Here is a 144,179-nt window from a genome sequence, read left to right on the forward strand (position 1 = left end):
GGATCCTTATATTTCACACTAACCTTAGTTGGAGAATGTAGAGTTAAGGACTTTCCATTTATGAGAGACTGTGCAACTCCTTTCTTTACCTTTTTTGTTTCTACTTCTACTCATTATGAATCTATTGAACCTAGTGATAATAATCATATGCCCTTACGCAATGGGGGGCACACAAAGTTTTCTCTTACCATTGATGATGATGTAGGAGCATCCTAGGTGTAAAAGAAATCTTGCATTACCCAAAAATATTTCATTTTAGTTGTTATCTATGGAGGCTTGCTACTTAGTAAGTCAGTCATATGAGCTTGGAATGTCCTAATTTAAGAGGTGGGTATTCATCTTGGATATGTCAGCCTACAAGTTGAGGCTCAGTGCCATATCATGTGTATTCATGGATTTATTATGGATTTTTGGTTTGCAATTTTGGTATATAAACTTCAAGCTCACTGTCGGAGGTCTTAAAGTGCCTAGATCAAGCCCAAAAATCTAACAGATGGGCGCTTGCACATATTTTAGCATGTAGATCATAAGCTGGGGTTTCTAAAAAGTGGTTATAATAGCCAATCAGAGCAATGGTTTGAGAGTTATGGTCTTCCAAATTTGGGCCAACCAAAATGTCCAAAATAAATGTCAAAGGTGTATTTGGCCAACTTTAGATGTATTGTTAGGGTCTGTCAGCCCTAGGTATTAAGTTTGAGTATCTAGAACCTTCCTACGTAGTATAAAATTGTTTATTTAAGAAATGCCCAAACATTGTCTAGGATGGCTCAGGGTTATAATTTGTAGTTTTGTCTTGCATTTTACTATAATGAAGGTTCCCATGTGGATTAGCATATTGTAATTATGAATTCTATTATTTTTCATTTGCAATGATAATATAAAGCCCATATTTTGTTCTTGCAAATTGTTGTTGTTTCTTTGTTTCTGTTATGTGTTCATGGTATTAAGGGGAGCACCCTTCATTAAGTTGTATCAAAGCTAGTGTTCTTGATTTTTTGGACAACTCATCAATTGTGAGGTAGTTCATACTAGGGCTATGGTTAGGGCTAAGCATGTAGATAAATCACTAATTGTGAGGCAATTTGCACTAGGGTTTCAGTAGAAGTGTGAAAATGACTCCATGAAGAGAGTGGTGGAAGAGTTGAAGGTGTTGTTGAAAATATTCAAGACTATGCTAAGTTACTAAGAGGAAAGGGGGAGAGGGGTGAATTAGTAACTTCTAATACTTTAACAATTTCAATTCTTAATCCAATAAATCAATTAGCACTTAATTCATCACATTTGATCTAATTGCATGCATGAGAAACTGAAAACATGAAAATATCCATAACACTTGAACACAAAGATTTGGTGTCCTAGAAACCTTCCAAATAGAAAGTAAAACTAGGGTGGGGATAATATCCACAAACTTTAGTACTATAACATAAAGTTGGCTTATTCAGGCTTACATTGATCACTTCTGATGATTTGCCTTGTTAGGAGCAAATAGGATTGCTAGGTCCACCTTGTGAGAGGGTTTACAAATATACAATGAAGTATGCACTCAGTAAAGAGATTTATAAAATACTATTAGATATACCTTGTTAGAGGATTTTGACTAGTTCACTTGTTAGGATAAAGTAGTAGATCTCTAATTTGCAACTAAGTTTGCTGATAGAGATTCCTTAGTGTACTAATCATCTTCCTATGATAGATTTGTCACTACTGCTCCTTCTACTACTATGGCCTTTATAATTCTTTATCTATTGCTATCATAGCTTGAACTTTTCAAATTCATAATCACAATACATATGCTCACATTCACATTCTTACTCTTACATGCCTTGGATATGATACAATACATTACATATATATGTCAATCCAAATTACAAAATTGTAAAGTCGACCATGACACAATTTAACACAAATATTACAAAGTCAACACACTTGAAGATACTTAGGTTCTGAAGACTAACTTGATGAGATTTTGATACTCAGCATCCATTGTCACTGCTCAACATCATCATTCTCTTGGTAGATGTAGAAGCTTAGTCCATACTAATCCCTTTCAAGTAGTCTTGAACTTGGTCTACACTGGTGACTCGGTAGATATTATGCAACTCAGCAAACACTGAATCACTTGGTTACTATGAAGTAGCTTGGTTAACACTAGCTTTGCATCACATGAACTATGAACTTGGTAGATACTATAATGCTCGGTAAACATAGGATTCACATCACATGATCTACAAACTTGGTAACCATTGATAAACTTGGTATACACTAAAATGCACGGTTTGAACTTCTAAATTTCACACTAATTGAATTTCTTGGTAACCATTAGGATTAGTCCAAAAGACTCACTAGCAACTATAGAGCTTGGTGGGTACTAAAATACATGGAAAACATTGTCAACTATTCAATGAGCTCGGTAGCTATATAGAATTTGAATAAGTGTGTGTCACTAATAACAAACTTGATTGATATGTTAATAGGTGTTACACCTGAGGATTTTAGAACCCTTCACAGGAAAATGCAAGCATTACAAGAATAGATGTGTAGAGGAATAAATCTTGTCATAGTAGATGATGAAAGCAAGAATGAAAGAGAAGAAGAAGGAAATGTAGACCAAGTTGTAGTAGAGGAAGTTCTTAACCTAAAGGGTACAAATATTTTTAAGGCCATTTCTAGTATTAGAAAAAGATCTAAGTTTGGTGTTCCCACATTTTTGGGAAATATCAACCCAAAGGAATTGATCAACTGGATCAATGAATTGGAAGAGTACTTTGAATATGAAGATCTTGAAGATTTGGATAGGGTCAAGTTTGCGAAGCTAAACTAAAGGGTCATGCAAAGATTTGGTGGCTGAAGATCTAGTTGGATTGAATAAAAGAGAAAAGGACAAAATCACTAGATGGAATTGGATGGTAGCTAAAATGTAGTGATAGTTCATCCCCATGGATTATGAGCTTGATTTTTTGAAGAAAATCAAAGGATTGAAGCAAGCCAAAAAATTTGTTCAAGAGTATACTAAAGAGTTCTACTAAGTTCTCATTAGAACCAACCATGCAAAAGCTAATAAGGAGAAGGTAGCTCATTATCTTAATAGGTTAAGTCCAAGCATTCAAGAGGAGATGAATCTTGTTTGAGTGACTAGTATTGAGGAGGCATGTACTAGTTTTCCCTAAGAGTTAAGGAGAATCTAAACAAAAAGTTTGATAACAAAAGTAGTGGCAGAGGTCATGGTGGAAGATCTAGTAGGAGATCTTATGGAGGTCGAAATGATGATTAGAAGAACAAGGATGAGGCTAGATGTAGTAGTCAAACCCAAAGGGGAAATAATTCCAGTCATTTCCATGAATAAATTAATAGAGATCAAAGAAGAAGAGGAAGAGGGCAAGGATCTAGAAGAGAAGTTTTTTGTGGAAAATGCTTTCATTGTGGAGGAGGACATAAATCATTTGAGTGTTCCCAATGCCAAGGAAGGACCGATTGAAGAATAGAAGCCCAATCTAAAGTTGCACATGTTGATGAATATGCTATATCATCACGTTCTAAAGATGTTGAAAGATGAGAAGTCCTAGTTAATAGACGAGTCCTGTTGAGTGGTGAAAATGAACCTGATCAAAGAAGGAGCTTGTTTCACACAAGGTGTAGATGTGAAGATAAGTGTTGTGATGTGATCATTGATGGTGGAAGTACGAAGAATTTGGTGCCAACAATGATGATCACAAAGTTGAAACTAAAGAGATAGAAACACCCACATCTATTCTATATTACTTGGGTGCAAGATGACCACAAAATCATGATCCATGAGAAATGCTCAAGGAAGTTCAAGATTAGAATCTACCAAGATGAGGTACTATGTGATATCATACCTATGGACATATGTCACTTTTTTTTGGGTAGGCCATGGCAATTTGATAGGCATGTTGTACACAATGGGTGAGAAAATACCTATACTCTAACCAAGGATGGAGTGAAACATAAGTTGAAGTCATTTAAGGAGAAAGAAGAAAAGGTATGTAGTGCTACCAAAATATGTTTTTTTGATGGAAAGGAGTTTCTCCAATGTATGAAGTGTGAGCATATGTGTTTTGCTATAATTCCAAAAGATGGTAAAGAAGAAGTAGAGGAGATACTTTCAAAACTTGCAGATATGTTGGGAGAGTTTTCTGATATTTTTTCTGATAATGTACCTAATGGATTACCCCCAGTGATGAAGATTAGTTACCAAATAGATTTGATTCTAGGAGCTAGCTTTCCAAACAAGGCAGTGCATAGAATGGCATTGATAGAAAGTGAAGAGTTGAACAAGCAATTTCATGAGTTATTATAGAAGGTGTTGATTTGGGAGAGTCTGAGTCCATGTGTTGTACCAATAGTATTAGTACCAAAGAAGAATAGAGAGTAGAGGATGTGCAAAGATTCTCATGATATTAACAAGATTACAATCAAGTATAGATTTCTATTACAAAGGATGGATGATATTATGGACTGTTTGAGTGGAGCTATGTGTTTTACAAAGATAGATCTAAAGAGTGGATACCATTAGATCCACAATAGAGAAGGTGATGAGTGGAAGACTACTTTCAATAAAAGGGAAGGATTGTATGAGTGGGTAGTCATGCCTTTTGGGCTAACCAATGCATCGAGATCTTTCATGAGGCTCATGAATGAGGTACTAAAGGAGTTTTTGGGTAAGTTTATCAATGTTTACCTATATGATATTTTCATCCTTAATAGGACATTGAAGAAGCATTTGATGCATATCTCGAAGGTGTTTGCTAAGTTTAGGGAAGAGAAGTTGCTAATAAAGTTGAAGAATTGCAATTTTTTGAAGGAGTTGGTGTACCTAGGATTTGTAGTCTCAGTAGAAGGTTTGAAAATAAACCTTGAGAAAGCAAAGGCTATCCTTGAATGGCCTACTCCAAAGAGTGCTAAAAAAGTAAAATCTTTTCAAAAATTGGCTAGTTTTTACACAAATTTTATAAGAGGTTTTAGCAATATTTGTGGGCCCTTGACTAAAACAATGAGAGGGGATAGGAAAGAATTTAAGTCGACTATAGGAGCATATAAGAGTTTTAATCTATTGAAATAGAAAGTTATAGAGCAGTCTATTTTAGCACTTCCATATTTTAACAAAATGTTTCAAGAAGATTGTGATGCTAGTGGTACTGCAATAGGAGCTTTTCTGAGCCAAGAAGGTAGACCCATTGCTTATTCTAGTGAGAAATTAAATGATGCTAAGAGAAAAAAAAATTATGATTAGAAATTTTATGTTATAGTTCAGGCATTCAAGAAGTGGAGACACTATCTTCTTCCTAAGGATTTTGTCTTGTATACTAATCATCAAGCTTTGAAATATTTTAATAAGAAAGGAAAATTAAACCAAAGGCATTTGAAGTGGGTTGAGCTTTTTTAGAGTTATATATTTATTTTGAAGCATAGGAGTGGGAAGTGTAACAAAGTTGTAGATGCTCTTAGTAAAAGAAATTTTTTTTTGACAAAAATATAGATTGAGGTGGTTGGGTTCAAGGAACTCAATAATTTACATCCAAAGGATCTTAATTTTAGTGAAGCATGGAAAGCTTACATAACTTGTTACTCTTGACAAGAACAAGTGGGTGGATTTCATAATCCAAGATGGAATGTTGTTCAAAGGAAGTCAAGTGTGCATTCCAAGAATTTCAATGAGAGAGAATCTCATCAAGGAGAAGCTTAGTGGAGGATTGGCTGGACATTTTGGTAGGGATGAAATGATTTCTTTGGTTGCTAACAACTATTATTGGCCATAGTTGCAGCAAGATGTTGAGAAATGTTTACAAAGTTGTAGAGTATGTCAAATGGCAAAAGGGGTGAAGCAAAATATGAGGTTATATCAGCCATTACTTGTACTAGAGAAGTTGTGAGAGGATGTCATCATAGATTTTTTTCTTAGATTACCAAGGACTCAATGAGAGATAGAAGTTGTGAATCACACTTTGGGAAACTTGCTAAGATGTTTGGTTGGAGATAAACCAAAATGGTGGGATATGATTTTACCATAGACATAATTTTCATATAATAATTTTGTCAACATAACTACTAGTAAATCAACATTCTAGATTGTATATGGGAGAAATCCCAGAAATGCTTTTGAATTGAAGCAGTTAGATAAAGGAGAAATAAGTAGTGCTAAAGTAAAAGAATTTGTTGAACATTTGAAGAACATCAATGAGGAGATGAGGAAGGATGTTAAAAAGATGAATACATAGTATAAAGCTAATGTAGACATGAAAAAGTAGGTAAAAGGAATTTCAAATTGGAGATGAAGTCATGGTTCATTTGAGAAAGGAGAGTTTTCTAGTGGGTACATATAATAAGTTGAAGACAAAAAATTTTGGACCATGCAAGATAGTGAAAAGGCATGATTCTGGAAATTCCTATGAAGTGGAGTTGCCTGATGAATTGAATATTTCACCAATATTTAACATTTTAGATTTGACAACATATTATGAAAGAAGTGATGGAGATGAAGTTATAGAAGCATAGTGGAGTATTCCATCAATTAGTTTGGCTATAAAGGATATTTAGGAGATACTGGACAATCATGTTGGCAAAAGTACAAGGAACAAAACTTATGAAGAATACCTGGTCAAATGGAAAGGGAGGCTAGTAGATGCTCTCCATATATTTTTTAAATCATTATCCACATAATAGATAGAGGATACTCTCACCACATGTCTAGTGACATGAGCATGTTGTACAAGGTTGAGACCTATGATAGAGGAATGGTGAAGTTCGGAAATAACTCGCCCTATACGGTGATAAGTAAGGGTATTGTATACCTAAATAAATCCATTACTTATGAAGATGTGTATCTAGTGGAAGGATTAAAGTATAACATATTGAGTGTGGCTCAACTAATAGAAAAAGGTTATAAGTTCAAGTTTAACAAAGGGTTTTGAAGAATATTTGTCAAGATAGACAAGTTGTTAACTACAAGAGATAAAATTAGAGGTAACCTCTTTTACCTTAATATTTATGGTAATACTTGTATGGTATCTATAAATAATAATAGCTATTATTTTCATAAGAGGTTGTGTTATGTAAATTTTGAGAGAATTATCAAATTAGGAAGGAAGAAATTTGTTAAGGGTATGCCTCCTATTACTAGACTTGATAATTATGTGTAAAGATGGTCAATTAAGAAAGTTGAAAATTTCAAGTTTCTCTAGCAAGTCATTTATATTAGAATGTGTATTAGATCTAGTTTATATTGACTTTCTTTGTACCATGAGGACAAAGAGTTTATCAAGGAATAAATATTTTATGTTGTTTATTGATAATTTTTTCTAGAATTATGTGGACTATTTACTTGAAACAAAAGTCAGAAGCCTTCCACATGTTCAAATTATACAAAGAAAGGTGGAAAGGGAGACCAGTAGAGAATTGAAGTGCTTTAGATCAAACTGAGAAGGTGAGATCACCTAACAAGAATTTGAAAGTTATTGTGAGAAGAACGGAATTAGAAATAAAATATCAACTCCTAGGACACCTCAATAGAATAGTGTCATTGAAAGAAGGAATATAACTATCATAGATTTTTCTATAGCAATTATGATCCAAAATAATGTTGCATAGATCTACTAGAGAGATGTTGTAACCATGGAAATGAACACATTGAATAGGGTACAAGTGAAGAAGGGGACAAATATGTTAGCCCCAATTGATGATGTAACTAAGAATGCTATGAATGTATATAAAATAGTCATATCAATCATTCTATTGTCATTGATTTCAAAGTCTTATTTAGCTAACCATTATGGTAACTCAGTAGAGTATTATATTATTTAATTGATGCAGATAATTTGATTGAGGAAGTGGATTTAAAGAAATTAAGTTGATGATAGAGTTGATATGTATGGTATTAGTGGGAAGTTTAATGATTTGGAAAAGGATAATGTAGTGTTGGTTTAATTATTTTACAATCATATAATATTTTAATGTTCTAAACAAGTTACACTAAGTGACAAGGTGAAAGAAGGAAGATAGTGTTCATCAAAGTGTTGGCAAAGAAAAGTTGAAATTTCAGTTTTACTCAAAAAAATTGAGTATCAATTGAGTGATGCATTACCTAAGTAAAATGTTATGGTCACTGAGTAACAACAAGAACAAAAAGTTTGAAAAGATGGAATTTAAGGCTGAATTTTGGTAGAAATATAGAATTCTCAAGAAGTTAAAAGGCATGAGTCAAAATTTGTTACAAGATCTATGAATGAGAAAATGCAATTAAGATATAATGTTTAAGATTAAAGAAGGATAAGGATGAGCACAAATTTCTATGAAAGTTCTATTTTGTAAGTGACTAAATGCAATGCATCTGAGATCAATGATTGTAATCAAGTAGAAATAATTGGAATAATCTAGTAGCACAAAGAGTACTATTTAAGGAGGAGTTGAATCAAAAAAAAAATTATGATGTTGTTGGTTGTATGTTGATTGAATGTTAAAGAAGGAGATCAAAGTTCAAATTTTTTGAAGAAGAAAGAAGATTTAGGTAAAGTGAGAAGAGAGAAGTGAGAAGTTTAAAGAAGAGTCAAGTGAAAGGTGAAAGAGATAAGAGTGAATTAGCTAGTGAAGGATAAAGATTAGAAAGAGATCAAACATAAAGGATGTCTAAACAAGAAAGGTAGTGCTGAACCTAATAGATCAATTTATATTGTTACTTTCTAATCATTATAGTAGAAAAATCTCATAAATAAATTGGACCTAACAAGTTTCTGAAATCATATATGGTAACATCAATTAGCAATTTTTATAAGTCCTTTAGAGGAGGGAACTCTTTAGAAAGGATCAAAGAGTGATAAGGTCTAGATGATATTTTTGTTGGAATAGTTTAGAATAAAAGAAGGTGTGGGGGGGAGGGGGTGGTGGTGTGGGCGATGAATTAGTTATCCAAGGTCCAAAACTCCCAATTAAACTTTTTAGTTCTTAACAAAACTCATACACATATCTCCTTATCATGTATCTTGCATGCATCCATTATATCAATAAAAAATTAAACTTATAGGTTATTGTCCTAGGTAAAAATCACTTCATAGAAATGTAAACATAAAACATAATAGAATCATTCACACATATGACACAAGGATTTTACATGGAAACCCAATTTGGGAAAAACCACCAATAACATGTCACTAATTCTCACTCTTTTGAAGTTATGCCTTGTAAAAGCCCAACCCCATTAAAGGTTACATTTTTAAATTACTATATGTAACCTAGTTAAAGGATTTTAACACCCTATTAGGAGTGACCCTTGTTAGAGGACTTTAGACAATTCCATTAGAATGTCACACATTTAAAGGATTTACAAATGACTATTAGGTCAACCTTAATCCAAAGGATTTACCCTAAATTGATACAATGATTAAAAAGTAACAGTAAGGATTTGATCTAATAACAAATCACAACTCACTTGTAGATTACATATCTTTATTTTGTCCTCCATTCTGCTTGGCTTCATTCACTTTAGCTTTGATAGCTTTTTCACCCTTCAAGCATTCATCCACTTAATCCTTCTTGCTTTTCATGCCAATTGTGGACTCTATAATTTTACCACCATATGAAGCAAAACCCTAGACTCCTTGTCTTCCTTTGGTTCTCTCACATGCCAACTCTTGCTTCAAGCCTTGTATCCCCTTATAAAGAGAATTTAGGTATTTTCTAATTATTAAATTGTCCATTCTAGGGTTAGGTTAGATTCATTAAATCTTCCCTCTTTTCCATTTTTCTCCCTCTAGAAACTTCTTTGTCAATCCTCCTTGAATTTCCCCAAAATGCTCTACCTTGAATTTTGTGCCTCCAACTCATCAAGCTTATCTTCCACATGCTTCACACAATCCAAGAAATAAACTTTGTCAGCTCAAATTAGTAAATTCTTGGTCTAACTCATAATGTTGTCACTTGACATTAACTACCCTCTGATGCTCGGCACATACTATGTTGCTTGACATCCACTACAAGTTCACTCGACACATACTAAAATTTACTAATGCTTGACACCAACTAAACTTTACTTGAGAACACTAAGTTCTCTCGACATACACTAGATCATCACTTTTCTTGGCACTAACTAATTCTTTGCTCGACTTGCACTAACATTACTTGACACCAACTGTTCACTCAGTCAAGCTTAGCAAACACAATTTCCTTTCTATGTTCTTCCAAAATTAGCTAGTGTATCCATTGGCTTCATCTTTAAGTATATAAATAATACATCATATTATCCATGTCTCACTTGGTCTTAGTACTCCTTTTCTATATTAAATAACTCAACCTTTCCTCTAGTTTCTCTTGTTGTTACATTTGATCAAATCATCTTCATCAATCAAACAAGTGATAACATTCAGACCAAACAAGCATTTGTCTCACTAGCAAGTAGTAGGTTTGACATCATTAACAATAGAATGATTGCTTCCAAATTCCATACAAACAATCTTGTTTTCAAAAATATCCCTCTTTGTCATTGATGGAAAACCAAAACCAACATTGATACCAAAAGGAATTGTATACATGATATTTGTCTATATATATATGTTTACTTCTTCTGTGCAAGGTAATATATCTTTATCAATCTCCTTATTTCATATCTCCCTCATAATGTTTCACTGATCTCTTTCTTACTATCTCCCTCTAACTTTTTGACTTTCTATGATTACTCCCTCTAAAGTAATTCTTCCTCTTTCTATTATTTAGGTATCTATCCTTCTTTGTACTTATATCTCCCTCAAGAGTATATCTCCCTCTTTTTCACTTTGTTTGGTATTCTTCAAAATATCTCCCTCTTTGACAACAATGCCAAAGACTTTTCATCTAACCATGTAGATGTAATCAATTCAGGTTCTCCCTCTGTCACCTTACTTGTGACTAATCTTCTATTCCAACTCTTTGATTATTTTAAGAAGCTTCTAAAGTAATATCCACTATCATCAATGTGTAACATATGTCATTCAACTTAGTTGATGTAGGGTACTTCTCATGCTTCTTAAACAACTTTGGGTAGGGGTATCACCCCTAGTTTGCCTCTTAGATACTCATGAACATCCTTAGGTAAAAATTTTTTGAATATATCAGCTATGTGTTCTTTGGTATTCACATATTCCATCTTCACTTCATTGTCTTAAACCAACTCTCTCAAGTAATGATACTTGATAGCTATATGTTTAGTCTTTGTGTGCATCAAAGGGTTTCTAGATATGTTTATTGCACTTGTGTTATCATAGTAGAGTATAAGAAGTTTAGTAATTTCCTCCTTCATTCCGTTGAGTAGTTGTTTGATCCATACAATATTGGTACAATTTACAACAATAGTAACATATTCAAGTTCAATAGTAGGTTGAGAAATGCAATTTTATTTCTTACTAGTCCATCTAACTAGTCTCTTTCCCAAGAAAAATTCTCCACCACTTGTACTTTTTTTGTCATCAATATTTCCAGCCCAATGAACATTTTTATAGACTCTCAATTCAAAATTTTCATTTTTATTATAGTATAGACCAAAGTCCTCTGTTCCTTTCATATATCTCATAATTCTATTAACAACCATCAAATGATTCTCCTTAGGATTTGCAGAAAATCTTGCAACAATCCCCATAGCTAATGCAATCTCAAGTTTTCTATGAACAACATATTGAAATTTTCCAATCATAGACTTGTACAAAGTTTGGTTCACTTCAGCTAAATCATTATTCTTTGATAGTTTATGTCCTATGATTATAGGTGTACATAAGGCTTTGTATCCTCCATACCAAAAAATTTCAATATTTCCTTCACATACTTAGATTGACTGATGTAAATACCATATTGCATTTGATACACTTGTAGGCCAACAAAGAATTTAATTTCTCCAAACATGGACATCTCAAATTCTTGCATCATTACATTAGCAAATGTCTTGCACAATATATTTTGTCCTCCAAATATGATATCATCAACAAAAATTTCAGCTAGTAAAATACCTTTACCACCTTCAATCTTCAAGTACATATTATTGGTGTCATCAATTCTCTCAAAACCAATCTTCACAAGATAATTATGAAGTCTCTCATACCATGATTTAGGTGGTTTCTTTAAACTATATAAAGATATATGTAGTCTTCATACCATGTTCTTGTTGTTAGCATCAACAAATCCTTCAAGTTGTTCAATGTAAACCTCTTCTTCTAATATACCATTCAGAAATGGAGATTTCACATCCATTTGGTAAACTTTAAAACCTTTGTATTTAGAATAAGCAAGCAAAGTTCTTACTCCTTCCAATCTTGCAATAGGGGAAAAATTTTCTCCATAGTGTGTTCCTTCTTCTTGAGCATACCCATTGAAAACTAATATTTCTTTATTTCTTATGACTTCACCATTCTCATCCAACTTGTTTCCATACACCCACTTGGTTCCAATAATAGTCTTGTTCTCTAGTTTGGGTAAAAGTGACCAAGATTTGTTCTTCTCAATTTTCTCAATCTCTTCTTTCATGGCTTCACTCTAGTCATCACTTTCCAATGCATCCTATTGAGCTATCATTTTGCATGATGCTTAATGATAGGAATCATTTCAAACTCCTCACTTTAAAAGCTAAATGGAATCAACTCCAATGTTCTAGGTGATCATGCGACCTACTGGAATTTTCTTAGTAGAAGATAAATGTGAGTACTCTTGAGGAGGCCTTTTCTAGTTCTAACCAATTTTAGATAAGATTTTGAATCTTCTTTCTATCTCAAAAGAATAACAACACAAAAAGAAATATATTTTTGTATTTTTTATGAATACAATCTAACAATGCAACTATATAAATTCCTAATTTAACCAAGGGTTAGCAAAACAAATAATGAAAATAGGGTAACAAGAACTTGAAAAGTAAATTCCCAATAGACATAAGCCATAAAATATAACACATCTACAAATTAATCTTTGGAAAAGATTGGTAGGTAACCAATGAAAATAGGAAAAGTGCTTCCTTAATTCCATTGATGCAATCATCGATGGGAATTCAATAACCATAAAATATTTCACTTTTCATTAGATCACAAGGCCATGGAAAGTACACTCATGTGAGACAAAAAGCTACGCAGGAACAATAGGGTGATCTCTTCTCGAACTAAGTACGTTAGCAAAATTTGTAAAACTGTAGCAAACACCAAAATTAAAAGATCCCTTAATCAAAATAATGTAATAAAACTATTGGCTCTATTATACTCCATGGACATACATTCATAAAATATAACACACTTAGGCAAGAATAATTACACTCTAAATGAGAGCACCAAAAGCATATATTATTGCATCAAAATAACGGCCTTGAATACATATTACATTCCTAAATTTATAAGAAATCTTCTCCTGAATTTGCATTGAGAGTGAGAGATCTTTTTATGCAAACATATCCTTCTAAACTAATTAAAAAAATCCATTTATGTACAAACTAAGTCTCTAACTGGTGCTATGTAGGACTCCATCCTTATTTATATCATTAAATGGATGCATGAGTCTTTACCTATCTTTAAAACAAAGAAAGCTTGTGAAAATAAAAAGAAGAAATCTATTATATGATGTGGGAGTCTTTGGAGGTGCCAAAAATAGGAGCTCAATGTTCACTCGATGTTTGTAGGAGTTAAACTATTGTTAGAATGCATTTCTGGTGCATGGAAAGCTCTAAATTTAGAACTGGTAGTTAACTATGGGTGCACCGATGACTTCTTCAAAAAATTCTAGCACACCTTCAGAGAACCACACCTTGGAAGTAGTGCATCTATGCACCTCAAAAGCTATCACACCTCAGAACTAGGTCTAAAAAATTCAAAATTTTATCATGTGTCAAAACTAAAATTCTAGCTTTTGGGTTTTGTTCCCTTGTATAGTGGAGCTATGTCTAGGTATTTTCTCTTGAATTTCTCAATAATTTCCATGACTTTGGTTGCATCAAAAAAATCTGAACCTTCATAATTTCCCTTCACTTTTTTCCTAAAGTTGCCCACCTCAATGCGAGTCTCTACAAAATCTCCCAATTCCACATCCAAATCTAGCAATGCTTATTTGGTCTTAAATTCCTATCTAATATCATCATTAGTGGAAGATTCTTCAAAAGTCTTCTAAAAATGTTCAACAACTACTTCTATAGTCATTAATTTCTCCCTTGAATCATCTTCAAAATTTCCTAAGCAAGCATCACTGTAATGCCTCTTTACCTCCAAATTTTGCACTTGGGTTTGATCCTTGAGCTTATGAATATTTGCATGTAATATTTCCATTACTTAATTTCCATCTGCAATCTTTTCTATCCAATCATCTATTTTATCTAACTAATCCACTATATATACTTCCATCAACATCCAATACCTTTGACCCTTTATGGATTGTAATGCTTGCAAGTCTTTACCCTAGGTATGCACTTTGTCCATTAACCCAAAATCTTGATTCAAAATTTTACACATGGTGTAGTAGTTTAAGATTTCCTTGTATAATCTACATACCTTTTTCTTTAAAAAATTATTGTCATTATTAAAAAGCTTTCAAAAATGGATCTAGTTGTGTAGTCTCCTTATCCCTCTTCTCAAGCAGCACATTTAGAATCTCCTCGAGATTTTTAGGATCTAATGGACCAAATACTTAGGTCAAATATCCCTTTAGGATCTCATTGTGCTTCTAAAGGGTTATCAATTTAGTTTCATCCTATTCTAAGTGCCTAAACACTTCTTTGATTCTCAGTGTAACCATTAATTTGGTAATATCTACTGTGGGCTTTCCAAGTAGAACCTCCCTAATTTGATAATCTTTTGGAGCCAAGTCCTCAATGTCTACATGTGGAGTAGGGATAGAAACATGGGCAAGAAAGTCTAGATTCTAATCACTCATTACAAAGGCCAGTGTTCATGCACCTCCTATAGGTTATTTAGGCTTCTTGAGAGATTCAATTAATTCTCTCATACCTTCTTCCTCGGTAGAATATTGTTACCTTTTGTTTCTAACCATCTCTTATTTCCTCAACCATCTCAAAGTATTTACCATCAGATATTTTCCTTTAGAAGGAGTTTGTTCTACTATGCTCTTTCCCTTATTACTTCTCTCTAGAGTCTTCTCCTCTTGTGAGAGATCCACATTGAGCATCTTTGTGTCTATCAAATCCATAGTCCTCACCTCTATATCATGGGAAGTTTGTTGAGGCTCCTCACATATTTTCCCTTTCTCTAACACTTCATCGGTGGATATTTGTTGTGGCTCTTCTTCTTTTTTAGGTTTCACCTATTCTTTGTTACCTAGATGGAGAGGAGCAATTGAACCTTTATCCACACAAAATGAATCTAGATTTGGTGCTGGTGGAGCTATTTCAAGTCCTTGTGACTGAGGTGGCAATTGACTCCAATCCTCTTGTGGAGGTTGATTTTTTGGAGCATCTCTTATTCTGTCTTCCACCAACTCAATGCCTATTGGCATGAAATCAAAATCTAACATTTGAAAGATGTCAACCCCTTCATCTACCTACTCATCAATCCATTGTTGTAGCTCATCCTCAAAAGTTGTAGATTGAGTAGGCTATGTTGGAATGGATGGTATCATAATAGTGGATCTTCTTATCCATTATAACTCTATATCCCTAGAAAAATGAGTCCTTTAACTCAAGGGAAGGTTATCTTCTTCATCTTCATCATCCTCTTCTAGAATAACTTCTAGAACTAATGGAAAAGGAATAACCTTTCTTATTACCTTTTTTCTCCTTTTAATTAGATTTTTGATCTTTCTTCTTTTGGGAGCTAATGGGGAGGTTTTTACCTCTTGTTGAGGAGGAGATACTTCTTTTATTTCTACTTCAGCTCTTCCTTTCCCTTATTCTAGCAGTGGCACTTGAGGATTATCTTGAGTCTATGTGACTTCTACATTCTCTACTACTTGTACATTCTCTACCCCATATTGTTTTGTTACTTGAGTTTTTCCTTCTTCTATCTTAGCTTATTGGGTTGAATTTCTTTTCCTCTTGCCTTTACCCTTCTAAGCCCTATAGTATCCAATTTCTCTATCAAGTTGGTTTATTTTTTCTAGCATCACTAGGGACTGAGCCGTGAATGTGGGCACTATCACTTTTGCTCCTCTACCTTTGGCTGGGAAGGCTATAGCTTGGAAAACTATAGTTTGAGTAATTATATCTAGCTTGAATGGTCTTTTCATCCAATCCTTGGTCAATTGGATGACATGCCTCACCCTATGATTAATATCTAAATTTTCCTATTTATTGATCTATGCATTCATGATAGGTCGATCAAAAATCTTTTCTCTATTATACAATGGATCAAGGACCTCTTCAATATCTTGTTGCATTGCATGCCAAATAGACTCATCCTATAATAATCCCTTATTTGGATTTTGCAGTCATCTATTGCATTCATCCAATGGTCCTCGATGGAATCTTTATGTTGGAATTGTTTTCCTACTAAGCCCTACACTCTTCCAATGTTATCAAAGAAAGGATGAGGAACTTTATATTCATCCAAGGGATATTGATCCAACTTAGACTCAAAAGTTGGAATATCCTATTTTTGGACCACACTAAATAGTCCTATAATAATGGGTCATACCCAGGTTTTCTTGTGTTGCTTTCTTACTCTCTCATATATAGACAAGAGTTGTTGTGCAATCTCCAACAATATGAGCCTATCACATGGATACCTGGGGAGCTTCTTTGGATTGAAATTCATACCTACTACTCTCAAATAAGTGAATGTCTTATATTGGATGTAATAGGCACCAATTTCTATAATCTTTTTTGCTACCTCATCTGACATCCTTTTAGCATAATATCCTACAATGAATTGAATGATTTCAAAAATGAAGGCATTCATTCACTATTATGTATTCTTTGTTGTTCTTTGAAAGCTTTTTCTTCACCAACTATTTGTATACTATATAACACCATGCATTTACATCTTGAATTCAATGCCCCTTTTGAACAATCTCATATAGTCTATTTCTCTTGTAGCTAACAAATACACAAAATAGGATGTCATATACAACATTTGATTGTTCTTGACTGCCACCAGTTGCTCATCCAAATTCTCACTAAGGATCAAAGCCCAATTAATTGGCATCTTTGTTGTTCTAATTTTCTTAATGAAAATTACCATCCATATAGTCAGGATTCCTAATGTCGGTAACCTCATGACTCTACTCAAAAGTATTATAGAATATTTGATATCATCTTTCATGTAGCCTCTTATCATGTCTACCTTGCCTACTTTTCATCCAAGAGGAGCCTTCTTAATGAGATATGAGGATTGAATGATTTCAGATACTTACTCTCCATGCTCTCTATACCATCTTTTTGTCTGATGATATGTCAATCTAATATATTGATCTTCTCTCGAAATATGGAATACTTTCTCTATGTTCTTAGGTCTCAAATCTAGCATGATCTCTCTAGTTATAATTTTCATGACCCTTTCTTCTAAGACATAGTTCTCCATGAATGCCATGATCAATCTTGAAGACTATACTGATACCAAGTGAGACACTATGTTGGCTAGCCCTGATATGATAAGAGTGGATATCATTGGACACCTCTAGGTTGGTTTGTTGCAAAGCACTAAGAAGGTGTTCCAATTGATATGGCTAAGCTTAGTTTCCTAGATCTTTGAATATTCATCATTGAAGCATGATTTTTCCAGAAGACCTTGAAATTTAAAAACTACTAGTTTTGGGGCCATCTTTGTAGTGAGGGAAGATGAGGAGGAAGCCATTTGATCTACCAAAAATAAATGTGTATTAGTCCAGAAGATTAAAAACTTAATTAAGATAAACCCTAATTATGACAAAAACACAACCTAGAAACCCTAACTCCCAAAACTATTAGAAACATCAAAAAACCCATTAAACACCTTAGGAAGAAAAATTTTGGAACACCTTGTGCACCTCAGACGTACACTAGGTGCACCTTTTCCCTTTATCACCTCTTCAATACTAAGGCTAAACACCTAGTGCACCTTGTGGGGTGCGTTAGGTGTGCACCCTTACAACACAAAGGGAAGTCAATATAAAATAAAAGGGTGTGCATTTAGTGCACCTTACATGGTGTGCTAAGTGTGCACCCTTTACTTCACATAGCGATATTTGAGCTTTGTAAAGGTGTGCAAGTGTGCACCTTAGATAGGTGCACTCCTACACGCATTTATCTTGGGTAAAGCTTTGCATTAGTATAAGTTTTTATCTTTTTAATTATTTTTTGTTTTTTTAAGTTTAGTTTAATGGAAAAGGTTCACACCTTGCACATGTTGGGAGGTGCACAAGGTGTGCACCTTTACCTTAGGTGTTTTTTAAATGTATGTTTTTTATGTGCAGGTGAGGGAGAGTGGGTGCAGTGGTGCACCTCGGGAGTTGTGGAGGTGCAGGAGTGGTAACTAGAAGACAGAAGTGAAGTTGGTGAGGAAAGGGGTAGGAGGTCCTAGGATTTATAGGCTTGGGATCTAGTGCACCCCTTGGAGGTACATAGTTATGTACTTCCAAGTGGAATGTGCCTTTCTCAAATTGCTATCACACGAGCGCACCTAGGTGAGGTGTGCTAGGTGTATTAGTGCACCTCTAAATTTGAAAAATTTGACTTTCTCCCTCAGCAACCTAGTTTCCAGAATCTGGGTTTTTAAGCAGAGACCCAGATTAGCTAAAAACACTAGGTGAAACCCCAAACAAGACTAAGACCCTAGACTAGGGATCTATAAAGCTAAAAAATAAAGTAGGTTGTCCCCATTTCTCAACAAAATGGGGTGTGCATTGTGAAACCACAACACATCCCTAATTGATTTAGTTTCGTTCATGCTTAGTAGACATATATTACTTCTCAACTTGTTTCTTATCATAGGTTTGGCCTCTTTATCTTAAATAATTTGTGTAGCAAGATTACGTCTCTTGACATACTTTGACAATCTTGGTTCTACTCTATTTTCTTCCATAGGTCTCTCAAATTCAAAATTAGTGTGTGCTTCTCTATTAGGTAATTCAACATTTCTATCATGTGCACTAATCTCATTATCAAAATGTACCTCAGCTTCTTTTTGCAACTTGATACCTAAATGCAGCTCGATTCCTAAATATAGCTTGACATTCATTGTATGTGACTTAGAAGTCACTGAAACTTGTTTTTGTTGATTTTCAACTTGGTTCATAGCACCATCATTGATCATATCATCATAGAAATAGGCAAAAGATTTTTAATCTTCAGGTTCCTTTGCAGGTTCAACTTTATGTACCTCTATATATTCATCAAACTTCACATTTTCACTTTCCACAACTTTGTTAGTGTTAGTATTTAAACACTTATAAGGTTTACTTCTTGTGCAATAACCTACGAATATACCTTCTTCACTTTTAGCATCAAATTTTCCATTCCTATTATCCATAAGAATATAGAACTTGCTTCCAAATACCTTAAAATATTTTACAATGGGTGAGTATCCATACCATAATTCAAAAGGTGTTAAATGGGTACCTTTCTTGACTTTTACATTATTTAGGGTATAGATAGATGTTCTTACAACTTCTCTCTATTATTTCAAAGCAACATTCTTTTCCATCATCAATTTTCTAGCATAGTCCATCATAAATCTATTTCTCATTTCAACAAATCCCATTTTGTGGTGGGGTTCTAGGTGAAGAAGTCTATCTTATGATTCCTCTATCATTACAAAACATCTTAAACTCATTTGATGTAAATTCTCCACCTCTATCAAATCTTAGACATTTCAAGATTTTGCTAGTTTCCTTTTCCACTCTAGCCAAGTACCACTTAAACATTTGAAATGCATCAAATTTTTTCTTCAAAAACATAACTATCATCATCCTAGAATAATCATCAACAAATAGGATAATGTACTTGTCACCTTTGTAGCTTTTTACATTGATTGGTCCACATAAATTAGTATGAACTAATTCAAGAATTTCTTTTGAAGAGTGAGTCTTACTTTTAAAACTTGATTTTGCCATCTTGCCTAACTGACATTGTTTACATATTACATTATCTAGTTTCTTTAGTTTTGGAAAACCTGCAACTCTCTTCATCTTACTAATAATGACCAAATTATCAAAATTAACATGACATAGTCTTCTATGCCACAACCACACATCATCAAATTGTACAACTAGACAAGTAGCATCATTCATGTCAAGGTAAAATAGATTACCTCTAGTTTGATCACCATTTCCAATTAGATATCCATTGGCATCACAAATCTTGGCTTTTCTATTTACAAATTTAACCTTACATCCAACACTATTCAATTGTGACACACTTAGAAAATTATAATGCAATCCTTCTACATAATAAGCATTATCACATATGATCTTATTTATCAATTTAATTTGATCATTTTCCTTTGATAAGACATAGTGCATCATTTGCAAATATAACACTATTACCATCATAATGCACAAGGGAATTGAACTTACTTCTATCTCAAGTAATGTGATTGGAACAGTCATTATCAATAATCAATTTGTCACTCTTATTCACATTAGATACTAGTGTAGTTGTCTCATCTTCATTAGAATCATCCTTCATTGCAACATAGACAACTTCATCCTCATGATCATAAAATTCTTCATTAGATTCCTCTTCAACAATGTAACATAATTTATTTCCTTTATCTTTGAAATCTTTGTTGTTCTCATCTCTTTTTCTTATGAATGTTTTTCCACTTCTATTGTTCTTCTTCTTAGGACATCTAGTAGAAATATGACCAACCTCATTACAATTGAAACATATAATAGGCATCTTACCTTTTGAATTTTGTTTGCCTCTAAAATCTCCTTGCCAGCAATGCTTCAATCTATTCTACATCCTCCTCATCTATATCACTATCACTAGAAACATGTTTGCTCTTTTTCTTTTTCTTTTCATTAGGTTCTTTCAGTCAAAACTTATCTTTGAAAGTTGATTCAATATTCTCAAATTTGAAGTTATCAAAGTTAGAGAGTTCAAAGGAAGTAATCCTACCTACCAATCCTTCAAGGATAAGATTAGTGCTAAGTATACATCTTAGTTCTTGTATGTCAGAAACTCTAATAGAATAGATGAACAAAAGTGTCCTCAATACTTTTCTTAGTATAGTATCATCATCAATCTTACTAGTTGCTCCTCTTATAACATTTACAACTTCTTTTATTCTAAAGTATTTAAAAATGTTCTCACCTTCTTGCATTCTCGTTTCATCAAACTTACCTCTTAGGCTTTCAGATTTGGCTCTCAAAAAATTTGAATCTCCTCCATAGATGGTGTGAAAAGAATACCACATTTTCCTTGCAGTATCAAAATCCTTGATTTCATCAAAATTAGAGTAACTTAGGGCAAATGCAATCTATAACATTGCTTGATTGTGCTCTCTCTTCTTTTTTAGATCCTCAGAAGTGAGGGCTCTAGTAGGGTCAACATGTTCAATAGTAATGGTTGTTTTTGCATGATCACCAAGTCCTCCTAAATGTAGCTTCATCAAACCTTTCCATGCAAGAAATTTCTCCTTGCTAAGCTTTGTTACCTCTCTCTTACACATTTTGATCTTTGACTTATAGTACCTTTAGATTATCTCTCACAAGAAACCAATTATTTGATACCAATTGTTGGAATAGTTTACAATAACTAAGAGGAGGGGGGGAGGGGGGATCATTTATCTAAGGTCCAAAGCTCCCAATTAAAAATTCTGGTGCTTAACAAAATTCATACATATATCTCCTTATCATGTATCTTACATGAATCCATTATGTCATTCAAAACTTAAACTTGTAGGTTATTGTCCTAGGTCAAAATCACTTTACAAAAATGTAAATATAAAACATAATAGAATCATTCACACATAAGAAACAAGGATTTTACAAGGAAACCCAATTTGGGAAAAACACTAGTGACATGATACTAATTCTCGATCTCATAAAGTAATGCCCTATGAAAGGCCAACCCTATTAAAGGTTACAATATGCACTATTAAATTTGACCTGGTTAAAGGATTTTATCACCCTATTAGGAGTGATCCTTATTAGAGGACTTTAGACCATTCCATTAGAATCTCACCAAGTTAGAGGATTTACAAATGATTGTTAGGTCAACCTTAATCTAAAGGATTTACCCTAAACTAATACAATGATTAGAAAGTAACAATAAGGCTTTGGTCTAATAATTAATCACAACTCATTTGTAGATTACACATCTCTATTTAGTCCTTCATTCTACTTAGGTTAATTCACTTTAGCTTTGATAGCTTGTTCACCCTTTGAGCATTCATCCACTTAAGCCTTTTTTCTTTGCATGCCAATTATAGACTCTATAATTTGGCCACCATATGAAACAAAACCCTAGACTCCTTGTCTTCCTTGGGTTCTCACAAATGAAAACTCTTGCTTCAAGACTTGTATCACCCTATAAAGAAAATTTAGGTCTTTTTCCACTCAATAACAATCATCCATTTTAGGGTTAGGTAAGATTCATTGAGTCTTCCCTCTTTTCTATTTTTCTCCCACCAGAAACTTTCGTCTCAATCTTCTTTGAATTCACCTCAAAATGGTTTAACTTGAATTATATGCCTCCAGCTCATCAAGCTTATCTTCCACACACTTCACATAATCCAAGAAATCAACTTTGTTGGCTCATATTAATAAATTCTTGATCTAACTCATAATGTTGTCACTTAGCATTAACTAACCTTTGATGCTCAACACACAGTATTTCTTGGCATCCACTAATAGTTCACTCAGCACATACTAAAGTTTAATAATGTTCAAAACCAACTAAAATTTACTTGGCATACACTAATTTTACTTGGTATATAATAGATCTTCACTGTTCTCGGGACTAACTAATTTTTTTCTCGGCTTGCACTAACATTGTTCAACACCACCTGTTCACTCAGTCAAGCTTAGTAGACACAATTTGCTTTCTATGTTCTTCTAGACTTAGCTAGTGTATCCATCAACTTCATCTTTAAGCAAATAAATAATACAAAATATTATCCATGTCTCACTTTGTCTTAGTACTCCTTTTCTATATTAAATAAATCAACCTTTCCTCTAGCACTAGTAAATTTTGACCCATTTTTCAACAAAAATTTGTTGAAATTTCAACCCATGTTGGTTGAATTTGTGACCAAGTTACACATAGATATTTTTTTCATTGAAATTTTGAGGAACCCTCCAATTAGTTAAAATTTTCACCAAGTGTTAGGTCAAAATAGGCTACATTTGGTGTGAGCATTACTGGTGACCATTGGTCAAAATTTCAACCAATCTTGATTGAAAGTTCCACCAAACAATGGTCAAGCTATTGGTCTATTTTTGGACCAATCTTGGTCCAAAAGGCCTTCAGAAAATGGTCCAAATATTGGTCAAAATTTTGGCCAATATTAGTTGAAATGGCCACCAAAGTATGGTCAAAAGTTTGACCAATTCTAGTCTATCAACAACTAGGATGCCAAACCCACAACCAATGGATTGGTCAAAATTTTGACCAACTCTGGTCTTTGATCAACCTCCATGCCATACTCATGAATAAATCATTGGTCAAAATTTTGACCAATATTTGGTGGAAATATCGACCAAGATTGGTCAAAATTTTGACCAATCTAATTTCTTTAAAAAAAATTAGTGTGAGATAAATATCTACAGTAATCACCAGCATGGTTAGTGATTAGTTTGGATATTTATCTTTAGGTCTTTGGTGGGTCTACCACCACCTTGAGATGAGATTTCATAGACCTATATTGATGGAACTACAAGTGACTATAGATGGATGAGGTTCCAATATTGTCTGCATATACAAGTCCAAATGTGATTATACCTTGATCACTATCTGCTTATGGAGTTGGGGGCAGAGTTCTTAATCAAAGATGTGTGAGATCAAGAGTTTGAAATGAGGGTAGTCTCTAATAAGACAACCTTCCTTCTAAAAATATAAACAAGCATTAGAATTTTTGACATAAATTATCTATTGAATTGACCCAAAACTAGGGCTTAAAATCTTGATGGAGTCAAGAAGCAGTTGGATTAAACCCATTTCAATATATACTATGGGGTAAACTTTCATGAGGCATGACATATGAAAATTGTATTTAATCATTTCCTACTTTCATGAAGCACAACATTTTAGTATTTTGTGATAAGATTTGTGGTTTTTTGCAATGAATGTTCTCATTTCATCCTAGTGTCTACAAGATGTTTGTATTTACAAAGATTCTTTTATAAAGGAACCTCCAGAGCAGTTTCTTAGAAGCTCCCTCTTTATGGCTTTTCCCCAAAATTGGTTTCTCCTACCGGTAATAAAATTCAATCAACACTTTAAAAAAATCATTATAATATAAACATGAACTTTTAATTACAAAGACTTAGTAACCAATCAATCGACTAATTACACCCATATTCTAAACTTTAAAAAAAAAAAGATCTCAAAATAGATAATAAGTTTTGTAACACTTTTCATTTTACATTGTTTATGTGTGGGGCCTTCTCTCCATGTATCTTAATTGTAATCTAATTCCAACTCTAATTTAGTAGAATCTACCTACTCTCAAACTTTTCCTTCTTTAAAATTGTTTATATTTATATTTTTAATATTCAAAGTTGGTATAAAACCATTGTACCTGATTTCTATGTAGTGACTACTAAGATCCATCATTTATAGTAATTTTTAAATAGATCTAGTTTTTGACAAAATTCTTTAACTGATCTAGCAAGGAAGCCTTGATAAAATTTTACTAATGACCAATGTGAAATTTTGGTACCCTTAATTATCATTTGCAACACCAAATAGTAAGCCAAATCATAAATGAGTTACGTATAATAGATCTCACTTATATGGGAAAAACCACAAATCAATACTAGAATCTAAACTAGAAAATACTTCTTATCAAAAACACATTAAGAATATTGTAAATCAATGCATAATTTATAACTATAAAAGTGTAATCTTCCTCAACTTTAATGATATCAAAGTTAGATTCCCAAATTAGATTTTTCAAACTCAATTATAGATTTTCAAAATAGGTTGTCTTCACGTCTATTAGTTTTGTGCAATAATTATAAAGATTTATCACCCTCTGTGATTGAACGTGCAAAACATGAAGACCTAAAAAATATTTTTCTAGGGTAAATATGTAAATACTCACAAAAAGTAAAAGTACATGTTGTGATATTTTCACTCCATTGCCCCATTGCAGATGGACAGCCATGGAAAACCTTTTTGCTTGGAAGTTTTGTGGTTTGCCTAGGTAGGTCTTGGCTTACCAATGTTTTTTGCAAGTCTTAGGTAAGAAAACTCAAGAAACATAGAGGTTGGAGGGGGTAAGAAGTGAAGCATTTGAGCAATAGAAGAATGAAATTATAATGATGCTCTCAATCAACAAGTCAAACTCCTAGCACCTATGGAATATCAATCACCTTGTCTCCATCATTCTCACAACATGCAAACTTCAGACCTTCATCTTTAAAAATATACATGCAAGCTCATGTTCACAACCAATTCTTAGATGATAACTCTAAGAAACCATAGGTGGTTGAACATTAGATGGTGAGTGTGAATCTCAGTTACACATGGAAAGAATAAAGTGCTATACTGAGAAAGGGAATGAGTGTGAAGAAGTGAATCACTCTCATGAAGTACAAAGATTAGAGAAGAAAAATATTCTTTTGAAAGAGTACCCCAAAAAAATCAATGAAACATGTGTTGTAGCCCTTTGGTATTTGTTTTTAATCGAGAAAAAAGATGTAGTAAGCTATTAAACCTATGGCATTGGAGAATATGAACTCATGTTAGAGGATGAAAGAAAAGACATGGAGGAGTTCACAACTAAATTATATCATTGTGAGGGTGCAATAGAGAGAAGATCAAGGTATGATGACATGAAATTAGTTTAAGAGAAGCTTCAAAAGGAATAATTCAATCCAATGAACAAGAAGACTGCCAATAGCTAGTTAAGTCTAAAAAAGTTTAAGCATCTACCTAAAACAAAAGAACCATTTGAGCCTAAGAGAACAAATAGTCAAATGACCTATTGACTAAAGCATTTAATATCATGATCATTTTCATCTTAATCTATTACTACTAAACCTAATCATATAGAAGCCATAAAGTACCTAGAGCATACTACTGACAATGAAAGTCATAAAGCATGACAATTCCAAACTTAATTAGTATCTATGTGTGCAATAGTCATAGTGGATAAGTGAAGAATAAAGAGATAATCCTATGGTTGCTAGCAACTTTTTGAGGTGATGCATAAAAATGGTAGTAGAAGATCAAAAGGATATTGTTACATGAAATTAGTCTAAGGGAAGCTTCAAAAGAAAGAACTCAGTCCAATGAACAAGAAAACAATGTAAAAAGCTATTCAAAGCCTAATAGTTTAAGCATCTAACTAGAATGAATCACTGTTACAAATATATTAAGTCCAAAATGGCATTAAGCATGATACACTTAATTTACTATGATAGTTTACACATCTAGCTAAATGAGGGACTTGTTATAGATGACACATTAAGAGCATAGATAGTAAATGGAGTTTTGCATGAAATATTTAATACTATGACCATTTTCTGATTAATCTATTCATACTATTGGATCTAAAAAGTTCTTAAAGAAATTAGAGCATGTCAACAAGAGCAGTCATTAAGCATGATAGAATTAATTTTAATGTGTGTGCTATAAAAGTCATAGTTGATAAACAAAGAGATAGTCCCATGACTGTCAACAACTTTATTAAGTTATGCATAATAGTGGTAGTCAAAGATCAAAAAGGAGGGCAACTTGAAAAGGAAGATTTTAATCCAATGTAGAAGAAGACTACCAGAAGACAATCAAACTCATCATTTAAACATCTCCCTATAATAAAAGCACTACTATAGATATATTAAGACCAAAATTGTAAATGACCTTTAACCTAAAACATGTAATACCATGACATTTTTCTTCTTAATACATTCAAAATCTAATAACCCACTTAACCTTATGCAACTACTACAACAATTATTCAATCATAGTGAATAAGTAAAGAGTAAAGTAATAGTCCTGTGGATGTCGATAACTTTTTCAAGTGATGCATAACAACGGTGGTAGAAGATAAAAAAGGTACAATTATATGAAATTAGTTTAAGGGAAGCTTCCAAAAGAAGAATTCAATCCAATGAACAAGAAGACTTCCAAAAGCTAGTTATGTCTAACAAAATTTAAGAATATACCTAAAAAAAAAGAACCATTTGAGAGTAAGAGCACAAATAGTGAAATGATCTCTATGAAAACTCATTTTCTCTAACAAATTATATTGTGTTTGATTCATTTATTGTGAGAGCCATCTTTTTTAACATCTATATATGACTTGCATTGATGTAGCTATTCAAGTTAAGTAATTTGTGAGGATATATTGTAATGATCCAAAGGGAATGATTTTAGTAATAGCTTTCCTTTATCATAGTCTGAAGTTCATGATATGTTAAGAAGAGTTTAAGAATTTCCCTTTATTTTCTTAAAGTAACTGAGCTTAATTATTATGTTTTGTAAGCAAATTGTAATAGGTCTTCCATGTAATACTTGAGAAGGTCTCTCAACTCTTGGATATATGCATGTATTGGTAGATAATATTTTGATTTCTCATGAAATATCTAACAATATTTTTCTATCATGTTTAAATGTTGTCCAAAATAGGTCCACATACCACTTGGAATGGTAAGTGTATGGAAGTTAGTCTTCAAACAATCTATCACAAACAATTAGCTAAAATAAATCACAAATATTTTTTTTGGCATAGTTATAAACAAAGCATGTGTTTTAAATTTTTTGTAGGAATAAATACCTTGTATGGTGCTTTTCTTGTGCTCACTACATCATTTTCATTGAAAATTAAAACTACAAATAGCTCTACCAAAGAACCTATAGTTTTGCTGAATTGTTTTTTGAACTCTAAATTCATTATCAGTTACAAGAAGTTTGGATGATGCAACGTCTAGTTGCATGATAGCAAGACATACTTTAATTTGTGTAATGTATTGAAATAAATTATCTTTCCTATTTATCTCCTAAGAAAGTATATTGAGTGTTAGAAATATGACAATCATAAATAAGATTAAAGCTATTGTAAACTAACTAAATAAACTATCATATAGAGCCATGAGACCACTTTTCCCAACAATAGCACATGGTTTTCCATCAAGTTACACCTATGGTTTTTGGAGATCTACATAACTATTCAATATTATAGACATCAATGTCAATATAATATAGTATTGTCAAGTCATGGATAATAGGGATGCCAAAACAACCACATTAAATATAAATATGAGTATTATACATGAAAGTAAAGCATGTTGAACAAGGTCAACCATGCATTTCAACACACATTCAAATATTTTTTTGAACATGTAAGAAGAGTTATTGCACTATTGATTGAAACACTGCTTCAACCAAGTAAATACACTTTCATCCATGTCACAAACAATATCACTCTCTCTTGATAAGTTATCTAATCTTATTTGAATAAAAGAACCAAGATTTGGTTTTAAATTCTATGCACTATCTTTTTGAGGTGATTATAGCGCATTATAAACAAATAAATTTGTAGGACATTTCTCCCCTCTTTCCTTAGTGATGTGCTAAACATCCAAGAGAAACTTACTACACTGCTTGTTGAGATCAAAAATCTAGTCAAGCACATTCTTTTTTCCTCTTGCAAGTTCTCTTGGTTTAGTTATAATACAAGGGTGTTCTCTTTTCCTATCTTTTCCATCTTCTCTAGACTCTTTTGAGTGCCTTCTCCTTTGCTTCTTGCTAGCTTTGAGCTATTGATCACTGTAATAGTTATTATTCACTACAGTGCTTAAATGACCACTATTTTGGAGTAGCAGCACATTATCATTATCTATATTTAGGTTTAATGGATAGTTATATTTTGAAAGAATCATGTTGTTATCTCCATTAGGCTCTTCCATTGATTGACCTATATCACCAATCCAACTAAGTTATCATCATATGATCTAATAGACCCTTATAATCCATATATATTCCTTCTCTTCACCAAATATTAGAAAGAAATAATAAATCAAAGAATACATTTCATATAGAAATGATGAATCTTAGAAGCTATTGAATATCACCCCCTTCACCACTAATCATTGTTCATGTCACATATGTATCAGATTTAATTACGAAAGTGTATCAAATTTACACAATCTATACTAGATGATTATTTTCTCTTCTTGAATAGACTGTGAGATAGTTTTTAGTATCAATGGTAATAATAGTACATGATTAACAATAAGAATTCCTTTGCTAATGATATATAAGACATCTTGAAGTATGATCCAAAAAATCAATGCTAAAAACTATTAGAAGACTAATCCCAAAAGAGAAAATTACCATATTTGACACTATCAAAGAAGACAAGTTTTAAAACCCATTAAAGAGTTGAATCATAACAAATAATTGCATCTTTACAAATGATGTTGTTGGAAATCTAATTGAAAAGATCATTGTAAAAAGAAGATTGATTGCAAAGAAGAACATTGTTGATAGAGAATGTTTTCAATCATCATTTTGTCACTAATGTCAACCTTGTTATTTGATGGAATGAAAATTGCTTATAAGATCCAAGTACTATCACTTAGTTGATTGATGACGAGGATTTAATCAATAAGATGTAACAAAAGTACCTAAGGGAAAGGTTGAGTTATGGTTTTTTAATGAATTGCAAGGATCAATTAAGAAATTGATAAAATAATGTATTGATAATATACTTGAAGATAAAGAGGTTGGCCACACTTAGAAACTTTAGAAGTATAAATTGTAACAAGGTTGATTACAAAGCTTAACTAAGTTCATTTGTGAGTGTTGAGCAAGCTAGTTGGAGCTGAGAAAATTTTTAGTTTGAGCCGAGAAAATGGAGAATCTAGTGTGTGTTGAGTAAAATAGAAGGACCTGAGTAAAGATTAGATGCCAAGTAAGATGTAGATCCAAAGAAAGAAACAAGTGCTGAGCACTAGTAAAACATAGTGAATGCCAAGTGAATTCATAGTGGATGTCGAGTAACATAGTATGCGCCGAGTGCCAATTTTTCAATAGCACTGAGCTGTTGCATTATTGGAAAAGTTGAAGATTTGTGGAATCTAAGTCGACAAGGCTATTACCTAGAATTTTGTGAACCAGATGGAGGATAACGATGATGAGCTGGTGGCACAGACTTTTATGTAAACTATTTTTGAGAAAATTCAAGTGGATTCTTGAAGATGTTTCTAGAAGGAACAAAATATGGGTTAGATTCAATGAATCCTACCTAATCCATGCAAACTAAAATTGAATGAGGGAAGAATCAAGTGGGAAAGAGGACTCTACATTTATATTTAAGGAGTCACAGCCCAAGAAGCTAGAGTTGCTAGAGTGCCAAATTGCAAAGTGGTTGAAGGGTTTCAAGGAGAAGGAAGAATAGAGTACAGAGACTAAGCTTCAATAAGTGGTTAGAGAGAGATGATTGCACTGGCATATTGAGCATGATGACTCAAGGAGACAAATCTTGAAGAGGAAGACAAGCTATCAGAACTACAAAGACAAAAGCTAGGAAAATTGTGATGAGTTGAAAAGTGATCCAAAATCTACAAGATAAGTTATGAATTGTAATTAGGTCAAAGCCCCTTATTGTTACTCTCTAGAAATTGTATCAGTTAGGGTTAAATCCTATGGAATTAGGTTGGTTTAATATCCATTTTTAAATCCCTTTTAACAGGGTGACATTCCAAGTGAATGTTCTAAAGTCCTTTGACTAGGCCTACTTCTAATAGGGTGGTTAAATCCTTTAACCAGGTCACATTTAATAGTGTGTTGTAGCCTTTATCAAGGAAGGCCTTTCATAGGGCATCACTTTAGAAGAGTGAGAATTGAGTAGCATGTTACTAGTGGTTTTTCTCAAATTGGGTTTCCATGTAAATCACTATGTTATGTGTTGATTATTCATGTGTTATGATTGCATGTTGATTTATAGTAACTTGCTAAATAGGAAAAGTTTAAGCATGGATGAATGAATAGTTTGATGGGCACACTTTACTTGAAGAAAAATTTTGATTGGACATTTAGACTTTGAATAGCTAATTCAACTTCCCTCTCAATTATTTGAAAGCATTTCCAACAATTGGTATTAGAGCCATCTACTGATTTAGTTTGAAGGTACTAGAAGCAGGAAGATCAAGATGTCCAATAGAGAAGTTCCCAAGCTCAACAGAGATAACTTCATTGCATAGAAAAGCCTAATGAAGCTGCACCTTGGATCAATAGGAGATTATGGAAAAACCTTAATTGAAGAAGAACATGTAGATCTAGCTGGACCCCTTTCTGCAAATGAGTTGAGCAAAAGGAAGGAGCACAATCAGGCAATGTTGGAGATTGCCTCTACACTCAACTATGCTGAATTTGATGACATCAAGGGATGTGACACTACATCCAATATGTGGAGAGCCCTATCAGATATCTATGGAGGAGATTAGAATTTCCAAAGAGAAAAAAAACAAAGCCTTAGAGGAAATTTTGATGACATGAAAATGGAGGAAGGTGAGAATGCTGCTAAATATGCTACTAGAATGAAAGAAGTGGTAAGTGCTATAAGAAGTTTGGGTGGTCAATTGGAGGATGAAACTATTAATAGAAAATACTTAAGAACCCTACTCCTTATCTATGCTATTAGAGTTTCAGCCATCTTGGAGTTGAGATGTGTACTAAGAAATGCACTAACTTTTGAAGGGATAGTAGGAAGACTCACTGCATTTGAATTGTCCAACTTTGACAACTACAGACCTAAGAATCTTGAATCTACTTTCAAAGCCAAGTTAACATTGAAAGACACTAAGGAAGAAAAATCAAAGAAGAAGAATAAAGGAAAATATGCATCCAATGACAACAACATAGATGAGGAAGATGTGGTAGAATTGGAAGCATTATTGGCTAGAAAATTTCATAGAGGTAAAGGTAAATTCAAAGGTAAGCTACCTATCATTTATTTTAACTGTAATGAAGTAGATCATATTGTTGCAAGATGTACATAGAAGAAGAACTACAAAGAAGGAAACAAGTACAAGAATAAAAGAGAAGATGATAGCAGAGATTACAAGAACAAAGGAAAAAGATGTTATAATATTGAAGAGGATTCTAATGAGAATGATGATGAAGTAGTCTATGTAGCCATGAAGGATGAATCAGATGAAAATGAGGCAATAACACTAGTAACCTATGTGAATAAAAATGACAAGTGGATCATATATAGTGGATGCTCACATCACACGATATGAGATAGAAGTAAGTTTATTACCTTTACTCATTACAATGGAAACAATGTTAGATTTGGCAATGATGCTCCATGTCAAATCAAAGGAAAAGGTTCTATCAAACTTACAAAGAAAATCTCATGTGATAATGCATACTATGTTGAAGGATTGAGCTACAATTTACTAAGTGCATCAGAGTTAGGCAATGTAGGTTGCAAAGTAGAATTTGGAAACAAAACTGCCAAAATCTATGACACTGATAGAAATCTAATAGGAAAAGCTGAACAAACTAGGAGTAATTTGTTTTACCTAGATATGGAAGATGCAACCTAACTTATTGTTAAATTTGATGATGTGTGGTTATGGCATAAAAGGTTGTGTCATGTCAAGTTTGATAATCTGATTAGTATTAGCAAAATGAAGAAATTCAAGGATTTTTCAAAATTGAAGAAGCCTAAAAACACAATGTGCAAACAATGTCAACTAGGAAAGATGTCCAAGTCAAGTTTCAAAAGCAAAACCTACAATTCCAAATAAGTATTAGAGCTAGTCCATACAGACTTATGTGGCCTAATAGAAGTTCAAAGCTACCAAGGAGACAGATATATAATGTTGTTTGTAGATGACTATTCTAGGATGATGACTACTATGTTCTTGAAAAAAAAATTGATGCATTACAAATGTTTAAGTGGTATTTGGCCAGATTGGAGAAAGAAACAAGAAAGAATCTAAAGTGCCTAAGATCAGATAGAGGAGGAGAGTTTACATCAAAATAATTTGAGACATTTGGCAATGACAAAGGTATTAAAAGAGAAACATTAGCACCAAGAATTCCACCACAAAATGGCATTACAAAGAGAAGAAATATATCAGTAATAAACTATGCAAGAACTTTAATGATGGAGAAAAATATTGCTCTAAAGTACTAGAGAGAAGTTGTAAGTACTACTATTTACACCTTGAATCAATTCCAAGTCAAGAAAGGTACAAATGCAACACCTTTTGAATTTTAGTATGGTCACTCATCTAATGTAAAACATTTCAAAGTATTTGGTTGTAAATAATATATTCTTAAAGATACTAGAAATGGAAAGTTTGATGCAAAGAGTGATGAAGGCATATTCCTTGGATACTCCACTAGAAGCAAAGCATATAAGTGTTTGAATGTTAACACTAATAAGATTGTGGAGAGTGTAAATGTTAATTTTGATGAGCACGTAGAAGTCCAAGTTGATGAATCTAAAGAACTACAAGAGTATAGATCCTTTGTATACTTCTATGAAGGAATGCCTATTGAAGATGAAGTTGCCAATCAAATTTGAAATCAACAACAAGTTTCAATATCAGCTGAGTCACAAGCAGTGAATGCCAAGTTGCATTCTGAAGTCAAGTTATAGAATGAAAACAATGCTCATTCTAACTCTACAAATAGCACACATGGAAGAGATGGTCAAATACTTGAGAATGATGTGCATAGTGATTTTGAAGCTGAAGGACCAAACATGGAAAGAAGGATAGAACAAAGATTATCCAGATATGTGAAAAGACATCACCCTATAGAACAAATAATTTTTGATAAGGATGCCAAACCAATGACAAGGAATAGATTAAGAAATGAATCGTGCATGATGAGCAAGATTGAACCTAAGATAGTGAACGATGCACTACAAGATGATGACTGGTATAAAGCCATGAAAGAGGAGATAGAATAGATTGAGAAGAACCAAACCTAGACTCTAGTTCCTAGACCAGCTGGTAAGAATGTAATTGGTTCAAAGTGGGTATTTAGGAAAAAAATTGATGAGAATGGAAAGATCACAAGAAATAAGGCTCGATTAGTCTACAAAGGTTATGTACAACAAGAAGTACTAGATTATGGGGAAACATTTTCGCTAGTTGCAAGAATGGAAGGAGTAAGAACATTACTTGCATATGCTACCTACAAAAGTTTCAAAGTATATCAGATGGATGTAAAGTCTACTTTTCTAAATGGTATACTAGAAGAGGAAGTCTACATTGAACAACTAGAGGGATTTGTTGATGACAACAAGGAAATGGTTTGCAAATTGCATAAAGCTCTCTATGGTTTGGCACCTAGAGCATGGTATGAAAGACTTCATAGATATCTTGTGAAGATAGGATTTGAGAAAATAGATGACAACAACAACCTGTATATCAAGGAAGAAAAAGGTAAAGATATTTTGATATCTACAATCTTTGTTGATGATATAATATTTGGAGGAAAAGAGATTCTATGCAAAGATTTTGCTGACTAGATGAAACATGAGTTTGAGATGTCAATGTTTGGAGAAATCAAATTCTTTGTTGGATTGCAAGTACATCAACTAAAGCATGGCATATTTGTGACCCAATAAAAATATATCAAGGAGATACTCAAGACATTTGGTTTAGAAGCTTCAAAACTAGTCAGCACATAATGGTAAAAGGACATAAGCTATTGAAGAATGATGAATTTGCTGAAGCGAATCAGACACTGTATAGATTAATGATTGGAAAGCTGCAGTATGTTGTGCATAGTAGACCAGACAATGCATTATCTGCTAGGATAGTGGCAAGATTTTCTTCAAATCCAAGAGAAAATCATCTAATGGAAATAAAAAGGATATTGAGATACTTAAAAGGAATTGATGACTTTGGCTTATATTACAAAAGAAGTGAAAAGTTTGAGTTGAGAACCTACACTAATGTCGACTAGGGAGGTAATATTGATGATAGAAAAAGCACCAATGGAGGAGCACTTTTCTTAGAGAAAAGATTGATTACATGGACCAGGAAAAAGAAAAGTTGCACCTCGCAGTCCACAACAGAAGCTGAGTATGTTGTAGCTGCTATCAATTGCACCAATATTCTATGAATCAAAAATTTGTTGCAAGGTATGAACGAAAAGGTAATTGAACCTGTAATACTCTATTGTGATAACACATGTGCTATCAACATATCAAGGAACCCTGTGATGCATGCCAAAACAAAGCATATTGCAATTAAGTATCACTATGTAAGAGAATTAGTTGAAGATAAGCAAGTGAAAATGGAATATGTTAGTTCAAAGGAAAAAAATTGCTAACATTTTTACAAAATAACTACCTAAAGATGAATTTGAATATCTTAGAAGTAAGTTAGGGTTGATACCCCTAGCTACAACTACTTAAGTAATAGCAAGGATTGCCCTATATCAAATGAGTTGATTGTTAAACTATTACATTAATGTAGAGGATACTTACTTTAGGATTTTTTCTGAAGTAATCAAAGTGTTGAAGTTCCAAATCAATCACAAAGCAAGGTGACAGAGGGAGAAATTGAAGTACCTGTAAATGATATATTTGCATGTTAAGATGTTGAGATAATATGTCTTTGGCATTGTTGTCAAAGAGGGAGAAGTGAAACTAAACAAGAGGGAGAAAGAGCTAGAAATTGATTAACAACATTTGAGGATAAAGAGAAAGAGATAAAATAGAGTTGAGAAAGAATGAAAAAGGGTACAATAGCTAAGAGGGAGAAATAGAAGTAAAGAAATTAGGATTGTAGATCAGAGAGGGAGAAGTGAAAATTGATGATAACATATTTCTTTTTGGTATTTGACTTACTATTCTAACCTAGTTAGCATTCCATTAACATGGTTAGATAGTTTGGTCTGATGGTTAATCAATTTGGTTTTCCATCAATGTCAAAGAGGGAGATTGTTGGAAATCTGATTGAAAAGATCATTGTAAGAAGAAGATTGATTGCAAAGAAGGACAATTTTGATAGAGAATGTTTTCAATCATTGTTTTGTCACTGATGTCAAACTTGTTATTTGTTGGAATGTCAATTGTTTATAAGATCCAAGTACTATCACTAAGTTGATTGATGAAGAGGATTTAATCAATAAGATGTAACAAAAGTACCTAAGGGAAAGGTTGAGTTATGGTTTTTTAGTGAAGTGCAAGGATCAGTTAAGACATTGATAAAATGATGTATTGATAATATACTTGAAGATACAAAGGTTGGCCACACTTAGAAACTTTAAAAGTATAAGTTGTAACAAGGTTGACTGCAAAGCTTAACTAAGTTCATTAGTGAGTACCGAGCAAGCTAGTTGCAACTGAGTAAATTTTTAGTTGGAGCCAAGCAAATGGAGAGTCTAGTGTGTGCCGAGTAAAATAGAAGGATCCAAGTAAAGATTAGATGTTGAGTAAGATGTAGATGCCAAGCAAGCAACAACTGCCGAGTGCCAGTAAAACTTAGTGAATGCCGAGTGAATTCATAGTAGATGCTAAGTAACACAGTATGTGCCAAGCATCAATTTTTCAATATTCTGAGCTGCTACATTATTGGAAAAGTCAAAGATTCACCAAATCTAAGCTGACAAGGTTGTTACTTAGAATTGTGTGAACCAGATGGAGGATAAGAATGATGAGCTAGTGGCATAGACTTTTATGTAAACCATTTTTGAGTGAATTCAAGTGGATTCTTCAAGATGTTTCTAGAAGGAACAAAATATGGGTTAGATTCAATGAATCCTACCTAATCCATCCAAAGTGAAATTGAAGGAGGGAAGAATTGAGCAAGACAGAAGACTCCAAATTTTTATTTAAGGAGTCATAGGCCTAGAAGCTAGAGTTGCTAGAGTGCAAAATTGTGAAGTGGTTGAAGGGTTTCAAGGAGAAGGAAGAATAGAGTACAGAGACTCTACTTTAATAAGTGGTTAGAGAGAGATGATTGCACTAGTATATTGAGCATGATGACTCAAGGAGACAAAGCTTAAAGAGGAGGAAAAGTTGTCAGAACTATAGAGACTGAAGCCAAGCAAACTGTAATGAGTTGAAAAGTTATCTAAAATCTACAAGATAAGTTGTGAATTGTAATTAGGTCAAAGCCTGTTATTGTTACTCTCTAGCAATTTTTAGTTAGGATTAAATCCTATGGAATTAGGTTGGTTTAATAGCCATTTATAAATCCTTTAATAGGGTGACATTCCAAGTGAATTTTCTAAAGTCCTTTGACAAAGACCACTTCTAAGGGGGTGGTTAAATCCTTTAACCAGGTCATATTTAACAATGTGTTGTATCCTTTAATAGGGCAAGCCTTTCACAAGGCATCACTTCAAAAGAGTGAGAATTGAGTAGCATGTTACTGGTGTTTTTTTTCCAAATTGGGTTTCCACATAAATCACTATGTTATGTGTTGATTCTTTATGTGTTATGATTGCATGTTGATTTATAGTAACTTGCTAAGTAGGAAAATTTTAAGCATGGATGAATGAATAGTTTGATGGGCACACTTTTCTTGAAGAAAAAGTTTGATTGGACATTTAGACCTTGAATAAATTATTCACCGCCCGACCACCCCCCCCCCCCCCCCCCCCCAAACTAAGTTATTCTAAAGCATTTCTAATAGATGCAACACTATTACTTAGAATAATATGAATATTGAAAAAATTCTCAGTTCTATTTTTGGTGGAAGAGTGATTACAAGAAACTATTTCTACATAAAGGTATATATAATACTACAAGTATTTACTATTTTTATAGCTTTAGAGGCTACCTACTAATATGATCTAAATTATGTGACTTTGTGAGGATAATATCTAGAAACAAACATGAGGAAAATGTGGACACTGGAGCATGAAATAGTGTTCTTAGAAGAACAAACTACAACTATCATGTACAACTTTATAATTGATTAATTTCTCAAGAATATATATGTCCCCCAAAGGAAAACAAGCATAAAATAGAGTAAGAAGGCATCTATATATGCATGCAAAAACCAAGTATAATGATAGCTCTTCCATTCAAACATATGTAGTAATGGATAGGCACAAATTATCTTCCTAAGACAATGTGTCTAAAGAATTCTCATCACTCTTGTGTTGTTTTCCATCCATGAGAGAAAAGAGTTCCATATGCTTCTTCCTCTTTGCTTTTTCAAGCCTTCTCCTTTCTTCCATAATTATAAATTTAATGCCATATTTCTCTCCAAAAAGAAGATCAAGGTTGTATATTTCAGCCATGATCCTAACAACATCATCCATCTCTTGTTCAATCAAATTGACCAACGTGTTGGTAGTGAAATATATCTCAACCATCTTGCTTAGCATTATGCATCTCAATCAATCAACTTTCCCAAAGGACTCAATGATAACTTGTTGTTAATCAATCTCTGCTAGAGTTGAGAGATGATAGACAACTATATATGTAATTTCTATTGATAATAGAGGGGTCGACAAATTTTGGTGTGAAATGTTCTTTCATTATAGAGACAAGAATAGAAGCATTTGAAGCCATTTATTTACTATTCCATGCATATGTTAATCAATGTATTTCTTATGGGTTAGATTAGAAATCTAAAGACAAATGGAGCTTTGTTTAACTTTTTCATTTAATGAATTGACAAAGTAATTAGAGAATTACTAAAGTTAGAAGGAATATTTCTATTGTGACTTCATATCATTTCATCCTACATTTTACTCATACTAAAAGTTATCATAACTACATAGTCAATTACATGTATTCATAAGATGTGTGGATTTTTGGAGTTGATCTGATTTCAAGACCAACCCATTGCTTGAGTTATTCCTATCTAGGTCTAACTTGGTTTACCTCTTCTATTTATTGGTCAAGAACACACCATAGAAGGATTAGAAGCAAAAAAATTCTTTGAAAATCACCTACAATGGAGCTATACCTATAATTCAGATAGAAATTAGTTATCAAATAACATTTCCCAACTATTGTATTCAATTGTTCTTCAAACATTTGGGCATTTTAAGAGTTATTAAAGAAAGAACAATCTATTTAACAAACATAATGGTAATATGTTTGGTAGGTTTCGAAGTAGCCTAGTTATAGAGTTTGGTAATAATAATGTATTAACACCTCCTTACATCAAATGTCAAGGCAAGTTAAAAAGTGGTTACCAAAATAAAGTTTCTTTTATCAAAAAAAATATGTCTCTTTAAGATTTTATAACTTTACTTTCCAACTCTCAATTCTACAAAATTTTGGGGTCACCATCTCCAAGAGTGTAATACAAGACATTGTCACTAAGTTCCTTAATACAATTCATTGAAAGAAAGAATTATATTTGCAATGCTTATTAGTTAGTTTCCTAGCTCTCACAAGCATTAGAATATTAAAATTTTGTGCTTCGAAAAAAAGGGATTTCTCAATAGAAATAAAAATCTTACTAGATTTTTCTTGGATGTATGAATCTGGTATAGAAGCTAATACATGTTAGAGAAATAATATATTGCCTTATTAATTAAATCAATTTGATTTAATTATTAAGTCACTTATTATCTCCAATTTACTTAAGCTAAACTTTAGACATATAATAATTAATTATGTTATTAATTATTATCATGCAACCTAGGTTAGACTTTTTTAGTGTTTTGATCTCCTTTTATATGGACTGATCTCTTTGTATTTTTATTCTTTCACTTTTGATTATAGGAATCTCTCTTTTTTCTCATCAAGAATGTCTCATATATAGATTTGGGAATTCCAACTTCCATAGTTTTCTCTTCTCTCTTTTTGTCATAGGTGTTTTCATATAGGTGATTCTTGGGATCTGTAAAATTGATTTTCATCAACTTCAACATGGTATGAGAGCTCCAGATCTTCATGCCCCTTTCTGTTTCTAAGAGATCTAACTTGGATTTTAGATTTGTACCTTTTCTTTTAGAGGATTTCATTTCTCATAATCATTTTGTATTAAATCTAGGGGTCACCTATTTTTGGTGAACTTTGAGCCTAAACGAACATCACCATTGAGCTCAAAGTGACCCAAAACCCCTATTTTCATATAAAATTTGTCAAATTTGGAATTTGAGGCTAAAAATTTTCTCCTAGATTAGGCATGTTTCTCAAGGCAGCAATTTTCTAATTTTTTTCACATTTCTCGAGATTATTATTTTCAAAAAAATGGCACACAAATCAAGATTTTCCAAAAATTGTGATTGTCACATTTCCTAAGGTGATGATTTTTGATTTGTGGTACAAAAATTGAGATTTTTGGGCACACAAATTGAGACAATTTTGGTATAAAACTGACACACTTCTTGAGAAAATTTTGGGTACTAATGGGCACACTTTTTTAGGCATTTTACATGGATCTGCTTTTCTAGCACTTTTTGGACTTGCATGTGGTTTTTTGGCCATAACTTGCTCATCCAAACTCTATTTTTTGATCCAAAGGAGCACCAGAAAGCTTATTCTAGGCCCATCATGATGGTGTAGTTTATTTGGATTTTTTATGCTATTTGGTGGCCTATTTTGGCTATGAAATTCAAAAGTTCTATTTTGCACTCTAAGAGACATATTTTTGAGACTTTCTATTTTCCAAATTTTGCTCTAGGTACATCCCATTCAGTTTTTTGCTTTTCTACATTTTGATGGATATCTTGGTTGTTCTAGGTATGGGGATTGATTTTATTATTTCAAAGGATTTTTCATGGGTTGTACTATCTCTTGTATCATCCTTATGTCTCTTTTCATCTTTTTTGACATTCTTTTGTAGGTTTTTTGTAAATGCACTAAGATAAAGTACCACTCTATTGCATTTCAAGATCTTGCACATCTTTGTGTTTTATTGTACATGCACTACATTATAAATTTCCTTGAGGGGTTTCATGTTGGCCATATTCACCATCTTCCTTTTTCAAGTGAGTGTTCTTTCCAAGATATTAGCCTCCTGACGTATCGATGACACGTGCCTTTATAGGTATTTATATTTCTTTTGCACACTCAATATTCCTAGTTCTTCCTTTTGCAAGAGATATTGCATTATGTTTTAGTGTTCATGTCTTACCTCTCAGCATAATGAGGGGGGGGGGGGGGGGGGGGGGGGGTTATGTTGGTTATATTTCTTTCTTGGTTCGATGTATTGAGCTATGTATTCAATATTCGATCCTATGTACTAGGCGATTGCAGTGGCTAGATACCTATGCATTTCAGTGAGATGGATCATTTACCATATATATATTCTTTCATTCCTATTTTTGGAGACCATGAAGATACCTTCCATCTTTGATTGATCAACTCTTTAGACTTAGTCTTCTCTACCTGGTCATGTTTTATATAGTCAAGGTTCTTTAGATTAGTAGTTTTGTAGTGTTTGTAGCTTCATGCTTTAGTGGTGTTCTTCATGATCATATTTTGTTCCTATCTTATAGAACATTATTTTTATCTCTTTTTGGAGTAGGATTTTTTTGCATGTGGTTTTCTCTATTTCTCCTCTTTACAGAGATGTAGTTGTGCTTGGGTACCTCATCAGGCCTTATTGTTGAGACCCAATTTGCTTTCAGCAATAGTTTCTATATTTTTAGCAACTCCCTAAGTTTATCTTAAGGGGGGAGGGGGGTGGCATTAGAGTAATAAGATATTACCTTATTAATTAAATCAATTTGATTTAATTATTAAGTCACTTATTATCTCTTGTTTACTTAAGCTAAAATTTAGGCATATAATAATTAATTATTTTATTAATTATTATCATAAAACCTAAGTTAGACCTTTTTAGGGTTTTGGTCTCCTTTTATATGGATTTATCTCTTTGTATTTTTATTCATTCACTTTTTATCATAGCAATCTCTCTTTTTGCTCATCAAGAATGTCTCATTTATGGATCTAAGAATTCTAGCCTCCATAGTTTTTTCTTCTCTCTTTCTGTGATAGGTGTTTGCATGTAGGTGATTCTTGGGAGTTGAGGGGTTGATATGTCATCAACTTCAACAATACATTGTATAGAAATCCTCAATCCACCAACAGAAAATGCTTTCCCAGATCCCTATAGGAAGGCTGGTGTAAGCATATGTTGCACATGATTTTATTTTATTTTTTAAATATTGTGAGTTTTAAACTTAATGCTATAATTAATTCATATTTGTGGAGAATCACCAAAGAATCTCAATAACAATTGATTTCAATATACTATCTCATCCCATATCCTCCCTTATTCTAGTTCAAATCACTTTTTAGTTTAGTTGAATATCATTGAGGAGTCACTCCCAAAATAATATCATTTCAGGTTTGAAAAAATGTGGGTGAGGGATGAAAACCTGATGAATACTATAGAACAATAGTTGAAGGAAGCAAAGGTATAGGGATCAAAATTATATTGCTTGGTAACTATGCTAAAGATGATCAAGAATAAATTGCTACTTTGGTAATATTTTTGAAGTAGAAGAAAGAATAGAGTAGGAAATTGAGGAGCCTAAAAGCATAGTGATTGATATCTAGGAATGGACATAAAACTCTATCTCAAAGAAAAGAAGCTATTAGCTGGTTAGGAAGATACCATTGGTATGTTAGTTTGAGCTTCATTTGGTTTCGAGAATACTTTAATATTCTCTACTTAACAAGGCCAACCACATGAAGGTGGAAGCTCATCTAGTGCCACCCACCCTCCCCCTAACATCAATCTAAATTTCCTATTATTATCTAATTACATACTTCATTCATTCATTCATCCATTTATGAACTATACCATTCAATCAATACAATCACATAAAATTCATTAATACACAATACTAATCAAGACTTCATTAACACATAACAATATTCATTAACATGAAATAAAAATCAATATTAATATGCAACATTCATAGATAATTACTTAAAACAATGTTCTTTCATTATCCAATGAATTTTATCAAAGAGTGTTTTTTAAAAATCATTTCTTCTATTTATTTTCTTAGTTCTCTTAAGAAAAAGGCTAAAAAGAACATCAATATCTTCCTCACTTTCCTCCTCTTGTGGAAAATGTAATGTCAAATTATGATGCCTCCTCCTATTTTGAGGAGTAGGAGGCTACTGCACTAAAGGGGGCTCTATTGAAAAAACAAGTTAATGGGTTAAATTGGCATACTCTTTTTCTTTTTATAACTATTACAAGTATTTAATTAACTAGTACAACATAACATACTTTTTTCTTACCTAACAATGCCACATCATGTACACTAACATTTTGATCCATCACCATGTCAACATGTTGAACACTTGGAACATGCTCCACTCCTTCACCATGGTGTTCAACATGCTCTAAAATATTCAAAAAAGGTTACACATCAAATTGTAATTGAAGATGTTAAATTATATTCATAATTGCATGATTAATTTCCAATAGCAAATTAATACCTCCACCACTATGATGAACATCATGGCCTTCATCACACCCAAGTTCTATGATAGGATATGAAGGTTGCAGTGAAATGTTATGCACATTGTTATATAGTCAATTTATGTTCGAAACTAACACCAAAAAAGAAATTTCTCAACTATTCAATTTGATTTACTTTTCATTTGACCAATTTACTTGTGTCTCATTTGGGGCACTAGATTCTTGGGTATGGATTTCAAATTATTGGTGTAGGTGTATAGCCACGACTTTATAGCCTTCCTTCAAAGAAATATTTTTATCTTCATCTGTGTGCTCTACATTGAATTTTGTGTCCTATATTTTTTCTTAATATTGTCAATTTTTCATGTATTATTTGATAAAATAATTTTTTTTGTAACATTATATTAAAAAATTATATGAAATTCCATTGCCACTACTTACAATCAAGATTGAAGATTCATATAGCCACTAGAGCCAAGTTTGTCTTGGCCAACCTTTTCTACTCTCACTTTTGTAGCCACTGATGTGTTCTACAGTTTATGAATAGTTTGAAACATATTAGATTATATATTTACAAACATCACTAATTAGTGCATGCTTACATTCTACTTAATAATATCATGACATACCTTCCTTTTCCCTCTTCTAGTTCATTTTCTTTATCATACAACCTTTTCTCTTTTGCATCTTCTATTATTTCATTCCACTCCATCGGTGGAATCACAAGACAATCATAATTGTTGGAGTTGATGAAAGCCAACTCTAAAGATGTCCAAGATCACCTACATGCGAGAACCTATCAAAGAGAAGCCAAGGAGAGGAAGAGCATAGAGCAAGGGAAAAACCCTAAACAGACATGAGAGACCACAAGATATTGAAACACAAGAAAATATGTATTTACAATATGCAAGAAGTGATATGTGATGTGAAAATACAAAGAGGAAGCCTGCTTATAAAGAGCTCCAGGAATCTTCTAGAACAAGCTAAAAGGTGCTAGGAGATAAGTGTGACAACTAAGCATACATCCACTTAAGGTGGAAAGTCCTTGAACAATGTGAGAGAATAAGTATGACTTAGGAGAGAACAAACTCCCGTATTGTCAACAACTTATAACTAACTCCTAGACTACAACTAATTAATAAATGCATTTACCTAAGTAAGCTTAAGTAAATAGAATAAATAATTAATAATTAATTATTTACTCTAACATCCCCCTTAAGTGAAACTTAGGGAAATGCCTTAAGCTCACAAAACTAAGATGAAATGTAGAATGGGTCTGAGCAATGAGGCCATGTTAGGTACCCATGAACAATGCAACAAAATTCAACCTCTAAAAATGGGGAAAGAGAGAAAACCACGTGGGAAAAACCCTCCCCCAAAAAGAGGTAACGTAGTGAAGAACTAAAGAAGCCTCCAACTAGGAAAATGTCCCCTAAAATAGGAACAAGGAGTGATCATGACGAACCATCACTAAAGCATGAAGAAGCTGCAAATTTGTCAAATTGCTGATCTAAAGAACCTCCATGGAAGAAGAAGGTACGAATTGAGCATGTCTATATGGTAGATGATCCATCTCACTGAAATGCATAGGTATCTAGCCATTGCAATCGCCTTGTACATAGGATCAACCACTAAATACATAGTTCACACTATCGAACCATCGAACCACAAATGCATTAGAACAATAGCATAACCCCCCCTTAATGTAGATGGGGTGTGATGAGAGGCAATTGAGAAGGTGGGATAAAGTCTCCTGCAAACGAACTAAGAATGATGAAAGAGGGAAAGACGTACAGACACCTATAAAGACATGGTCAAACTGACTCTACATGGGCTAATGTCATCGAAGGGACACTCACTTGACAAAGGGAGAAGTCTAAAATAGCAAAAAACTATCCCCCCCATGGTGCTTTATGAAAATAGTGCATGTACAACTAACTATAAAACAATGTTCATGACCCTTGAAATGCAAGAGTGGAACTTTATCTCAGTGCGATACATAAAAGTGCTTCAAATGATAGCTATAGTGATCAAAACTAAAAACAAGCTATAACAAGACAAAGTACAGCAAAAAACAAGAGAATCCATGCCAGGAAAATGATCCTCAGGCCTAAAATACTCAAGATATCCACCATATTCACCAAGAACTAACATGCAAATGATTAGAAGTAGCATGCAACCATAAATTTTGGCATGCAGTTGATTAGAAGCGACATGCAACCACCAAATTTACCAAGAACTAACATGCAAATGATTAGAAGTAGCATGCAGCCATAAATTTTGACATGCAGTTGATTAGAAGCAACATGCAACCACCAAATTCACCAAGAACTAACATGCAAATGATTAGAAGTAGCATGCAACCATAAATTTTGACATGCAATTGATTAGAAGCAACATGCAACCATAAATTATGACATGCAAGATTTGGGTAGTTGTCAAAACTGACATGCAAACTCACTAAACTGACATGCAACGCTAAAATCTCAACAGGCTGTCAAGATCATAGCAATGTAACATTAATATTCATCCAATGATCATGGCTTCAAGAATCTTCAGACAAGGAAGTAGTAGGAAGGCTCTGGTACCATGTTGGAGTTGATGAAAGCCAACTCCGAAGATGCCCAAGATCACCTGCATTCGAGAACCTGTCAAAGAGAAGCCAAGGAGAGGAAGAGCATGGAGCAAGGTAAAAACCCTAAATAGACATGAGAGACCACAAGATATTGAAACACAAGAAAATATGTATTTACAATATGCAAAAAGTGATATGTGATGTGAAAATACAAAGAGGGAGCCTGCTTATAAAGAGCTCCAGGAATCTTCTAGAACAAGCTAGAAGGTGCTAGGAGATAAGTGTGACAACTAAGCATACATCGACTTAAGGTGGAAAGTCCTCGAACAATGTGAGAGGATAAGTATGACTTAGGAGAGAACAAATTCTCGTATTGTCAACAACTTATAACTAACTCCTAGACTACAACTAATTAATAAATGCATTTACCTAAGTAAGCTTAAGTAAATAGAATAAATAATTAATAATTAATTATTTACTCTAACAATACTTTGAGTTCTCCTTTAGACCCCTTCTATATTGGTCCCTCACAATTTTTATATGTTTTAATGCTCTTTTGAGAAGTAGGGCAGTGTCATAAATGTTTTTTTCCAAAAGGGTCCTCAAAAGATGTAATAAGCTAATTTTTTAATTCAAGACCTTGGTCATTCCACCTTTTTAAAAAAAAAAATTGTTAGATCAATAAATTTAATATTGTACAACAAAATGGAAGAAAAGAAAAATATTGTAGCAATGATATGAAACTATGTACCTTTTACGTATGGTGGGTTCAAATAGACTCAATGTTATATCAAAAAGATGATCAAAGGAAACATTATTTCCAACAAAAACACCATGGGATTATCAGTCCAAAATGAGTTATGGATAAGTAAACTATAGTTACACTATAAATTATAACAATTTTAAAGCACTTGGAAGCTTTCATAATTTTAATGAAAACATAGTTTTCTTGTTCAACAACAATATCCACAAAAATGAACCAATACTAGTCACACAGGCTACTCTAGGAAATGGATCAACTTCATAGTACTGGTCTCTATTTATCTATCAACTGAAGGTCTATCTATTAGTGCACAAAATAGGTACATGAGTATAAAATCCACCCAACAAGAAAACAATGCATGGTTAGCACATTACAAAATATAGCAAAACAAGGCTTTACCAATTGTACTTGGCATAGTCAACGATGTTTGCATGCTTCTTGTTGCCAACAATGCACTCAAAAAAATTGTAGTGATGAACAAAGGAGGCATCCATATTTCATCATGAGCTAAAGAATATAATATTGTTAGCAAAGACATTTGTAATGGATAAATATCAAATGGGATAATAGCTAGAAGCATCTGAAAATAAAAGTTAAATGTTATAATGTTGATGAAAACAAACAATGTTGAACTAGTTTCACTTTCAACATTAGATGTCATATTTCAATATTGAGTAGGATAGGCTTAAAAATCAAATAAATATACCAATAATAGTCATAAGGTTACCAACACAAACACAAGGACTAGGTTAGGTAAGATGGCCAAGTGAAATCAATGTCATTCTTTTCTACATACCTTTCATTTTTGAAATGGTTGTAAATTTCATAAACACTCAATTTAAACATTTCTTGTATCTACTTAGTACATAAAAAATTCTTAAGTGAATGATAAATTAATAATTACCCAATATTATAAGGTTCACTTTTAACAATCATATTTCATTTGAATACAGTAAGCATAGAATAATCATTTATTTAAACATGATGGAGAAGGAAAAATAGGTTAACCTATAGTATAATCTTGTTGTTAATCTGTCAAAAAAAGCACCAAATGTAATAGTTAGTAGTAGAGGAAACATAAAATTAGCATCAATTTGTTTTCCACTACATTCAAAATTGTCCACCTACTGATGCCAACACACATAGTCGACCTTGCTTGTGTACCTAACTTTTGAAATACATTAGTGCATTATATAATTTTTGTTGAACTTAATATATTATTGGTACCTACCTCTAATGTTACTTTTATATTAGAATTTTAGAATTTTATGAGACATCTTATACCTCTAATATTACTTCTATATTAGAATTAGAAAGTTTTATGAGACATCTTAAATCTTTGTTTGTTTACTTATGGTCACTTACAATATTGCCAAAAGCATATTAGATATATTCAAATTCTAAGGAATTCAAATTTAGCTCACTTGGTTTACTTTATTAATTTTAACTCTAAATGAATTATTTTATTAAAATTAATAGAATAGGTGAAATGGTATGTTTCAAAAAGAAAACATTGATTGTTCTTGCAACAACAATCTAGATGTATCTACAATTGGTTAATATGTGTACATTATTCTTGTGACTTTTGAAGAATATTCTAAAGAGGGTTGAAAGAAAATAATATGTGACATGATATGAATTTCACTAGTCTAATATCTTTTTTAAAGTAGTGGGAATTTTCAATTAGTGAATTCTAAATTATGATAATTATGTTCTTTCAAAAAAGGAGGATTCGGATAGCGATGCTTTAATCCTCTTTTTATCCCATGTGAATCTTGTGTTGCCACATTTTAAGAAATCAAACATACCATGAATCAATAGCCATGAATGTCTAATTAAATACCAAACTTTGCTAAGGAACTAGAATGTGCAAGGCATATTATAATGTCTGGAAACCCTATGTCTAGTTTAGTATACTACCATTGATTTAACTAGTGCAATCTTGTTTTTACATGGATCTGTTAATAGTAAATAAGTTCTTAGTTGAACTTCATGGTCGTAACACTCTCACCTTTCATAGCCAAGCACAACCTAAACTAGTTCAAATAGATACCCAAGTATGGAATAGTACTGAGTTATAACTAAATTTGCCTTAAATAAATTCAACAATGTAATAATACTATAATTTTTAGTAATGTTGTAAAAAGAAAGTGTTGCTTACATGAAGGTTGTGCGCTACAACCCTCACCATGTTCACCACATGATCTTGCAGGTGTCACAAATTGTTGTAGAAGAACACATAATATTTTAGATCATGATCCATAAGATACTATAAAATATAAACATCTATTAAACTTCTATTATTGCTTGAGATTAATTACTACTTACCTTCAAAGATTTGACTCTACATATTAATTCTTCTTTCAGTGCCTTTGTCTCCTTGCTTATGTCACTCTCGAAAATAATGTTAAGAATTTCATCATTGTATCTTTGTACGAGTTGGTAGGCCATGAATATGGGGTTAGCACTAAGGACAATATCATTTAGAAATGACATCCATATTTTAGATTGCATTTGATCTACTATCATTTTAGCTTTTCCCTATCAATAAGTATCAAGTTGTGACATCAATATCAGTAAAATTTCATCAAAATAACTCCAAAGCCATAATGAAAAGAACATAATAATATGACATTTGTTTCTAAATAATTTGAATAATTACAATAATTAAGGTTTACCTTCTCTAAAGAAGGTGTGTGAGATGGTGCATCCCTACCTATGGGTGGTGGTCTATTTGTGTCACCCTATGAAAAGGATTACTAATTCTTGGGTAAAAGTACAAAGTTGTGTCACCTTTCAGGTTGACTTATCAAAGTGACTAAATTTGAGTATTTCTATCTAAAAGTCTATTTTTTTTAAACATGTGATCTAAATAAATTCATTCTAGCTAAGTTATATATGGTCTCACACTTTTCCATTTGGAAATGTCTATTACATGCATGTTTTATACTAGTTTGTATCCAATTACTAAAGAAATAAAATTATTTCATAAAAGTGGTGTTTCAATAACTCTAACAATTTTTTATTATTTTTTTTAATAATATGTAAACACCATTTTATAGTGCTTATATTCAAGAATATTCTCATATAGATTTTAAGTATCTTAATTAGATATAGTATATTGTAATTAAAAAATCCTTCAACCGTGTCATTTTAACACTTGAAAAGATGTCAATTTTGAGAAAGGAAAAAATATTAGATCATAACAAAAAAATCTAAAAATTATATGACATTCTAGAGGAGAGAGTCATTTTCTAGAATGTATAATTTTTCTCTTGGTTAGAATAGATTTGTTTTGAAAAATGTGGTGAGAGATGAAAACTATTGATTTATGCTAAGTTGAGATTTCAATCCTCATAGAAAAGAAAATATAGGTGTAAAGTGAATTTTTATTTTTGATTGTTCTAAATATATATGTTATCTATAACATAGTCTGAGATCAAAGGGTAAAAAGTTTATTTCCATATAGTTTTGTGGTGGGACCTAGACCCCTAATTTTTAACATTTTTCAGCACCTAAAAAATTATCTATAAAAATTAGGATAATATATCAATTCTTATTCCAAATTATTATTAAAAATTATAATCCTAAACTTCATACATTTCTACACATTTCATTAGTTTACTTCATTTCAAAATTTAAAATAATAATACCAATTTTATGTCATTATAGGTAAACATTTATACTTTTGTTAGCCTTTTCCTTTACAAAAGGGTGACACGGGTTTGTGCTTTTGCCCTCTTAGCAATCAACAGTGAAATGAAAGTAATACACTTACCAAAAAAAATAGTAATAAAACAATAGATTTTATATTGGAATCAATATTAATTGGAGGCAATTGGTTTAAATGTTATACATACCAATCCCATGATAGAGAACTTTTTTGTATCTACATGATTCAAATTGCAATCTATTAGGAGCTCTTCCCCATGCACTTATTGATTTTATTGTATATACAAAAACATGATTTCCCTTGTGTGCCTCGAATATATAATTTGACCACTTATTATTTGACATAGGTTGAGAACTATTTATAAATCCTACAATATTCCCTGTTTCTTTTGGCCTTCCATCAATATACATAGTGAACCTTTTACTTTGATTAGTTTCTTTGCATTATATATGATTTGGTGATAATGCATACCTATGCATACTTTTTTTATATTGCACAATCCACATCCAATTGTTGTAATTGTAACAAGGTTCTACATACACCATGACTTCAACAACTTTACTATAATAGACCTTTATGTCATCCATGGAAAAGAGGCTCAAACCATGTAATGAAGATGGAGCTATGCAATATATCCTTTCATTAACATAAAAATCACTATTAACTCAATGTAGTTCCTTGGGTACCCATTCTTTCTGAAGATGTATATACCTTAAAGAAACTTTCCTATCATGTTCACTCTTATTATTATAATAACATGACCCCCCCCCCCCCCCCAGCAAGAAAACAATGTATTAGTTTATTGAATTTTCTTCTAGTCTTTTGAGCTCTAGTTGATCTCCCTATTTTAGACCTACTACATGTCTCATTTTTGTCTTCTATTCCCACATTTTCTTCACTCAAGGAAGACAAATTAGATAAATACCTATTTGGTGATACCTACAATCCATAAAATGAGAGACACTAGGACTAAAGTTGATGTTGACTATAAAGAGAAGATATGCAAATAAAAAAGTGTATCTATAGGGTTTATTGACTTATACCCGTTAATCCATGTAACTATGCAAGATCCTCATCAAAAATGTTGAATATCCTACATATGTAAATCATTTATCTTAAGTTAGCCAAAAATTTGGTCTAATTAATGTGTATATCTCAAAAATATTGGACATGTTGTACTTAATATTTATATTTACACATATGGTTTTCAAAGAAAAAATTGGTCACCTTGCTCATCAAATTCACCCATATTATAGTGAATGAAAAGTTAAAGTTGTTCACTTAAAATGCTCTATGTACTACAAATTAAGTAGAAGACAAAAATTACATGATGCATTCATCGAAATCATTGTATATTTTATAATTTCTTACCTCTACTTTATGTTTGGTAGCTATGCAATGTCATTGTATATACTCCATAACAGTAGAGTTCAACACATAATAACTTAATTATAAAAACATACATGTCAAAAAAAATTCTATAAATAAATCATGACCCTATTATATTGACATTGATCATATGTTGATGGGCATTTCATTGATCATGTCATTGGTCATCATCTTCATCCATGCCATCATTATCATCACCATCATCATAATTCTCACTTTAATGATTTTTGTCACCACCATCATCTTCATCACCATCATCATCATCTTCATCACCATTATCATGACCATAATCATCATGACCATCATCACTTTAATCATCACCATCTTCATCAGCATGATCATCATCATCATCATCATCATCATCATAATCATCATCATCACCATCATCATCACCATCACCAAAATCATCATCATCTTCTTCTTCTTCATTGTGTAATAGTCATTCATGATTATCATTTGCTTCATCTTCTATTTCTTTAGTATCTTCTTTTTCCATCACATTATAATTTACCAACCTTCCTCTTGGATCATGTCTAACAAAAAATGACCAACCCGATTTGTGTGGAATGCCAAAGTAAAAAACTTGCTCACATTGTCTTGGAAGAGCATAGGGCTCATCTCCAATTTGTTGGAAATACAAATGGGAAATGTATACTTCTGAGAGAGGGGGTGAATCAGAAGCAGTAATCTCTAACCAATAAAAATTTTAACTTTAACACAATGCATACATAAAAATATTGAAATAACATGTAAAGTAAATGCATCCACATAAACACTTGACACTAGATATGATTACCCCAAAACCCTCTAATGAGAAGGCAAAATTGAGCTGGGGATGACACCCAAAATTCTTCACCATTATATCAATAAAGTTCACCTATTAAGGTTACATGATTTGACCATTCTCATGATTTTCCCTATGAAAGGCCCACCCTATTAAAGGCTTACAAAGGATTGTTAGATCTCACCCTGTTAAAGAATTTTAACACCCTATTAAAATTGTGTCTAGCTAATAGACTTTAGAACATTCACTTAGAATGTCACCCTCTTAAAGAATTTCACAATGATTGTTAAGTTAGCCTTAATAAAGATGATTTCATCCCGCTCATACAATTGATAGAAAGTACAATAGAATGTTTGATTTGATACTCTTACAATCTAGTATTGCTAATTTTAGATCTCAATTCAGTCCTTCTTGATCCTTTCTAATCTGATATTAAATTATTGTATCCTTGATCCTTTGTTTTCATAACTGATTCTGCAATTTTGTCCTCCTTCTAAGTCACCTTGAATGTATACTAATCAATTCACCCCTTTTCACTTCCTTCAAATCTTTGCTAGCATCACCTTCTCACATGCATTCTCTAATGCTCTCTCTCATATACTCTAAATTATGGGGCTTTGTCTCCATTTAAAAAGACTTTGGTTGCTTAGGGTTAGGTATGAATCTATGATTGAGATTCATCCATTTTTCCCACTCAATTCCTTCCATTTTTCTGATTGGTTGCATGTTGATCACATAGGGAATCCAAATAGATTTGATCTTATCTTCAAAGCTTTGAGATATATCCATATGTCAGCTCAAAAATGGTTTACATAGTTATTTGTGCCATCACAAACAACTAGGCCAATTCTATGTTACTCGACACTTGATAATACTGATGCTTAGCACATACTATAATTATGTCTGGCTTGACACTTGAACTTGCTTGGCATCTACTGTCCACTCATCACTTGAACTTTCCTTGGCTCTATCTATTTGCTTGGCACTTGAACTACTTCGCACATGAGTGACTCAGCACTCATTGCAACTCAACATCTATACATGTTATACTCAACATATATTACTAGCTCGGTATGAACTTAGTAAAAAAACTTAAGTGTGTTGACACTCAATTGTCAAAACCAATCTGAGATCAACAATCTCCCCCTTTGACATGAGTGGAAAAAACACTTAACTATACATGATGAATCTAATCTCCTCGAGTATAATGTACATCTAGTTTGGCATATATAAAAAATTTCAAAATTGTTCAAAATTTTGTAATGGACCATATACCTCAAAATTTTATAACTCATCTAATTTGGCATATATAGAAAACTTCAAAATTGTTCAAAATTTTGTAATGCACCATATTCCTCAAAATTTTATAACTTTTCCTGAGTTAATGTGTCTTTTTTGTATCCAAAATCTCTCTGACTAGATTTGCCTCTGTTGTAACTCTTTGTCTTCAAACATTCTAATAATCTTTATCTAATATGTTCTGATATGCCCTATTTCTACTTTCTTGATGTTTACTCCCCCTTTCTTCTCTCTATTTATTTTGTAGCTCCCCCTTTCACATGTGTCCCCCTTGCATATATCTTCCCCTTTAATATTTCTCCTCCTTTTTGACACTAATGTCAAAGGGTCTATACACTAACTGTGTATTTATCCAAGAAGTTCTTATTAACTTTCATTACAATCTTGAGAGTAGCATCCTAATTGTCTATTGCAACATCTAATGATTTGATTTGGATGGCTATTTCTACTGCAAGGTGAACTAAGCCATCCAATGTTGAAAGATTGGGATCTTTCCTAAGTACTATTTTAGCATAGGCTAGTTCCTTTTGTATTATTTCCATGTGAGGGGTCAGGGAGGCTTGAATTTGGATTAGCTTGGCTCTTGTATTAGCCTCTTCTACTATTAATATAGCTAGTTCCTTTTGTGTGTAAAGCATGGAATGAAAGTGCTTCTCACTTTAAGCTAAATTTTGTGGTAATTTCATACTAGATATTTACAAATTTCTTTCTAGATTCAGAATCCTCTAGGTCATTTCTTATGTGAAGAGTGTGGGGTCACACAATTTAGTGTATTGTGAGAATATATTCTCAAGTACCTTCTTCACTTTTTCAATCTTTGTAGCCAGCTCCACTTGTGATAGTGCTATTCCACTAGATATTTTCTCATTTACCTTTCCTTGAAACTTCTTTTAGACCATTCCATGAGTTTTACATTGGTTTCTTGGTCTTCATTTGTCACCTATTCAACAATTTTTGACAATTGTTCAAATATTGGCTTGGTTTCATCAGGTGCTTGAAAGCTGAATGCATCTAAAAGATGTCTTTAATCTCATGTAATGCTTGCTTTTGTTTATATTCCTTTCTAAATATCTCTTGGTTCTTCTTCCTTCTCAATGCCTCTTGCACCTCATTGATCTATTCAAGGTTCATGGTTGCATAGTCATACTTTGGTATGACTATTTTCTCATCTAATGTTGGGTCTCCATAGTGATTTACCCTTGTAACCTTTGTTGAGCTTGAGCCTGGTGCTAAAATTTTAAGTGGCATTGCATCAGTGCTTAACTTCTAAAGGACTTTGGTAGGAGTGCCAGTTGTTAGTAAATTAACCAATGTCTAAATGGCTTCCTAGTCCCTTTCCTTCAAAATTTCCTTATCTTCTTTTGATCATCCTTGATCAATCACAATTATCTATGGTGCACCTTACATTTGTGTAGTAGGTACAGATACCTTTGTTTGTCATGTTTGTTCCTTCATAGGCTCCTCTATAGTCTTAGTCTATTGTTCAATCATAACAATTTTGACTATAGTATCAACCTTTTTTGATGTCTCCTCTAATGTTTACACTTGAGGTTGACCACTAGTAGTTTTAGGGATGGCAAAAGGTGGCTCTTGTGTATTCACTTTTTCCCTAATTATGTCAGCTACTGCTTTCTATAACTCATCCAGACTTACCAACACTGGATTATCACACAATTTTTCTTGTAATGTGGATTGGTCAAGGATCTTCTTTAGATCTTCTACAATTAGTGGATTGATGTTCTGAGCTAAGTTGTTAGGAACATCTTTTACTTTTATTATTTCTGTAGGTTTGGTTGTGTCATGTGGAGGGCTTAATGGTGGCAGTTGTGTTTCTTGCACACTTTGATCTATTTCCTACTCCATAGCTATTGTCATTTCATCTCCCTTTTGTTGTGTCTCCTCCATTATGTCACCTTCCTTTTCTTTGTCAATTTCACATTCCTTATCATTCTCCTCATCTTCTCCATTATTTCTTCCCTCAAAGGGATCCCCTTCTCCTTCCTTAACAGTATCAACCCATATATCAACTTCTACATTTCAGTGGACTTCTTTACAACATCTTTAATCTTGTTTTGAATAATGTTGAATGCACTGTACTTAGGTACAAACTTGCTACCATGTTTCTTGTTTGCCTTTGGTGTTTTCCCTTTTGACAATTTTGGCATCACTTGTGACAATGTAGACTCTCTTATTTCCTTCTTCATGTTTAGGAAATAATGCCATTTATTTTCAATAATGGAATATAAGTCTTTGGGCATTGTAGTGTTGAATTCAAGAGGGGTATTCTTGAATTTTTCCATCATGGCATACACTAATTCTTCAACCTTATTTTGATCTTCTCTACTTCATTTATTGAAATCAATAATTTTCAAACCAGTTAAGTCTACATTATCCCTAATATTATCACAAATGTTTTCAATATCAGACTTGGGAGCATGACTTAGCACTCTAAACTAGCTTGTGCAACATATTTTCTCCTTAACTTCTTCTACACTAGACCTTGTTGTTCAATAGCCTTCTTCTTCTCTTTTGTTTTCTCCTTAGCCTTTTGAGGGGTGGCCCTTGTGGTTGCTCTTGTGGCTAAAGCAGTAGGCTTTGTAGAGCTTGATTTGGTAATTTTCTTACCCTTTAGCTAAGTTGCAGGCTGTATCTTATCCTTTCTCTTGTTTAGTTCTTATTTTGCTAGTGCTTCCTTGACATGTTCCTCCTCAGCACCTTCTTCTTCATCATCTTCACCCATACCTTGGGTTAGGGCAGGAGGTTCTTGTCCCTACTCTTGTTCTTCCTCTTCTTCTTCATCATCATCATCATCATTTCCTTCAACTCCCTCACCAAATTTGGCTTTAAGCTTCTTTACCATTTTATCCTTCTTCTTTAGAGCTGAGGTAGTTTTCAACTCCATTTCAACCTTAGATTTGACAACATCATAATTACCAAATATTTTTGTTGACTTATCAACTTCCTCTACAAGTAGTGTAGTGATGGCAGTTGATGTCTCATCTATGTGTATTTCATAACCCAAAGGCATTAGCCATCTCACTTTGGGTACTGCAACCCAGATAAAGGTGCAATCAATATCTACCAAGAAAAATATGTCATTGTAGTACTTCTCCATTGGGAAATAGGAATTATTAGCCTCTATTTCATTGACTTCTTGAAATCCTCAAAATAACTAGTCATCACATACTGAAAATTATCCCTCATTTGTTCAATGTGCTCATTTATTTATACAGCCACAAACCTATTAGTCTTCCATCCTACCTTACCAAAAGAGGGAAACTCATTTTGAACATAAAAGAATATACATATCAATATGGAACCAAACTTACACTGAGCACTTTTAGATATCCTTATTGCTCCTAGGTTCTCATTGATTTGTTGCAACTGTAGCTCTGCAAGATTATAAGTATAATCTTTCTTCACAATCTTGTATCTACATCAACTGCTATACATGGCACACTATTCAATTATCTTTATTAATAGAATTTTTGAGATATGACCCTCACTACAAATTCAAGAAGTGGATCCTTGATGGTATTAATTGTCATTCCTCTCTTGTTCCACTTTGCCTTAGTATTTTTCTTCATTGCTTCTTTTGACTCGCTCCTTAGGGTCTTGGTCCATTCTAGGGTTGGATATCCTATAACCCTATGCACAATCCTCTTTGATAGTTTGATAGGTCCTCCTTCTAACCATATGCATCCATCATGGATTCTACTCAAGACAATTCTTATCCATTCTGTTTTGAAGACAGTGGGGAAATCTAGGGTACGGATTAAGCCCTTCCTCTCTATGATTTGGAACTCTTCTTTTAATACTCTTTTTTCACATATTTTATCATACACCTGAGAATTTTCATGTCCTATATTCCTCCAACCTTGTAATTATAACACTTTCTTACATTCTGAACCATTATGACCTTGGGTGGAATGATTGATAATGTGCTTGCTAGGTCATTTTTGTATGAAACCTCTGAAATAGCCCTAAATTATGGTTGTTTTACCTCATTACTAACCAACTAAACTTCAAAAGGTTCCTTATCCTTAGGATTCTTAGAGCTAGAGGCCATTTTGCAAACTAGGGTTCCAACAAATATAAATCTACATAACTGCATAACTTGGCACGTGAAAAATACCTTTAAATCAATGGAATGATGCTTGATCTTTACTATAATTCATGCAAATACTTCAATCTATGCTTTTCAATTGCTTCTTCACTCTACTCACTCTTTCTTTGTGTTCGTAATAAAGAAAAATGAGCAAAAATCTGCCCTATACCCTTTCAAAACATCGCATTTAATGCATGGTGCTTATACAGTTGTAAACTTGACTTCTATGCAATTTCTTTTTCACTTAGCATCCATTGGTTTTCCATAACTTGGCAGCTACTACTAACTTAACTTCAACTGGCTTTGGCTAACAACTTGGCACACATTAGAATTTTAATCAACAATTGAAGAGAAATTTTCACACTCAATAGTAAGATGAAAACTTAAAGTTTGACCTTGGTTTTTCCTTGTTAACTTGCATCTTTATTCATGCTAATTTACCCTTTTCAATATTAACCTATCTTGGAATTAATGTATGATGAAGCATTTAAATGTCAGTCCCACATACCTCTTTTTTCTTAATTTGATGAGATGTGATCACTTGACCTTTTAGGTGAAGTGATCCCTTCATTTGATGTGCTACATCTATCTTTCTTCCTCCATTTTTTATTCATCTCTCCTTTGATGTTCTCAACATCTACCTTGCCTTTTCCATTGTTGAACTTTGAGTTAGGTGCCTTTGTCCTTGTTGGGCAATGCTTGCTGATATGATTAGTCTTCAAACAACTAAAGCATTTAGTTTGACTCAACCATTTTTTGTAACTACCACCAAAGTGTGTTCTCATACAATTCTTAGGGATGTGTCCATACTCTTGACAATAATGAAAATTATATCTTGTATTGTAATCCCAATTATAGGAATTTTCATGGCTTCTTCCCTTGTTTGATGACCATGTGGACTTGGATCTACATTCAAAGGATTTGTGTCCAAATGTTTGACAATTGTAGCAACATCCTTCAAATTTTGGTGAATACATGGTTTTGGTTCTACATTCATGTGCGTGATGACATTATTTTTTTGCACTTGTGATAATGAATCATGTTTTGTGGCTTAGCATTCTAACTAGCATTATTGCTCCTGCAAACATTAGTTGTGTGTCCTTTTTTTCTACAATGATGACAAGCAGGTTTATAATTCTTGCCTATAGTATTTCTTTCGTTGGTAGCTTTGGATGATTCTCCTTCTTCAGTGCTTTTGTAGCCCAATAATGATGTGTCTTTACTAGATCTAGGGGATTTCAACAGTTGCTCAAAGTACTTGATGGCTTCATTTGGCTTGTTAAAACTTTTAGCAAACTCCTTTTCTCTTTTTAGGTCATTCTACAATTGCTCATTCTGCAAGTTCAATATAGTTATCTCAATGTCCTTGACATTCAACTTATGATGGGCATTCATCATTTGACTTAGAGTGTCAAATTGCATGTTTGAGATCCTAGATAGCTCTATTGATTTTTCTTCCAATTTGTTTGACAAAATTCTTTTGTTTTCTTCAATCATGACCTTGTCTTCTATAGCTTTCTTCTTTTTCTCAGTCACCTCACATAGCAATATAGCTTGTGATTCTTGTTCAAACTTGAGATTTTTGATCTCCTCATCTTGTGCTCTATTCTTGTCATCAAATTCATAGGAGTAACCATCTAAAAATAATTTTGTGATGTCAATATTTTTGTACTGAGTGTCATTTTCTACCATAGCAATCTATTTCCTTCTCTTTAGCAAACTTCTCAAGGCATCTCTGGCTTCATTCAGTTGTTGTAGTAAGAGATGTATCTCAATCTCCTAATTCTCTATGGTCTTTCCCAACTTTTAAACTTCCATCTCAAGATCTTTTCTCCAAGTTGTAAGGCTTCTCCTAATGAGAACTTAGCTCTGATACTAATTGTTGGAAATAAAAATTGGAAATGTATACTTCTAAGAGAAGGGGTGAATCAGAAGTACTAATCTCTAACCAATAAAAATTTTAACTTTAAAACAATGCATGCATAAACATATTGAAATAAAATGTAAAGTAAATACATCCACATAAACACTTGACACCAAATATGATTACCCAAAAACCCTCCAATAAGAAGGTAAAAGTAGGGTGGGGATGATACCCACAATTCTTCATTACTGCAACAATAAATTTCACCTATTAAGGTTACATGATTTGACCATTCTCATGATCTACCCTATGAAAGACCTGCCCTATTAAAAGCTTACAAAGGATTGTTAGATCTCACCCTGTTAAAGGATTTTAACACCCTATTAAAGATGTGCCTGGATAAAGGACTTTAGAACATTCACTTGAAATGTCACCCTATTAAAAGATTTCACAATGATTGTTAAGTCAACCTTAATACAAAGGATTTCATCCTATTGATACAATTGTTAGAAAGTACAGTAGAATGTTTGATCTAATACTCTTACAATCTGGCATTGCCGATTTTAGATCTCAATTTAGTCCTTCTTGATCCTTTCTAATCTAATATGAAATTATTGTATCCTCGATCCTCTATTTTGATAACTAATTCTGCAATTCTATCCTCCTTCTAAGTCACCTTGAATGTATATTGATCAATTCACCCCTTTTAACTTCTTTCAAATCTTCGCTAGCATCACCTTCTTACATGCATTCTCTATTGCTCTCTCTCATGTACTCTAAATTATGGGGCTTCATCTCCCTTTAAAAAGACTTTGGTGGCTTAGTGTTAGGTACGAATCTACAATTGAGATTCATCCATTTTTTCCTCTCAATTCCTTCCATTTTTCTAATTGGTTGCATGTTGATTGCATAGCGAATCCAAATAGATTTGATCTTATCTTCAAAGTGTTGAGATCTATCCATATGTTGGCTCAAAAATAGTTTACATAGTTGTTTGTGCCATCACAAAGAACTAGGCCAATTCTGTGTTACTCAACACTTAATAATACTAATGCTCAACATATACTATAATTCTATCTAGCTCGGCACTTGAACTTGCTCAACATCTAATATTCACTTGACACTTGAACATTTCTTGGCTCTGTCTATTTTCTCAACACTTTAATTGCTCAACACATGAGTGACTTGACACTCATTGTAACTTGGCATCTATACACATTATACTCGGCATATGTTACTAGCTTGGCATGAACTTAGTAAAAAGGCTTAAGTGTGTTGACTCTCAATTGTCAAAACTAATTTGAGATCAACATAACTAACTCAAATGACCTTGAATTAATCATTATAAATCCACTATCATGTTCAATAATATTCCTATCAAGATTGTTTTGATTCAACCATAGCTTGTACCATTTGACAAGAAATAGAACTAATTTGAATGAATTAAAGTCACAATCAAGTATATCATCCAAAATTTCATAGAATCATTCTTCATTTTGTTGAGGATGTATGTCATTTCTAGATCAAATATTTGTGACCTCAAAGACTACACTCATCCTAGAATCACAAGTTTTCTTTATTTTGTCTGACTTTTTTATGCAAAATTTATAGCCATGGTAGTACATAGATTTGTGGTGTTTGATCTAAAATTATTCAAATATGTCAAGATTATCTACATTGATCTATGAGTTGATATTAAATTTATGGGTCATGATTAGTAATCTTCTGCATAACTTTCTATCTCTTAAGCCATATGCTAGATCAAGTACCATTCGCATGACATTGGGATCTCCATTATGATGAGCTTCTCTAACAAATGATGCAACACCATCCCATGTTAAATGAAAAACCATTTTTTTGAGGCTGTTGAATCCATCCTATCATCCAATCAAGATTATTTGCAATATACAAATGTAGTGCATCCCACTCATGACCAACTATAAAGAAAAAAATAGACCAGTTAGAAACAATTTATATTGATGATGGATAATAATTAATTAACTATAATAAATATCTTATAATTACCTCTCGCTCTGCTCAATCTACCTTTCCCTGTCAAGTAATCCCTTTCAAATTTGTTAATAAAGTTGGGATCCCAAATGTGAACTACATGGATATTTGCTATAAACTTTGGAAGATTTTCACTAATGCACACCATGGTCTGGTATACCATATATCCCTCTACCATAAAATTCTCAAGATGTGCTCTTTGTCAAACAAAGCCATTCATAAATTTCAAGTGCCTCTCAACCATCCACATTGACCTAGTTTGTAGAGGTTCACACAATTCAATCTCCTTAACTTGATGTATGAGGTAGTGTTCTTAAGCATTGGAAAAAGTTGAAGGTAGACACTTTTTCATTTCACACATAAGCTATGAAATTTTTCTCTTCCAATATTTTATATCTTTTTTATTAATTTCTTTACATGATAACCACCTAAAAGAGATTCAACATGCAAGACCATATAAACGAGATTGTTACATAAAAATTAAACCAAGTCATAAATATAATATATGTGCAACAAATCTAAGAAATAACACTTCTACGTCATGTATTTTTCAAGATCATATATAATTTGTTTAATACTATTATCAAACTAGTGTGTGAGGGATAGAGGTAGGACATACTTCAATTATTTAAAAAATTATCATTTCAATATGTTATGATATAATACAATAGGTAGTACATGCAATTTTATAAATGTATTATAAATAGAGAACATGAATTACCTTGATGAAGATATGCCAATCATGTGTTTTCAACCCTAGTCCAAAATCACCTTTCATTGATTTAAGAGTGCTTATATTTGCACTAAATCCTGTGGGAAATTTTGTTTTTTTTATGACTTCTTTTAATGCATCACTTTTTTGCTCCATTAATAACCAAGGAAGGGCACTTGTATTTATGTAGTCTCCAATGCTATTTGATTCAATGAAATCTTTCAGTGTATGATTGGATTCATGAATATCAATATAAATTTTAGCAATTTTTCCTCTATCACTCCTTCCATCCAATATTTTCCATAGTGTCTCGGTTACATTCTTTCCAATATACATAGCATCAATCAAATGCATGATTGGGAGATCCTTGTAGTTCGGTAACCTACTAAATTTAGTAGGATAACATTTTATTCATCTAAGAAGTTGATCATTGATGCCTTGACAACCTTCACAAGCATCAATTACATCATTACTAAATAAAATACAATATCAAAATATAAATTTTAAACTTCAAACTACAAACTCGACATTACCCCAATAATTTAGTCGATCATATTCCAACTTCCATAGATGAGGTGTCATTCTTCATAGCCTTGATGTTGTCTCTTCTTTCCTACTAAAAAGATGTTTTTCAATAATTCAATACTTATGATTATTGTAGAGAAAGTGTCTAAACTCATTGAAAACCTACTTTCCTAAACTTCATGAATGATGGGATTTCATCTTTAGACCACATACTAGATATGTGAATTTTCCCTTTGTCTGAAAACCTAAAAGATCATGTACAATTATCATGCATAACTTAAGCATACAAAAATAATGTGTAAGCACTATAATAAACCTAAAATATGTGACCTTAACAATCTAACATACTATAGAAATGAGCTAGCCTAGGGGCATCATGCATTGTCCATACAAGCATGGCATGCAATTAAAATTGTCTTTCTCCTATTGATCTAGAGATGTCATACATAGTGAACTCATTCAATAACTTCAATGACTCGTCAATAAGGAGCTCAATATAAATGTTCATATCTTTAAATTTGTACTTACCTAGTAATTGAATGCATAGAAACATTACATAATTATTATGATCATTTTCATGCACTATTTATAAATTGATTTATATAATTATTAAATAAAAAAATAGTTGGTACAATAATTGACAATATTATGTGCTCCCTCTTTATGGACATCCAAGGAATAATGTTATTGTTAATAACAAAAGCAAGCCACACTGAGTAAACATATCTCATATCTCCAAATGGATTGAAACCATCTGCGACCATTGAAAGCTTGATATTATGAGGTTCTTCTTCAAAGTGTGGCCATGTTTCTTCTATCTCTTTAAATGTAGAACCATCTGTAGGCATTCTCATAATGTCAACTTGACTTCTATTGCATACATGGTAATCCATAAATTGTGTCAAGCTAGTGCACTTGAATAATCATTGAAGACATGGAATAATGGGAATGTACCAAAGAACCTTGTGAGGCACTTTTTTTTGTTATTTGATTTGAAGAATATCCACTAATATGATAATCAAGGTGTTCTATTATGTTTTCGTTTTACAATGCATACCCCACTTTGAGTCACAAAATGGGGACCCCCTAGTTAAAAAATTTCCTATGAGGCATCTAGTCTGAATCCTCAGTCATTTTGGACCCTCCCTTGGGTCTAGGTCAAACCTTAGCCTCTAATTGGGTACGATAGGGAAATCAGGTAAAGAACAAATGTCAAGTTTAAGACTTCATGTGCTTAAAGTGCATAGATGTGCACTTCACCCCTACTCTAGGTATGCACACATGTACATGTGTGCGCTCATAAAGGTACACACCTTCATAAGGTGTGCTCCTATGGAGGTGTGCACTCTAGTCCCCTCCTCCACACTTGCATAATACCATAATATGTAGTTGTGCAGTTGCACACATGGGCACCATGCACACCTTGTCAAGGTGTGCATGTGCACTAGTTTGCAGCTACAAATTTTATTATATCCAAGGAAAATTTGTGCACCTAGTGCACTTTCCATGGTGTGCTAGTGCACAAAACTAGCTTTTGGCGAGGGGGGAGGGGGGAATCCATTGTCTTATTTGTTTTGACTAGTTTTGACCCAATTTTTGACAGTATGAGTCTTGTGGAGTCCTCTTTTGCATTTTTCAACATGAGATAACTAATGTTTTATTCTTTGTGCATATAAAAAAGCATCCTTAAATTGTAGGGGTCATAACTTTTGACCTAGAGCTCAGAATTCAAAACCGTTTACACCGTTGGACCAATGAAAGTTTCAACTTGAAATTTTGAGTAGAAGACCTCCAAAAAATCCAATTAAAAAATTCTTAATAAATCTTGTTAAAAAAATATGAAAAAGTTTCAAACATTTGATTTTTTGGGATAATCTAGATCACCTAGTCTTTGATGGAGAAGGATTGGGTAGTCGAAGAGAAGAAAAAATCAAGGAATAGACTTCATAGTGAATGAATTGTGCATAACATGAAGGTTTGGTGCATAACATTTATGTGCATAGTGTTGGAAATAATCAAGACTAGCTAGGTTACTGAGAGGGGAGGGGTGAATCAATAACCTCAAAACTTTTGACAAATTCAACACTAAATAACATAATCCAATTATCATTAATAGATCTAATCTACTATATGATGAGAAACTAAAAGCATATAACACTTTGAACACAATATTTGGTGACCCAGAAACCTTCCAAATAGAAAGTAAAATTGGGGTGGGAATGATACTCACAAAACTTCAATACTATAGTATAAAGTTGGCCTGTTAAGGCTTACAATGATCACGTCTAATGATCTGCCCTATTAGGAGCAATTAGGACTACTAGGTCCAACTTTTTAGAAGTTTTACAAACATACAAAGAAGTATGCACTCTATAAAGAGATTTATAGAAAAGAATGTTAAGTCTACCCTATTAAAGGATTTCAAGTTGATTCACCTATTAGGATGAAACAATAGATCTCTTACTTACAATTGAATTGCTGATTGAGATCCTTGAAATACTAATCACCTCTTTGTGATAAATGTAACTCTGTTGCTCCTGATATGGCCTTGCAATACACTTTTCTCTACTATTGATTCACATTCACATGCTTTTCATTTCATTTGCATTCTCTTACATCAAAAAAAATACACTTGGGTATGATACAATACATTACATATATACCAACCCAATTCACATAATTACAAGCTTGGCCAATACACAAGTTAACACCAATATTACAAAGTTGGCCTAAATGTAGAAACTCGGGTTCTAAAAACTAACTTGGTGACTTTCTAATACATGGCATCCACTGTCATTACTTGGGATTTTCATGCACTCAGTAGAAGTGGAGGCTCAGTCCATATTGATCACTTCAACATAGTTTTGAACTCAGTATACAGTGGTGACTTAGTAGATACAATGTCACTCGATAGAAACTGAATTCCACATTTACCATGCCTGCACTTGGAGCAATAAAAAAATTAATTTATTGTAGCTGGTACTAATTTTGTATGTAGCTCTTATTGTATATAGATTTTGCATGCTAGAAAAGAGAGTTTTCATGTTCCTATCTTTGATATGGCAGTCTCAGGGTTTGCAAAGGGTATATACTCTTACACCAAAAGAAGCCTCTTTCTTTTACTAAAGGAATCCCCAAATATTAGATGTCAGAGATGATTCAAGTTTTGTCATTTATGATCCTTCCTAGGGCTATTATTTGGACTATGTTTTTGGATATTCTTGTGTTTTGCTCATAACTTGAAGCTTTGTTGAGCAACTATGTTTTTGCAGTTTCCTAAATTTTGTGTTAAAATGTCTATTCTTATAACTTTATATGTTATGCCCATATGTTATGTGAAACTATATATTTGTAGCTTAAAATTGAATACCTAATAAATTAATTTTTATTCCATTCAAACCTTTGAACAACCAATAAAGAACAATTTTGATTTTAATCAAGCCATTTAATAGTTCCAAGAATTATTTTTAGAGCCATCCCAAAAAAAATCTAAGGTTGTGCTATGCTATAATACAAGACCCAACAAACCAAAATTTTCATATTTCTACCACTTAGCAATATCACTTGAAAGGGCCAAAGTTTTAATCCCAAGAAAGTCTTTCAATTGAACAATGAAGGAAGCAACTCAAACCTATCAAATGTCTACAATGGAAACTCAAACTATAAACCATATAATAAATTTCATATAAATATAAATTCCTTTTAAATGTGGACACCAAATCTCCAATGGCAACTCAAAATGCAAACATAAACAACCATATGGGGAATTGACTAATGGAAAATACCACTTCTAACCTCAAATTGCTCTCATGCATGCATAGCACATCCAACCAACTCCTCAAGCCAAAAAAAGAAAATGTGATGCCATTATTTTTCTTTTTTTCTATTGATCCCAATTTTCTTAGAATTTTGACTAAATTGGGAAACCCTAATTTGGTCAAATTTTTCACCAAATTGAGCCAAAAAAAAAGAAAGACTGAATAGGCCAATATGTTCTTTGGTTAAAAATTTAGGTCAAAAAATTTGTGGAAATGTACTATGTAGGTTCTCTTGTTATTACATTCGATCAAATCGTCTTCATCAATCAAACAAAAGATAACATTCAGACCAAACATGCAATTGTCTCACCAACAAGTAGCAAGTTTGACATCATTGACAATATAATAATTTTTTCCAATTTCCATACAAACAATCTTGTTTTCAAAAATTTCCCTCTTTGGCATTGATGGCAAACCAATACCAACAAAAATACCAAAAAGACTTGTATACATGTTCTTTGTCTATATGAATGTGTCCCTCCTCTGTGTAGGGTAATATATCTTTACAATCTCCATCTTTCATATCTCCCTCATAATTCTTCACTGGTCTCTTTCTTACTATGTCCCTCTAACTTTCTAACTTTCTATGATTACTCCCTCTAAAGTAATTCTTCATCTTTTTTATACTCAGATATCTATCATTCTCTGTACTTATATCTCCCTCAAGCGTATATCTCCCTCTTTCTCACTTTGAATGGTATTATTCTAAATATCTCCCTCTTTGACAATAATATGATGCAAGGAACACCTTTTGAAAACTTATTTTGCAATTAAAACTCAAGAGACTTATGTTGGAATTAAAATAGGAAAGGTAAACTTCTGAGAGGGGGGGTGAATCAATAGTTTAAACTTGGACCCATAAAAACTTTCACTACACATCCATCTCATACATTCAATGAGTAAACTGAAATAACATGTAAAGCATATACATCTAAATCATGTAAACACATAAGAAATCATACACATATGACACAATATATAATTACCCAGAAATCCTCCAATGAGAAGGTAAAACTGGGGTGGGGATGACACCCACAAATCTTCACTACTACAGTAATAATGTTTATCCAATGAAGGTTACAATGTTTTGACCATAAAACATGATCTAACATGTGAAAGGTGTATCCTATTAAAGGCTTACAAATATTATTAGGTCTCACCTTGTTAGAGGATTTCAACACCCTGTTAGAAGTGTGCCTTGCTAAAGGAATTTAACTTACAACTAAGTAAGCACCTCATTAAAGGATTTCATACAACATGTTTGGACTACTTTGTTAAGAGATTTTGATTGAAATCACCTGTTAGAATATCTTAGCTTTGATCTTGTGTTTAGCAATGCTTTCTTGATAACAAATCACCTCTAAACAATGTCTTCTTGATCCTTCTCAATCAGATGTCTCTTTGTTGTATCATTTTCCTTTCCTCTATTCTACTCTAACTAATTCTACAATGTTGTTTCACTTCATAATTTCTAAGTCACCATGAATGCTTTGTTTGAGCATGAAAACTTCTCTCTTCACTCCTTCAATTCCTTATACACACACTTATTCACTCTCTAAAGAGTTTAGGGTTTGTCCTCCTTAAGAAGACTTAGTGACTTAGGGTTGGATGTGAATCTATGACTAAGATTCATCCATTTTTCCAGTTAATCCTTCCCATTTTCTAATTGGCTACATGTAATTGCATAGGGAATCCAACTAGAGATTTGTACTTATCTCAAAATATTGAAATTCAATCTTAAGTCAGCTCAAAAATGGTTTACATAGTTGTTTGTGCCTTTACAAACAAATATGTCAAGACTGTCTTACTCGACATCCACTATTACTCAACTCTTGTGTCACTCAACATATACTATCTACTCAACACTTGATTGACTCAACACATGAGTGGATCGGCACTCACTATGACTTGGCATGGTCTAATATATGTTGTGCTCAGTATGTACTACTAGTTTGGCATGAATTAAGTAAATAACTTAAGGGTTTTGATGCTCACTTGTCAAAACCAATCTGAGATGAACAATCTCCCCCTTTGACATGAGTGTCAAAAATACTTGAATATACTTTAATATCCTTGATCTCACGAGCATAACATATCTTAACTCATTTAATATACAAAACTTCAAAATGTCAAAATTTTGTAATCACTTAGATACCTTGAAATTTGATAACTCTCCCTAAGTTGATATGTATTTTTTGTATCCAAAATTATGTGCTCCTACTGAGTAAATGTGTCTCTGTGTCTCTACTGATACACTTTGACTTCATGCTCTATTTTGTTGATACTCTTTCATCTAATACTTCTGATATGTTTTGATGCTTGCTCTCCCTTAGTTGATTCTAGATTTTCTTTGTTCCTCTTATTTCTTACTCTCCTTTTATCTCCCCAAAATTCTTCTTTCATTCTCCCCCTTTGCTCTATTTCTCCCCCAAAAATATGTCTCCCCCTTTTTGACACTAATGTCAAAGGGCTATACACTTATTGTGTGTTTGTCTAGAAAATATTTATGGACATCCAATATCATCTTAAGAGTTGCATCCCAGTTCTCACATGCTATATCCAATGACTTGATTTGGATTGCTAGGTCAGTAGCAAGGTGGACTAGACCATCTAAGGTAAAAAGATTTGGGTCTTTTTTCATTAGGGTTTTGGCATAGCCTAGCTCCTTGTGCAAAATTTTCATATCAGGGGTGAGAGTTACTTGGATGCTAGTCAGTTTGGCCCTTATGTTGGCCTCGTCTACTATCAATAAAACTAACTAAATCTATTTTCGAAGCAATGTCCTAAAATGCTTCTCACTCTGAGCTAGATTCATTGGTAGTTTTTCATTTGATGTAGTAATTTGGCTCTCTAGACTCAAAATGTGACTTCTAGTCTCTTGGGTGAAGAGTGAGGGATTGCACACTTTGGTGTACAATGAGAATATGTTCTCAACTACCTTCTTCACATCCTCAACCTTAGTTGCCAATGCAAGTTGTGTTAGATCTTTATCACTTGATATTGTCTCATTCACTTTGTTTTGGAACTTCTTTTCTGACCATTCTAACAATTTTGCATTAGTATCTAGGTCTTCATTACTGACCTTCTCCACTATATCTTTTAGTTTTTCCATTAGTGTCTTGGTCTCATTTGGAGTTGGCAAACTAAATGCATTTAAAAAGATGTCTTTCATATCTTGTAGTACCTACTTTTTCTTGTGCTCCCTTCTAAGCACTACTGATGCTTTTTCCTTGATATGGCTTGTTGCAATATGCCCATTTGTTCTATAGTCATGGTGTCATAATCATATTTGGGAAAAATCATATCTTCATCAAGGCTCACATCTCAAAATTGAATTATTTCTTTAGCCTTTGATGAACTCAGGCTTGACACTAAGATTTGTAGTGGTGTAGCATTTGTGCTTGGCTTTTGAAGAGTATGATTTGATGGAGTGCCAGATACTAATAAGGTTACTAGGGCTTGGATGGTAGTTTACTCCTTTATTTGTGGCATCATCTCACTCTCTTCAAGCTTTCCTTTTTTTACCACAATGACTTGACTTGTACCTTTTCCTTGTGTTGTAGGTGCAAATAAGTCTATCTGACCTATTCTATAGTAGCAACTTGTGTTTCCACTCTACTGTTCTCTACAATATCAATCTTGGCAATTCTATCAACCTTGTTAGATGTATCTTTTGGCATTTGGACCAAAGGTTGTACATTAGTGACTCAAGGAATAATAGAAGGTGGTTCTTATGGATTCTCCTTTTACCTTGCAACATAAGTCAATGAGTTTTGTAGCTCATCCACACTTAACAAAATAGGATTATCACAAAGTTTGGCTTGCAGTGTAGACTAATCTAATATCTTCTCCAAATCATCTTCAATAAGGGGATTGATGTTCTGAGCTAATAGATCAAAAACATCCTCCACAATTATTGTTTTAGTAGTCTCACTTGTGACATGTGGAGTACTGACACTTGGAAATTGTGTGTCTTAAACACTTTGTTCTTCTAGCTACTCTGGCTCAGATGTTGCCTTGTCATCTACTTGCATTTCTATTCCTTCTCAAACAATGTTAGCTTTTTCATAATCTTCTTCATCATCTATCACTTCAATGGGTACTTGTTCTCCTTCCTTAACTATAGTCAACCCATAAGTGAACTTTCACATCTGTGTGGACTTCTTAACAACATCCTCAATATTGTTTTGCAAGATGCTAAAGGCTCTATATTTAGGTGTGAACCTAACATCATATTTCTTTATAGCCTTAGTAATCTATTCCTTAGTTGGTTCAGACATCACTTGGGCTAGAGATGTTTCTCTAATTTGTTTCTCGAAGTCTACAAAATAGTGCCATTTCTGATCAACTCTATCATATAGACTCTTAGGCATTGAGTTGGCAATCTCTAGTGTAGTTGTCTTGAATTTTTCCATCATGGAAAAGATGGCTTCCTCCACTTGATTTTTATCTACTTTACCCAAATTATCAAAATATATATGTGCAAATCATAATAGGTCTACACTATTCTTAACATTTTTACATAAATTTTCAAGATCTAAAAGAGGATTATGACTCACCACCTTAAATTGGTTGTTGTCATCTAATTTTCTTTTCTCTTCATTAGAATCTACTTGTGCCACATACTTTCTTCTTGGCCTTTTGTGCTCTTGGCCTTCTTGTTTTTCTTGTTTTGTCTTTTCCTTGGCCTTTTGGGCTATTGCACATATACTAACTCTTGTAGTAGATGCAGTAGGCTTGGGCTAACTTGGCTTAGCTACCTTCTTGGATTTAGTCACTAGTTGAGTTTTAGCCTTCCTCATCTTTGGCTTGACAGGAGTACGTGCTTCCTCAACTTGTTTTCCCTCAGTACCTTCAATCTCCTCCTCTTCTTAGTCTTCTCCCATACCTTCAGTCAATGCAAGTGGTGCTTGTTCTTGGGTTTCATCTTCCTCTTCATCATCTTCTTCTTCTTCTTCCTCCTCCTCTACACCCTCTCCAAACTTAGCTTTTAGTTTCTTCTCTATCTTCTCCTTTTTCTTCATGGCAGAGGCAGTCTTCAATTCCATGGTAATTTTGGACTTTACCATCTCATAATTTCCAAATACCTTTGTAGTTTTATCTACCTCTTCTACTAGTAAAGCTATGCCAAATGAGGAAAATGTGTTTTCGTTTTCCATCCCAAAGTTCCAAATGAGGAAAATGTGGTTTTCACATAAAAGAATATACAAATCAATATAGAACCAAATTTACATTGCAATCTTTGTCTTTCTAATTGCTCCAAGGTTCTCCATCAATTGTTGCAATTATAACTCTACTAGATCATATGTGTGATCTTTCTTTACAATTTTGTATCACATATCCATAGCTATATAAGACACACTATTCAATCTACTAGATTGGTAAAACTTGTGTGAAATCACCCTTACAGCAAAGTTTATTAGAGGATTAGTGATTGTGTCAATTTTCATGCCTCTCTTGTTCTAGACAACTCTAGTATTTTTCTCAATCACTTCCTTCAAATCACTTCTCAGTGTCTTAGGCTAATCTAGGGTTGGGTAATGTCATGCTCAAAATCTTATGAAAAAACACAACTACAATTTTTTATTTTTTTTCTTAAATATTAATAGTAATCACTAAGTGGTCTAACTACTAAGATGACAAAAGATATTGTTTATAATTCTTGATTCTTGAGGTTGTACAATTTGGTCACAAGTGTTCAAGGTTTAATATTCAATACTACCCTATCATTCAAGGTGATAGTAATTAGGTGAAGTTAAGGTACATATGAGAAGTTTTTTCTTACTTCTAGGCCAAACATACAAATGTATTCAATAATATTTGAGTATGATGTCAAGTTGTTAGTGGGGGCATAGTTTGTTAGTTCAAAAAAACATAATGCATGTGATACAGGTTGATGAGGTTTACTGATTAAACTAATATGTCATGGTTTACTTGCACACTATTAGTACAAGGAAGTAGTTAGGGGTTGATTATATTGTAGAATGCCTGATTTCCTAGGTTAACTTTTGAAAGATTATGTTCATATCAACTTACAACTATTTTAGTCATAAAATGTTGTAGAGAGTCTAATTCATTAAGATAATTTAAAAGGCATTAAACCATGGCTATAAAACTATAATTCCCTAAGAGTCCTTATGACATTTTCTTAATATACAACAAATTTACTATAATAATAATCAATTAAACTCCCAAAGGAACTAAACATATAAGAAGAGATTACATTACACTACTTAACCATTAACTTATATATATATATATATATATATATATATATATATATATATATATATATATATATATATATATATATATATATATATATATATATATATATATATATAACTATAACTATTCTTAATTATGATCAATGAATTTTAACTTTGATTTACCTATATTTCTCAAAAAAAACATATAGACAGAAAGTAAATAGAAGTGACCTTATCAACACTATCTTAACTAATATCTTTCAATGAAGAATGCTTTCTACTTGATCTATAGTACATTAAACTAAATTACATTTACAAATCATTATATCTTATTGACTAAGGCTATCTAACATTTAAAATCCCTAAATTCAACTAACCATGTTCATCATATCAACTTACTAATTATATTTCAATGTAGCCAGAGAAAAATTAATTTATGTTAACTTCCAACTAATCCCAACTAACATATTTTAACTACAATAATACTAACCCACCCAATTGATTATAAATCTATTAAATATTCTACCACATACACAGGTTTATCCATCCACTAAACAACATTTCCAATCCTACCTTAACACCTGTTCTAATCCCATATATTATTATATTACTTTTTATATACACTAAATATATATAATATATACCAACTAAATAATATATTACTACTAAACTAATCTAAGAAGCACCCTACTCATCCTAACACCAAGGTTCATACTATCAACTAGTGCCAACATTAATAACTATTCTATCGTAAGGTCCCTCCTCGCATGTACTTATTAAATATGAGTTTCTCTGTTGAATCTATTATAGGAGATTTGAATAGATATGAAGTAATGTTTTATGTTGTGAATGTCCTAATAAAATTGAGAGTAGTTGATACATCCATGTTTTAATACTCAGTGATTCGAGAACTACTACATTATCTCGACTGTTCAAACATTGAAATTTTGCTAACAATGGTATGAGGTATTTTCACCTGATGATAAGAGTGTTGATTTTGGTACCTCGATGATTAGGTTTTGTGCTTTTAGATAGTTCAATATTCCTTAATTGGTGATGTTTATCATGTTAGGTATATGCATGTCTAATGATGATTATTCTAGTATTTTAATCTAAATTAATAAATAAGTTATGTTATATTGATTATGTGATTACTGATGATTAAATGTGAGTAGAAATGAATTAAATAGTTAATTATATGAAAGGTTCATGTTTTGATTTATGTAACTATCCAAATAAGTTTTGAATATATGTATTGTTAGGATAAACCATGAACAGAAATGAAAACTACATGCAAATATAACCAATAACAAAAAAATAATAGATCACACAGAAATGAACACAAGGCACCAAGATTTAACATGGTTCACCCAATCCCTGGGCTACGTCCACCAAACAGCAAGTCCGATCTTATTACAATCCAGTGATTACAACCTGATTACAATCTGTAATCCCTTACAGCTCAATACCGCCGCAAGAACCAATTTCACATCACAACATAATGAAAATTACCTAACCCTAAACCCTTTTATACAAGTATTAAACTACTGTAGGGTTATAACATGTCAGCCATATGTCGGCCACAATATGTCAGCTACCATGTACAATATTTTCCTAATTAGTCATCATAATCTAACAATCTCCCACTTGGGGACTAATCAAGCTCCACACTAAACAACAATCTCCCACTTGGAGACTGATCCTATAGCAATACCACTACCACATGGGGCTCCCACTAGATCAAACCACCCTAGATTCTGTTGTTCTCTTATTCATGTTTAGTCTAAAAGACCAACTGAAGCTGAAGAGGAGTTCAGCTTCTCTCGTGTTACAACCTTTGTCAATATATCTGTTGGATTGTCATTGGTATGTATCTTCTCCATCTTTAACTATCCATCCTCCAAAACTGACTAAATGAAATGGTACCGCAACTGTATGTGTTTGGTCTTAGAATGCAGAGTTAAATTCTTTACAAGATGAATGGCACTCTGACTATTGTTGAACAAATAATTATCCTTCTGAGGATGTTCCAATTCTTCCAAGAAGAACTGAATCATATCATCTCCTTGGTTGCCTCTGTAGCAGCAACATACTCTGCCTCTGTAGTGGATAGAGCATTAATCTTTTGTAACCTAGAAACCTATCTCATGGCTGCCCCACCAACAATAAAGACATAACCTGTAGTACTTCGCCTGGTATCAATATCTCCAGCCAAATCTGAGCCAACATAGCTCTGTAAATTAGTCGTAGAGCCCCCAAAGTGTAAACACTTATTGGATGTTCCTCTCAAATATCTGAGAATCCATTTGATAGCATTCCAATGCTCAAATCTTGGATGACTCATATACCTGCTAACAACTCCCATTGCATGTGCAATATCTAGCCTAGTGCATACCATAGCATACATCAAGCTTCCTACAACTGAAGCATAGGGTACCTTGGACATCTTATCCTCCTCTTCCTATGTCTTGGGACACATCTCCTTAGTCAATTTCAAATGACCGGGTAAAGTTGTGCTGACAGCTTTAGCATTCTCCATAAAGAAACGTTGCAACACCTTCTCAACATAATCAGCTTGAGATAGCATCAATCCTTTGTTCTTCCTATCTCTGCAAATCTTCATACCAAGGATTTGTTTTGTTGCCCCCAAATCCTTCATAGCAAATGCATGTGCTAACTGGAATTTTAGCCCCTTAATATGATCCATGTTAGACCCAGCTATAAGCATGTCATCAACATATAAACATAAAATAATGTAACTATCATCATCCAACCTCTTAAAATAAACACAGTAATCTGAATGACACCTATTATATCTATGCTCATGCATAAAACTGTCAAATTTCAGATACCATTGCCAAGGTGCTTGCTTCAAGCCATATAAACTTTTCTTCAATTTGCACACTAAGTTCTCCTTACCTTTGACCTCAAATCCCTGTGGCTGGGTCATATATATATTTCTTCATCCAAATCACCATGAAGAAAGGTTCTTTTAACATCCAACTGCTCTAAATGCAAATCTTCAGTAGCCACAAGACTTAAAACACTACAGATAGAAGTCATTTTAACAACAGGAGAAAATATCTCATCAAAATCAATTCTCTTTTTTTGTGCAAATCCTTTTACAACTAACCTGGCCTTAAATCTTTTCTTACCTCCTTCCTCTTCTTTCAACCTGTAAACCCACTTATTTTGTAAAGCCTTTTTACCTACAGGCAACTTGCACAAATCTCGTGTCTTATTTTTCAGCAAAGAGTCCATTTCATCTTTCATTGCAGACTCTTACTAAATCTTAGTGTCCACCTATACAGCTTCATCATAACTTTCAGGTTCACCAGCATCAGTAAGTAAAATAGAATACCAAGAAGGAGAAAAATTTTGTGGAGGTCTAATTTGCCTCATTGACCGTCTAACATTCACTGGTGTGTGTGGTATTTCTTGTTGCAGTTGTTGCACATCATGAGGAATGGTTGGAACATCAGCTTTTGGAGTATCATCCAACACTATATAATCATCTTCTTTCTTCTCATGTTGTTGCAACAAATCTTTGTACAACACTTTCTCATTGAATATGACATCCCGACTTCTGACAATTTTAAGATTTTAAAAATTCCAAAGCCTATAACCAAATTCATTAATGCCATATCCAACAAAGACACATTTCTTTGATTTAGCTTCTAGCTTGGTTCTATTTTCAGAGTCTATATGAGCAAAAGCTTCACAACTAAAGGTCTTAAGAAAAGAATAACTCACCTTCTTACCAGTCCATGCTTCCTCTGGAATACCACAGCCCAAAGGAGTAGAGGGACCTCTATTAATCAAATATACTGCAGTATTGATAGCCTCCACCCACATGTGTAAGGGCAACCCAACATGCAACCTCATGCTCCTTGCGCACTCCATTATAGTCCTATTCATGTGTTCAGCCACTCCATTTTCCTGTGGAGTCCTTGGAACAGTTTTCTATCTACAAATACCATTAGTGGAGCAATAATCTTCAAATTCATGACTGCAATACTCACCACCATTATCAAATCTGAGACATTTTAATTTCTTACCAGTCTCATTTTCAACCAAGCATTTTCATTTCTTAAAAGTTTGAAATACATCAGATTTCTGTCTAAGGAAATAAACCCATACTTTTCTAGCTACGTCATCAATAAATGTAACATAATAATGAGAGCCACCAAGGGAAGATACCTGAGCTGGTCCCCATACATCTGTATGCACAAGCTTTAATTTCTCCTTTTTGTTTTCCTTCCCAGTCTTTACAAAACTCACTCTATTTTATTTTTCATACACACAAATTTCACAGAAATCCATATTAACACATTTCAGACCTGGTAAAACTTTCTTTGAATGAAGTACTTTCATACCTTTCTCACTCATGTGCCCAAGTCTATTGTGCCACAGCACTGTATCAGAATCTACAATAGTTATTTGTTCTCCCTGCTCAACCACAACAATTGTTCCTGAACATTCATTTTTCTCTAAAACAATCAAAGTAGTAGGAACCATATGACCTGTACAAAGATATAAGGTTCCTACTTTCACACCTTTTGCTACTACAAGGGAGCCTTTTGAAACCTTACAATTTTTATCATTAAAAGTAACTACACAACCCTCATCACCGAGTTGCCCGGCTAAAATTAAACTTCTACTCAGCCTTGGAACATGTGTTACCTCATGTAGTAGCCAATGATTCCCATTCTGCAACTTAATCTTAATTTTTCCCTTTCCAACAATCTGACAGGGTTCATTATCCCCCAAATAAACAAGCTCAAAATCCCCTTGGACATAATCAATGAAATAACCTCTATGAGTTGTAGCATGAAATGAAACACCAGAATCTAAAACCCATGAATCATCAACACTCTCTAAAGACAAAAGCAAAGCATCCTCTTAGGATTTGTTAGTTACCACATTTGCCTCCTTGTCTCCTTCTAATTTATCTCCTTCATTTTTCTTTCGATTCCAGCAATCTTTCTTTTTGTGCCTTGGTTTCCTACAGTAATAGCAATCATTTGGTCCTCTCGATTGAGACCTCCTCCCCATTGACTTTCCTCTTGATTTTCCACGATTTTCAAAGTTACTTCCTCTTTCAGTCGTTCTACCCCTTCTTTGTGCATTCAAAGCACTTCCTGATGTAGATCCACCTGAGGATTTCCTACGAGTTTCCTCACTCAAAACAACACTGATCACATTATCATATTTTAGGGTACTAGATCCAGGAATAGAATTACTCACCGCCATTACCAAGCCATTCCAGCTTTCAAGCAAAGAACACAAAATTAAGAGAGCCCTAATTTCTTCATCAAATTTGATACCCATAGAAGATAACTGACTAGTAATAGTATTAAACTCATTTAAATGATCTGCAAAAGATCCACCTTCTACCATTTTTATATTAAATAAACACTTCATGAGAAATACCTTGTTTGAAGCGGAGGGCTTTTCATACAGTGTCGCTAGGGTTTTGATCAAATCTTCTGTCATCTTTGCTTTTGTAATATTAAATGTCACTGATGGTGCCAAGCATAACCGAATGCTTTCGAGTACCTTTCTATCCAAAAGATCCCATTCAACCTCTAACATAGTTCCTTGATTCTTGGCTTTGCCTTCCAACGGCTTCAAAAAATCCTCCTGATATAGATAGTCTTCCATTTGCATCTTCCATAACTGAAAGTTCTGCCCATTAAACCTATCAACCCTCAGCTTACCCTCATCTACCATTGCTCCCACTCAACCATGAGACTCCCACTTAACCATGAGACTTTCCTGCAGAGGATAACTAAAAGACAACTAAGCTCTGATACCACTTGTTAGGATAAACAACGGACAGAAATAAAAACTACATGCAAATATAACCAATAACAGAAAAATAATAGATCACACAGAAATGAACACAAGGCATCAAGATTTAACGTGGTTCACCCAATCCCTAAGCTACGTCCACCAAATAGCAAGTTCAATCTTATAACAATTCAATGATTACAACCTGATTACAATCTATAATCCCTTACAACTCAATACCACTGCAAGAACCAATTTTGCATCACAACATAATGAAAAATACCCAACCCTAAACCCTTTTATACAAGTATTAAACCGCTTTAGGGTTATAACATGTCGGCCATATGTTGGCCACAATATGTCAGCTACCATGTACAGTATTTTCCTAATCAGTCACCATAATCTAACATGTATGTGATATTCTTGAGCTACTGATGTGTGCAATGAGTATGCAAGATATTTTAGCTGAGAAAATCTAATGGAGAAATGAAACTGGACCTTATGTACCATTGTGAAAACTAGGGTTGAATCCAACAAAAGATGCAAACCCTGTTGTTCGTATTTTACTTGTATCGTGAGATGTATGAAAGTATCATTCTATAGTCAATAAGTATTAATATTTTGTAACAGTGATTTTTCAATGCCGCTTGACACTCGTAAATTGTATATGCATTCCAGCATGATAGTTAGGGTTAACCGAGTAACCTAAAAATCTAAGTTGGACTAGGTTAGTGACGTTTTTGCTAATTAGTTAGTAATCAAGATTAATTAGCATAATCAAGATTAGTGAGTAATCTCCATTTTTGAAGGTTGTTAGAAAGCCCTAAAAAAATTTCTAGCTTTTGATAGGTCCCTAATTAATCCTAAAGGCCTAAAATCATGAAATCTAAGCACCTAAAAGGTATGGGTATGGGTTGGGGACATTTTTCACCCCCCCTAGCCTCTTTTGTTGACTTTTATGATCACTCAAAAACTCCATTTTTGCTTTATTGCGAAAATTGAATGATTTCATCATGGGTTGGATAACTTTAACACCACCTTAAGGTTAGCTTATGTCTAGTTGAGTTAGAAGACTCTAGAACTTTTTAGGCAAGTGGGGGAGTTATTACTTTTTGGGTGGTTGAGTTTAAGATCTTATTTAGAGGCAATTTTGAGAGGGTTTTGAGTTTTCACCCAACGTCTAGCTTTAGAATGGAATTCAGAATTGAAGGAGAAGGAGAGGAAAGAAAGCTCATCTCAACCTTGTTCATTTGCCATAACCTGATTTTTTAAGGTAGGAATACTTCTCCTCATTTTGTTCATGTTGTGCTTCATGTTTCAGTTTTATTGTTTCTGTATGCTTGTGTGTGTGTTGAGTATGTTGGGAGGGATTGAAACAAGTATTCTTAAATATCTTTCCTTTGTGTTTTACTTTGAATTTTAAAAAAAATTTATGGGTGTATTGGCATTACTCACCCTCGAATAGGGCAGAAAAGGCCATGTACAGGGGAAGGTCTTTAGTTGGACTTTGGCAGTGTAGAGTCTCTTCTTAGGATGAGAAGAGGGAGAGAGGATAGGGTGTTATGGCCCCCTACTCATCAACACAAACCACGTATGAGTTTTGGAATGTAAGATTGGAAGAACAGAAGTTCTTGAGTTTATGGCTCCAAAAGGGAACCTTTTTTGGTGTTGTATCTAACATCTCCTATTGAAAAACTCCACCTTCTCCCTAGTCTAGTTCAATGTCGAACCTATTGTGCAAACTCAGGATGGGAGTAAATGTCTAATTTTGTCTTCATATTATGTTCGATTGACTCTTGGTCAGTTTTTGTTCTCTCCATGATCACCATGATGTATTGCGGAAATTCGTACTGGATCCCTTGTTAATAGCCAAGAAGAAAATTCAAAATGGCTAATGGATTTTTGTTATGTTGGGAGATTTCTCCTTGGGATTGAAATCCTATGTAAAAATGTTATTGTTAACTTATTGTTGAAATGGCAATGATGTCAGGTTTTCTTATTGGTTCTTTCTCGGTGGAGCCTTTGAATCAAGTGGTTCAATAAAAAAAAATGATTGAGTAATACCCTTGCTTATGATATTTTTAGTTTGTTTCAATTTTTTCATATGTTACCTAAAAATTAGATGTAATGATGTTTCACTCTTTTTGTGGCATTTTTATGATTGGTAATCATATTCATTTAATTAGATCAATCCGATAACATTGTGATATATACTAAGCTATGCAATTTTAAGTTTAGAATATGTTGGAAAATTACGTATTGGTTAGTACCTAAATTTTGTAATTATTCATGTGGATGAGGAAGTTAAATAATGCTATTCAAATTCTATGAAATTACATTTAATCCTATGTGACAAATCTAATTAGAAAAAAAAATACACCCCCTTATAAAAAATAAAATGAATTGCATTACAAAAATTAACACTTACAAAAATATGGACTTGAAAATAAAAAACCCCCCAAAAGCAAAAAGAAAAATATGGACTTGAAAAAAAAAACCTCCCAAGAGCAAAAATGCTCTCTTGATTTTGTATGGAAAAAAATGAAATATTCTTTTGTGATTATAGAGAATATTTTCTATTGATTTTTAAAAAAAATTTAAAATAAAAAAAAAAAAAATTTTAAAAATTATATACATATTTTCAGAATATCCTAAATCTCTATCTACTTAACCCATAAGTTGTTTTCTATCTATCTACTCTTACCTAGAAAACTTTATTGACATTAATTCCTATCCTAAGCCCACCTTTATCCCTTTTCCAAGGATGTTGTCACTCCCCTCCATTTCCAATTTTTGAGCGCAAGTATGGCAAAGCAAGTCAACTTAGCATTAATGGAAATTGTAGCACCCTTATCCTTTTACTTTATTTTCAAAACCCCCTTATCTTTTGCCCATGCGAATTTCTTCCTCCAAACTAACTTGGGTCACGCGCAGGTTATATTAAAGTTTTAAAGGCCTTTCATTGGCCAAGCGTACTGCTGGGAGTTATTTATTTAAGAATGCATGGGGAACTTTGGGAAAAGCCAAGATTTTTTCTTGGGTAGTGGGGTAGTTGGGGGTTAAGAAAGTTAGGTTAGTTTAGGATTTGTTGAGGTTAGTTAATTCTTTTTAAAGTTTTAAAATTTAGTTAAAGTTTTATGTTAAGTAATTTAATGTTATATGTTTTTAGATATTAGTTTTATTTTTTTAGTATTTAAATTTAATGTTTTTTAAATATTAGTATTATGTTTAGATGTTAGTAATTTTGAAGTTGGTTAGTAAAGTTAGTAAATAGAGGTTGTTTAAATTAGTATGTTTTTATTTATTTGTTTGTTAATTAGTATATTTTAGTTGTAGTTTAGTGTTAGTTTTTAAATTATAAAGTTTTATAATTTTTTAATTAGTAATGGTTAATTTAGAATTTAGTATTACTAAAATGGTAGTTAGTTAGTATTAGTAAAACTAGTGTTATTTTAGTTTTAGATTTTTTTAAAAAAAATTATTATTAATGAATGTTAGATTTTTTAATAGTGTTAGTTAAAAAGTTAATTAAGTAAAATTTGGTTTTAGTTTATGTGTGTCTTTCGTAATGTTTTGTTTTAAATTAAATTTTAGAAATTTTTCAATTAGATAATGTTCATTGCATTAAAGTTAAATATGGTTTAGATATTTTAAAAGTTGGTAGTATATTTAATGTTAGTAATTATATTAATTTGTAACTTGTAGTTAGTATTATTTTATCTTAAGGTATTTTAGATTTGTAAAAGTTTTAAAGTTGAAAATTGCTAAATGTAGTAAATTGTTGTTAAGTTAGGAGTGTAAATGTTTTAGTTATTTATTTAGATTATTCAATTTTAGTTATATTGTTATTTTTATTATAAATGTTTTATTTTAGGATAGATTGTTAGATTTAAATGTAATTAGTTTAGATTAAGGTTTAAATAAAGTTTATTTAATTGTATGTTAGATCGTTATTTGAATAATTAAAATACATTGTTCATTAATATTTTGCTTAATATATATTTTATTGATTAATGTTAATAGGATTTAAATTAATTGTAAATTATGTTTACTAGTAAGCTTAGTACTATTGTTCTATGGATGTAATATTTCAAGGGTAATTAAAAATAATAGTGTTAGGTCTTTTAATTAATTGAATTTTGTTTGTTAATTTAATTAATTGATTTAACAGTGGAAGCTTAAATTTAACGATTCATTCCTACATAATATTTGTAAACTGAATTGTAATCTTAAAGTATTGATAGGAGATCTTGTATCTATCTTACAGTGTACCTATTACTTTAATTTGTAAATCAAACAAAGAAAACTTCTTCAAAACCCCTTAATGAACTTATTAGTATTACTAATAAATAAATAAAAACTGTTACGTGTGTTTTTTTTGTTGTTTGCTTTTTGGGCATGACATCTATCACTAAGAACAACTTACTAACTAAAGATCACTACTAATTTCTTTAACATTCCCATCCTTCCTGTTGTGGTGTCCACAACACACGCTCCATTCTTCAATAGGAATAGGGACCCCCTACTTTTTTGGACTCTCGGACTCATAGTTCAAGAGTCGGGAGAAGAAATTTTAGTTATGAATTTTAGAGTCCAAATTTTTTTTTTTATAAAAAAAATTAGAAAATAATAATAATAATAAAAAAAATAAAAATGTTATAACATGTGCACGCAAGCCAACTGCATGCCGCGCCTAGGTGTGCCACACATTTGGCATGCAATGGAGGGGGGCTATAAAACCCCTCCCTTCCTTGCTTAGCTCAACATTTCAACTTTTTGGTTTCACGCATCGTAGACTAAAGGTATTGCACCTCATCTTAGCTTGAGCACCCGCGCGCTAACAAAGTCGCGCGCTCTTCCAACGTGCACACTCTTTGTTGCATTGAGCACCCCCACTATGCCCATGCGCTAACAAACGCTGAATGCCTCCACTCCGCGATCGCACCTCTTAAAACCCCACGGCACCGCATGCCCATCTATGTCTCCGCCTCAACATCCATCCACATGTTGACTGCAACATCCATTCGCACCGCCTTCCGTGTACGCCAATTGCAAATGCATGCCACGCACTTCATAAAGCCCCCTGCGCCCGCCAGTAAACCTTGTGCACATAGCACAATGTGCACCCGTGCCCACTCCATTCTACTGCCCACGCGATGCTCATATATCCTCTGTGCCATAAAATTCTACCAAAACCCCCGTGCTCCCCTCCGCCCACGCACTTTGAAAAAAAAAAGAGAGTCACGTGCCCACACGTAGCGCCACCTGTGCACACCTAACCCTCACGTGCCACTTCCTACTAACCCTAGCCCCTGCTCCATCGGGCGCTACCAATCATGATGCCCGCACCCACCTAAATCGTCGTGCACCTCTCAAAATTGTTGTGCACCCACATTCATTTTATTTTAGTTTTTTTTAATTTATTTTAAAAAAATTTTAAAATAATAATAATAATTTATTTTTAAAAATAAATAAATAAATAAATAATTTTAAAAAAATTTAAAAATAAATAATAAATATATAAAATAAAATAAAATAATAAAAAATAATATTAAAAAAATAAATAAATAAGTTCCATAGGGGGACTTTTTTTTTCTTTTTTATTTTCTTTTATATTCAATAATTAATCTTTTTTTTTCTTTTTCCTGTGACATGCAAGTAATATAATCAGATGACGTCCACATCCGGACCAGCAGCAAAACCAGTTGTGTACAAGTTCCAAGGCGTAACCCAAAAATCACGATTGCACGATGAATACTCTAAGATCAAAGACAAAACTTGGACACACGGACTTGGGAGAGTTCTTAAGAGTTTTTAACAATCCAACCAAAAGGTCATCCTTGAGATTCGCCCTAATCCGTTCTGCATTAGTAAATGCAACATCACATCTCGGGACTATGCAGTCACCTGAATTGATTATGACCCTATCTCGATATTTTGTTCCTGATGAAAGGGTGGTAAAGAGCATCACTGGGGAAGTGGTCTTGGATCTATGACCTAATAATATCAAGAGGATTTTTCATCTACCTAGAGCTGATCAGTTCATCAGGCTTTCATATGAAGTAGTTGAGAAGTGGCATAAGGATCATTACCACATCATATATTCCTCATACTTCATTGAGAAACCACCTCAGGGGAAGACAATCAGCAAAGTGGATATGACTTGAGGATACATGAAGGATGACATTGGATATTCAATCATTCTCCTAAACAGAGTTATGGGATTGCGTGCAGCAGGTCATCTCGCTCCATTCATGGTCAACTTCATTGAGACCGTCACACATGCAAAGATGCCACTGGATTGGACCACCAAACTTAGTGAGAACTTGTGTGACTAGTTGCGGACAGTAAGGGATAAGAAGAAGTTCTATATGACTTCTTATGTGGTATATCTACTTGTAGCAAGGGCAACCGACTATCTCGGGTTGTACAAGAAGGGCAGTATGTAGGATCCTAATGCATGGATGTATATAGTCTATCCTCAGCTGGTGAAGAAGAAGCTCTCATCGCAGAGCAAGGAGTACAGAATTGTGAACGATGCCTTCATCTTTGCCATCATTCGATTCATCAAAAGAGATTATGGGAAGAGATTGTTCGATGAGGCCAAGACACAGATCACAGCTCTCGATGCATATTTCATCCAGTTTTGGACATTCACATACATTTGGGTTGGTGGTGCATCCATCAATCCAAAGAAACTCCCAAGGTACCCAAGTGACAAGTTGGTTCTAATGGAAAATTTTTGGCAGATTAAGTCGGCTTATGAGAGGATCAAAAAACAATGAAGGCCTTGTTGGGACTAGCCTTTTGTAATAGGAGCATACCAGGTAAAGAGAAAGCAAGATATCCTGACTTTCAAGTTGGAATGGGAGAATTATCCTCTTGAAGAATATAACTCTCCCCGACCATTCTTCGACAATGTTGGTAAAGTGGAAAACCTGGCAGGAAAAGAGTTCTATCATGAGGATGTCATTGAAGATCATTGGATGAATGCCACAAATGACTACGATGTTCATATCAGAGATTATTGTAGAATGACTTTGTATTCAGTGGAGAAGGATCTCCATTTGACCATCCCAGATGAGATAAGGCTATAGGACTCACAGGAGCTACTGGATCCCTTATTTAATATAGATAAAGTTGGTGAGAGGCCCATCCTGAATGCAAAAATTGACAGAGAGGAAGGAGATGATATTAATTATCGAGTGAGACATGTCATCAGAATGAAAAAGAGTTAAATCAAGAAACCCTTTCCACTTGATCCAATTATGGATACAGTGATATTCCATGCACATGCTCGCCCAGAAAGGGTAAAGGGGAAGAAAGTCACAGTTCCTATCTTTGCACTCCAATCTCTTATCAGGCTAGAAATAGTCTACCAGCTTGATCGTCCAGTGGGATACTACCATCCTTCAGAGAAGAAGAAGGAAAAGAGGAAGAGAGCCTCTCCTCAGAGGATTCAGGTAGAGCATGTTGAAGAACAGGCCCCTTTGCAGCGATAGGAATCTACTCCCTAGGAGCCCCAAGACTCTAGAATTTCTCATATCCAGGTTGATTCTCCATTGCCTCCTATTTTGTCAAGTCAACAAGAAGAGGGAGAAGTTCTAGAGACATCCATTCATCTAGTGCATGAAGAGCCCGTTTCTCCTATGGTTCCACAGAAGAAAAAGAGGATCAAGGTTAGAATGAACAAGAGGCAAAGAGTTCGTAAAAGATTAGTGTCGAATTTGTCTATTCCTGAAACCATTCTCGAGGAAGAATCAGATGAGGGGGAAATAGAGTCAAATTAAGAGGAGGAGCAAGTGCCTCTACAAAGGAGAACTTAGCTGGCCAAAGCTACAGAATTGGAAAGAAGGAAGAGTGTCACAAATACCCCACCACCCACCCAATCTAAAATGGTAGAACTCTCTTCTTTGGAAGACAAAGTACAATGATGGGTGAATGAGAAAAGAGAGCTAGGTGATGATGTTCTCTCCATCCCCAATTTTGATTTCATGCTAGTGGATACAGAATTAGTTGGAGGTAAGATTAGAGATACTCCTATAGGTGAACTTCAACATCAAGATTGGATGCAGATGCCACCCAAGACACAAGGTCCTCATCTCACTCCCCCATCTTCACCTTAGGTTATGATGGTAGATAAGGTTTCAGTGACACCTCCACCTCTGAGTTTAGAAGAACATGTTCAGAAGGAATCATCATTACAAGGAGAACTAGAACCAAGGGTTACTAATGAGTCATCAAAAGAGGCATAGGTAGTAGAATGTATACAACAACCTTCTCAAGAAATTGAGGATCAAATTACGAGATCTACAAAAATTGAGACTACAGAAGAAGAACCCTCACAATAGGAGACTCCAAGCAAGAGTGATAGAGGGAAGGAGGTAGTTGAACACATCCCTTCATCATCCAGAGCCAAGGTTGTAGAAAGACATATCCCAAGATGGTTTTAGAAAGAGATAATGAGAAGTGCCAAGCATTAGTTCTGTGCTTCAGAGGATGATATTTGTGATATTGTGGAGATTTTGAACAAGCCTAACTCTCCATTACATGATGCAATGTCATTTGCATTCATTACTACTACACAGAACCATGACTTATTTGCACAAGTGGCTCACCCTCCAAAAGGTACAAATGAAGAATTTGTTAGCCTTCAAGACTATGAAGTGAAAGATATCATGTTAGGAAAGCCTACATGTGATACTTCCCGATAGATGATGATTATGGGAGTCAAGGAGGTTCTCAGCCATATGGAATATGATGAGTTTGAAATCAAAACACTTCGAAGGAAAGTTGAGATTTTGAAAGGATATTTAGCTGAAGTTATTGGTCCTCTTGATTCTAAATGCCCTTAGGAGACTTTGAATACCATTCTTAGAGAAGGGGAGGGTGTATGACTCAGTCCATTTTTCAGAGCTTGTTAGGATTGGCGAGACAGCCTTGAGGATAGGGGTGTCACTATAATCATAGGAAGTTTGAAGTTATTGCATGCTACATAAGAGAATGTTGATAAGATCATGGCCATTTTGAGGTAGGACTTCAGTATTATGGATGAGGTACAGGTATGGAACAAGGATTTACAAACTCTACAAGCCATAAAAGGGCAAAGTTACTGCATTCTGATTATGTATATACCGAAGAAGAGTTAGACATGATAGATGATTGGATAGAAAAGATTGTAGATGGAAATAAAGTGATGGAAACATTGCATGATGAGATACATAGGCTCAAGGACCAAGCCTGAGAGAAAATTTTGGAAGTATAAAGGTTGTACAGTGATGCATGCTTAGACATTTTTGAAGATGAAGAATGAGAGAAACTATTGCCAGTTGAGGTAGTTGTGGAAAATTTTAGAAAGACTTTAGAGGAAGCATCCAGTGATGAAGACATCAGACAAGCTTTCAAGACAAAGGAAGCACTGTTAGAGTTGGACACCAAACTTAGAGATTTTGCAGAAGCTCAAATTGAGGTGGACAACTATATATTGAAGGTGAAAGAAAAGTATGAGGCTTTGGATCTTTTAGATGCTGCTAAGATTACTGAAATTACAGATAAATTCAAGGGCAAACATCCAAACATATCTTCAGGATAAAGATGAGCAAAACCCAGATGCCAGAATTTCAATTTTGACACTTAGTATAATTTTGAGATTTTTGACCCAGTCAAGGTCCGCAACTCTTTAGGTCCGTAGGTTTGCAGCTTCGTAGCTCCACAGGTCTGCAGCTTCGTAGGTCCGCAATTTAGAGGTGTACCAATAGTTGACTACCAATTCCAAAAATAGCACTTTCCATGCATCGAGAATGCATTCTGACGGTAGTTTAACTTTGACACATGCCTAGTGAAGGGGCAGCTTCTATTTTTGGTGTCTCCATGCACTTCTACTTCAACTGATGGCTTCCTCCTACTTTCTCTCTCATGCTTTTATTGTTTTTGACATGTAAAGGGCTCATGCATCCAATTAATGAATAAAATATGGATGGAGTCCCTCTAAGCACTAGTTAGATTATCAGTTTGTATATATTTAGTTGTTTTAAATGTTTTAAAAGCATTTTATTGCATCAAGATATCTCTCACTCTCAACACAAATTGAGGAGACAATTTCTTATCATTACCCCATTGTAAAATGTAACAAGGGTCGTTGTTATTATGCAATAAAATTATGCTTTTGGTGCTAGCATTCGGAGTGTAGTTATTCTGGCCTGAATGTATCATTGTTTTGTGAATTTTATTCATGAGATTGTGATTGAGCCAAAGGTTTATTGTGTTGTTTTTGGTTGTCTGATCTTTTAGTTCTAGTGTTTACTACAGATATATGAATTTTGTTGAAGTAACGAGCTTGAGAAGAGATCATCCAATTTGTGTCTACATAGCTTTTTGTCTCACATGAGCACACTTTCCATGGCCTTGCAATTTGATGAAGAGTTAAACATCATTTAATTTGTTAAATATTCTCACTGACAATTGCATCAATGGATTCTAGGAAGCATTGCTCCTATTTTCATTGGTTTCCTACCGATTTCTTCAAAGGTTTAACTCGCAGCATTTTGAGTTCTATGGTTTATGTTCGTTTAGGAATTACAATTTCAAGTCATTTGATTTCATGTTATTTTGCTTTCAATTTTGTTATTTTCTTTACTAACCCCCCTGTTAGAATAGGACCTCATAGTAGCTACATTGTTAGAGTTGCATTCATTGAAAAAATAGAAAATAGAAAAATATTGTTCTTTTGGTGTGATATTTTGAGACAACAAATAGATTTTACTTCAATTCCAAGATAAGAGAGCTTTTAGAACTAGCAAAGGCCTCCTTGTGAACACTCACATTTATCTTCTACTGAGCATATTTTGGTACGTCACAAGACAAACACTAAACCTTGGAGTGGATCCTTAAAAAGATTTTCTTTTCAAGAGAGGAATTACACTATGAATTCCTATCATTGACCTCATGCAAAATGAATGCCCAACACTTCTGATCCAAGTGCTAACCCTTCTCCTCACTCCATGTACATCTACCTCCTAATAAAGCCCCTAAGAAAAGTTTCTTAACTTAATTTCCCCAAGTACTCTACTCTATGTGCAAATCACTACTAGCCCTTTTTCCAACTTTCACAACCTACATATTTTTACACGGCACCCCATTTAAAACCATAAACTTAATCTTTATCCATAATACTAATCTTCTACTAATTAATACTAGTACTAACCCCCACCCCCAACTACCTAGACTCCTCCCATTAGCCTATGCACATTCACAAGCACTATTACCAAGATCAGTGTCCTTATCCCTCCCTTCACATGTGCACCAAACACCAACTTTGTTGGCACATCGAGGAGGGAGGGGGTACAAGATGCAAGCTAATGCCTAGGAAGGAAGGTCAAGAGGGGGAGTGAGAAATCGCATGATTCTCCTCCCCTTTCAAACCAATTGTGCCCTCTTAGATAAAGTGCTCACACTACTTGCATGAGGTAAGTGCTTAGATGGGATAGGTAGTAATAGTTTTGTGTGTGTGTGTATATATATATATACACATATATGTGTATATATACATATATATGTGTATATATATATACATATACATGTATATATATATACATATACATGTATATGTATATACATACATATACATGTATATGTATATACATACATATACATGTATATGTATATACATACATATACATGTATATGTATATACATACATATACATGTATATGTATATATATATATATATATATATATATATATATATATATGTATGTATGTATGTATATATATATAGTTAAGAACAAACATAAATCATTGAGAGGGTTTCCTTGTTTGATTTAGTTAGCATTTGCAAATTGACAATGTGAATAATATTACAAAACCTTCAAGATTTCTATGCACCCAAAAAGAACACTCACATTTGAAAACTCAAAGTCCGATGTACCACATATCTCAATTAGTTTCATCCTATCAACTTTTAACTACATCCAAATAAATAAGTTAGGTTTTTGCACAGCAAGTTCTAGAACTTAGGGTGGGTATATGGTTAAATAAGAAACCAAATTTTAGAGAAGACTAACTTGAGGCCATTACTGTAGCATTGTCATATGTGTGATGATAAAAAGCAACACAAGAGTAAGGGTTTGAATTTTGTTTAAGTTGTTCACCCAAAAGAAAAAGAAAAAAGAGAAAAAAATTGCTCCTAGTTTATATCCTTAATTCATATTGACTACAGAATCAAAGGATTGTTATTGGCCTAATAACAAGTTTGAAATATGCAAGTACAAAAAAATCTTATTTCTTCTTATACATAGGTAAAAATTTACTGCAATGAACACTGGATGACCAAAATCAGCACTTGATCTCTGGGACTTTGGTAGAGCAGCTATAAATCTTTCTTTGTATCTATATAAAGTTAATATTAGAATTGCATATTCAATCATGATTTTTGACTGACAAGACTCGAGGATCATATGCTGACCCCACACTTATCAAAGAGCTCAAGGTCAAAGTATAACAACATAGGATTTCATTTGGTATGCCCTTAGGCCTTACTCTGATGAAATCATTATACTCACCCTAATAATTTCCCCAAGCACAGAGCATACTATAAGCCTTTGAGCCATAAATTTCAAAAGATTGGAAAACCAAGAAAACAAACCATTTGGATCTTGAAATCTGAACTAAGGAAACCTTGTTTCTCAAGTTCCATAGATCACTATATAAATATATGACTAGTAAGTTGCAAAAGGTCCGAAGTTTAAGTAAACAAACCATTTGAGAGCTGAAAACCGAGTCTTGGAAAATGGAACTTACAAAGACAAGACTCTTTGGGTAGACCCAATCAATCTAAGACATCCAAACTGGATTCCATGTTCTCAGATGTCTAGCTTTGGTTTGCAAGACAAATTAAAAGTGCAGACTCATCATCATTTTTGAATATAATCCATTAATGTCAAAAGAGCAAATAGACAAAGAATTGCAACTAATTTGATTTAGATAATTAACCTACCTAACTCCAAGCACATTTTGCATTTCATTCAAGGATCTAGTATATGCCTTCTCAGACATTCCACTTAGCCTAATGGCCTTCTGTCTGTCAAAGGGAAATTGTAATCTATACAAACAATGCATTCAATCATTGCAAATTAAATATCATTGTTGCAATTTTTCTAATAAAATCATAAAGAATGAGAACTAGAAATCCATGAAGGGTAAGAAATTGGAATCATCTAATGTTCAAGGAATAATTTCTCCTCTTGTTAAATTACTTCTTCCTGGGCAACATAGATCCAGTCCTAAGGAATACAGTGTAATGGCAAGGATAGATGACATTAATAAGATTTGACCCAGTGTTATATTATCTCACTATTAGCATGTGGCATGATCTTTGTTGTAAGGATTATGCTATAAATTTGAGAAATGACCTGATCCTTTTCAATGTAAAATTAGATGAACCCACAACATCAATAAAATCTTGCTTTTGATGGAATGCACCTATCCATTTAGTATGGTCTAGAGTCCTATTGAATATGGGACATCAAAGGTTATAAAACAAAATTTCTAAATTCTAGTAATGAAATTAATAACTAGGTTGTAGCTGCATTTTATAATGAGATTCGCCCATAGTAGAATTCTAAAGTTTATAGTGCAATTACTGATAATAAATATGTTTTTTAGTCCAAAATATAAAATTTATTCCCACCAACATGTGTAACATAATTTTACTATAATTCTTACTTGATTTCAAAATTGATTTCAAATAGGATGTATGAAATACCAAGAATCCATCTTCATGTGTTGTGCATTAAAGAAGAAGATTGTAGCAGGTATCAAAGTGATGTCAAAATACTTGATATAAACTTAGATTTCCCTAGCATCCACATCCACTAAAGCTATTTGATGCAAACTTTGACAGTTCACTTGCACATTTTGCAAGCTATAGACACAATGAGCTTGTATAAAAAATAATAAAACCAATGTCAACAAGTCCATAATCCATCAAAAACTCCTTATAATTAAAAAATAGTGTAGGCATTAGAGAGGAAACACTACAATTTCATCAAGCTGCATGCAAACAATATATGTGGCCCTTCCAAAATGAAGAACCGGAACTTTGTCCAATGTATCCCTAATGTGCTTGTCAACTTCCTATTTCCTCGTGAGAGTTTGTAGTAAGTAGCTCATCTCTTTAGAAAAAGGAATTCAACTTCACCCTTTTTCTACAAACAAACGCTGGCTATTACCACAATGCAAGCAATAAGGGACACCTCAAGCTACTATATAACATGGAAAGTAGAGAATGGATTTACTAATAAACATTTATCCTAGAGAGATTTAGAATAAGGTCATATGAGGAATTTAAAGCAGCTCATTATGCCAGATCGAGCCCAACATTTAGTAGCATAACTTTTGAAAGATATAGATGTCACTTTTTTGGTAATAAACTACACATTTATTGAATGAAATTAATCTATATGATACATCTTTTCACATGGAATGATTCACAAGAGACCACCTCTTGTGAGGTTGAATGTTCTACTTGTCATTGACTGTGATCATATCAGTGAAGTAGTGGAATTAAAATGGCAAAAATAAACACCACATAGTATCAATCAGCACCATAAGGTAAACCAAGTCTTTTCAAGAGTCCAACCATCCAAAAAGTATTTTTTCTAGAGCATGCTAAACAATGGAACTCCCTCATGATCATTCCTACTAATCTTGGTGCCCAATTTGTTTACAAATATGAATGGTCACCACAATATGACAATGACAATGCTATTTGGTGGGTAGTTCATCCACAGCCATTAATTCTTATAACCATTTATTAAATCTCAACATTCTAAGACTCATAGAATCTACTCTAAACTTTGTTAGTGTACAGTCAGGTTGGCTCTACCAGGACCCAAACTCAGCTGAGTCAGCCAAGCTTGACAAACTTGTAGAGTTTGAACTGAGAAGCTTCACATTTAGATTGTGTGTTCAAACTTGTATGTGATGAACCCATAAAGTTCAGTCCACCTAGCCTTGATGGCAATGCTAGCAAGCACCTGGCCTAGATGGCAGTGTTGGTTGCCAACTATGAAGTTTCATCTCCTTCTAGAAAAAGTAGGAAAAAATTAGATTTCTACCAACCATGTGGTCTTATCTAGTGTAAAAAGTAAAGAAACAAATTTTAGTCTTGAATCTTCTAGTACGAACCACTGACTTCTTGAAGAAGCCCAATTTTGTCTTGTAGTGACAGATGTCTCCGAGAAGGAAACAATAGATTGCTACCAACTGTGCAATTGCGTCTTCTTGAAAAAAGTTATAATTATTTTTTATTTTATTTTGTTTTATTTTTTATTATCTATGCACAATTTGGATCTTGGGATGAAACTCCCAAGAGATCATCTTTTCTATTGTATTTTGTTGTTTGAGCTCTACATGGTCTTGGGATGAAACCCTTGAGAGTTCTCATCTGTTGTGCATTACTATTCAAACTCTCTCTATTGAGTTTTGTGTAATTTGAAAGCTTAAATTAGCATTGTAGAAATTCTATATCAATTTCAAGAGTAAATATATTCTTAAATTTATAGATTTTGGCTAAAAATGGGATGCTTTGAGACTACATAAGCATAATTGACTGTTTCTTTTCTTGAATCAATATTATGTATAGTTATTTGTTTTGAGGTTTAAATATTTTAGAAAAACAAAGTTCAGATCATACAGACCTTAAGGTCTTTACAGTGGTACCAAGGAAAAAATCCTGCCAGTCTAGGATGTTAAGGATGATTATAGAAATGGAAGAAAAGGATAATGAAATAGCAACCTCTAAAATTTCTGGATGGTATAACAAATATCAAAAGATGAAAAAAAAATTAACTTTTGCCAAATATTTATGTTTGTTAGATAATACTATACTTATGCATGAGGTCATCATAGTCTTTGATGAGTACAAAAATGAATCGAAGAAGGTCAAGGCTATAGAATCTTTTGATAGGTACCACTGCACTATATAAGAAAAAGGAGAAAGGAAATGAATCTTGAATCAAGTACTCAATCAGAGTCAAAAGACTCATTCTTTAAAGAGAAAGAACCCAAGATAATGGGACTTGAAGCATTGAAGAGTACATTAGAGTCTAAAATTAAAATGTTAAAACCAAAGACAAATGAAAAGAGAAGTTACAAATATGAAGCTATTCAAATCTTTGAAGAGTACCAAAAAGCAAGCAAGAGGGGTTTAAGAAACAAATTCCCTTTGACAAATTCTTAAGTGTGGTCATAATCTTGAGGCATTGTAAATGAACTTGATGCAGTACATCAAAAGAATAATGAAAGAAGAATTAGAAGTTAGCCTTGAAGAAGGGTTAATAAAAGAAGAAAAAAAAACAAATACTAAGATGAATCATTTTACAAGTTTGGCAGATGACAGAAAGTGGAGTAAAGAGCTCTCTATTGTAGGAGATAAACTTGGTGACATGTCTTTGTCAAAAGATATTTTACTTACATCGGTGGTGGATCTAGTGAACTATTTGCATAAAGTGGATCAACCACCTTTCAAAGTGATTCAAACAACAATGGTTCCAATAGTGACCTTCTTGGGTGAGCATAGATTGCTAAATCACAAAGATAAGAAGGTGGGACTTGTTTTTACTCATTGCATGAGTGAGTTTATAAGAAATACAACTCCATGGGTTCCTGAGAAGGATGATAAAATAAGTGAGATCTTTCAATTGATTGTCAAAAGTTTTTATTTGTTAGGTGACATCAAATGTTTTATAATTTCCTCATTGCTATCAGGAGGATCATGACAAATACATTCATGATTACATGACGATCATTCTGGCTTCAATTATTGCTAAAAGGGATGTTATTTCCCAGCCTATCATATCTTTTTTATTGGCTGTTCAAAACAAAATACAAATTATTTCTTCAACTACTTATAGCTTGGTATACAATGTTTTCAAGCAATGTGAATGGAACCTGAAATCTTACTTGTTTGATGAAGAGTTAATGGAAGAGGAGTTCAAAATAGAAAATTAGTCATTTATTGTAGTCATATCCAAGGAGAAACCCTCACTTAGAAATGCAATTTTAAGACATGGGAAAGATGGTATTTTAGTTAAGAATTAGTTCAAAATCAGACTACTCTAATTACAAATTATTAGTATTAAGAAGATTCGAGAAGTAAAACAATACTCAAGCCCATGCCTAAAAGTAAAATATATTTCAGATTTATGCATTTGGGCCTTTCCAGAATTTGCACAAGAAAAAAGATCAGACAAATCCCTTATCCATAAGTAGAGTCAAAATGAAATAACTCCCCATGACAGTATGACAAACACATAACTAGTGGTCTTGAAATCATCAATGCATTTCATAGATGAGAACTCTATAAACCATGCTAGCGACATTCTTCATTAACCTTAAAATGCAACAAAATGATTTTCAAAATTCAAATGAAATCTATAATTAACATATTCCTTGAATATGAGTCATCGGCCAAACATTTACTACAGTTTCTAAACCTAGGTCAGATGCCAAATCACAAACTATGTCATTGAATATGTTATTGCTTGGATATCAATTCAAGGAATCCAACACCTCCTCATGTGTGTCACTTCACCCATCGCACTCCAAGAACCCTTCACACATCGCCTCACATATCACCTCAAGTGTGCACTGTTAGCTCTTAATTCGAAACCCTGCTCCTTTGCTCCTTTGATCCTATAGCTCCCGCACTCTATGAAACCAAAGTGAATGCTTGTATAGCTCCCGCGCGCACAAAACATAACAATGAAATGGGAAACCTTTTTCATTTTGACCAACATAGGCATAGACTTTTAAAAAAACATATTTTTCCTTCGATATTCTGACCAATCTAAAACATTCTATTAGATGGTCTAAATTTTTGGTTGAAAAATAGGGTCAAATGTACTAGTGATGAGAGTAGAGAGGATGTGGAAGCTCAGTAAAGGCGATGACAAAGTTGATCCACTTAGAAAAATAATTCTAAGTGAAGTCTACATAAGAAGAAGAAAGCAAAGTGGAAGAAATAGAAGATAGAATAATGAGTTGAATTAGCCAAGTCAGCAAGATGAGCACGATGCAAGAAACTTGTGACTACCTAGTTATGTATAGGGTAAGAGTGTACTCAACATTGCATTTAATGGTGATTGAGGAATGGATTCAAGAATAGTCAAAAGATTTCAAATTTGAATTCTTTCCAATAATAGGAATCCATCAAGAACACATGACACCTATTACTCATGTACATACATATCATAACCTAAAAAGAGTGACACACTAATGCAAAAAGAATTTGGGCTAGTATTAGGGTAAGAATTCAAATTTTGAATTCTCATATCAATCCTTCCAAGTGAAGCAAGAGAAAAGTATAAAACCAAAAAAATTTGGAAGATTAAACGTTATATTTCTAAGAGAATAGCCAGAGATATAGAAGTGTCAAATTAATTTGGAATCTCATAGTGTGAAGGAGAGTGATCAGAGAAAGGTCATCTCTAAGGAGTTATTTTGATTAGAAGAGAAAGATATACCAAACAAAATAAGGTGTATCTTATGCATAAGTGAGGAGATTCACACAAAAAAGTGATTAGAGTCTAAAGTCACTGAGCTAAGAGGAGGAAAATCTTATTTTTAGACTATTCAAGATCAGAGCCCTTTCAAGCTAAGTTCTGTAGCTAAATTGCTATGTCATTTTTTTTTTTAAAAATATCTTTACAATAGAAAATATCATTGAGGGTGGACCCTAAGAGGTTCCTTGTATAAATTGTTTAATAGAGTGGCACATTAACTTGTGTTCTATAGTAATTTAACCAAACTTCTCTTAAAATAAAAGGAATTTAATGAGTATTATCAAAATTCCCTGACAAGGTGGCTCCTTACAATGTCATAATCTTTTAACTAGGATAAGCTCTTAACCAAGTGTATTTTAGAAGAGTGCAAGCTAGTGAGGATTGACTCATACACCATAGTTTTCTTGCAAATGAAAAGGAGTAACTAAGAGAGGAGGGGTCAATTAGTTACCACAAAAACAAATCCAAGTCCCTTAAGATGTCCAAAAAAATACTTGTTGTGACTTGGTTAACACTAAAAATATTATTGTCACTCTATTAACACTAAAAATATTACTATCACTTAGTTAACATTGAACATGAAAATCACAATATATTAAATGTGATTATCTTAATTAACTTAGTTGCAAAAAAATAAAGAAAATAAAATCAACACATGAGATGCTAGGATTTAACATGGAAACCCAATTTGGAAAAACCACCAATTGCAACTAGTCATTGTTTTTCACTCTTCTAAAGTGAACCCTATTAGGAGCCAACCTTGTTAAAGCTTACAAAACACACTATTAGGTGTGACCATGTTAATGGATTTAGTTCACCCAATTAGGAGTGGCCTTTTTAGAGGTCTTTAGACACTTAAATATATAAATGTCACCTTGTTATAGGATTTCGCAAATAACTATTAGGTTAACTTTGTTAGGAGATTGATTCTTTGCTACAATTATTAGAGAGTAACAATGACTTGACCTAATTGTTGATGCAACTAAATTTTCTAATTTGGATCTCAGTTCTAGCTTGATTACTTGATCCTCCTTGATCAAAATGTTCTTTGTAGCTTGGTTAACTCAAATACTCTATCTTCTTGCAGATATCCTTCTAATTTGCTTCCTTAATTCATCTTCTTCAATTCTATACTTTACACTCTTTAATCCTCAACTTGACCTTATACTTGTATAATTTACCTTGTCAAGTAGGCTTGAATATACTTTCAATCAAACAATTTTCATCCTTTAAGTAGGTCAACATTTAACCAAACTCAATATGATGAAGTCGACTACTACAGAATTGAGTAGTCAATCAACTCAGAGAAACTCTTTGTTAACTAACCCAACTAGATCAATACTAATTTTGAACTGGCTTTCCTTTGGTAATCGAGTGAACTTGGTCAACATAGGATCCATGCTAGCTTTCCTTTGGTAACTAGGTGAACTTGGTCAACACAGGATCCATGCTAACTTTCCTTTGGTAACCAAGTAAACTTGGTTAACATAGGATCCATGCTAACTTTCCTTTGGTAACTGAGTGAACTTGGTTAACACAGGATCCATGCTAACTTCCCTTTGGTAGTTGAGTGAACTTGGTTAACATAGGATCAACTTTTAATGCTCGAGTGAGCTTGATAAGAAATAACTCAGAACTTGGTTATAACTAGAATGCTCAACATACACAAGAAATGTTCTTCAATGCCCTAGTGATCTTAGAAATCACTGACTTGCTTGGTAAGGATTGAAATTTTATGTAACATAAAAGATAACATATAATTAAATAATTATTTTCAACAATCTCCCTCTTTGGAATTGATGGCAACACACAACATATCATAGTACAATGATATTTCAGAGAAAAATAAAAGTAAGGAATAATATCCTTAAAAGTAAGGAATAATATCCTTAGTTTGATTTTGATTCTTATCCATGAGAACTCCCTCTATCAATGAGAATTCCCTCTGACATCAATATCTTCCTCTCAAATGATTTTCTCTAACTTCTCTAATTTTCTCCAACTACAGTTTCTCCCTCTAATAGAAAACTCTCCTTCTTTACTGATACAAAATTTCTCTACTATGACAGCAATCTCTCCCTCTTTGACATCTCATATGAAAGAAAAAAATTAATGGATATGTCATGTACCTAATGTACTAATTCATATGCAATCTATTCCTACAATACTGCATCAACCTTGATTGATCTTCAAATGCTCAGTTGATGCATCACTAAACATTATTTAGTGAGCTTCAAATAGGAGAATTACCCTTAGCTTACCTCTTAGATACAAAAATTCATCCTTAGGTAATGGCTTGGCGAATGTGTCTACAAATTTTTTCTTTTGTATTCACATATTCCTTTGAGGCCTCACCCTGACCCATCGTAGCATAGTGATACATTATTATTTTGATACTCACAACTCAAGATGTTGAGACACTATCTAATGCCTTGAACATATTATATTATTTCATATTATGTGATGCTTACTTTTAGATATTTGAGTTCGTCATTTAATGCTTTATGAATATGTATGTTTGTGAAGTAAGTAAACGTAGGATTAACACTTTGATTTTGAAATTGTAATGATCAAGAATATGAGTAGGATGAGAGAAACCCTGATTGATTTAAAGATGTTTGTTTTAACTTATGTGATTCCCTAATACATATATACATATGTGCATCTAATTTTATGGGACTACTAATGTGAGCAATGAGTGTGCAGGATATTTTAGCCAAGAAACCTGATGGAGTGATGGGGACACAACCCAAGCACAGAATGGACACAACAAGAAAAGGGAAATTGTATTAACCGTGAAAATAAGCTAGTACATTCAGTACAGAGAAAATAGACTTCATAACATACCCTGTGGGCTTACAATAACATAAATCTGGAGAAAATTTATCCTTTCAATACCTTCTCTCAAAATCCACTCCAAACTACCTTTTACAATGCCAGAAATGTCCTTAAATAGACCCCGGAGGGTTAAGGACTAGGAATACATTCTAGAAAGTGCTAGTAGGCATCCATTGACCAAGTAGAAGGCTCCAGAAGCCACGTTAGAAGTTGGTGCAAATCTAGAAGAATCCAAAAATGGTAACTGAACTTTCGGGAGGCATAACTTTTGAACCGTAGCTCTGATTGACGAACTGTTTACATTTTTGGAAAGCTCTCAAAGCGCTCTATAGCCCTACGGACAAGCTTCACTCCTCTCCCATTTTTTGTCCCTTTTTGAGGTCATTTAATTCCCCTATCCTGACTTTGAAGCATTCTTAGGAGGTCTCCAAAACCTGAAAAACTGTGATAACTTTCAAACTATGGGGCCTTTTGACCTAATTCTTTTTTTGGAATGCTCTAAATTACAATTACATTCATCTAGCCAATTTACACCTCCTAGTTCACCAAAATGATGGCTCAATTAAATACTCCTATTTTTTTGGCATTTACATGTATCTCAAGGTGTTTAAATACTCTATCTTAGAACACTAATAGTGGAACTATGAGAATTGGAACCTTTATTTGACCCAAATGGCTATCTAGAAATGAAAACACATGAAACAGAAACTAAGTCTAAGTACTTTTTTTTTTTTGGGTGACACAGGATTGCCCTTATACCTCTGGATGCTCCTGCATTAGAGACCTAGGGTAAATTGAAAAGTGACCCTGTCACTTTATGAGTGGTAGAGGAAATCCCAAATGGGAAACCTCAGCTACTGAAATCCAGGTTGAGTCCTCTATCGGTCGTCCTTTCCACTTGACCAAATACTCTTCATACTGCCTATTTCTGGTACTTCTACCCACACAATGATCTAGAATGTCTTCTATCTCCTCCTTCTTAGAAGCAAGAATTGGACATTGCTCTAACACCAGCTCCTCATCTGCACCATCATCATGATACTCTGTTAAGTCTGCAATGTTGAAAATAGGAGAAATGTGAACACCATCTGGCAGCTCCACCTCATATGCATTTCCTGAGTCATGTTTCTTCAGAATTTTGCAGGGGCCAAATTTCTTCATTTTTAGCTTGTTGTAAGTATCGGCTGGAAATATTTCTTTTTGTAAGTGCACCATGACTAGATCCCCTACTTGGAATTCCTTATGTATTCTCCTTTGATCAGACCTAACTTTATACTTTTGATTCATCTTGGTAATGTGTGCCTGAACCTCCTCATGTAGATGCTTGATATGTTCAATGAATTCTTCAGCTTCAACACTTGTCCTCTCCCCTTGCTCTATCTTCCTCAATTCTAGTGCAGTCCTTGGGCTACTTCCATATACAATTTGGAATGGTGATTTTCCAGTACTCCTATTTATAGAGTTATTGTAAGCAAACTCTACTTGTGATAGAATTAAATCCCATCCCTTGGGCTTATCCCCAACTAAACATCTCAGCAAATTGCCCAGACTTCTGTTTGGCCATGAATCTGTGGGTGATGTGTGGAACTAAATTTCAAGTCTGTTCTCAACTTCTTCCACAATGTCCTCCAGAAATACCCCACAAATTTAGTATCTCTTTCAGAAACTATACTCCTTGGAAGACCATGTAGTCTTACCACCTCTCTGAAAAACAAGTCTGCAATATGGACAACATCATGAGTCTTGTGGCATGGAATGAAATGTGCCATTTTGGAGAACCTATCAACCACCACAAATACTGAGTCATTACTGCGTTGTGTCCTTGGCAATCCAAGAACAAAATCCATACTTATGTCCTCCCATGGCTTTGATGGAATAGGCAATGGCTGATATAGTCTAGTATTGTGACTAAATCCCTTGGCAACTTGACAAACCTGGCAACTCTGTACAAACTTCTTCACATCCTGTGAAATCTGAGGCCAAAAATAATGTTCTCTAAGAATGGAAATGGTCTTATCTTGACCAAAATGTCCTGCCATCCCTCCGTTGTGTTTCTCCTTAATCAGATTTTCCCTCATGGAACTCATTGGAATGCATAATTGACTACCCTTGAACAACATGCCATCCTGAATCAAATAGTCTAACCACTTGGTTCGATCTATAGCAATAGGCTCTTTACAAGCTTTCCATGCTTCAACAAAATCAGGATCCTCAGGGTACAAATTCTTGAGTTCATCAAACCCAACTACTTCAACCTGCATTACTTCTTGGATTAATATAGCCCCAATAACGCTGCAACTAGCATCACAATCCACCTGGAACACCTTTCTAAAATCTGGAAGTTCCAACACAGGTTGTTCTGTCACCTTCTTCTTCAGAAATTCAAAACTTCTCGCAGCTGTTGCAGTCCATTTGAACTCTTTTCTATCCCCTCTTATTGTGTCAGTTAGGGGTGCACATATGCCACTAAAATTCTTAATAAACTTCCCATAAAAACTAACCAGACCATGAAATGATCTTACTAAGTAGCAGACCTTGGAGTAGACCATTCCAAGATGGCTTTTACATTCTCTAGATCCATTTTGAGACCTTCAGGTGATATAACAAACCCCAAATAGACTAACTCCCTTTTTGCAAAGATACACTTCTTCAAATTAATTAACAATTTCTCTTCCCTTAACCTTTCAAGGACACTACAAATATGCAATAAATGTTCTTCCAAAGTCTTGCTGAAAATTAAAATATCATCCAAATAGACAATAACAAATTTTCCCAAGAACTTCTTAAGTACCTCATTCATAAGCCGCATGAAGGTGCTTGGGGCATTTGTCAATCCAAAGGGTATGAGTAACCACTCATAAAGACCCTCCTTGGTCTTGAAGGCTATTTTCCACTCATCTCCTTCTCGTATCTGTATCTAACGATAGCCACTCTTGAGATCTATCTTTGTGAAGTACTGAGCTCCACTCAAGTAGTCCATAAGATCATCCATCTTTGGGAAAGGAAACCGGTATTTGATGGTTATCCTATTTATAGCTCAAGAATCTGTACACATCCTCTACTCTCCATCCTTCTTTGGTGTGAGTACTGTAGGTACTGCACATGGACTTAGGCTCTCTCGAATCAAGCCCTTCCTCAACAGCTCCTGAACCTGTCTGTTTAACTCCTCTGTTTCAGTAGGAGTCATCTTGTGAGCAGCCTTGTTAGGTAAACTTTCTCCTGGAATCAGATCTATCTGATTACTGATTTTCCTTACTGGTGGCAATCCTTCTGGAACATTATCAAAGATAATATCTCCAAATTCACCTAGTAAATCTAAAACTTCAAGTGGTATTTCACTACTACCTTCTTTATCTTTCCTAGGAATCAAAGCATAGCACATATGCTAATGTTTCATTCCATCTAAAAACTTCCTTCCATCAACAAGATAAATCCTAGCACTGCTACATACCTTTTCACCTTTCCTCTTCATGGGCTTTAGTTTGTGGCAAACTCCATCCTTTGTTAGAGAATATGTGTTTGCATGGCCATCATGTACTGCATGTCTATCAAACTGCCATGGTCTACCCAACAATAGATGAAAAACATCCATTGCAATAACATCATAGAGAACTTCATCATGGTAACTCCCAATTTTGAATTTCACAAGACATTGTTCACTTACCAAGACCTTATGATCATCTTTTACCCAAGCAATCCGATAGGGCTAAGGATGTCTCTCCCTCTTGAGCTTCAGCTTAGAGACCATCTCTTCTAATACCAAGTTATCAGTGCTACCACCATCAATGATCACGTCACAACATTTATCCTCACACTTGCATCTGGTACGGAACAAACTCCTCCTTTTTCCTAGTTCAATCTCACCGCTTAGTAGAACCCTTTCATTTACCAAGGTCTCTCCTCTTTCTGCATCCTCTGAATGTGATGATTGTGAATCCTCATCCACATGAGCAACCCTAGCTTGGCCCTCAGCTCTCCTATCTATCCTTCCTTTTCGTTGAGGGCATTCAAAGGCACGATGACCTTCTTCATTGCAATGGAAATAGGTACCACGAAATCCTCCTCTTCCTTGTCCACGTCCTCTACCTCTTCCTCTCTAATTTCCAAAGTCTTGATCACAGGAGCAGTTGAAACCCTCATTCCTCTAGTTCCTGCTAGTACCCACATCTTCATTTTTCTTTTGGGTTTCATTTCGTCCTCCAGATGACCTACCACTTCCCCTTCCTCCTTGACCATGCCCTCTTTGTCTCCCTTCAAACCTCTTATTCATCTTCTCTTCAACTCGTAGGGAAAACTGGTATGCCTCTTCAATACTGGTCATTCTTACTAGACTTAATTCCTCCTGGATGCTAGGTCACAACCTACTGATATAACGAGCAACCTTCTCCTTATTTTCTTCTGCATGCCCTGCTCTAATCAAAAGTCGATAAAACTCCTCTGTATATTCTTGGACTGATCTTCCTGCTTGCTTTAACCCATGCATCTTCTTAAACAAATCAAGCTCGTAGTCCACAAGAATGAACTGCTTCATCAATTTGTCCACCATGTGATCCCACCTTGTGATCTTCTCCTTTCCTTTTCTGTTTCTTTCCAATTGAACCTCTTGCCACTAGATTTTAGCATGGCCTTTTAGTTTGGCCTTTGTAAACTTAACCCTATCTGGGTCCCTGATATCCTCATACTCAAAGTATTCTTCCAGTTCATTGATCTAGTCGATCAACTCATCTGGTTTCAGATTTCCTGAAAATACTCCCACATCAATTTTAGGTCTTTTCCCAAATTTAGTAATGGCCCTAAAAAGCCTTTCCTCTACCTGATTCAGAGCTTCCCCGTCAAATTCCCCTTCTGGTCCAATTTCTTCTTCTCCATTGTCATCCTCACTATCGTCACCTGCGGCAACATTTGTTCCTCTACGGAGCTCCTCCTGCAATGCTTGTACCTGCCTTTGGAGGGCTCTAACCTCCTCAGGATTAACAGCTCTGGCCCTTCCACCATGCTCTCTTCATGGAGGCATCTTCTTAACTCAAACCCACAACCACACAGTCCTGGTACAAACTGCCTCATAGTCAGCGCTCTGTCTACACACTCCAAAAAACCAGCTCTAATACCACTTGATGGGGACACAACCCAAGCACAGAATGGACACAACAGGAAAAGGGAAATTGTATTAACTATGAAAATAAGCTAGTACATTTAGTATAGAGAAAATAGACTTCATAAAATGCCCTATGGGCTTACAATAACATAAATCTGGAGATAATTTCTCCTTTCAGTACCTCCTCTCAAAATCCACTCCGAACTGCCTTTTACAATGCCAGAAATGTCCTTAAATAGACCCTGGAGGGTTAAGGACTAGGAATACATTCTAGAAAGTGCTAGTAGGCATCCACCGACCAAGTAGAAGGTTCCAAAAGCCATGTCATAAGTTGGTGCAAATCTAGAAGAATCCAAAAATGGTAACTGAACTTTCGGGAGGCATAACTATTGAACTGTAGCTCCGATTGACAAATTGTTTACATTTTCGAAAAGCTCTCGAAGCGCTCTATAGCCCTATGGACCAGCTTCACTCATCCCCCATTTTTTGGCCCTTTTCAAGGTCATTTAATGCCCCTATCCTGACTTTGAAGCATTCTTAGGAGGTCTCCAAAACCCAAAAAACTGCGATAACTTTCAAACTATGGGGCCTTTTGACCTGATTCTTTTTCTGGAACGCTCTAAATTACAATTACATTCATTTGGCCAATTTACACCTCCTAGTTCACCAAAATGATGTCTCAATTACATACTCCTATTTTTTTGACATTTACATGTATCCCATGGTGTTCAAATACTCTATCCTAGAACACTGATAGTGGAACTGTGAGAGTTGGAACCTTTATTTGACCCAAATGGCTATCAAGAAATGAAAACACATGAAACAGAAACTAAGTCTAAGTACATTTTTTTTTTGGGTGACACAGGATTGCCCTTATACCTCTGGATGCTCCTGCATCATGGAGGAATAGAACTGATCCCTATGTGCCATTTGTGGAAACGTTGTTGTTCATAACTTAATTTTATTGTGAGATGTATGAATGTATCTTTTTTGTTCAATAAATGTTAATGTTTCATAACTGTGTTCTTATAGTGTCACTTAACACTCATGAATTTCATATGCATTCCAGCATGCTAGTTAGGATTAATTGCCTAACCTTTGGACCTAAGTCAGACTAAGTTAGTGCCCTTTTCATTAATTTATCTTTAATCGAGTTTAGTTATCCCTAATCTAGATTAGTGCTTAATCTACATTTTGGAGTTGTTGGATAGTCCTAAATATTCCTAGCATTTTTTGATCCCAAATATATTCCTAAGGCCTTAAAACATGAAATATTTATACCCAAGGGGTATGGGTATGGGTTGGGGGCATTTTCCAACCCCCAAGCCCCTTTTGTTGACTTTTGAGGTCACTCAAAAAGTCTATTTTTGCCTTTGTGCAAAAATTGAAATTTGTTACCATAAGTTGAATAACCTCAACTCCACTTAGAGGTTAACCTTAGGTTTGGTTGAGTTAGAAACCTCTATATTTTTAGGCGATTGGGGGAGGTTATTGCCCTTTTTGGTGGTTGAGTTTGGATCTTATTTAGAGGCTCTTTTTGAGTAGTTTTGGTTGTTACCCAATCTCTACTTTTAGAGAGAAGTCTTGGAAGATTGAAGGCAAGGAAGGAAAAGCTCTTCTCAAATTGTCCATTTTACCATAACCTCTTTGTGAAGGTAGGAGTTCTTCATCTCCTTTGTTCATGTTTCTCATGTTGTTCATGTTGTTCATGATGTTTGATGCTTGGTTCATGCTTATGCTATTGTGGTGCTTATTGGTATGCTTTTATGTATGTTGGGTATGCTTGGGAAGGATTGAAACCATGTTTTTGTTTGAATTTTGAAGTTTTCTTGTATGGGTGTTTTGGCATTACTCACCCTTGGATAGGGCAGAAGTGGCCAATTTTGGTAAAGGTATTCAATTGGACTCCAACAGTGTAGAGTCTCTTCTCAAGACAAGAAGAGGGAGAGAGGGTAGGGTGTTATGGGCCCCTACCTGTCAGCACAAACCATGTATGAGTTTTGGCATGTAAGAATGGAAGAACGAAAGTTCTTGAGTTATAGCCCCGATTGGGCACCTATTTTGGTGTTGTGTCTAACATTTCCTATTGGAAAGATCCACCTTTCCCTAGTTTTGATTCAATGTTGAACCTTGATGTGAAAACCTAGTATGGATATGAATGTCTAATTTAGTTCTAGTTATGAAGTTTTGTCATTTGGTCAATTTTCATTCCCTCCATGATCTTAGCAATGTATTGCAAAAAATGATATGGATCCCTTGATAAGGGTCATGAAGGAAATTTAATTTGATTGTTGTAATTTTGGGATTGCAATCCTATGAAATTTTTATTTAAAACTTTTTTTGTAATGGCAACGATGTCGGGTTTTCTTCCTGGTTCTTTTTCAACTGAGCCTTTGAATCAAGTTGTCAATAAAATAGTGATTGAGTAATATCACTTCTCTTGAGATTTTCGTATTTTATTTTTATTTTTAGGAATGAATATCAAAATAAAATAAATGACGATGTTCAATCATGCAAAAAAAAATCCACTTGTCAAAAATGTTAAGACAAAAATGTTGTTATGTTGGGAACTCGTATTGGCTTCATGCTTATTAGGAGAAAAATTTTCTCTTCCTTTATTATGATAGAAAACCATTTCACTCTATGATTAATCTAAATTTTTAAAAAAAATTATAATCCCCTTAGCAAATTAATCAATTTGAAAATCTATGCTTAGAAAAATAAGGACTTGAAAAAAAAAAATTGCCCCAAGAGTAAAAACTTTCTCTGGTTTTTGTATGGGAACAAATTAATTCCCCCTTTGGTAACAGAGAATCTTTAAAGATTCCCCTATTTATTCTTGTTGAATAATATAAATAAATTATCAAATGGATGAGTAAATATAAAATTAATATAATCAATCAAAACAAAATATTTAACATATTAAACAAGCAAATATTCATCTTACCAACTTAACTTTTTGCATTTACTCCTCCTTTCCTTGGTGCCAGCTCTTGGAATGGGCATGAAAATTTTTTAAAGCAAAGTCAAATAAATCATGCTTAGGGTGACATCACCTTGTACTCCCCCCTTATCCTTTTTGTAGCAGCAAATCTCATGGGAGGAAGCACAATGTTCATTGTTTCTTGGAGACTACGTGGGGTGGAAACAAACTTTACATTTTATCCCTTGGGCACCACTTTGAAAATTTCATGCACTTCATTAGTGGTCATGCCTCCCCATACTGCACCCAATCAGTGCTTGGGCAGTGCGCCAGTCCTTGGGTTGTGTGGGGAAATAAGTGGAGTGGGCCACTTGGAGGGTAGTTGCTGGGTAAGGTAGAGTTAGGGGAGAGTTAGAGGTTAGTGGGGTAGGATAGATTTCAGGTTAGTTTTAAAATTATTTTAGTTAGAATGTTAGTTACATTTTTAGGTTAGTTGTTTTGTTATTTAAAAGTTAGTTATAATTATGTTAGTTTTTTTTTTAAGTTTGATTAGTGGGTGTTTGTTAGGATAGTTAAGTATCTATATAGTAACTTTGTTATGATGTTAAATTAATTAAGTTATGTTTTAAGTAATTTAAGTTAGGTGTGTATAAACTTAGTTTTTAAGTTGTTAGAGTTTTAATATGTATCTATTTTAATCATGCATTAATATTGGTTAGTTTTGGTTTATTAATTTAGTTAAAGTTTTAAATTTAACTAAGTTTTATCTTGATAGTGATCTTAATGTTATATTTTTTTCATATTAGTATTATGATTAGATTAGTAAAGTGTAGTTGTGATATTTTCTTTTGGAAAATCCATAAATGCTATAGTCTTAATTAATGTTTAGTGAAAATTTGATTTAATGTAAAATTAGTTTAGTTGTTAAGAAAGTTAATCATTACATTGTAAACATAACAAGTTATGTTAGACTAATATGATAATGTAATTTGTTTGCATAGTTAAATTTAAGATCAATTTATATTGTTTCTTGCATAATTTCAATATATCATTGAAATCTTAATGTAATAATGAACCAAATGTTGATACCAATTTAATAAGAAGAATTTTAACTTTATCAATGTATTTCTTCTCATGATTACAAACTTAAGATGTATGGAGTAAACCTATTCTTGCACTTGCGAATTCAACTCTTAAACCTTAGTGAACCTAGTAAGTTTAATTATTAAAAAAAACTTGTGTGTTTTTTCCCTCATATTTTTGGGCATGACAATTCCAATCTCACATCTTTTTCTTGCACTAATTCTCTCAGAAAATGATATTTTATTGCAATGTTCTTTGTCTTGGTATGCATCACAAGATTCTTAGATATGTTGATTACACTAGTGTTATCACAGAAGATAACAACTAGATCCTTGATTTCTTCCTTCATACCTAACAATAATTGTTTAAACCAAATGATGTTGGAATAATTGATTACTTCTGCAACACATTTTTCTTCTCCTATAAACTTATAGATGTAATTATGCTTCTCGCTTTTCCAAGACACTAGCCTCTTTCCAAGAAAGAATGCTCCACCAGTAGTGTTCTTCCTATCATCAATACTTCCTTTCCAATCAACATTAGTGAACACTTTTAATTCAAAATTGTCTCCCTTCTTTTACCACAAACCATAATCTTTAGTATGTTTAAGATACCTCATAAAAAAATATGTCCATCATGTGATTTTCCATTGGATTAGAAAAAATTCTTGCCACTATACCAACTACTAGTGTAATATCAGGTCTTGTGTGTAGTACATACTAAAGTCTTTCAATCATTGATCTATATGTGATCTACCCTATTGGAATGATCATTTTTGGAAATATTATGTCTAGTAGACATAGGTGGTCCAATTGGTCTAGAATCCTCCATTCCAAATTTCTTCAATATCTCCTCTATCTGTGACTTGGGTTGCACTAACTATCACTCGGTTTACACTTGTTTCACCGATTGCAACTATATTGCCTACCCCTAGTTAACTTTTTAGTTATTATTGCCAAACTCTTTTAGGCTAGTTTATGTTTATGCTTGATGATTAGTGATAGTGTTTTCCAAATTATTGAATATTTTTTTCATACTCAGGTGATTATATGATGAGACTACTTTGGTACTAGTTACTTTGCATATGCGTGATTATACCTTGATGATTATTATTTATAGTGACTTCAATTATTTGATGATTTTAGTTAGATGAATTATTTATATGTGTTTTCCTATGGATACTTACCCCATACTACATGTGTATGGTGTTGGAAATCTGATTGAAAAGCTTATTGTTGAAGATCAAAGAGGTAGATTGTTGCAAAGAAGGAAGATTGTTGTTTTCATTCATTATTTTGTCATTGATGTCAAACCTACTATTTGTAGGAATGATATTTTCTTATAAGATCCAAGTACTATCACTTAGTTGATTGATGAAGAGGATTTGATCAACAAGATGTAACAAGAGTACCTAAGGGAAAGGTTGAGTTATGATGTTGTAATGAAGTGCAAGGATCAGTTAAGACAATGGTTAAATGATGTATGGATAACATACTCAAAGATATAGAGGTTGTTCAAACTTAGAAACATTGGAGGAAGAAGTTGTAAGAAGGTTCACTGCAAAGCTTAAACTAAGATCTTTAGTGAGTGTCAAGCAAGTTAGTCGAAGCCGAGAAAATTCTCAGTTGAAGTTGATTAACAAAAAAGTCTAGTGTGTGTCGAGTGATCTTCAGGTGCCAAGTGAAGATTAGGTGTCGAGCATCACGGAAATCTTAGTTGGTGTTGAGTGATCTTTAGGTGCAAAGCATCAGGAAAAACATAGTTGATGCCAAGTACCATAGTATGTGCCAAGCACTAGTTTTCAATAGTGTCGAGCTGCTACATTATAAAAAAAAGTCAAAAGATTGCTAAATCTGAGCTAACATAGTTGTTACCTTGAATTTTGTGAATGATATGGAAGATAAGGATGATGAGCTAGTGGCACAGAATTCTATGTAAACAATTTTGAGATGAATTCAAGTGGATTCTTCAAGAAGTTTTTGGAGAAAAAAAAATATGGGTTAGATGTAATGAATCCTACCTAATCCATGCCAGTTGAAATTAAAGAGAGAAGAATCAAGCAAGAAAAGAAAGCCCAGAGCTTCTATTTAAGAAGTCACAGACCAAGAAGTAAAGGTAGCTAGACTACCAATTTGTAAAGTGCTTGAAGGATTCTAAGGAGAAGGAAGAATAGAGTATAGAGACTCTATTTCGACAAGTGGTCAGAAAGAGAGATGATTACACTAGAATATTAAGCATGGAGACTTAAGGAGACTAAGCTTGAAAGGAGGGCAAGCTATCAGAATTGCAAAGACCGAACCAAGGCAATGTGAAGAGTTGAGAAGTGATCTGAAAACTGCAAGATAAGTTGTGTATTGTAATCAGATCAAAAACCCTTTATTGTTACTCTCTAGCAATTGTATTAGTTAAGGTGTATGGAAATCCTATGGACATAGGTTGGTTTAATAGCCATTTTAAAATCCTTTAATAGGGTGATATTCCAAGTGAATTCTCTAAAGTCCTCTAACCAAGCCCACTTCTAATAGGGTAGATAAATCCTCTAACAAGGTTGCACTTAATAGTGTGTTGTAATCCTTTAACAAGGTAGGCTTTTCACATGGCATCATTTTAGAAGAGTGAGAATTGAGTACCATGTTACTGGTGCTTTTTCCCTAATTGGGTTTTCATGTTAATCACTATCTTATGTGTTATACTTGCATGTTGATTTACAGTAAGTTACTGAATAGAAAAGATAATACTTGGTAAAAAGTTTGAATTGGACATTTAGACCTTGAGTAACTGATTCACACCCACCCCCCCACCCCCCCCCCCCAAATTATTCTAAAGCATTTCTAACAATTGGTATCAGAGCCATCTGCTGATTTAGTTTCAAGGTACTAAAAGAATAAAGATCAAGATGTCCAAGAGAGAAGTTCCCAAGCTCAACAAAGATAACTTTGTTGCATGGTAGAGTTTGATGAAAATACACCTTGGATCAATAGGTGACTATGCAAAAACCTCAATTGATGTAGAACATGCAGAACTAACTGGACCCCTCTCTGTAGATGATTTAAGTGAAAGGAAGGAGCACAATCCAAAAATATTGGAGATTGCCTTTGCACTCAACTATGCTAAATTCGATGACATCAAAGGATGTGATACTACATACAATATGTGGCAATCCCTAACAAATATCTATGAAGGAGATCAAAATGTCCAAAGGGAAAAGAGAGAAAGCCTTAGAGGAAATTTTGATGACATGAAAATGGAGGAAGGTGAGAATGCTACTAAATATGCTACTAGAATGAAAGAAGTGGTTAGTGCAATAAGAAGTTTAGGTGGTCAATTGGAAGATGATATTATTAACAACAAATACTTAAGAACTCTTCTTCCTATCTATGCTATTAGAGTTTCAACCATCCAGGAACTGAGATGTGTACTAGGAAATGCACTAACATTTGAAGGAATAGTGGGAAGACTCACTGCATTTGAATTGTCCAACTTTGAAAACTACAGACTTGAAAATGTTGAATCTACTTTCAAAGCCAAGCTGACCTTAAAGGACAATGAGGAGGTGAAATCAAAGAAGAAGAAAGGTAGGCATACATCTAGTGACAGCAACATAGATGAGGAAGCTATGGAATAATTGGAGGCATTATTGGCAAGAAGATTTGATAGAGGCAAAGGTAAATTCAAAGGTAAGTTGCCTATCATTTATTTCAATTGCAATGAAGTAGGTCATATTGCTCCAAGGTGTACACATAAGAAGAACTACAAAGAAGAAAATAAGTACAAGAACAAAAGAGAAGATGATAGTAGAGATTACAAGGACAAAGGCAAAAGATGATACATTGTGGAAGAAGATTCTTTTGAGAATGATGATGAAATTGTCTATGTGGCCATGAAGGATTAATCAGATAAAGATGAAGATGAAGCAATAGCATTGGTTACCTGTTTGAACAAGAATGACAAGTGGATCATAGACAGTGGATGCTCACATCACATGATAGGAGATATAAGTAAGTTCACTACCTTTACTCAATATGATGGTAATAGTGTTAGATTTGGTAATGATGCTCCATGTCAAATCAAAGGAAAAGGATCTATTAAACTCACAGAGAAAATTTCATGTGATAATGCATACTATGTTGAAGGATTGAACTACAATTTGCTAAGTGTATCATAGTTAGGCAACATAGGTTGCAAAGTAGAATTTGGAAATAAATCTACTAAGATTTATGACACTGATAGAAATCTAATAGGAAAAGGTGAAAAAACTAGGAGTAATCTATTTTACCTAGATATGGAAGATGCAACCTGTCTTGTTGTTAGACTTGATGATGTGTGGTTGTGGCATAAAAGGTTGTGTCATGTCAAATTTAATAATTTGATTAGCATTAGCAAAAAGAACAAGGTTAGAGGATTGCCCAAACTAAAGAAGCCTGAAAATACAATGTGCAAACAATGTCAACTAGGAAAGATGACTAAGTCTAGTTTCGAAAGGAAAACTTATACTTCCAAAGAAGTACTAGAATTAGTCCATATAGATTTATGTGGTCCAATAGAAATTCAAAGCTACCTAGGAGATAGATACATAATGCTATTGGTAGATGACTATTCAAGGATGATGATGGTTATGTTTTTGAAGCAAAAATCTGATGCATTTCAAATGTTCAAGTGGTATTTGGCCAAAGTTGAGAAAGAAATAGGAAAGAATCTGAAGTGCCTAAGATCGAACAAAGGAGGTGAGTTTACATCAAAGGAGTTTGAAATATTTTGCAATGACAAAGGTATCAAAAGGAAAACATCAGCACCAAGAAATCCACCACAAAATGGTGTTCCTAAAAGAAGAAATAGATTATTTATGGATTGTGCAAGAACTTTAATGATGGAGAAAAATGTTTCACTAAAGTACTGGAGAGAAGCTGTAAGTACTGCAGTCTACACACTAAATAGAGTTCAAGTAAAGAAAGGTACAAATGCAACACCTTTTGAATTTTGGTATGGTCACTCACCTAATGTTAAAAATTTCAAGGTATTTGGTTGTAAATTCTATATTCTTAAAAATACTAGAAATGGAAAGTTTGATGCAAAGAGTGATGAAGGAATATTTCTTGGATACTCCACTAGAAGTAAGGCATATAAGTGTTTGAATGATAACACTAACAAGATTGTGGGAAGTGCAAATGTAAATTTTGATGAGCATGCAGAAGTACAAGGAGATGAATCTAAAGAATTAGAGGATTATAGATCCTTTGTATACTTCTATGAAGGAATGACTAATGAATACAATGCTGCAAATCAAGTTGGGAATCAACAAAAAAAATTAGTATATGTCGAGTCACAACCAGTGAATGTCGAGCTACATTCAAAAGTTGAGTTGTAGAATGTAATAAATGCACATTCTAATTCTAAAAATAGTATACATGAAAGATATGATGAAGTACTAGATGGAGAAGAATAGAATAACTCTAAAGTTGAAGGTTCAAACATGGAAAGAAAGACAGAACCAAGATTAGCCAAGTATGTAAAAAGACATCACCCCATAGATCAAATCATTGGTAACAAGGATGCTAGACCTATGACAAGGAATGACTCATGCCTACTAAGCAAGGTTGAATCCAAAATAACAATAGATTCACTAGAAGATGATGATTAGTATAAAGTTATGAAAGAGGAGATAGATCAGATTAACAAGAACAAAACCTAGACCCTAGTTCCTAGACTAGCTAACAAAAATGTAATTGGTACCAAATGGGTGTTTAGAAATAAATTTGATGAGAATAGTGAAATAAAAAGAAACAAAGCTAGACTAGTTTGCAAAGGTTATGCATAAGAAGAAGGATTGGATTATGGGGAAACTTTTGCCCCTATTGCAAGAATGGAAGGAGTAAGAACATTACTTGCATATGCCGCATACAAAGGTTTCAAAGTATACTAGATGGATGTAAAGTCTTCTTTTCTAAATGGTATACTAGAAGAGAAAGTCTAAATTGAACAACTAGAGAGATTTGTTGATGAAAAAAACAAGGATATGGTTATTAAATTGCACAAATAACTCTATGGTCTAAAGCAAGCACCTAGAGCATGGTATGAGAGACTGCACAAGTATCTTTTGAAGATAGGATTTGAGAAAAAAGATGACAATAGAAACTTGTATATCAAGGCAGAAAAAGGTAAGGACATTTTAATATCAGAAATCTTTGTTGATGATATAATATTTGGAGGAAAAGAGATTCTTTGCAAAGTTTTTGTTGATCAAATGGAGCATGAATTTGAAATGTCAATGTTTGGAGAAATCAAATTCTTTGTTGGATTAAAAGTGCATCAACTAAAGCATGGCATATTTGTGACCCAATCAAAATATATCAAGGAGATACTCAAGATATTTGGGTTAGAAGATTCAAAGCCTATCAACACACCTATGGCAACATGACATAAACTATCCAAGAATGATGAATCTTCTGAAGTGAATCAGACTATGTATAGATCAATGATTGGAAAGTTGTAGTATGTTGTACATAGTAGACTAGACATTGCATTATCTATTGGAATTGTGGCCAAATTTTTTGCAAATCCAAGAGAAAATCATCTGATGGAAATAAAGAGAATAATGAGGTATCTAAAAGAAACTGATGACTTGGTTTATACTACAAGAAAAGTGAAAAGTTTGCTAAGAGCTTACACTAATGCAGACTAGGGAGGCAATATTGATGACAGAAAAAGCACCAGTGGACAAGCACTTTTCTTAGGAAAAAGATTGATTACTTGGACCAACAAAAAGAAAAGTTGCACCTCAAAGTCTACTACAGAAGCTAAATATGTTGCAATTGCTATCAATTGCACCAATATTGTATGGATCAAACATTTTTTGCAAGGTATGAAGGAATAAGTAATTGAGCCTATGATACTTTATTGTGATAATACTAGTGCTATCAACATATCAAAGAATCTTGTAATGCATGCTAAAACCAAGCACATTGCAATTAAGTATCACTATGTAAGAGAGTTGGTGGAAGAAAAACAAGTGAAGATAGAATATGTAAGCATAAAAGCTCTACCGAAAGATGCTTTTGATTATCTTAGAGGTAAGTTAGGGGTGATACCCCTAACTAAGGTTACTTGAAGCAGAAGTGAGACTGCCCTACATCAAATGAGCTTATTGTTAAAAGATTTTACACATTGACGCAAAGGATGTTTACTTTAGGATTCATGCCTAAAGTAGTTGAACTGCTGAAGTCTCAAATTAGTCACAAGAAAGGTGACAAAGGGAGAAATTGAATAAACTTGCAAATGCTACACTTGCATATTAAGATGCTAAAATGGTATGTCTTTTGCATTGTTGTCAAAGAGGGAGAATATACTAGAAACTAATTACATCTACTAAATGCAAAAAGTGAGAAGTAAATTAGAAACTTATCAAATCAAGATAGATTTATTTGAGGGAGAATAAGCAAGAGAGAAAGAGGAAAGGATTTAGCAGCTAAGAGGGAGAAACATAAATAAAGCAACCTAGACAACAGATCATAGATGGAGAAGTGAAAACTAATGGTAACATATTTCTTTCTAGTATTTAACTTCCTATTCTAAACTTGTTAGAATAGTTTGGTCTGATGGTTAATCAGTTTGGTTTGCCATCAATACCAAAGAGGGAGATTTTTGGAAATCTAATTGAAAAGTACATTGTTGAAAATTAAAGAGGGAGATTGTTGCAAAGAAGGAAGATTGTTGTTTTCATTCATTGTTTTTTCATTTACGTCAAACCTACTATTTGTAGGAATGGTATTTTCTTATAAGATTTAAGTACTATCACTTAGTTGATTGATGAAGAGGATTTGATCAACAAGATGTAACAAGAGTACCTAAGGGAAAGGTTGAGTTGTGATGTTGTAATGAAGTGCAAGGATCAGTTAAGAAAATGGTTCAATGATGTATGGATAACATAATCAATGATACAGAGGTTGGTTGCACTTAGAAACATTGGAGGAAGAATTTGTAAGAAGGTTGACTACAAAGCTTAAACTAAGATCTTTAGTGGGTGTCAAGGAAGTTAGTTGAAGCCGAGAAAATTCTCAATTGGATCCGAGTAATAGAAAATTCTAGTGTGTGTCGAGTGATCTTCAGGTGCTGAGTGAAGATTAGATGTCGAGCATCAAGAAAATCTTAGTTGGTGTTGTGTGATCTTCAAGTGTTGAGCATCAGGAAAAACACTGTTGATGTCGAGTAACATAGTATGTCCTAAGTGCTAGTTTTTAATAGTGTTGACCTACTACATTATAAGAAAAATCAAAAGATCACCAAATTTGAGCCAACATAGTTGTTACCTTGAATTTTGTGAATGATATGGAAGATAAGGATGATGAGCTAGTGGCATAGAATTCTATGTAAATTGTTTTGAGACGAATTCAAGTGGATTCTTCAAGAAGTTTCTAGAGAAAAAAATATGGGTTAGATGTAATGAGTTCTACCTAATCCATATGATTTTAAGTAAAGAGGGAAGAGTCAAGCAAGAAAAGAAATCCCAAAGCTTCTATTTAAGAAGTCACAGACCAAGAAGCAAAGGCAACTGGAGAGCTAATTTGTGAAGTGGTTGAAGGATTCTAAGGAGAAGGAAGAATAGAGTATATAGACTCTATTTCGACAAGTGGTCAGAAAGAGAGATGATTACACTAGAATATTGAGCATGGAGACAAAAGGAGACTAAGCTTGAAAGGAGGGCAAGCTGTCAAATTTGCAAAGACCAGGCAATGTGAAGAGTTGAGAAGTGATCTGAAATCTGCTAGATAACTTGTGTATTGTAATCAAATCAAAAACCCTTTATTGTTACTCTCTAGCAATTGTATCAGTTAAGGTGTATGGAAATCCTATGGACATAGGTTTGTTTAACAACCATTTGTAAATCCTTTAATAGGGTGACATTCCAAGTGAATACTCTAAAGTCCTCTAAACACACCCACTTCTAATAGGGTGAATAAATCCTCTAACAAGGTCACACTTAATAGTGTGTTGTAAGCTTTTAACAGGGCAAGCTTTTCATAGGGTATCACTTCAAAAGAGTGAGAATTGAGTAGCATGTTACTAATGGTTTTTCTCAAATTGGGTTTCCACATAAATCATTGTGTTATGTGTGTATCTTTTTATGTGTTATACTTGCATGTTGATTTATAGTAACATACTAAATACAAAAGATTATACTTGGTGAAAAGTTTGAATTCGATATTTAGACCTTGAGTAACTGATTCACCCCCGCTCTCAATTATTCTAAAGCATTTCTAAAATATTGTGTGCGCGTGCGTGTGTGTGTTTTCTTTATGTATGACATTTTTGATGTGGTTAAGGAAGAAAGTCATAGTCACCTGCTAATCAGCATCTACACGATGCACCACTTCTTTTCATTGTCTGTTTAGTTTAGAATATATGTGTTTTTACATGCGTGTATTTTATGTAGTTGTAGATATTGGGTATTAACTTCCCTGAATTGCTAGGATGAACATACCTTATCATAATATCTCAATGGTAAGAGAGGGGAGATAAATTCTTGAGTCCAAATCCTAACTTTTAAAACCAATTGTCCTAGAAAATTAGGACAAGTATCTGAGATGATTACCCTTTCGAATTTTTCATATAATGTAAATTCGTGATTATAACCCTTGAGTTTGATCTTGTGTGTGGTATTTTATGATGGGTTTTCATATTTTGTCTTATAAGTCTTTGGTAATTTTTCTGTTAATTAAGTCAAATTAAAAGATTAATTAATGATTGCATTTAATGGAAAATTATTAAGATAATTTCAATATTTAATTATATTTAATTAATTGGGAAATTAATTAAATAAAAAAGAATAAATTTAAAGAGAAAATTATAGTTCTAATTTGAGAGCATAATAATATTTATTTAATTTAATAATAATATATTTAGGAGATCATTTTTTAAATAAATGCTAAATATTATTATTACTTAAGTTAATAAATATTTTATCAAAAAACACTTTGAAAAATAAATAAAGAGTGAAAGAGAAATTAATTTATTAAAAATATTTTAATTTGCAAAAAGTGTGCATGAATATCCAAAAAAGTTAATAAAGAGTTAAAAGATTGTGATCAACGAGTTCTCTCACTTGATCACACAACCAGTGCCCCGATTTTAGGAGAGAACTTTGCATCAAAGATGGAGAGTTCTTTTCATAGGGACTAGGATTTTTGGAGAAGGAATTTTTTAGAGAGAAGGTTTGAGAGAAGAGAATTCTCTCAAAATCTTTGGGTGATTGTGAATTAACATCAACATTAGGTAGAGCCTTGTGTTTTATTCACCCAATGAATTATGTTTCTTCGAAATTTCTATCTACATTTTGGTTTTTGAATCTATTTTCTAAAATTCATTTGTGATGAATCTTTCAATCTTTCTTTGTGAATTACTGTGATTCATATCGGTTTCTTATGTATATGTGAGGATTTAAAATTAATAAAACCTTCATTCTATAGATTTAAAAGTTGTTAATTAAATCAAGAAGGGTTTTGAAAAGAAATAGAAATTTTAGATTAAAAATTTGATCGATTGATCTGGGTTTTCCTATTAGACTAAATTTTCTATATTTATTTTTAAAAAAATACATATTAAAAATTTTACTTGACGAAGTTATTTGAGAAAATAATTTTATTTTATTTAAGAAATAAATAAATATAAAATTTAATAGGGGTAGGGCCACCACACCCTCACCTACCATTCCACCCTCCACTGCAGTAGCGAAAGGGCTTCCAGCATTTGTTTAAGAGGCCCAATAGTAGGTTTGATGTTGTGATCATAAAGGACTGCTATGATAGTACTATGCTGTCATGACAACAAAGCTATCATTGTAGCCAAAATTCCATGGGCTTTTAAATAAAAAATAAGGTAAATTTATTTATTTTTATTTTATTTTGTTTAAATTTAATTTTATTTAAATTAAATTAATAGATTTGTATTAAAATATTAAATTTTGGTAAATGTTAGTTTATAGATATTAATTTTTAAAGAACTTATTAATAGTTTTTAATTATTAATTAATTATTAATTATTAATTTAGTAATTTAGATTATTCTATGATAAATGTTAAGGGAGTTAATTTGAATAAATATCAGTCAATAATGTTCAAATATATGTATTTTTATTATTATTTAATAATTTGATTATTAATAGAATCATGAGTATTTTATTTAATAATTGATAATTCTTATTTTAATGATTTAATAGATGATTTTTTTAAGCCATCTTATGATATTTAATTATAATCTTTGTAATCTCATAAGATAAGGGTAATTGTGTATTTTGTTCAACTACAAGAATGGGTTAAATTGTAAGGGTTAAAATATAATCTTACATACTTGAAAACTTACATTGAAATGAAAACTTAAACCCTACTATTAACTTAAACTATGTGTTTCAAAATCAAAAGAAACTATGAAATTGCATTGTTAACTATATGTTGTCTTATGTTTTGGGTTTGGGTTGACTAGAGTGTTGACTAGTCTTAGGGCATCTACCAAAGGCTTGGGAGTTCTATGTTTGTGATATTATGATGATTTGATCTTTGATCTTTTAAACTCAACCATGGTAATGTGTCTGGTATGCTCCATGATGAGTTTGGTTATATTGTTCATTATTGCTTTCAATGTTCTTGTGTGATAACATGAAGAATGGTATGACATTTTTGACTTAACCTTTGAGTCTTTGATCAATCATTTTTGGGATGCTTTCCATTTGCTTGTAAAGAAATAAGGTGTTATTGTGAATTTTCTTTTGATGCTTTCTAGTGACTTGTATAGGACTGATGTGGAAAATTTTGATTCTTTGATTTGTACTTTTATGAGCCTAGGGTAGGTAATATGTATGTTAAGTTGAAAGTGGCTTGCAATGGAGGCTAGGGCCCAAAGTGGCTGCCAGGGTAACCCATTGTAAGTAGTTAATAAGTGAAAACACTACACTAAATGAGAGTAAAATGAACCTAATAAGATTCTTATATTTCCTCATCCATGCCTTGAGTGCTAGTATAGACTCGGATGGGAGTAGAGAGGATGCTTGGTTGTGACTATGCATCGTTAGTATGCCTTGTTAGTATGAAAGGATACTAGTGCCGCATAGAGTCACTAGGGGGCTAAAGGATTAAAAGACTAGCTAGGTAACCATAGAGTTGGTTCATTTGATGACACTTTCCCACTAGCAGTATAGATTTCCTACATGTTGTTGTTTTCCTTTGGGTTTAGGTGTTGATTTATCTTGGAACCTTTGACTTAGATTACTTTTAGGGTTTTCCTTGACATAGATATTACTTTTAATTTTTGGGATTGATATCCTATTTGGAACTTGAGACTATCTCCTCAACGTGGAGGGAGTGGACCTTTTTAGGTTACCACAAGGTTGACTGGTAGTGCTTTTTACTTTTACCATTAAGATCCATCCGTAGATGTCATGGCTAGAGTTCCTTGTTCTGCATTTCCTTTCATTCTATCTTTGTGTATTATGATGGATGGCTATATCTATTTGATGGATGATTTTATTTATTGTATTGTACTTTGTTTCATGGATATGAAAAGGATTATGTAATATATTTTATAAATGTATATTTTTGAGCCTTTCATACCCGATGACATGTACAGTGGATGATTGTGCATTTTGAATTTATTGCCAAGTGGCATTTGAAATAAATGTATATTATTTAAATGGACTAGACTTGTAGTTATTCTTTCATGTGGATATGTTATTTATTTGACTTGGTATTAATTAAAATTAAATGTGACTCAATGTCTTGGGATCCTTAAGGAATGTAATCTATTATGTTCGATTATGTATGACTGTATGTTTTTACTTCCACTACTTCATGATTGTTGTACATGTTATTCTTTAAAAAAAAAATGTTTGGAAAACTTAGTAAAACTTTAGGTTAGTTCTTTTGGATCCCTCGGCGGGGCATTATAGAAACTCAGGATGAACTGGCTTCAACTTGAGTTGTACTACATAATAAGTCTCCTCTATTTGAGCTAGAAAACATGTAGTTTCAGTGAAGTCTATGTAAAATAAATTACCTCTTATTTGATTGCCAATACCAGTTAGATTTCCTTTCCCATCTAACATCTTGGCTTTTCCATTTATGAATTCTACCTTGAATCCAATGTTATTCAATTGTACCACACTAAGTAGATTGTGTTTTAGTCCTTCAACCTAGTATGCATTATCACACCTAAGTTCATTAGTTAATGCAATGCAACCTTTTCCTTTTACATATCATGGTTTATCATTTCCAAACCTAACACTTCCACCATCATAGTGCTCCAAGTGCTCAAATTGTTTTTTATCACTAGTCATGTGATGAGAACAACCACTATCTATGATCCATGTTTTATTCTTTTTAATATGAGAAATGAGTTCCATCTTATCATTTTAATCATCTAATTCATCTTTAATAGCAATGTAAACCATTTTATCATCATCACTACTATCAGAATCTTTAGCCATATAACATGATTTCTTACCTTTATCCTTGTTATCTTTGTAGCTTTTGAAATCTTTCTTTCCTTTGTACTTGATGTACTTATTTTCTTATTTTTCTTCTTTGTTTGGACACCTTGTAGCAATGTGACCAACTTCTTCAAAAGAAAAACAAATAGGGTCATTTTACCTTTGTACTTTCATTTTCCTTCAAGGAATCTTCTTACAAGTGGGGCTTCAATGGTTTCAAGGTCATCATCAGAATCTTCTTCATCTAAACTTTTAGACTGTTTACTTTTATATTTTCCACCTTTCTTTTTGAATAATAGCTTAGCTTGAAATCCAGACTCAATGCTACCAAAGTTAGGAACAAAATTATCAAAGCTATCTAACTCAAAGGCTATCAACCTTCCCACTATAGGACTAGAAAATAGGCTAATACTAACATAGTATGAGCAAATCAAAAACTCAATAAGCATACATTGACACCCTCTAGTCTACCATGAAAGCCAAATAAACAAAAGAAGTAACACAAAGTTAAAACTCCCTCTTTCACTTGTAGCTCCCATGCCCATCTTTCTTCTCCATGTGATATGGCTCCAATTGCCTATAATGCACACAATTTGGAAGCAAAATCCTATGATAATGAAAATGCTATGAGAATACTAGAAGAAGTGATTTAAGTTTGAGAGATAAAAGAGACCAAAGACTTAGAACCTAGGGACTCAAGCACTTAAGACTTAGAGACTAGAAATGAGAGGAAGAATGCTCAATCTACAATAATTACACAAAATGAGAGCTTTGGACTTGTCACCTTGGATATGTGACTTGGCAAGAGATTCCTTTGAGAATCCATGACACATATGACACAAGATGCCAAATTTAGGATTGTGTGACACTTGGAAGCCAAGCATGACTAAAAATGGAAGAGGATCTATGACGTGTCATCTGACACCTCAAACCCACTTAAAATCAAGAATCTATAACAATGGAAGCCAAATATAGATATGCATAAGGAAATAAGAATATATGGATTATGACATATCTTAGCCTAGTGTAAATGGATAATCCATGATTTTTCATGCCCATGTGTCATAGTGATGTCAATATCATGTGGAATATTTGAATTAAAAATCCATTATTCCACACAAATAGAAATTAGTAAAAAAATAGAATTAGTGGTGGAAAATATGAGTTAGGAGATTGAGAATTTCCATGGTTTGTGAATGATGAACCAATTAATTAATAAAATATCAATTAATTGAGGATGTTAATTATGAATAATAATTAATAAAATGATATAGGATTAAATTATGGGTTATTTAATCCTATAGAGAAAATTAGTAGATGATTGGCCAATTTGATTAAATAAGTGTGACAATATCCTTTGATGAAATGGGATAATAATGGAGATTGACTAGGATGATGATGTATAGACCAAATCCATGGTCAAATTGATCGATTGATTGAAATTGATAACATTCCAAGGACAAATGATATGAATTAAGGACACGTAACATTTAACTAACATTGTAAAATACTACAGGATCAAGATTGATTGATAAGTTTGATCATAATAACATTGATAGACATTTTCAATGTTAGTAAATGGTTGATAATGCCATGATATGACATTGAGAGACTTGACAATGTCAAAGATCAGATGATGTGAATGATAGTTTGACCTAGCACTGAGAGCCATGATAGTACTAAGGTCAAATTGATAAAATTTGATATATTGATAGGTTTCCAAGGTACTAAAGGCCACAAAAATACCTAGGATTGGATAGATGATGATTTATTTGGGGTATCAAACATGCTTTGGGTTGATTATGGTTGATTCTAGGTAATTCTAGGTAGGTTTGGGGTGATTTCAAGTTAATTTGATATGATGTGAAAGAGGATACAAATGATGAAGAATATTGTTCAAATATAATCAAATGATGATCAAGTTGGCCAAAACATCATAGTTAGTGGAATGAGAAAATTGGATGAGTTAGTACGAAATAGTGATGAAATCGTAAGTGTGAACCATTTTTGAGTGTCCACACCCACTAGTGCATCCAATAATAGGAAAAAGAGTTTTATGTACATTGCTAACCACTATAATATCATCTATTTTCCCTTTTGAGGCTCTGATTGCACTCACACTTGCTTTGATTCTTTCATTGTATTGTGTAATATTTTCATCTTCTCTCATCTTTATTGATCAAATTGACCTCTAAGACTTTTTGCCTTAACTCTCCTCACATTTTCATCTCCTCCATAGATATCTTTTAGCTTGATCCACATTTCATGAGTAGTAGGATAATTTTTGACTTCATCAAAATCAACATAATTGAGAGTAGAGGTAATGTCAATCATCATTATGTTATGATTCTTCCTTTTAATAATTTATTTCATAGTCATAGTTCTAATAGGTTCCATATACTTTTTCTCTAGGTACTTTAAGAATGAGTCTCCATTGGTTTCCAAATGCAACTTCATGATTTCCTATCATGCTTGGAAGTTATATTTGTTCAACTTAGGAATTTCTCTTCTGTAAGACATCTTGATCTTTAGCTTAGGTCCTTGAAACCTTATCTGCAAGCACTAATAGCTCTAATACCAATTGTTGGAAATGTAAAGCAGAAACTAAGAGGGGAGGGGTGAATCAATTACCACAAAATAAGTCCAAGTCCCTTAAGATGTCAAAAAAAATACTTGTTGTAACTTAGTTCACACTGAAAATATTACTGTCACTCGGTTAACACTAAAAATATTATTGTCACTCAATTAACATTGAACATGTAGATCTTAAGATATTAAATGTGATTATCTTAATTAACTTAGTTGTAGAAACATTAAAAAAATAACATCAACACATGAGACATCATGATTTAACATGGAAACCCAATTTGGGAAAACCACCAATTGTAACTAGTTACTATTTTTCACTCTTCTAAAATTAGCCCTATTAGGAGCCAACCACCTTGTTAAAGGTTAAAAATACATTGTTAGGTGTGACCATGTTAATGAATTTAGTTCATCCTTTTAGGAGTTGCCTTGTTAGATTTCTTTAGACACTTTAATCTAGAAATGTGATCTTCTTAAAAGATTTGGAAAATAGTTGTTAGGCTAACTCTATTAGGAGATTTGATTCACTCCTACAATTATTAGAGAGTAATAATGACTTGACCTGATTACTGATGCAACTAACTTTATTGATTTAGATCTTTATTCTAGCTTGATTACTTGATCCTCTGTTATTAGAATGTTCTTTACAGCTTGGTTAACTCATATACTCTATCTTCTTATAGATCCAAGTGAACTTTCCTTTTGTAACCAAGTGAACTCAGTCAACATAGGATCCATACTAACTTTCCTTTGGTAACTGGGTGAACTCAATCGACAAAAGATCCATTCTAACTTTCCTCTAGTAAACAACTGAACTTGGTCAACATAGGATCTTCTTTCAATGCCTAAGTGAGCTCAATAATAACTAACTTAGAACTTAGTTATAACTAAAATGCTTGGCATACACATGAATTTATCTTCAATGCCTGAGTGAGCTCAGCAATCAATGACTTGCTCGATAAGGCTTGACATTTTTGTGTAACATCAGAGACAACATACAATTGAATAATTAATTTCAATAGGTTTTAACCCTAGCTAAGTTTCCATGAGATAAATAAGGTGTTATAATTAGTGTTATGAATTTTTTCCTTAATCCTCACCAGTTGAGTTATAGCTAACATTAACCTATAGATAAGTAAGAAGTATGATCTTAGGTAGAAATTTGACATTAGTAAGTATATTGTTTCCACCCCCCCCACCTCTCTCTTAGTATACTAGCCTATCATCGGACAACCAACACTTACAATACTCAAAAAAATCTAATTGAAGATATTATTAAAATATAATACCAAAAAATGCTACTTGGAAAATGATGGCTTCTCATGAATACATTCTTCCTTCTATTTGTCTTGTAAACACTTCTATATCTTTAAATTTCTAAATTCTCTTTATAAATATGACTTTTCACCTTAGGTGTCTCCCAAAAAAATTATACCAACTCAAAGGAGGCATGTAAATTCATTAAACTCATAAGCTATGTTATTATTACTCTACAATAGTTTTCCACATCTTATAGACATTTCTTCTCCTTTGATCACTCTTGCAATCATTTTAAATTACAATTCAAGTTATATGCAAGGAACAAAGAATATTGTCTCACTAATTTTCTATCAATTTCAATGGTAATGGTGAATGGTATTGAAGTACTTAGCATCATAAATTATCCATAAAACCTATAAGTATGGCTCCAAGTGGCTAGTTTTCATCACTCCCAAAGATTAGAAATATCCTGGGATAGGAAAGTTAGGTGAAATACTAGAGTAGTCCTATATAACTTGTTTTTCATAAGGTTATAATCTTCTTGAGAATATATTCACATGAATAACATAACTTCATGAGCTTACGGTCCTTTTAAAAATACAAGAACAAACACCTCTCTCTTTACAAATATCCCTTTTAAACTTGGTAATTTTGAACCAAAAGGAAATAATATTGTTGTTCAAGATTAAAGAACTATATATTGATTAATTTGTAAAAGATATTAAAGGAATTTATGAACCTTTCAACATTTTTGATGATCTTAGTAGTAAGGACCATAAAAAAATTTATTTGATTTGATATAAGTCTTAGGCTAAGATAAATCAAGGAAACAATTTAGGGGCATCACAAATATCAATTATATACTCCTTAGTTTTGAATAAAAGACATCCTCATGTGTTGATTTTCTTTTGAGAATGTTTGGGATGTTAAATTTTCATTATATTTATTTGGGAGAATTCTATGGATCATTTATAGTGCAACACACAAGATTTTTATTGTGAGGTTATCATTTTCTCCCATAGTAGATCATCCATACATAAGAGAATTAAGGAATGCATGGTAATAATAAGGGAAAATAAAATCCATGATCGACCTAATAGAGAAACCACCTTGTTGATATTTTTTGGATCCAGACGTGATATGTTTCATCGGGGAGAAGGAGAGTACAAGTACAAAAAAAAGAGCTTTGAGTGAAGAATAGAGGTCTAATTAAGCACAAACAAATGTCAACCAATAGTTCAAACAAGGAACTAATCTAAGGAGAACTAAAATGGGTATTTTTTATGTCAAAATAAATTAAAGTTATGGATCACATAAAAATATTATTTGACACGATGTCAACATTGACCTGTCTTACACAATTATGATGCAACCTTGCCTAATAATTCAAAGAGGTTTCCTACACATTGGTGTAATCATATTGCGATGAGAAAATATAATTTTGATAGGTGGTATGTGGGGGGAAGAAGGGGAAGAGGTGGGGTAATTAGGGAGAAAAAAGGTAAGGGAAAGATATATAAGGTCTCACAAAAGGTGTTGATCTCTCTAGTTTTTTTGTCTACTAATGTCAAACACTTAGTCATATAGAAGGCAAAGTTGTTTGGTCATCATTGTGATTGAGTCACTCGATATAGGCTGAGTTATATTTGTTTAGACTTGTATATATAGATCTCTATAGGAGTCGAGAAAGTCCATGGTTTTTAAGTATCCCTATGCAAGCTGAGTTCAGTGAATACTGAGTAAAGCATAGTGAATTGATGATGATTCATACAAAAGAAGCTAAGCTAGTTGAGGTTGAGTGTTAGTAGTTAGAACAATTATGATTGAGCATTAGAAAATGTGTTGAGTAACACTATTTCAACAGGAATGTCTAGAATGGCACAAACTTTGAGGTAAATGACATGTAAATGACATTTAGCGATTATAGAGTTTGTCACAAACTTTGTTACATGTTTTGATGTGGATCACTAATCCCAATGAAGGAAAGTTAACCAATCAGACTAAGAGGCTAAAAGGGGAAACATCCAAATCATTGATTTTATTCTAGAAGACTCTATAGATGTCAATTTTAGGGAAGATCCAAACCCTGTTATGCAAGGATACAAAGCAATGTGAATGCTTATGTGAAGGAGTTATGTTTTGGAGGCTATTAGCAAAGTTGTGAAGTAATAGAGTATAGAAACTGAGTGAAGTAGTGAAGTGCAGAGTAAACATATATCATATAAGAGATCAGATCAAAGACTAGAAAGAGAAGATCTTTAATCAATATTGCGAGTGCAAATTGAAGGATCAGGTACTAATACATTTTAGCGAGTTAATTAAGGTAAATATCTTAATAGAATGGTCCTAACATGCCTAAATAAATCTCTTAATAGAGTTCTTACTTCATCATAAGTTTTAAATCCTTTAATCAAGGTAGACCTAATAGCCTTGTAAAGCTCTTAACAAGGTAGACCCCTCATATGGTAAATCATCAGAAGTGATCACACTTTTAGCCCTAATAGGAAAAATTTGTTACTAGAGTAGTGAAGATTTGTGGGTTTCATCCCCACCCCATTTTTACCTTCACCTTGGTGGGTTTCTGGGTAGCCAAAATCTTTTGTGTTAGATGTTTATCTTTAAGCTTATGAATGTAATGAATAGTTAGATTTATTTCATCATTTCAAGTTTAAATTTATATTATTCATGATCTAGATATGAAATGGATTGAGTTGTTAGTACAACTAAGTTGCTTTGAAAGTAAAACTTTTAGTGATCTCAATTCACAGCCCCCCCCCATAGTATCTCACCTTCCCAAAAAAATGCCAACAATTGGTATTAGACCTTTGTACTCTTAGAAGAAGTTTAACCACTTAAGATTTGAGATCTTAGAGATGAAGGCTTACAAATTGAGAAAGACTATTGAGAATCAAATTATTGACACCCAGATCATACTAGCAACTTGAAATAGCAAGAGGAATTGAAGAAGTCCTGAAAGAAAAGAACAAAGATGGATATCGAGTAGAACGACACACTTTTACATTTATATTATTCATGATCTAGATATGAGATGGATTAAATAGTGAATATAGCTAATTTCTTTTGAAAGTAAAATTTTGAGCGATCGTGATTCACCCCTCCCTCTCGGTATCTCACCCTCCCAATAAACTTCCAAAAATTGGTATCAAAACTTTTTTCTCTTAGAAGAAATTTGACCACTTGAGACTTGAGATCTTGGAGATGGAGGCATACAAATTGGGAAGACTATTGAGAATCATATGATTAACAACCAAATCATACTATATAGCAACTTGAAATAGAAAGAGAGGAATTGAAGAAGTCCTTAAAGAAAATAAGAGAGATGGCTATCCAACAAAATGACACACTTTATCAAGAAGTGGATACAGCATGAATGATTGAAAATGGAAATTCCTATGAAAGTGATACAGCTATATCAAACCTACTAGAAAAGAACAACATTATGAATGAGGAATTCAGAGGACTAAAGAGAGAAAATAAAATCCAATTTGTAAGGATATATGAGGTGACTGGATAGAAGAAGAAATCTAAAGAAGACAAATCTATGACAGAAGAAGACAAAAGATAAATGGTTATCAAACTTGAAGAAAGGATGTTTGATGTGAAAAAGCTTACAAAAAATCAGCTAGACATGATGAATCAACTACTACTTATAAATAAAGAACTAAACAAAAAAGACATGGACATTGAAAATCTAAGATCACAAGTTGACCAACTAAGAAATGAATTAAGATCTAAGAAGGAACTCTTGGAAAGGATGAACAAACCTAGTGAAGCTATAAGATACTTTGAAGAACTGATGAGATCACCAAGGTCATTTAGTGACACCTCTGGATTAGGATATATTAGGCACTACTCATCTACTAAAGAAGGAGAATCATTCAAGAGTGGAGAGAAAGGGTATGTAAAACCAAAATACAAACCTACATGATATCACTGTGGTAAACTTAGACACATAAAAAACATCTACAGAAGCAAGATTGGTAAGAAAAATCCTAAACCTAAATTTACTGGTAACTATTTTAATTGTAAGAAACAACACCAAGAACAATAATGTACATCAAAAGTTAGAAATACACGTATTGTGCCAGGGTAAAAGCACAAACATGTGTCACCTTTTATAAAGAAACGAGATATCAGAATGTGATGATTCAACATTAATGACAAAAAAATGGTATTTATGTTTAGACTATGAATATGAAATGTGTAGAATTGGATGAATTTTATATAATTTTTATAATTTTTTTGAGTAAGAATTTATTCATTTTATTTTATTTTGAAGTCCCTTTTTTAACTATAAAAAATATAGGGTGTAGTTTCCATCAAACAAGTATATGGAAATCATCTTTTTTTGTTTTGATTTGAAAATATCTTATAGATGACATGTATAGCTAGGGAAGAAAAAAAGAAATAATTATTTTTAATGTATATTTTCTTTGTTATAAGTACTTAAGTTTGACCTTATCAAAATTCAATAATTTTTTCCCCTGCCAAAACTTCCCTTTCAAATCTATACCTTCTTAAAAAAAAATTACATATTCGTGAAGAGGATTCTCTCCTCTAGAGATAACTATGATTTACTATTTTTTTAATTTTTTGAGGGAGCATCTTTTGAAATTTTGAAATATTCACTTATAATATTTTGAGATTATGACATATTATAACTAATAAAAACACTCAACAATTTATATAATGATGATATTGAATCTGACATCTATAAAAGGGTATTTTTAGTTTTTGAAAAAAATTGATTTTTGATAGAGAAATGAGATTTGACCAAAACAGGTTTTGATATCCTAAATGGAGACACGGATTTGTGCTTTTACCTTGCATCTAGATTTGAGGGATGTGGTTACAACTATCAAAAGTATGGACATAGAGAATGTGAATACACATCAAAGGTAAAATCTGACTGGACACTAAAAAGGAAAGGGTATGCACCTTATCAAGGTAATTCTCACATTTGGTATTATAACACATGTTACAATTATCAATATTGTAGAGAATATGGTCACATTCTAAAAAAATTTATTAAGACACATTTCAAAGGTAGTTACAAGAAATGGTTGAATGGGAGCAGAGTTTTTTTTAGTTGTCACAAGACTGGACATGTGAGCAAGAACAATAGGACCCTAGCACTAGCAAAAAACAATAAAAACATCAAGGGAAAAGGAAAAGTATATGTAGAACATTAAAATAAGGAGATGAGCCAAACCTAGAAGAAGAAGGTAGAAGCTAGAAGTAGTGAAACAAGTGAAGCCAAGATCACCCAATCTAATGGACAAGGTGATCACTCTACCTCAAACTAATTAAGAAAGGTATATAAGGAACTACATAGTCAAATGACATATCATACATCAATTCCTAAAACAAAGTACGCCAGTTCATATTTTCATAAGTCAAGATGCATTAGAACATATTTGTGAAAAGAACCAGGCAATGAAAATCAACTACATTGTTAGTGTCGAGCATCAATAATAGTGTATGTATTGACCAAGCATTGCAATATGGACCAAATGCCTACAATAATCGAGGTGATGTGTTAGCTAAGATAAATGGTATTGACCAAGTTAACAAATGTGTAATAATGACCAAAATAGTTGGATTCCACTTAATGAAGTACACCAAATTTATGAGTGCCTTAGTTTGAACAAATGAAGGTATATAGTGAAAATTGAAATGTTTTTTACACACTTTGCATTCATATTTTGAGAGCCTAAGTGATTTGAGTGGTTTGTGAAGAGATTATAATGGTGATTGCTAGTGATTTTTTTGTCAAAGCATGATCAAGTGTCAATTTTTAGTTGTGTCAAGTTGCTCAAGAAGCAAATCTCAAACCCTAAACATAGAAATGACATCTAGATTTTCATCAGCAATGAGGAATCAAGGTGAAGAGGTTAGTAATGTTCAATTGGTGAAGAGTAACAATTTTCTTCCACCTAAATACCAAATTATTCTAGAAATTACAATGAAAGGGGATTCAATGGGTGTGTTATCATTGATACCACCTAGGGTTATTATGATACATGATGTACATAATTGTTATATGTGTAATATCAATAAAGTTGATGATTACAAGATTTAAATGGCATATCAAAAATTGTGTGATGAAGGAGTATTAAAGGATGAAAACAAGATTGTGGGAGGAAAGGGTTAGCGTGAGCCTTATATTTTGGAGGAACTTCAAAATTGAATGAAAGAAATGCTGAGTCAAATTCATGACATGGAGTTATGGTTGGAGAATGGGCTGGTGAAAATCATGAAGAAGATTATACATACTATAACAAGGTATCCCACATTTGATAAGAAGAATACTATGAGATGCCAAAGAAAAGATTTTTTTGAGGCAAACACAAAGGCCAAGTGGAATGTACATGGCATGCCAATTTCAAGCATCACTGATCCATTGATAGATTTCTTTGTGAGAGTGATTGCACATAAATTTTACCAATCAAGCTAATTAAACAGTGTGTCATGTACGGTAGTAGACCAAGCTTCAAAGATTGTGATGAAAGATTATGAAAATGATCTTGCCAAGCTCCAATGGTTGCAACTGGCAGAGAATATTCTATCAATCAAGAAGGTGAAGAACTCAATGTGTAAGTTTGGATCATTGATAATGTGCATTTCTTTTATGTTCAAAGTTACTTTCCTACTATTCGTAAATTTGTGTGGGAGAAAGGAAAAATTTCTACTAGTCAAATAAGTGGATATATTGCAAATCTAGGAGAGAGTTTTGAAAGTGTATTAGATAGATATCTTTATGAGTTCAAATAGAAGATGAGAAAAAAAACAAGGATTCCTACATCCTTGGTAGAAAAATACTATAATGTTGTGTACTTTCTAGTTGACACTGATTACACATGTTCAAGTGGTTAAGCCAAGGGTAGATAGGCTTAAACTATTTGGTTATGAAATTGATATTGATGTTGTAAGTGCAATAATCACTACACTTCTTATTAAGAAGATTGATGAAAAGAGAGAGCCCTTTGGAAAATATGAGGAAGAAAAGGCAATAATAACAATAGATATTAAGATTGCTTCATCTGAAAAGAAAAGGAAGAATAAAATTAAAGACCTAGAAGAAAAGCTATGCTCATAGGTTGAAGGTCTTGGAGAAGACAAAGAGAGTGATGAGGATGATGTAGAGGAAGAGGAAGAAATTGTAGAGAAGAAGGGTAAAGTCCTAGCACTTCTCTCACCATAGGCAAAGAAAGTAAAGGAAGTCAAAATTATAGATCCTAAGGTGAAGAAATCTATAAAGATAGTTATACATAAACCTCTCTCTCATCATGCACCAATCAGATTGAGAACTAGGACAGCTACAATAACAAGTGTCGAGTTACCATTGAGAAAGGGTGTTGCAAGAATTACTAAACCCAATGGAGGTTCTAGTGGCACAAGTGGAGAAAAGATAATATTATTAGCCACAGAAGGTCAACCAAGGAGAAGAAAATTGATTACACAAAAAGATAATGTTGAGGAAGATGCAAAGAAGATAGAATCTAATGAACATAATCATTATCAAGTAGTTGTACAAAAAATGACAAAATCAATTGATGAAGTTTGTGATAACATTAGGAATTCTATAGGCTTGTGAGGCTTTAAGTTTATAAAGTATGGAACATTGAGTGCAACAAATAAGACTAAAGTGGAAGAAGCCATGCTAGACATGATGGAAAAGTTTAGACCACAACTATAGAGATAGGTGATAATATTCCTAATGAGTTGTATAATAGAATTGATTCCAAATGACAACATGAAATAAAGATCAAGAGGAATATTAGAGAAGGATCATTAAAAAATGTAATGCCTAAATTAACATATAAGAAAATCACAATTTTTTTGAAGAAATATAGGAATATATTTGTTCCTAAATATAGATAATTTATGGTTTTGCAACATAAAATTGAGGATGTTGTAAAACAAAGTGAATCTTTATGGAAGAGTATTTTTTGACTGACCATTGGAAAAGAGACTAACAAGAATAATAAATTTTAGGGTATTGAGGAAGCCTCATAGATCACTAAATAAGATGTATATAATGACCTTGATACACTTTAAGAAGCTATTAGGCAAAAGATCCAGGAGAGTGAAAAGGATATTGTAACAATAGAGGATGTACATATTGATCAAGAAGACACATGTGTGTCAAGCTCACAAGAATAGGGTAATGCATCCCCTATTCATTCAACCACGCCTAACAATCCTATAATACATAAAATAAGGGGTTATCCTAAAATAGGATAAATTCAAGTTTGAGTTGTAAAGCCTATTGTACGTATTCAATTATCATCTTAGACATGGATAGGTGTCAAGGAGCTAGTAAAGGCTAATTAATATTAAGTAATTTGGCAATACAAATCCACAAAGCTTGAAGAATACCTACATGCAAGAACCTATCATAAAGAAGAAAAAGAAAAGAAGAGGCAGGGATTTTTCTCTAAGAATATGCAAATTATATTATTAGATTGAAAGAATGAGAGATAATTACAAAAGATCAATCCTTATAGAAGGAGATTGAAAACCTAAAAGGAAAACCCTTAGAGGTAAATGACATTTAATAATTATTAAATGGAAATGAAAAGTGCATAAAGTGAAATATTAAGAAGGGAGTAAAGGTGATTTAATAAATTAAATTAAATTAATGCTTTACTCTAATACCCCCTTAAGATGAGCAATAATATAGCTACAAACAATGCAAAAAAAGGGAAACTATAATGCAATGTTGAAAGAAAACTTGGGTCCTAGCAACAAGGCCTAATGAGATACCCAATCACAACCAAATGTATATGAAACAAAGAAACAAGGAAAACCACATGGGAAAAACCCTACTCCAAAAAGAGATAGCAAGAAAAGAAGGAAGGAAGGACTCATCATTGAGACCCCCCAAGGACAACTTTCTTCACCCCAAGCATAGAATGCAGCTAAAGATACAACAAGGATGCAAAAGGTTTAGTGAAGATGTCTACAACCTACTCAATAGTGGGAATGTACTCCAAGCTCAAAGTATCATCCTGAATCAGATGCCTAATGAAGTGCATGTGAAGCTCAATATGCTTGGTCCACTAATGCTCAATTGGGTTGCAAGAAATGTGTATAGCACTTTGATTGTCACACCACAAAAAGGTAGGACTATTAGGAGGAAATCCACACTCTGTCATCAACTATGGAAGCCACAAAACCTCTTGACTAGCTAGCACAACTACCCTGTAGTCTGCCTCTATAGATGATAATGTGTGAGCATGTTGCTTCTTACAAGACCATGTAATAGGACTAGAACCAAGACAAAAGACAAATCTAGAAGTAGACTTGTGATCATTAATATCACCAATCCAATCTAAGTCTGTGTAACCAATAATGTGAGGATCCCCTAATGTGTAGTGAATTCCATGACATGTAGTACCCTAAATATACCTCAAGATATTTTTGGAAGCTTGCCAATGACTCTCATGTGGATCATGTGAGAATCAATAGACAAGTCCAACCATAAAGAAAATATTAGGATGCATGTGTATCAAATACAACAAAGTACCCATGAGTTGTATGTATAAAATGGAATCCATTCTAGGAGCAATAAAAGTGGTAGATAAAACAACACTTGGTTAAAAAGATGTGCTAGAAAGCTTGCAATCAAGAATGTTAAATCTCTGAAGCATATCAAGAGAATACTTCTCTTGGACTATGGCTATCCTATCTGACTAAAAAATTGTGCAAAATTCCAAAGTTTTTCATCTCAAACTACTCTCTCAGGGCTTGTTGAACACTATGTATCATGGAGGGTGAGCTACCTATAATGATGAGATCATATACATAAAGCAAAAGTATCAATAAGATAGCCCCATGATGTTGAATGTAAACTATAGGATTAAAATGACACCAAGTGAACTATCAAGCAACCAAGAAGGAATCCATCTTCTCATACCAAGCCTAAGGAGCCTATTTGAAACCATGTAAAAAGCTCCAAAGCTTGCATACCAATGAAGAGTATTGCACAAAACCATGAGGGTGCTCTACATAGAACTCCTCATGAAGGTCTCCATGCAAACCACATCCATCTAAAAAACTATCCATCCCTGTGAAGCTGCAAGAGAGAGTACAAGGTGAATAAAATTCATCTTGGTAATAAGAGCAAAGGTCTCAAAGTAATCAATACCCTCAACCTATGAAAAACTTCTTGCAACAAGACATGCCTTGTACCTGTCAATTAGGGTATTTTTTAGTGGTGAATATTCATAATTTTGCTAATTTTAGAAAAAATTTGCTAGTAATTTGGCTAATAATTTAAGATTTTATGCAACCTAAATTGCCACATTTTTATTAAATTTAGTTGTAAAATATTTTAAATTGCTCAATAATTTATATTATTAAAAAGTTTAAACTCAAAGGTTCACCACAATGTTTGATATATGATTAGATTTGATACACCTAAATATTTTATATTATTAAAGAAATTAAAATTAATTCACCAATAATTAGCATAATTATTAGTTACTTTAGGGATATATTACCAATATTTAGTTTTCACTATTGATTAAAGATATAATGTAATTATCCTCATAATTTCCATGAGATGAAATATATTCAATTTTGATTTATAACATTCCATGATGATTAGTGAACTTCCTATTATTATTGAGATTCACCAATATTTTCTACTCAAAAATTATGATTCCAAAATAATCGCCAATGTAAATAATATTTAAAATTAAGAAAAGTGAGAGATTCACCAATAAAAATCATGTGGTTTTTCAAAATATTGAAAGATTCGCCAATAATTTATATATTTTTCTAGAGGGGGGTTTCTTTAAGTTTACCCTACTCTTGATAGAACCATCTGCAACATATTTGCTATGGTAAACCCACCGGCACCGAACCAACTTTCTTCCTTTTGGAAGAGCACAAAGATCCCATGTGTGGTTCTTCATCAAAGAAGAGTACTTCTCATCCATAGTCCTATCCTACTCTAAGTGTCATGTCACCTATGAAAAACTCTATGGATCAAGGTATGTGCAGGATCATGGTGTGCCAAAAAGTGGTGATGTGAAAAAAATAGAGTTTGAAAATGTCTAAAAGCACTTCAAAATCCGCTCTAACTTTTTTTCACCTATCTAGGTACCAAACCTGGAAAGTAAGGCCAAACCCTTATCAAATATCTAATTTGATATCAGATACCCGATACTATATTGGATATTCAATATTATATTGGATATCTGATATAATATTGAATACCCAATAACACTTAAAAATATATACCATGAAATATATATAAAGTAATATGAAATAATAAATTAGTTATTACATTATATAATTATAAAATAATAAATATATATTATATTAATTATGTAGATTAATATTTTTATATTTTGAAAATCATTCACAAATATTAATATGAGTAAAATATAATATAATAGTATAATATAATAGTATAGTATAATATAATAGTATAATATATTATACTATAATATAATATTATTATAATAATATAATATTATTATAATAATATAATTATTATTATTATACTATAATATAATAGTATAATATAATATAATACATTACCTAATATATAGTATTATAACATAAAATATAAAATATAGTAATATAATATAATACAATACATAATATATAGTATTCTAATATAATACATTACTTGACCTGCAAGGTTTCTCAAAAAAGACAACCCGTAGGTTTGACATGTCAAATATTAGATATCTGATATAATATCAGATACCTGATATCTAGTGTTTATAAAAAAAAAACACAACCCATGAGTTGTTTTCACAGGCTTGTATTGTGTTCAGGGGCTCGAATATCGCGTTTGATATGAGATATACGATATAAGGTTAAAAAAAATTGTTTTCTTATCAATTTTAATATAAATTTAATAGATTTTATCATGAATTTGTTAATTTTAGTTGAATTTAGGTTTTTTTGATAGAAAATGTTAAAATTAAGGTTTTTTAAAAATATATAATATGTTTTGTAAATTAATAGGAATGGCTAATCAAAATGATGACACTGAGGCAAGGAATAATATTCCTCATAATCCCCCACCAACGATCTAGTGCCCACGCAAAACCATCCACCAAATGATCCTTTACCCCCTCAAACCCCTCCTCGAATCGAAGATTTGATAACTGAAAATCTCACCCAATTGAGGACTTTGCAAAAAACATATAATAATGTACTTGCATTGGCTCCTATGTTATCCACGTTAAACACCATAGTGGATAACATTGAAACCCTTACCAATCCACAAAATTCCGCTCTTTGTTGGCTTGATGAAATGCATGAGATGTTTGATGATGGCTTGGACTATGATGAGATTGCAACCCTCAATATAATCAAAGAGGATTTGGCTAGCCTTTTTGCAAACCCAAAAATGGGTATACTAGTCGATAAAAAAAACCCAAACTATCAATTAAATGGTGCACAAATGATGCCATATGTGCAAATTTTTGGGATCGTTGGTGGATGGTATTTGATATGCCTCCACATAACAAATTAGAGGTACCATTTTATTTCCTTAGAAAATTATATGCAAAATTTGTGTTGAAACTCAAAGTGAACTATCGGGGCATGAAGCCCAACATGGGTGTAGGACTAGGAGCTCCTCAAGATAGACCCTCTTCCCAATGGAAGAAAGCTAGCACTTTTGTCCCCCCTACTAATATCTCCCACCCTCCTCGAGTGAAGCATCCTGATATTATGGTAGAGGCTAGCTCTTAGACCATCAGAGCCATTCATAGGCTGAGTAGCCTATTGATATCTCAGGCTAGGTCAATCTTGCCTCCCCATGTTAATGATGTTGGTGCCAGTTGGTGCCAATTCATCATCAACTAGCTCATCACATATTTGTGTGCCTCACACTTGCATTACATGCAAGAATATTTCCTTGGGTCCCATAGGTGATCTCCCTGAGTATCATTTTGTATTAGGTGAGGATACACCAAACACATGTGTAGAGGCTATAGACCCTGATGCAAGAGAGGAGGGGAATGCAAAGGCATGGAATTCTTCAATGTCAGTATGTGTATACATCTTTTTGTTATGGAATATTCAATTCAAAGTTAATTATTATAATAGAGTAATTTTTATTTTTATTCCATACTAACTTATACATGTATATGATCTTCATTCATGTTTAGTTGATGACCGAGGAGGAGCTCAGATAGATTGATGATGCCATGCCCTTGGCCATTGCATCTGACCTTGAGACATCTATGGTACATTATTTCATGTTGTCATTATTTTTTCTATTTGATATTGTAGCATATATGGTTGCTAATCTTTCTTTTATCTTGCAAGTACCAACTATCTTAGGGGGACAGTGCGGGGGATGAGCTAGCACCCATTGACAAAGGAAAGGTAATTAGGTACTTTCTATTTGATTAAATATCGATGCATTCTTGTAAAATGTTTGTGGTAATAAAATTTAATTACATTCTTTATTCTTTATTTAATTAATTTAATTACCCCTTTCGACACATTCCATGATGACATATGTCTTTAGGAGTCCTAGGACCCCTAGAGACATATTATAATCATTTATATGGGTCGAAAGGGGTTATAAGATGACCTATGACTCCTTTCGACACATTCCATGATGACATATGTCTCTAGGGCTTACAGGACCCCTAGGGACATATTATAATCATTTACATTGGTCAAAAGGGGCTATAGGATGACCTATGATCCCTTCTGACACATTTTATTACAATATATGTCTTTAGGGGTCCTAGGACCCCTAGGAACATATTATAATCATTTATATGTGTTGAAAGGGGCCATAGGATGACCTATGACCCCTTTTGACACATTCCATGATAACATGTGTCACTAGGGGTCCTAGGACCCCCAAGGACATATTATAATCATTTATATGGATCAAAAGGGGCCATAGGATGACCTATGACCTCTTTTGACACATTTTATTACAACATATCTCTTTAGGTGTCCTAGGACCCCTAGGGACATATTATAATTGTTTATATGGGTCGAAGGGGTCATAAGATGACCTATGACCTCTTTCAACACATTCCATGATGACATATGTCGCTATGGTCCTAGGAACCCTAAGGCCATATTATAATTATTTATATGGGTTTAAAGGGGCCATAGGATAACTTATGACCCCTTTTGACACATTTCATGACATCAAAAGGGCCATAGGATGACCTATGACCCCTTTTGACACATTCTATGATGATATATGTCTCCCTTAGGAACATATTATAATCATTTATATGGGTGGAAAGGGGCCATAGGATGACCTATGACCCCTTTCGATACATTCCATGACAACATATGTCTCTAGGGGTCCTAGGACCCCTAAGGACATATTAGAATAATTTATATGGGTCGAAAGGGGCCATAGGATGACCTATGACCCCTTCCGACACATTTCATGATGACATATGTCTCTAGGGGTCCTAGGACCCCTAGGGACGTATTATAATCATTTATATGAGTTGAAAGGGGTCATAAGATGACCTATGAACCCTTTCGACACATTCCATGATGGCATATGTCTCTAGGGGTCCTAGGACCCCTAGGGACATATTATAATCATTTATATGGGTCAAAAGGGGCCATAAGATGACCTATAATCCTTTTTGACACATTTTATTACAACATAAGTCTCTAGGGGTCCTAAGACCCCTAAGGACATTATAATTGTTTATATGGGTTGAAAGGGGTCATAGGATCGCCTATGACCCCTTTCAACACATTCAATGATGACATATGTCTCTAGGGGTCCTAGGACCCCTAGGAACATATTACATTCATCTATATGGGGTGAAAGGGGTCATAGGATGACCTATGACCCCTTTTGACACATTCCATGACAAAATATGTCTTTAGGGGCCCTAGGACCCCTAAGGACATATTACAATCAGTTATATAGGTCAAAAGGGGCCATAGGATGACCTATGAGCCCTTTAGACACATTTCATAATTACATATGTCTCTAGGGGTCCTCAGACCCCTAAGGGCATATTATAATCATTTATATAGGTCGAAAGGGGCCATAGGATGACCTATGACCCCTTTCAATACATTTTATTTCAACATATGTCTCTAAGGATCCTAGGAACCCTAAGGACATATTATAATTGTTTATATGGGTCAAAAGAGGTCATAGGTCCCTTTCAACACATTTTATGATGACATATGTCTCTAGGGATCTTAGGATCCATAGGAACATATTATAATCATCTATATGGGTTGAAAGGGGCCATAAGATGACATATGACCCCTTTCAACACATTTCATGATGGCATATATCTCTAGGGGTCATAGGACCCTTATGGACATATTAAAATTATTTATATGGGTCAAAAAGGGCCATCAGATGAGCTATGACCCCTTTCGACACATTCCATGATGACATATGTCTCTAGGGGTCCTAAGATTCCTAGGGGCATATTATAATCATTTATATGGGTCAAAAGGGGTCATAGGCCGTTTCTACACATTTTATTACAACATATGTCTCTAGGGACCCTAGGACTCCTAGGGACATATTATAATTATTTATATGGGTTGAAAGGGGTCATAGGATGACCTATGACCCCTTTCAACACATTTCATGATGAAATATGTCCTTAAGGGTCCTAGGACCTCTAAGGACATATTATAATTATTTATATGGGTCGACAAAGGCCATAGAATAACAAATGACCCCTCTCTATGCATTTCATCACAACCTATGTCCCTACGGGTCCCAAGACCCTTAAGGATGCATTTGGTTGGTTCCAATGCATTGAGAGGGGTCATAGGTTAACCTATGACCCCTCTCAATGTATTTCATGATAGTGTATATCCTTAGGACCCTTAGGACCCCTAGGGACCCATTGGGAATGCATCAAAAGGGGTCACTAGGGGCCCTAGGGACATATGTTGTCATGAAATGCATTGAAAGGGGTCATAGGTTAACCTATGACCCATTTTGATAAATTTTATGACAATATTATATTTAATAATAATATAATATTGTATATTTTAATATAATAATAATATATTATTAGATTATATAACAATAATAATCATATATGCTACTAGATTATAGATTTAATAATAATAACCATATATATTATTATATATAATAATAATCATATAATACTACTATATATATTTAATAATAATAATCATACATATTACTATAATATAATCATAATTATAATCATATATAATAATAATAATAGTTAATAATAATAATATCAATAATAATAATATCAATGTCCACACTTTCCCCAAATAAATTTTCCTCTAAAACACTCTAAAGTTTCCCTCTTAAATTTATTTCCTCTCAAATTTTCCTCCAAATTTCAGTTGAAAAATCTTGAACTTGATCGGATACCTGATTTGAATTTAGGTATTTGATTAGCCTTGGTATTTACCAAGCCTATTCGATCAACCCAAAAAATGTGTTTGAGAAGGGTTTCACTAACACTCAGACTTCGAGTAGCCATCTGACAATGTTATTTTCATCGAAATTGAATGAAACAAAAAGATTTTTTTAATAACACTCTCAAGATTCCATCAATATAATTGCTGTCAAATTCTAAATTCAATAATTATTTATTAGTTAATTTTCAATGAAGATGATTGTAAAGTGTTGATTGACATACTAATTGAAAAATAGCTATAACTTTCAAACGATATAACATTTTTTAAATCCAAAAGTTGAATCACATTCTATGCTTCGCCTTGTATAAGGAAAAAAATTTAAAAATTTAAATTTGGTAAAGTTTTCTATTAGTTAAGGTGGTCAGACACGGGTTTTTTTTTGAAAATTTTTTAGTTGAAAATTCATATTTAATTATTTATTTGGAACAAAAATACCCAAAAATATGTGTCACATCTAGGCATGAGTCTACTTTTTATGTCTATAATTATATTAAAAATATATTATCATTTGATTTTGATTAAGGTGGTCAGACATACACCTACTTTTTATTTTCATCCTGAAATTTTTGTAGTACTGCATTAAAATCCAAATTTTTGACCAATCAATTTTTTTTTCTCCAAATAAGGCCTAGTAGTTTAGAAACTACATTCAATTTCCTACAGATTATTTTCTTACAACTTTTTGATATAAAGTCCAAAACCACTTTAAAATTATGTGTCAAGTTGACATAACCCTGATTTGTTGGTTTTTCACTACCACTTAAGGCCATAGTTTGGTTGACCATGATCCTACACATACCAATCATCTGAAATGGAATGACTCAAGATCCCGGTATGAGAAGTTTGAGTGCAAGTGTGATAAGAATTTTTAGTATCACCTAACATAGGTCCTACTATGTCAATTGTATCATAAGCCCACCTCGAAACTCATGGAGCGACTAGTGGAAGTGATGAAGGGGGATCAATATCAAGATCTTCCTCATAGGATGCACAATCCTATGGAGGAGTAGAGGAAGTATTGGGTA

The 144,179-nt window shown here is 33.3% G+C and overlaps 1 pseudogene; it reads right to left on the reverse strand.

The window, feature by feature from the left end:
* Window positions 1–28,551: 28,551 nt before the first annotated feature.
* Window positions 28,552–83,881, reverse strand: LOC149562578 (floricaula/leafy-like protein pseudogene; annotated as a pseudogene).
* Window positions 83,882–144,179: the final 60,298 nt, after the last annotated feature.

Source organism: Cupressus sempervirens, chromosome 4, assembly GCF_028749045.1.
Source record: "Cupressus sempervirens isolate cs-2001-9-10 chromosome 4, ASM2874904v1, whole genome shotgun sequence".
In the NCBI taxonomy this organism is placed as follows: Eukaryota; Viridiplantae; Streptophyta; class Pinopsida; order Cupressales; family Cupressaceae; genus Cupressus; species Cupressus sempervirens.